Source organism: Tenrec ecaudatus, chromosome 12 (genome assembly GCF_050624435.1).
Source record: "Tenrec ecaudatus isolate mTenEca1 chromosome 12, mTenEca1.hap1, whole genome shotgun sequence".
NCBI lineage: Eukaryota > Metazoa > Chordata > Mammalia > Afrosoricida > Tenrecidae > Tenrec > Tenrec ecaudatus.
This window is the reverse complement of record NC_134541.1, coordinates 33,687,452-33,829,925: the sequence shown is the minus strand read 5'-3', so window position 1 is coordinate 33,829,925 and position 142,474 is coordinate 33,687,452. Positions and strand designations below refer to the sequence as shown.

The window sequence follows — 142,474 nt, the reverse complement described above, 5'->3', positions numbered from 1 at the left end:
TATGCCACCTGCCACGACTTCACGGAGGCCGTCATTGCTGCCCTGCCCATGTAAGACAATAATAAAACATGGATCGGATCAACTGTTGTCGAGTCGTTTATTGAGAGGGAATGTCCATTTTAATCTTCCTGGGCTGGTTTTTAATTTTTTTCTTTTTCTTAGTGCTGTTGCTCTTGCTGCTAGCAGCCGCCTCCTCGGGTCCACTGCTGGCGGGCTCCCCCTTCGCAGGGACCTTCTTCTTTTTCTTTGGGATGCTCCCACCATTTGCTGCCTCCTGAGGGTCACATGCAGGCTCCTCTCTGGGGAGAGGTTTCAGTTTCTTCCTCTTGGGGAGAGGCGTCCCTTCTGGATCACTGCTGACCAGCTCCTCCTTCGATCTCTTCTTCTTGGGTTTGGGGAGAGCAGAGAGAGCTGGGTCTTCAAATCCATTTTCCTGCGGAGCCTCCTGGGCCCTCTGCTTTTTCTTCTTTTTGGGCCTTTCCCCGTTGGTCTCCTGAGGGCGAACAAAATGGGAGGTGACAACAGAGCGAGCCTGAGCTGCGCCCCCCCCCCCTTTCTGGCCCACTCCCAATGCTGACACCCTGCTAACCTGCTCAGGGACCGCACACTCCTCAGGAGCACTGCTGTTTTCCTGAGAAGCAAGGGCAAGTGCAGCCAGTCGCTTCTTTTCCTTTTTCAAGCGTTTCTTCTCCCGCTTCTCCAGCTTTCTAGTCATCTCCTCAGCGGCCTCCTCCGCCTGGTGCAGGAGTGATAGACTGGTCAGGGCCCATCACCCCTCCAAGCCCTGCTCCCTGTCACCATGTACTGGATCAGGCTCATTAAATCAGTTCCTGGCCTCCACATTACAAGGTCAGGCTGCTAATAGCTCATCACCTCCAGTCGTCCGCTAGGATCCATCCTCCTCGACCGGCAGCCCACACTCACCTGCACCATTGCCTCCTTCATCACGTCCAGGTTCTTCCGGGGGACCTCCCCGGTCTCGTAGAAGGAGAGTCGCTCCTCGACTTGCTCGCGAAGCTTTTCCCCAAATACACTCGTGGGCACCTCTGGGTAGGTGTGTGGAGGGGAGGGGGAGGAAACAGTCTTGTCAGCTCCTAGAGGGACAACCCATCGGCCTCTACAGTCCCTTCTACCCTGTCGCTTCACTCAGACCCAACACTATCAACACTCACTGGGTGAACTGCTGTTGACGAAAAATAGTACCATCATTGTGGAAGCTGCCAAGGTAGCCAGTGCCTCCCCACAACCACCCCCAGCTCTCCCCTCAACTCCTACCAGAGAAGCAGTCGATCCGCGAGGCGATGCTGCACTTGTTGGCCAGGTATCGGGAGATGCGGCCTTTGTTCTTGGCAGCTGCGCGGCCAATGAAGGTGGAGTGGAAAATGAGTCCGTATTTAGGGGTGTTTCCCCTAGTCTTCAGGGCTCTGAGAATATTCAGCAAGTGTTAAGATCAGGAATTTCAACCACTCCAAAGCAGCTCATCTCCAAGTCTCCAGAGGGAGACTCCGGCTGGGATTGCCTCCACCCACATGCCAACCCACAGCTCCTGGGGGGGGGGGGGGGGAAGAGGGAATAAAAGGCATCTGATGCCGCTGACCTGCAAGCTTGGTCCCTTTTGCTGGGCCCTGGGCATCACTCAGACACCAGGGCTGGCCCATCACTCCCACAGCAGAGGCCTGCATGGGTCAGGGGCCCTGGTCAGCCATCACTGTGATCCCCAACAACTAAAAGGCACCTGAATGTGGGCAGGTGCCCTTGCTGGTACCTGAACAGGGCCTTTTCAGCCCCAAGGATCTGCACGGTGGATGCTGGATACTTGGCCAGGTTGGTGAGGCTGCCAGCATGCGCTATGAGACGAGCCCCTACCTGGGGAGAGACCGCCCGCCGCCGACTTAATGTCTATGCTCCCCTCCTCTCAGCAAGCCCAGTGACGCGTGCGCACACACTCCACCCCGCCCCCCCAGCACCCCCAGGACCTACCGCTTCCCCAATTAAGGCAGATAAGCTGGGGGCTACTTGGCTCATCTTGGAACGCAGGTAAGTGTGTAAGCTCTGGCGGTATTCTGACAGAGACACCACTCGGCTGGAGAAGGTCTCAATGTTTATCAAGTCGATGGCAGAGATGTCCATGCCTACGAGAGACTCAGTCAGTGGGACTGCAGGAACACTCAGGGAGCCAACCCCGGGCTACCAGCCCTGCACTGACCCATGGAGGACCGTGAGGCGTCTAGGATAGCCTTTGCCTTGGCCCCATCCATCGTCAGCTCCTCAAGCTCCTCCAGCTTTTCTTCGTTCAGCTCTTTGCGGTTGCCAATGAACTGGGCCAGGCGGCAGTATGTGGCATTGTCGTTGACAATCTTCACCAGCTCCGGAAAGTGGTAGCCGTACCACTCCCTGCAAAAAGCCAGTCAAGTCAGAGACCATTGCCACAAGCCGGCAGGCAACGACTAGTTGCCCGAAGAAAACAAGCAGTCAGACCCGTTTATCTTGGTGCCATGTTGCCCCGTTCACAATACAAACCAGGCACAGACAGGGCTTGGGTTGAGGTGTATACAGGGCACTTACTTTGCCTCCTTTTTCTATACAGTCAGTGCAAGAGCACAGCCTGTGGTAAGCACAAGGAGGCATGCACGCACCCCCGCCCCTGCACTCTTTCCAAATTAAAAGCCAGCCCAATCAATGCTTGCATTTTCTGGGGCTGCCCATGTACTTTACCTGACACGCATGGAGAATGTGTTGATGTCTTTATCTAGCTGGTCCAGGAGGCTAATGGACTGGATGATCATATTATCCACTCGGTTCACGTTAAACTTCACTTTGGCTCGGGAGTAACTGTGTCCCAGGCCCAGTTGGGCTTTGGAAGCAGACAGGTCAGTCAGACCCTTCACCAGATTATGGAAATGCAGGCGAATCCCTGGAGGAAGGCAGGACTGTGAGCATGGCAGGGCCTGGACTAGCTCCCACCCACTCTGGGGCACCAGATAAGGACTGCCCCAGAAGGAACCCCTAAGCACCCTAGGGCCAAGGTGTCGAGAATGGTACCTGTGGATGCTCTCACCTCGGAGGATCTCGGCTATCACCCCTCCAGTCTGGCAACTGTACCCTAACTCCTCCTGTATGGCAGCACCAATCTTGGGGTCCCCAACTCCCAAGAGTACTTTCTTCTTTTTGGACGGCAAGTGTGTCTCCAAGAGCAGGCGGAGATCCTCATGGACAACACCTCCAGGCAAAGAAACAGCACTCCACATTACCAAGTGTAAAGTATCGACAGGCTCCTCTCTTGTTAAGGTGGTAATTAACTCAGCACTGGTTCAACAAGGCAGGCCCGAATCCTCTTCCCCTCTGGCATTGCTCAGAGACATAGAGACATCAGTGACTGCACTCAGGGGATTGACAGATACAGGTCATCACTGCAAAGCCTGGCTCAAACAGGGGAGCAAGAGGACCCAGGGTCCAGTCAAACCAGTGCGTAACACACCCAAGGGGCTTAAAGCTCCCAAAGAAGCAAGCTCATTTGTCCCCTGGGACCAATGGCTTTTTTATTTCAAGCCCTTTCCCACCTTGCCCATGAAAGGAATTGTGCTGCAGGAAACCATTTTAGTATAGGAAATCTGTTCACAAAAATGGGAGCTTGAAGGAATCCTGCCTAAGAGTTCTTCCCCACTCGTCCCACGTGGAAAAAGACAGGGCTTTCTACTCCTGTAAAGAGTTATCATTTCAGGGTCACGAGTCAGCATCGACACGATGGCAGTGGGGTTTGGGTCCCACATGGGAATAACACCTGTATTCTGGACTAACACGATCCCAAAAGCCCTCTAAACTCCAGGGAGGGTGTACAACTCACCTTCAGACACTGCGTTGGCATTTTCCAAGGCCACTTGGGAAGAGGCAAAGGGAGAAAAGGCCACTAATCGAACGATGTTGTGGAATTTGCCCAGACTGAGCACACACTCCTCCACCTGAGACGGGGGGGCAAACAGGATCAGCCGTTTCCTTCCCACGCCCTCCACCCAAAAATTCGGCAGAGCTCCCAGGAGAGCCAACTACACGGATTTTCAGGGCGCTGATGCCTAGGGAACGCCTCTCAAAGTTCTGCTTTAAGCAGGAAAAGTTTAATCTCGTAAAAGCTTCGAAAGCAGTTCTAGTCCTGAGTCACGCGAAGGACCCTTAGTTACTCCAGGGCTTTCCGGGCCCGACCTCCCCGGGCAGCCCGCGCAGCCGGCCACGTGGGCGCGCGCGGTGCATGCTGGGGGCCGCCGGGCGCGCGGCAGCCCCGGGACCCCGAGGCCTCGCCGACCACTCACTTGCGGCAGCAGCAGGCTGATCTCTTCCACCTCCTTCAGCGCCAGCAGCGCGTAGCCGACCGCGTGCTCGAAGAGCACGTGCAGCAGCACCTGGAACGGGAGCCAGCACGGCGGCCATCAGCACGGCCCTGGCGTGGCCCGGCCCGCTCCCAAAGCAGCGCCCGGGCGTGCTTGAGGCCGGGCCAGAACCTGGACTGAGGTCCCGGGCCCGGGCCCGGCCTCCGCCTGCCCGGCATGCCGCACCCCCCGCTCACCATGGCGCCCGTCCGGAGCCCGGTTCCCAATGCGGCGGGCACAAGGTGGCGCGCGGAAGGCGGCTCCGGAGGCCAGCCCCTCGCCCGGCCAGCCAATGAGCGGCCGCGGACGGCACCACTCGCGTCTCCCGGGGGGAGGGGCCGGCGAGGTGGTATCGCCCGGGGCGGGGCGAGGGCGAGGGCGGGGCCGTCTCCCGTCCTTTCCGGCCGCCGGGGAGCGCGGCGTGCGGGCGGCCCTGCCGGCCTCTGGAGGCGACTTCCAAGGCGATTTTGGGGAAAGTTAACTCCATTTTTATTTTGATCACGTCCATGACAGGAAGTGGAACTCCGTGTCGGAGACTCCACATGGCACGCGACAGCCGCGGTAGACACGGTGGCCGACCCGCTCCAATGCCTCGGGCCTCGGGCGGGGCGCGCCCCACCCCGACTCCCGCCGGCGCGGGGGCGCCTCCCCTCCCCCCCGGCCGCGTGCACCTCCCCTCCCCCCCCGGCCGCGTGCACCTCCCCCCCCCGGCCGCGTGCACCTCCCCCCCCCGGCCGCGTGCACCTCCCCTCCCCCGGCCGCGTGCGCGCGCCCGGCGCAGAGCCTGCCGGGAATGCAAGTCCTGGGCTTGCCTTCGTAGTCGTGCGTGCCTTCTGGCTCGTTTGTCCAGCGGTGGCAGTTTTCCCGGGACGGTTTCTTGTTGGCCGCCTCTTGTTCCCGAGCCACGTGGGGCTCGTCCGCGTGGACAGCAAGGTGTGCACGGAGCGACTGTTCACTGTGTTCAGTTTAGGAGCGCGACTTTGAAACACAAATCACGATTTCGAAATTATTTTGGCTTCAAAATCTAATAGCGCTAACAATTCAGATTTGGTGATCCTTAAAGACTACGTTTCTTGGTAAACGAAAGTTGACCTATAAACAGTTTTAAATTTGATACGTTGTGTTTTGTAAAGCAATAGACTAGACCATTAAACTTCAGAATATGAGGTTAATTTCCAATATTGCTTACCAATGGTTAAGCTATGCTTGTCAATTTATGATCACAAGTTTGAAGTAGTACTCCATTTCACATTTTATGATATATATGTATTAAATCCCCAACTAATAATAACAGAATAGTGTAAGAACTTTGGATATCCTACATATTGATCACTGAAATTGTAAACCTTTTTCTTTTTTAGATGGTAATTCTTATGTATTTATGTATTCTGCCAACACATAAACTGAGTTCCTTAAAGACTAATAATAAATGAAATTGCAGTTTCTATTATGTAATCCAGTATGTTAATTAAACATTTAGATAATGAAAATACCAAATTAAATGCACAATCTCAAGCTGTAATGGAAGATATTCATGCAAAATAATAAAAAAGAAAGTATTCCTGCAATGGCTTTGGTGTGCTTCATTACTCCTATCCTGAATCCTGAATCTTGCCGGAGATGCTTCTCTGCCAGGGCAGACTGTCAAACCATGGATGGAATGTAGAATCAATATACTCTAACGTGGCTACCATTAGTAAACAAAGGAAGGGGTAATTTTTAAAAACTCGATTGTCATCCACTTGATTCTGACTCATCGGGACCCTGCTTTCCCAAACTGTTGAGTGTGAACCACCTTGCAGGTAGGAGCCTCACACCTACTAGGCAGTGCTAACGGGTCCTGGAGGAAGGGGTAGTGACTACTAAATCTTGTGTCTTCAATATGTATTTGTTTACATATGTATATGTGTGTTTACACCTTCATGTACACATAGGAGTTCGTGGGTAACGCAAAGTATCCAAATACGACAAGGCACTTCAGAAGAGCAGCTTGGTGATCTAAAAAGGTCATAGTAAATTCTATTCTGAAACAGGGTTGCTGTCAGTTTCCATGGCAGCTAGTATGCTCTAGTATGTACATGCACAACATACATTTGTGTGTATTGGGGCGATAGAAACTCACTGGGCTAAAAATTAACTGCAGTAAAAATGCTGCAGTCGTAGTTGGGATAGATTCAAGTATTTGAATCTATTAAAAAGTACTGAAGTTGACTGTAGAAAAGTACACTTCAGCTAGTATAAAAATGTTTACAGACAGATGGGATGTGGCGTATGTCATTACCCCAAACCGCTCTGACGGCTTCTCTATTCCCCATAGCCCCACTCCACGAGTCCTAATCCGGCCCCACTGCATCTTCTTCATGTGGCCTCACAGACCACCTGCGCCTTCTTGGATTATTCACCAAGTTCATTGCTCCTTGACCAGTTCGGGTGCTTGCCACCAAGGCGGACTTTTGCAGCTTTCATGTGAGGCCACCTTCCTTAGGGCAGGATGTCCAATCCTGTTGGTGTGTGAGCGCACATGGTGGTGTGGCGTAATGGGAAAGCCACCAGTGGGACGTCTTGTATCCCAGTTACGCCCAGCCTTCCATAGTGTGCAGTCACCTCATCCGCATATGAAAGTTGAACATTGAATAAGGCAGACTGAAAAAGAAGAAGCTTTTGAATTATGGGGCTGGGAGAGAATATTGGAAGTAGTACCATGTGAACAAGCAAACCCGTCCTTGAAGTAGTCCAGCCACACCGTGGTTGTCCACCGACTCCACGCTTGAACGCTGCATTACAGAACGTCTGCTTGTGCACAACTTTGCTCTGTAGCCAACCGATCACATCCAGTGTTTGTTAGGGCATTCAGACATTCGTCACTGTGCTGGTTTTTGACACTTACAGAAAATAGCATAGTCGCGGTTCCAAAGTAAGTGGTAACCGGCTGTAAAGCTAAGAAGAAAACAGAACCAGGCTCTCCGTGTGTGAGTGAAGGAAAGAAAAGGAAATTGTGAAATCCGAATCAGGTTGCCGCTTGTTTGCTTGAATGCAGCCTGGCTAAGTTGACATTATCAACATGTTGGATTTTTTGTTTGGGGGGGTGGAGTGGGGGGGAGTTAGTTGTGCTCTAAGTGGCTAATGTCAATTGTTAACCAGGAAACAAGCCAGACCATGGAAAAGGCTGAAAGTTACTGCTACATTGGATAAATCAGCAACAACCCGATGGCGATGGGCTAGCTGACAGAGTGACCCTCAAGAAGGCCAACCGCCTCCAGAGGGAACTTAAAGTGTCATTTGGGGCCTCAGCCAATGAATTGGTTTTCCATTATTTCTTATATGGAAAAATATGTTGACTTCTCCAACTTTTAATAGTTTGAACACAAAGTTAGAACCAGAACGATCCTCAGAGGCAGGGAGGGTAAGACAGGAGGTTGGACACTTCAGGGGAGACTGGTCACGGGAGAAGGCTGGGGAAGGTAGCCGGACAGGGAAAAGGGGCGCGACCGTCAACAAGACAGACTGATACAGTGGTTGCAGCAATTGAGAAGATGGTGCAGCGTGGTGGTGGTATGTGGTCCATCGGGCCCCTGTGAGATGCAACTGACTGAGCCTGTCCTCCTCCTCCTCATTGTAGTCGGCCTGTATATGAGCTGGTAGGTGGAGTCATCTTGGCCCCACCCCTTCTGCTCTCCAATTACACTGAGGAACTGCAACTGAGACCAACAAAAAGACCACCCAGGTGAGCCCTGTCAACCCGCAGAATTGTAACAAATAATTTTTAAGCCACTAATTTTAGGGGCATTGTGTAAAGCAACAGCAAATACGAAACAGAATGAGGAGACTCAGGTTGAAAACCCCTGTTCTGCCACGCCCTCAGAATGTGATCTTAATCGCTTATTTTTCCTGTTTTATTTCCTCTTGTGCAGAATGAAGCTTGATGATGCCTTCCTCCGACCACCAAGCCTGAGCCATGTGCTAGAAGCCAGGTGTGGCTGGTGTGGTTCCTCAAGAAACAAACGGTGGTCTGCGGAATGGCACTTTTGTGCCTTTGTCACTGACATCATCTCATGGGACTTACTCTCAGTTGAGTCCCTTCTGGTAGAGAATGGCTGCAGTGTGGTCAACACTTTGACATGCATGTGGCTTCTCCCCGAGGTATGTCCCCAGGTGGGGGAGGCCTGGCTTCTGGCTACAGCCTTCCCCACACTCCAAACACACATAAGGCTTCTCCCCTGAGTGTGCCCGCTGGTGTCTGATGAAAGCTGACTTCTGGCAGAAGCCTGGAAAAGTAAGGCTTCTCATCTAAGTGTGTTTTCTGGTGTGTGATGAGATTTGACTTGCAGTTGAAGCCTCGCCCATGCTAGTGGGGGGGAGGAAGCATTTAAGAACTAGAGGAAAGTTGTATGTTTCATCAGTGTTGTACTGCACCAACTGGCTCGTCTCTTGTGACCCTTCTGTAAGGGGATGTCCAATTGTCTACAGATGGGCTTTGGGTTCCCACTCCATGCTCCCCCTCATTCACATTGATATGATTTTTTATTCTGGGTCTCTGATGCCTGATACCTGATCCCATTGACACCTCATGATCACACAGGCTGATTGATATGCTTCTTCCATGTGAACTTTGTTGCTTATCAGCTGGATGGTCACTTGTTTATCTTCAAGCCTTTAAGACCCCAGATGCGATATCTTTTGATAACTGGGCACCATCAGCTTTCTTCAACACATTTGCTTATGCACCCATTTTGACTTCAGCGATTGTGTAGGGAAGGTGAGCATCACAGAATGCCCAGGTTATTAGAACAACGTGTTCTTGCATTGAGGAAGTACTTGGGTAGAGGCCTAGTATCCACCTGCTACCTTAATACTTAACATATATGTACATAGATCTATTTCCCTATTGTTATATAGGGAAATATATTTATTTTTATATGCATATGCCTGTATTTAGACTTCTATAAATGCCCTTTGCCTCCTAGTTCTTTCCTCTATTTCCTATTATTTTCCTGCTGTCCCACTATCATGTTTAGCCTTCATTCAGGTTTCAGTAATTCCTCTCAGTTACATTGCTCTTGATCAAGCCCTACCAGGCCTCCTACACCCTCCTTGCTGTCGATTTTAGATCACTTGCTGTTCCCTTGTCCCTGGGTTTGTTAACACCAACTTCCTTTCCCTTCCTCCCCTTTTCCTGGCTCCATCCACCCTCCAACCAATGGTCCCATTGTTTACTCCCCTGGACTGTTTATCCAGCCTATCTTATCTAGATAGGCATGCAGAGACAATAATAAGCACAAAAACAAGACAGAGCAAAACAACAAAATAAACCAAAAAACAATAACAAAAAACCAAGGGGAAAAAAAGCCAAACCTATAAATAGTTCAAGGTCACTTTGCTGACCTTTAGGAGTATTTTCTGGTCAAGTCTGATGGGGTGTCACACCCTGGTTTTCCCCGGAGACTTCATTGCTTTGCTCCCCTTGCTTCTCTGTTGCATGTACTTTGCGTTTCACCCTGGTGTGGTGGGATCAGATCGGGCACCATTTCCGCACTGTGTCTCCAGTGTTGTCCCTTGTAGTGTTATGGGTCAGTGAGGGATGCTGTGTCTTGTGATGGGGCCAGCCCTATGGTTCTCTCTGCATTGGCTGCTTTGAGAAGGAGTATCATCCTCAGGGCTTGGTGGATCAGGATTTGTTTCACTCTCTCTCCTTCCCGCATTTGCTCCCCTGTGCTCTGATCAGCCGCATCCCTCTCCCTGAGCTGTAGCTTCAGTGCTGTCCTCTGAAGTGAATTCTTCTGGGAAATTCTGGACCATCTAAATTTCCTTCAGGTTCCCACATATTATGAGCATCTGCAAATCCCTTCCATTTTAGGAAATATTCCCCCATCCCCTTCTCAACATGACAGGCCTAGTACTTTTACTACCACAAATGCTTCAGGTTCAGTGTACTCTTTGTACTTTGGCACTCTTTCCTGTGGGAAATTAATCCCACAACAGAACGGGTCCTGGAGGAGCAGCACATGTGATTTTGAAAAACAGTAAAGGCAGAAAAGCGGGACAGACAGAAGCTCCTCCTCCCAATGCTGGAATCAAGAGAGAGTCAGTTTATACACAGTGTACATGCAAACCTCCTTCAAGCACATCCGCACGTTATGTGGCCAAGTATGGATCTGAGCTATGCTGACTTCTTTGCGGAACATCTCAAAGGAAGTGTCTGGCAGACATGAAATAAATGGTGTCAAAATGGTGACAATCACACTGGGAGAATGATAGACAGTAGCGAGCGGAAAGCATCCTCTTGACACTGTGTGTGGGAATCTCAGTGTCTGTAGGAAGAGACATATTCTAGAGACTTATATGCATCTGGGTTCCTTTTCACTTACAGGAAATGGTACTTCCCTTAAAACTTCAAAGGAGAAACAAAGTAGAGCGTAGAGGGGTCAAAGCTATGGGAACTTGTTAGACATAAGCAAACATCTGGAGGGGAATACTCACTGGACTTGGGGGTATCAGGATTGTAGTCTCCGGGGACACAAAGGTCAACTGACATAACAGGTCAAAAAAATATGGTTCACAAAGGCAGAGCCAGGCCTAGCATATCCACACCTGTCAAATGAAGCCAGGAGGGTATCAGCATAGCACATGCCTGTTAGTTCTGAGCCACCATTCACTGGGCACCCACAAAAAATTCAAACCAAAGCCCAAAGTTTACCGTTTCTATGGCTGCGGGCTCTCTCATCTGCTTCTTCTCAGATGAGTGTATGTGCCTCAAAAGAAGAGTCTAAAGTCCCAGTAGGCTGTAACACACAGACTGGTTCACCAAGGGCTGCATAGAAACTAGGTGAAAATTGTCCAGTTAGGAGCTCAAAACCCAAACTCCCACTCACGGCCATGGCTGTGTCAATGCTGACTTACAGAGGCCCCGTGGGTTTCCAAGAAGGTGGTTGTTTACAGGAGAAGAAAGTCGTCTTTCTCCTGCAGAGCTGCTGGTGGGTTTGGATGGCAGACCATGGGGCTCCCAGACCAATACATAGCCCCACCAGGGTTTCTCTAATTAGAAACTAGTAGATATTCTCCACTTGGGGTTTCCCATAAGGATTGTTAGGCTTTTTTTTTTTCATAAGAGGTTGATCTTGCCTATTTCCCTACCAACCGATCTAATTACTTTTTCTGAGACAGGCATGTTCCCCTACCCCCATCTTGTATTAGAAAATAGATTGGTTGCAGATGCAGTTAGATTAATATTTAGCATCCTATCTCCCTATGATCCATTTTAATTTGTTCTCATTTTTATTATCTTTTCATTAATATTTTTATTTTATTGGGGGCTCATACAACTCTTGCCACAAGCCATACCATACATACATCAATTGTATAAAGCACATTTGTGCATTCATTACCCTCAATATATCTTTTTCTTTCTCTTGGGGTTTTATCTGTTTTACTTTGTAACTATTGTTAGCTTTTTTTTCTTTTTCTGTATATGTATATTTTCTGTATGTGAAATCCAGGATAGGTAAATCTAGAGACAGTAACTGGATTAATGGTTCCTTGGAGGCCAGGGGCTAAGTGGGGAGCAAATAACAATGTGGGCAACAATGAAGAAAATGTTCTAAAACTGATTGTGATGATGGTACACTTCTGATTGGATTGAACCAGTGAGTTATATGCTGTGAATTATATGCCAATAAAAAAGATAGGGGGATAAAAGACAATGTTCTATATGATACTTTGATAAGGAGAGGCTAGGGGCTTCACACTTTGCTGACTAGTCACTAATACACACAAGCTTTTATGCCTAGCAGTAGTGTGCAGGTCTGAAAACAATACAGATCTTCATAGGAGCCAGTGTAGCTGCAGTTATTGGCCTCTTCCCACCCAGAGCAGTGCTTCTCAACCTTCCTGATGCCATGGTCCTTTCAGACAGTTCCTCATGTGGTGGTGACTCCCCAACCATAACATTATTTTCATTGCTACTTCATCACTGTCATTTTGTGGTTGAGAACTGCTGCTCTAGAGGAAAGAAAACTGATAAAAATCAAAAGACATTTAGTCCAATGCACTAATAGACTATGATAGCGAGATAATTTTATGTCAATTTGAATTTGTATGAAAGGGTAGGGGCAGAATCCAACCTGTCAATCTGCTCACAGCCTGATGGTTCCAGCTTGGGGCTGTGGAGTTCTCATAAGTAGGAAAACTGGGAACTTCTCTCTCTTCACCTTCCTGCCCTTTAGGAAGCTGTCTGCATTCAGGGACCCATGTGGGCCACCTGATCCTGAGAGCTGACATGCCCTGCATGTCCCCACCAGCCTTGGATCCATAAGACCCTGCACCTGTGACCTGCCTGCTTCCCAATTCACCATTCAGCGACTTGCATCTGAAGAGGTACTTATGAGCTAGCATTGGACTTGACTTGGACTGGGCTGGGGTGACTTTCTTGATATATAATTACCTCTTGATATAAAGCTCTTTCTTATCCATAGATGCATATCACTGGATTTGCTTTTCTAGGCAACCCGGTCTAACACGCCAGGCAAGAAAATGCGCCACTGCCGGACACTCGCAGCCCTGCATGTTCTCGGGTTCCGCAAGCAGAGTGTTCAGATCCCAGCAGGGGAGATGTGGGAGACGAACACTGAGGGAATGCGAAGAGGCCTACACTCCCTAACTCATAACAGAGGGAATCTGGAAAGCGGGTGTTCCGCCGTAGGAAAGCCTGCACTTTGGTAAATTAGAGGTGAAGTCCAGATCCATTATCCCTTAAAAACCATTCCCACAGATTCTTAAAGTGGTTGATTATATCTCCCTATAGAAGCAGACACCATCCTTCTCTCTCCCCTCTGACACCCCACCTTTACCTTCCTCCACGGCAGAGATTAGGGTTCCTCACCTATGAACTCAGGGACCTCTAACATAGATACACCCACCTTGTGACACATGCAACTACTGAATATGCATGTCTTCAGCTCACCTATAAAGATCCTGAGATAGTAAAGGCTCACTCTCACTTCTCCCAGTTCCACGTGGTCCATCCAGAGGAGGTGAGGTGAGCATGCTACCATACCGTGTGTCAGACCCCTGTATTGCATTCGCTCTCCCATCCTTCGTATCCCGTGACTTTAGATAGCAACACCATCCATGCATTCGCACCTTCTGGCCCTTCGGTTGTTGGAGGCTGGCTTCCTCTGACAGTGACGGATCCTTTGGCTAGATAATTTTTTCTTCTTTCCTCTCACTTATGGCCTGGAGTCTGTCTATTGGTTTACTGTCTAGGACTTAGGATCTTTTCTTGGCATATTTCTGTAAGGGTTGGTTAAAAAACTCAACCAAACTAAAAAAAACCTCAACCAAACCCACAGCCATTGCGTTGATGGCGATTCATAGCAATCCTATAGGACAGGGTAGACCTGCCCTCCCGGGTTTCTGAGCCTGTCACTCTTTACAGGAGTAGAAAGCCCCATCTTTCTCCCGAGGAGTGGCTGGTGGTTTCAAACTACTGAGTTTTCACTCAACAGCCCAACATGTAATCACTATTCCGCCACGGCTCCCACAAAGCATGTTAGGAGGAAGCGATGCTGTCTGTGAGACTGGCTTTCTTGCATGTTTCTGTCTTGCCCTTGAAAAGGAGGTTTCTGCTTCCTTGGGCTTGTTCTGGAGTTGACCAATCTTCCTGTTTTTTTGCCCTGTGTGGAAAATGTTGTGAGTCTGAAGTTCAGGACAGAACACTGGGCTTGAGTGCTGACAGGGACTCAGCTGACTACTCACTGCCAGCAAGCTGAAGCTGACTCACAGCGATGCTACAGGACAGGGTGGGACTGCCCAGCCCGTAACCACTGCGCACAGTCAGGGGAGGGAAGAGCAGGGGGTGAATATGGTCTATTCAATTTCCTAAAAACAAAACTAAGAAAACCTTGGGCTCACCCTTTACCCCAGATGGAGACCCCAGCATGTCGGGTGGATGTGCCATTACAAGACGGCGATGACCCAGAGGCCACAGGTAAACTAGCCTCCACTGTGGGGATCCAGGATCTCCCCTCCTCTATTAACAAATGGCTTTATATTTTTTAGTAGGACAGTCAGTCGTTTAAAAGAATGTATTATTTGGTAGCCTAGTGGCGGGAGGAGCCGTTACCGGTGAGCTGCCGATTAATACGCCTGCTCAAGATGACAACCTCCCAGAAGCACCGAGATTTTGTGGCAGAGCCCATGGGGGAAAAGCCGGTGAAGAGCCTGGCTGGGATTGGTGATGTCCTGGGCAAGAAGCTGGAGGAGAGGGGCTTCGACAAGGCCTATGTGGTCCTGGGGCAGTTTCTGGTGCTGAAGAAAGATGATCTCTTCCGGGAATGGCTCAAGGACACGTGTGGTGCTGATGCCAACCAGTCCCGGAAGTGCTTTGGGTGCCTTCGAGAGTGGTGCGACGCCTTCTTGTGATGCTGTCTGGGGAGCCCCCAGGTCCCAGCCCAGACTCTCCTTTGGTGCGGCTGGGTAGGGACTCTTTCCCGTTCTCTGCAAAGGGGAAGCTTGTTGTGTCCCGTTCGCATCCAATGGCTCCAGGGCCTCCGGGAGGTCTCGCCCCTCACCATTTCAACGTTTTCGGATTTCTCACTCTTGCATGAGTTCCCCTTCCTTCCTTCAAGTCCCGGTCCCCTGCCAGGTCCACGGTCACAGTTAACAGCTTTCCTGGCCCTTTCCTCACGCTCACCTTCACCTCTGGTCTGTTTTAGGCCATTTAGCTCCTTTTTGGTAGAACGGCCTTTGTCCTTGTGAAGTTTTTTAAATCAATAAAGTCAGTGGCCTTCGTGTCCAAAAAATAAATAAATAATGTATTATTTATTGCAATTGGTATAACAAGGCCTTCTAGAATTGATAAAAAGTATAATTTCCTCTCTGAATAGTGTTTAGATGAAGCATATATGGATGTTTTCTTTTAAAAAAATCATTTTATTAGGGGCTCATACAACTCTTACCACAATCCATTCATACATCAATTGTGTAAAGCACAGTTGTACATTTATTGCCATGGATCTTTTCTTTCTTTAGAAGCTCAACTTTGAATTTATAACACGTGCATGCTCATGAATCAGATGGTTTTAATATAAGGAATAAATTATGTTATATATATGAATATAAATAATTAGATATTAACTTTAGGATCAAGGTCTCTAAGTTACTTCCTGAAACTGAGTTAACAAATGTTTGCTGTGATTGGAAGTTCAGATCATCTTTTATAGACTCATCAAGTCTGCTAAACACTGTGTTAATTTTGGGAAGGGCGTTTATAAGAGCTATACAAGAACCAATGAAATGTCTTCAAATATTTATGCCCTTAAACAGGTGGTGGTGGGGTTATTCCTAACACAGAAAACGGAAACCAGCAAAAGGCTGGGGAATCTGTCACCTCTAAAATGGGCAGTCCGGCCCTGGAGCAATTTGGCCCAATCAGTAATCACTCCAAGTCCAGCAAAAAGGCACATAACCGAATTCATTAGAAGATCCGTCCCCAGAAAACACTCCCATAGTAAGCAGGCCCGTGTCTGAATGAGTCCCAGTTTGCAAGGATTAGTTTTTACACTAGATTGTTTCCTCTTACAATTGTTGACATACAAGTGAGAATTCACAGAAGTAGAACTGTTACTCCCAAGTCAGTCTTTCACTTTCGTAGCTCTTACTGCTTGCACTTCCAAAAGCTCAGAAAGGCAGGAGTCAGTTCAGAAGATTCCTCTGAACATTTGAATATCTAGCCTTTGCCTTTAGCCAGTTTATCAGACTTCTTTATTAAAAAAAAACCCAAACTCACTGCCATGTGAGTCGATGCTGACTCACAATGAATGCCGCCCCGCCCCCCTCGGGCCCCTGCCCGAGTTCCCTAGGAGACTGTTTAACCGTTTGCAGGACTGCAAAGCCCCAGAGATGCTGGTAGTTTCCAGCTGCCCACCATGCTGATTGTCACCCAACACATATCCACTACAGGGCTCCTTCCTGAAGACCAGAGTCTGCATATATTAATTACATGCTTTCTGATTGATGGTTTCAATCTTCAAATCTTTCGCAAGCTGTGTTTTATTTTCTACAACAAAGAGCAGTGAGCTGCAATTTTCCAGTGTTTCAAGATCTCTCCTTTTGAATTTTAATAAACTTTGGTTTTTCATTGGTTTGTGACTTTTCCACTTAAATCTTTATATATATATTTCTATAGGACTTAATCATGCCCATATAGTTTTGTCAGCTACAGATAAGCTTTTAATTTGTTGATCTAAGTTGTTTAACAAAATATTTCCTACAAAAATGGATTTCTACTGCACTTAGAAAAATGACTGATGGTCCTGAACTTGGAGCCCAGCATGCTACATCAAGATTTCTAGAACTCTGAAAGGTGACGGCTCTTGTAAATTAGGGCTTATCCCTAAACAAAGACACACTAGCCAGTAACAGATGAAATGTTTCCTAAGTTCTTTATGTAGGGATACTGCCGGCACACTACGAGTATCCTCTGTCTGTTTGTAAGGAACTACTTGGAAAAGGTTTGTTATCATTTGATCTACATTCAGGACCCCGCAGGGGCCTCTCCATTGGGTGCCCATCTAACCACGGGCACGGGGCCACCATGGTCAGTGAGTTCACATTCAGGACCGTCCTCCGCTACTTGGGAGAAGCAGTGAGCTTTCTCCTCCCATGTGCATTTGCAGGCCCTGCCCTGCTGCCCAGTCAGAGTTGAGTTGGTGGCAGACGCCAGAAGTCATTATGAGAGAGATGTGGGCTATCTCGGGCTATTTCCCCCACCAGCGCTTAGACAGGGAGCCAAGCCAGTCTTACTTTGTGAGTCTTAGGAGAATTTTCCAGCCCTCAAGGGATCATCTTGACTGGGCTTGTGCTTTTCCTAAGTCCCAGAATCCACACAAGCAGCTCAGGATGTGTTCTGACCCCGCCATCTCCCGTGTCTGCTTCCCCAGCACCAACTGCTTTAGTGCCTGTGACGATGGAGGGAGAAGTCACCCAGAGAGAGGAGCTTATTAGAGACAGTAGCCCAGGAGCAGGACAGGCTAGCCTCACTAGGAGTGCGGTGAAGTGTGTGTATGGTGTTGCAGGTGTTATGGAGTAAGGCACTGGTTAACTCTAGAAACCCAGGTTTGAAAGTGGACAATCCCTCCAAGCAGCCTCGTAACAGGTAAGGAGGAAAGAGGTTGCTGGAAGCCTCTGCCACAATCTCCTCTGCTCATTTTCCGAGAAAACCAAGGTCCAGTACCTCCAGACACACCTCTGGGATGCACCCGCAAGAACCGGGCGGAACAGCAACTTTGAATTTGAACTGGTTTTTAATATTTTCTGGGTTTTCCCCCCTCCAAATTGGGTGTTTCTCTCTGTTGTCTATTGTTCTTGTTGGTAGCATTCTTTTTCGGTCTATGAAACCCAAGTTAGAGGAATCCACGGAGACAATAACGAGGCTAGGGTTCCTGGGGGGTGTCCTGGGGGTGTGGGGGGAGGCTGGGGAGGGCCGGTCATGGGGAGCTGACAGCACGAAATACCCGAGGGAAGGAAATGCTTTGAAGATGATTGTGGTGTTGGTGCACCACGCTGCCTGACATGACTGCCTGACATGACTAGGATCCTAAGAACCCCACAAGAAAACAGTGTAAAGAAATAAGTTTATGACTTCACATCAGACCCCAAAAACAAATGGTAAGAGCTGGAGACCGGTCTAGCAAGGCTAGCCATCTCTAATTCGGGTTGCAGGGGCAGAAGGGAGAGTGGTATGTCCACAAGAAAGTTTCATAGAACTGCTTATCGTTAAACCCGTCTCTCAGAAAGGGAGCCAAAATACTTACAGATGCTAAAGCTGGAAAGCCTACTGGCACCAGGTACAGAGAGTCTCTAGCGTCACGGGACTCGAGCAGTGTGGGTCTAGCGCACACTTGCCATGTGCTGCTGTCACTCGTGCCTGTCACTCGTCCTCATCCTGCACATGGTTTGCCTTCCTGAATGCCGGATGTACTCGTGTATAAGCCGAGTTTGTCAGCACTTTCCCCCCCTTGATATGCTTTTTAAGTTTTGTTGACATGTAATTCACATATCCTACAATTCAGCGGCTTAAACATATTTAAAAGTGCTGTGCAGTCATCTCCACAATCAATTTAGAATATTATCTTCATTAAAAAAATCATTTTATTGGGGGTTCATCCAACTCTTATTACCATCCATCCATCCAGCACATTTTTCAATGCTGTTTTTCTTTTTTAATGGAGTTTTTGTGGTAAAGTTAAGCTCCTAGATGGATATTTGGGTCAGCTTATAAACGAGCATATACAGTAAGTGCAAAAGGCCTAAAGTCCTGCAAAGTTATCAGCTGTAGAACCCTAGGCATACATTGTTCAGATAAAGAGGGCTACATCTCTTAAAGATTGACTGCACACCCTCTTGCAAGCAACACAGCTGAGTTACGGTTTATGAGAAATTATCTTTATAATTAAAGTAACAAAGGAAAGAAAGACAGTAAGCCTACCATTCATCGAGTGCTTGAGTAAAGGCTTTTAATGGTCAGTTCCTTTGGTTACAGTCTGTTGAGTTCCTGCTGACACCTTCAGCCTCATGCAGTACGGAGGAGCTCTTTCTGAATCAAAGAAGCGAGTCAAGTGGGGATCCGTGGTGGGGGAGCGTCCCGTTAAAGTGGAGGGGGACGCAGATAGGCACTGCCCACACAGCTCCTCTCCCTGCGGGCGTCTTCTGGTACAGGGAGGCTGCTATTGCTAAACCACTCTACATTCTCCCTACCTTCCCCCAGTGCTTCTCATCCCCCCAAAATATAGCTGTTCCATGACACGTAAGGAAGTGTCCTGTCCCCCAAATCCTTGCCCTTCCACCCTGCACACCCAGAGCTTCAATGCTGTGTAAGCAGAATGAATTAGCTCCAGCACTGACTTCACTCACTGCAAATACCAGACTTCTCATTGAAGTCTTTTCTGGTGTCTGGTGAGAGCTGACCTCTGGCTACAGTCTCGGTCATTCTCTTTCAAACGCGGGGTTTCTTCTGTGTGAGCCCCCTGATGTTTAAGGAAGCTTCCTTTATAGCTAAAGCCTCGCCCACACTGATCGCACACATGTGTCTTCTTCCCCGAGTGTGTTCTCTGGTGCACAAGGAGGTTTGATTTCCGGTTAAAGCTTCTCCCACACTCTGTGCACACATAAGGCTTCTCCCCCAAATGTGTACTCTGGTGCACAAGGAGGTTTGATTTTCGGTTAAAGCCTCTCCCACACTCCTCACACACATAAGGCTTATCCCCTGAGTGTGTTCTCTGGTGCACACGGAGGTTTGATTTCCACTTAAAGCCTCTCCCACACTCCTTGCACACGTAAGGCTTCTCCTCTGAGTGTGTTCTCTGGTGCAAAAACAGGCTTGATTTCCCTCTAAAACCTCGACCACACTCCTTGCATACAAAAGGCTTTTCCCCTGAGTGTGTTCTCTGGTGCAAAAGTAGGCTTGGCTTCCCTTTAAAACCTTGACCACACTCCTTGCACACGTAAGGCTTCTCCTCTGAGTGTGTCCTTTGGTGCACCAGGAGCTTTGATCTCTGGATAAAGCCTCTCCCACACTTTTCACACACATAGGGTTTCTCCTCTAAGTGTGTCCTCTGGTGAACAAAGAGGTTTGATTTCCAATTAAAGCATCGCCCACACTCCGTGCACACATAAGGCAAGTCCCCTGAGTGTGTCCTCTGGTGTCCAAGGAGCTTTGATTTTTGAATAAAGCCGCGCCCACACTCCTCGCACACATAAGGCTTCTCCCCTGAGTGTGTCCTCTGGTGCACAAGGAGGTGTGATTTCCGTTTAAAGCCTCGCCCACATTCTTTGCATACATAAGGTTTCTCCCTTGAGTGTGTCCTCTGGTGTGCAAATAGGTTTGATTTCTGCTTGAAGCCTCGCCCACACTCCTCACACACATAAGGCTTCTCCCCTGAGTGTGTCCTCTCATGCACAAGGAGGTTTGATTTCCAGTGAAAGCCTCGCCCACACTCCTTGCACATATGAGGCATGTCCCCTGAGTGTGTCCTCTGGTGTCTGATGAAATGTGACTTATAGTTAAAGCTTCGGCCACACTCACGACAAGAATAGGGCTTCTCCCAGAAGAGGGCCCTCTGGTTTGTGATCAGCTCTGACTTCAGGCCACAGTCTGGCCCATCCTCTCCAGAGGTGACTGCTCCAAACCTTGAGGCCCTTAATTCCTTCAACCCCGTGTCTGTTTCCACAGAGCTTACTCTTTGGGCTGAGACGGACGAGAATCCTATCACTTTGTTGCTTGAGGACTGTCTTCGGTGTGGACTGGAAAGTCCCCTGGAAGTCTCTTTCTCCCCTGTCCCTCCTAACAAGTGTGTGGGGACGTCTTCTCTGTCCTGACCTTCTGTGTTCTCGCTCCTGCAGCTCTGAGGACACTCCTGCTGCTCCGGCTGCTTCTGATGCTGTGCGCTGGACCCTCCTGGAGGGAAGTGCTTTTCTGCACAGAAGTCTGGGAAGAGCCGAACCATGTGTAGACTGGGGAACTGCTGACAGGAGAGAGTCAGAAGGCAGGAGGCACAGGGGTCGATGTCTGGCGTTGGGTCTGCTGGAGACAGAAAGGCTTCTGTTAGAGTAGCTACAGTTGCCTGGGCAGTCCCGCCTTCTCTTATGACAGACAGAATGTCAGTGCTGGAGCCCCAAGGGGACACAACAGTAAGCCTCTACCTGCACCCAAAGGTTGGTGGATCGGAAGGGGCTTGATCTTGAACCGCCCGTGGAACAATTCTACTTGTTACACACAGAGTCCCAGGACAAGAATCAACTTCACAACAGCTAACAGTGCTAACGTCCATTGATCATGGAGAATACATACAAAACAACTTCTTTCCAACCAATAATTCACTTATCTATTGCAATCTCAAAAGCGCTGTGATGGCGAGTTGGTTAAAGCACCCATTGCTGGCCAAAAGGTCAGTGGTTTGATAGTACAGCTCTTTTTAATTTCTGAACTAGTGACTGGTGTGATGGGTGAATTACATGCCAATACAACTGTTTATAAAAACCAAAATGTGTCAATCTGACTAGGCCATGTTTCTCAGTGATTTCACAGATTATGTGATCAGCTTCCATTCTGTGACCTGATATGAGCCCCTTTCAGTTGAGAAGGGACTTTCCTTGGGGACGTGATCTGCATAAATATAAGTGGGTGTACTATAAGCTATCGCTTCAGAACTAGTAATAAGTAACATAGAAAATACATAGAGCTAGAAAAAATGTAGAGATTTTAACCCTTCTCCACTCATGTTGTGCATGTAAGTTTATGTAAACTCTTTGTTGGAAATGGCTGGCAACTCCTTGGAAAGTTAGATACTTTTCAACTGAGGTCTTTCTAAGTTCTACTCTGTTATTGGGTTTTAATTTGTCTTGTTTTTGCTTTTTTGTTGTAAGTTTCTCTTTATAATGAGATCCAGGACAGGTAAGTCTATAGGGACAGTAACTATATTAACAGTTACTTAGGAAATGTCAAAACTCTCTGGGGCAGGAAAACAGGGCAGAAGTAACATCTCAGGGCTTAGGGGTACACGCCCTCAATTGGTTTTTCTAAAATAACCAAGATAAAAAGCCCCACACACTCTCTTCACAATCTGCAATGCTTAGGGAGATTGTTACATCTAAATGGCAGATTGCTCATTCACAAGCACTTATTGACCCAACTCACATAATGTATATAGCACCCCCCCCCAAATATATATAATCCCAACCTCTTCCAAAGAGAAGTGTCATTTTACTAAAACGAATTTAGATTACACAGGGACCCAGCCCAGAGGCACAGGATTGTGAGCCCTCTGAAGGAAAGCCTGGGCAACCTGTAAAGAGAAGACGGAAAGCTGCAGGGTGAGAAATAGGCCAGGAAAGTGGTGTTGAGGAATATGCTCCATCATATTTTTCAGACACCTGTTCTTTCTTCCACAGTGGAAAGGGCTGTCCCATCAAAGAATGTTTCTTGTTCTGCATGCAAGCCTTTCCTTGACCTTTTATAGTAAAGAACCATGTAATATGTGTCCTTCTGTGTCGGCTTCGGTCTCTAGCTTTACCCACGTATGAGGGACTGCAGACTCTTCACTATTCATTAATGATGCATGTAGCAGCACATACCCTAGTTTATCTAACAGTGCCGTGAGGAACAGAGGTTAAAAATCTATCTATTCTTGTCTTCTTGCTTCTCTAAGATTCTACCTGCTCATTTTAAAATTCCCGTGTCTTTTGGAGTTGATGTGTTGATAGTTCATATAAACTGAGAGACCAGCGCCTTGTCAGAATGGCACAGGTATGACCTCGGGTGGAGGTCCTCATTTCACTCCTTTGTAAAAATCTGATACGCATAAAGGACTAAAGAACTGCATTAGTATTTGATTTTTAGGAAATCTGATCATCTAGTAGATAAAATTCTGCATTTTTCCTTTTTATTATTTATTTATTTATTTGGACATTTGATTAGGGGCGCATACATCTCTTATCACAAGCCATACATACATCAATTGTGTAAAGCACATCTGTATTTTAAAAATAAATCATTTTATTGGGGCTCATACAACTCTTATCACAATCCATGCATACATCAATGGAGTCAAGCACCCTTATACATTCGTTCCCCTCATCATTCTCAAAATTTGCCTTCCACTTGGGTTCCTGGAATCAGCTCATTTTTATTTTTTCCCTCCCCCAAATTATGCATTTTTAAACTTACATTTCATGGGTCTATTTATTCCATACATCAAGGTCCCTAAAGGTTGCCCCTTTCTGGTTACTGAGATCTTTATAATTTTAAATTTTAGACCCACCTTCAGTTAGTTTTTATATACAGTATAAGGCATGTTTCTTGTTTCATTTCTCAACAAACGGATATCAAGTTTGCCAGCATCATTTGTTAAAGGGCCTATCTCTCCCCCATTTGATGAATGTCAGCTCTTTGTCTAAGATCAACTATCCATGGTTAGATAAATGGTTAGATAAATTGACTTTCAATTCTGTTCCACTAGGCTATTGTACCAGTGTTAGGCTTAAGAATCACTTTTTAAAAAAATTCAGGATATCTATCCTTTACATGCAGAGTTAATGACTGTTTTTCTGTCTTTTAGAATGTTGCTTAGAACGATGAAACATACAACTTTCCTATAGTTCTTTAATGCTTCCTCCCCCCTCCCCCCATCATAATCCCAATTCTACCTTACAAATCTGGCTAGACCAGAGACTGTATACTGGTACAGATAGGAACTGGAAACACAGGGAATCCAGGATGGATGTTGCCTTCAGGACCAGTGGTGAGAGTGGGGATACTGGGAGGGTGGAGGAGGGTGGGGTAAAAAGGGGGAACCGATTACAAGGATCTACATATAACCTTCTACCTGGGTACGGACAACAGAAAAGTGGGTGAAGGGAGATGTCAGACAGTGTAAGACATGACAAAATAATAATAATTTATAAGTTATCAAGGGTTCATAAGGGAGAGGGTGTGGGGAGGGAGGGGGAAAATGAGGAGCTGATACCAAAGGCTCAAGTAGAAAGCAAATGTTTTGAGGATGATGGCAACAAATGTACAAATGTGCTTGACACAATGGATGCATGTATGGATTGTGATAAGAGTTGAACGAGTCCCCAATAAAATGATTTAAAAAAAAAAAAGAATGGTGAGGTTTGGGTTGGCCTTGCATTAATTCCAGTCATTGTTTTGGGTTGTACTGACATTTTCAAAATGGGCAGTCTTCCTATCCATGAACATGGAATACTTTTCTTTTTATATGGGGATCTTTTCTTGTCATAATGTTTTCTAGTTTTTTGGGGTTTTTTGTCTAGGTCTTTTGTAACAGGGTTAGGTTACTTTAACTCTGGTAGCTATTGTCAATGGTTACTGTGCTGTTGTCCCTTTCAGGGTTCGCTTTCTTAGAGGACACAGGGCCGCAGTTCTCAACCTGCGGGTCACGACCCCTTTGGGCACTGAACAACCCTTTCACAGGGATCACCTGGTTCATCACAGTAGCAAAACGACAGTCATGAAGTAGCAACAATAGTGTTATGGTTGGGGGGGTCACCACCACACGAGGAGTGGCATGACAGGGTCACAGCAGGAGGAAGGCTGAGAAGCGCTGCTACAGAGGATCACTAGTCCCATAATCAATTCCAAGGAGGCCTGCTAACAACAAGGTGAGAAATTCAAACCCCACAGTTCCACATACATGCATTTCAGGAACTGTATTTTATGCATTTATTTTTAAAATATGAATATAGGTGAACTATTCTGTTAGTACTTTCCTTGAACACTGCTGGGCTTGATATTGATTGGTGGCTAAAACCAGAGAATGTGGCATGGTTTACAATCAGGAAAGGTGTTCGTCAGGGTTGTCTCTCTCAATACTTGTTCAATCTGCACGCAGAGCAAACAATCGGAGAAGCCGGACTCCTGAAAGCAGAACGCCGCACCAAGGTTGGAGGACACGCAGACGACACAACCTTGATTGCAAAAAGTGAGGAGGATTTGAAGCACCTGTTGATGCAAATCACGGATGGCAGCCTCCAGTATGGATTACAGTTGAACATAAAGAAGACTAAAATCTCACAACCGGACAAATGAGGCAACATATGCCAAATGGAGAAAAGGCTTAAGTTGTCAAGGATTTTTGTCATTCTTGGATCCACAATCCATTCCTTTTTTTTTTTATTTTATTGTTTCCTTATATATAACTTATTTTTCTTTAAAAAAATTTATTAGGGACTCATACAACTCTTATCACAGTCCATACATACATCAATTGTGTAAAGCACATCTGTACATTCATTGTCCTCATCAGTCTCAAAGCATTTGCTCTCCACTTAAGCCCTTGGCATCAGGTCCTCTTTTTTCCCCTCCCTCCCTGCTCCCCCCTCCCACAATCCATTCTAATGGAAGCAGCAGGTAAGAGATTAAAGGACTGCATTGGGTAAATCCCCTGCATAAGATATCTTTAAAGTGTTGAGAAGCAAGGCTGTTACTTTGAGGAATAAGGTACGCCTGACCCAAGCCATAGTGAGCACGTCAAAGTTGAACACTGAATAAGGATGACTGAAAGATACCTGATGCATTGAGTTGTGGGCCTGAAGAAGTACAGCCAGAGTGCTCCTTAGAGTAAGGATAGCCAGACTCTCTTTTTACATGATTTAGACATATTGTCATGAGAGACAGGTCCCTGGAGAAGGACATGATGCTTGGTAAAGTGGAGGAAAAGCAAAAAAGCGGAAAGCCTGCAAGGAAATGGACTGACACATGCACAATGGCTACAACAACGGGCCCAGTCCCAGGAACTGTGAGAATTGTGAGGATGGCATGGGACCAGGTAGTGATTTGTTCTTTGTGTCTAGTGTTGCTATGGGTCAGAACAGATTTGTTGGCACTTAACACCAACAACACTTTCACCATTTCGAGCAGGATTCTTCTACGGCATTTCTGATGAAATGTTCAATAAGGGTGGAAGGGCACCATCCAGTACTTCAGGTCTCATGGTTAAGGAGTCAGTTAATACACCTTCATATCCTCTCCTGTTTCTGACTCTCCTTCTTTCTCTCTTGCGCCAGGTTATGCCGTGGCAGGTGGAAAGCTGTGAGGACCCCTAGGCACTATGCAACGAACTAGCAGGTTGGAAAAGTAAGTAAGACCAGAGTTATTGTCAGAGAGTCGACTCTGACTCACAGCCACCCTAGAGGGCAGGGTAGAACTTCCCCTGTGGGATTCTGAGGCTGTAATGCTTTATGGGACGAGAAGGTGCCACCATGCCACCAGGGTTCCTCTGACAGTAGAAAACAACCACTCAACACAGTCCTGAGCTGTCCTATGAAGCCATGACCTTAACCTCCACCCCAGAGAACCAAATCCCATGTTTTGGGTTGTGCATAAGGAGCACTAGGAGCTACTCTTTTTCTGCTTTTTCCAATTCAATTTTATACACATTATTGTATTAACAACAATCACAATCATTGGCTGAGCAGCCTACTTATGATCAATATAATTTTATTTATTTTATTGGGGGGGCCTCACACAACTCCCATCGCAATCCATATATCCACCCATTGTGTCAAGAAGGTAAGTACATTTGTTGCCATCATCATTCTCAAAACATTTGCCTTCTACTTGAGCCCTTAATATCGACTGCTCATTTTCCCCCTCCCTGCCCACTCCCCGCTACCTCATGAACTCTTCATGATTCATAAATCATTAGTATTTTGTCATATGTTACACTGTCCGATGTCTCCCCCGGCCTTCTTCTCTGCTGTCCCTCCCCCAGGGAGGAGGCTATACGTAGATTCTTGTAATCAGTTCTTCCTTTCTGCCCCACAATTCTCTCCACCCTCCAGCTATTGCCACTCTCACTACTGGTCCTTCTGAAGGAGTCATCTGTCCTGGATTCCCTGTGTTTCCAGTTGCTCTCTGTACCTATGTACATCCTCTGGTCTAGCCAGATTTGTAAGGCAGAATTGGGATCATGATAGTGGGGGCAATGTAATTTTTTCCATCACTGTTTATCCCACTTTCACCCTCCTCCTCTACCCCATGTAGCCACTAATAAACTTTGGCCTGTATAAAGTTGCTTTTCCTTGTGATTTCTCCTACTGGCTGAGTGGTACTCCACTGAATGAACGTGAAACATGCGAGTCATCCACTGATGAAGAGTTTACGCACTTGCAACATTGTCTAAATAGTGTTGTCATGGACACCGATGTACATGTTTCTGAGCCCCTGCTTTCAACTATATTGAGTGCATATCAAAGAAAGCAATCAGTGAGCCATATGGGATTTCTACTTTAATATTATAAGGAGTATCCATATTATTTCCATAAATAGCTGTATCATTTAGCATTCATAGCAGCGATAAGGGTTCTAATTTTCTCACATAAATACCCAATTAAAAAAATGTAGCTATCAGAGTTCGACTAAATTGGTATTTTAGTTTTGACTTGCATCTCAATAAAGGCTAATGATAATAAATATCATGTTTGGTGGCCATTTAAATGACCAAAACATTATGGGAGGATTTGGTTCCTTGGTTCAGAGCAGAGGTTCTCAACCTTCCTAATGCCACACCCTTTAATACAGTTCCTCAGGTGGTGTTGACCCCAACCATAACATGGTTTTTGTTGCTACTTCAGCACTGTCATTTTGCTACTGTGATGAATCGGACGACTCTTATGGAAGGGTTGTTTGACCCCCAAAGAGGTCACGACCCACATGTTGAGAACCTCTGGTTTAGCGGTTTAATATCATGGTTTCAAGAGAAAGCACAGCATTGTAACTGAATACTTTTCTCCTTTCTGAGGACACGTTGAGCTACTTACCACAAGGTTAGTAGTTTGAAACCACCAAAGGCTTCCTGGTAGCAAAATACGCCTTTCTACTCCCGTAAAGAGAAAATACCTTGCCAAATTGGGTGATGCGGTGAGAATGGTTGAGGAAAAAGAAGTAAAACTCTTCTATTAGGTGAATAAAAAAATATGATAGGTCAGTAAATCTATTTTTAAAAGCTAGGCCTAATCACACTGCCCTTTATTTTTCTTAGAAGAGTTGTAATGGTTTAGTTTTCAAATCTAAAGTTGTAGTCCACTTTTAATTTTTTGACGCACAGGAGTCTATTTAATTTTTCTACATGTAAACATGTAATGTTCTCAGTCCCTTTCATTGTAGGGACTCTTCTTTTCTCATTGCATGGATTTAGGATTTTGTCCAGAATTAGTTAACCAGAGATGTATGAGTTTATTTCTGGACTCTCAATTCCATTCCATTGTCTCCATGTCTATTGCTATGCCATGACTGTCTGTCGCTATGCCATGACTGTCTGTCGCTATGCCATGACTGTCTGTTGCTATGCCATGACTGTCTGTTGCTATTCCATGACTGTCTGTTGCTATGCCATGACTGTCTGTTGCTAGGCCATGACTGTCTGTTGCTAGGCCATGACTGTCTGTCGCTATTCCATGACTGTCGCTATTCCATGACTGTCTGTTGCTAGGCCACGACTGTTACAGAGTTGGATACATGTTTAAATATCTAGGAGTGTGACTCTACCCATGTTTTTCTTCTCTCTTACTTTGTTTCAATTATTCAAGGACCTGATACCAATCTGCATAAAGTCAAGGGTTGGTTTAGGCATTACAATTTTTAATAGGACTTTGTTGAATTTATATACTGTTTTGTACAGTATTCAGTTCTTTACCAACACTAAATCTTAGTCCATGAACATGTAACATGTACTTCATTATTAAGTCTTTAATCTCTTTCAGCAGTGTTTTATTACTTTATTGTGTCGGTCCTTCAGGTCCCTGGTTAAATTTATTGCTAGTTACTTTACTTTGTTACATGCTGTGGGAAATGGAATAATTTCCATGGCTTCCTTTTCAGATTTCTCATGGCTGATGACTTCAATACTGAAACTGGTCAGTGGTCAGTAAATATCTGAATTATTATAAAGGGAAAAGACCACATCCTCACCCAAGGAGAAGAGATTCCTGTACACCTCCAGCATCACTTCTGTGTAGAGGCTCTTCTGCTCAGAGTTCAGCCTTTTCCATTCGGCTTCCGTGAAGACCACCGTGACATCGTCAACTGTAACTGGTTCCTGGAATAAGCAATAAATCAGAGCTCCACAAATCAGAAATTTTCCCTTTCAAGGGAATTTAGCAAATGGCAGCAAAGTGTCTGGATCAGAAAAAGGTTATCTATTTCTTTTTAGATAATTCTCTTTTTCATATCAAGTTTTTCTGGACATGACTGCTTACTTGGCTTTTGATAAAATCTGTAGGTCAGTTAAATAATGCACAAACCATATGCTGGCCTTCAAACACATGACATCATTGGAGAAACATTTTCTGATTGAATTTGAAAGTATTGAGAAATATGTAAGAAAGAATTTTTGACCTATTATTCCCAGGGCAAGCTACTAAGAGGTCTAATAAATTGTTTAAATTTTTAATAAAGAGAGATAGCAGATGATATAAGATATGAAAATAATAATTTATAATTTATCAAGGGTTCATGAGGAAGGGGAAAAAAGGAGGAGCTGATACCAAGGGCTCAAGTAGAAGGAAAATGCTTTGAAAATGATGATGGCAAAATATGTACAGATGTGCTTGACACAATGGATGGATAGATGGATTGTGATAAGACCTGGTAAGAACCCCCAATAAAATTATTTTTTTTCAATGAAATTGATGACATATTTTTGAAAAAATGATTATCTGAAATGTAAACCCCCAGTGTTTTCATAATAGTTTTATTTATCTACTTATTTTCCAATAACACCACTGTTTAATATGGATAGAGGATGACCAACACTTTTGACATGGATAAAATGTGTTAACTGAGGGAATACATGGCCTAATATACAAGTTTAGCTAACAAAGACCTCCATACTGTACATTCTACTTTAGTGTTGCTATAAAACAATAGGAAACTTAAACAGAAACATGAAGATATGAGACGGATGTTTCTTGACATGTCCTCTATGTAGGTCCATCCACTTGTGCAGGCAGTGTTCCCAGCTCTACATGTCCCCCACGGAGTCCTGCACCACTTGAGTTACACCATCAATATATATTTTAAGTGATTTTGGAAATTCTTAACTGTGAAATTCAAAAATGAGAGACTATCATGAGCTAAAAAGAAATGAAAGGCATCATAGAGGTGGGGTTTAAGCGAGGCAGGAGGAAGGAAACTTCAAGGATAAAGTGGGAGTGATAGACGGGGTTGGGAAGGAGCATATCTAAAGACTACAAATAACTACAGGGGCTCTGTAAACTCATCACTTATGTTTCTGAATTTTCAGCACGTTGTCAAACAAAGTCTGCACCGTACAACCACTCAACGTGTAGAAAGGTGTTCCAAAGACTTTAGGGAAAATCATCATGAAAACCTTTCATTGCATTTTTTCCATGTAATTATTAAAGCCACTTATATAGTAAAACAGTTAGCGATAAAATGGTAGCAACATTCTGGAGAGAAATACTTTAAATAACTTAATGCTTCAAAAAAGGGGTCACAGTTATACAAACGTTGGGGTCTTAAAGGCTTGAAGGAAAACAAGCGGCCATCTAGCTCAGAAGCAACCAAGCCCACATGGACGAAGCACACCAGCCTGTGTGATCACAAGGTGTTGAAGGGATCATGTTTCAGGCATGAAAGAAGAAAAAAAAATCATATACTTGTGTGCTCACCTTCCCCATACGATCATTGAAGACAAACGGGTGCATAAGCAAATATGGTGAAGAAAGCTGATGCTCCCCGGCTATCAAAAGATATAGCATCTTGGGGTCTTAAAGGCTTGAAGGTAAACAAAAGGCCATCTAGCTCAGAAGCAACAAAGCCCACATGGAAGAAGCACACCAGCCTGCGTGACCCCGAGGTGTTGAAGGGATCAAGTATGTGCATCAAGGAATAAAAAATCTTATCACTGTGAATGACGGGGAGTACAGATTGGGGACCCAAAGCCTATCTGTGGACAACTGGACATCGCTTACAGAACGGTAGCAGGAGGAGACGAGCCAGTCAGGGTGCAGAGTAACAATGATGAAACATAGAACTTCCCTCTAGTTCTTAAATGCTTCCTCCCCCCACTATCATGACACCAATTCTAAGTTACAATCCAGCTAGACCAGAGGATGTACACTGGTACAGATAGGAACTGGAAACACAGGGAATCCAGGACAGATGGTCCCTTCAGGACCAGTGGTGATTCCGGGAGGGTACAGCAAAGGTGGGGTAGAAAGGAGGAATCGATTACAAGGATCTACATATAACCTCCTCCCTGGGGTATGGACAACAGAAAAGTGGGTGAAGGGAGCCGTCAGACAGTGAAAGACATGACAAAATAATAATTTATAAATTATCAATGGTTCATGAAGGAGGGAGGAAAATGAGCTGATACCAAGGGCTCAAGTGGAAAGCAATGTTTTGAGAATGATGATGGCAACAAATGTACAGACGTGCTTGACACAATGGATGGATGTATGGATTGTGATAAGAGCTGTACGAGCCCCCAATAAAATGATTTAAAAACAAAACAAAAAAGCTATCCAAACGCTTTGTTCCTGCTGTTGTTAGGTGCCGTCGAGTGGGTGCCTAGTCAGACCCAGTGTCCAGCAGAAGCAACCGCTGCCTCAGCTGAGCTATCCTGACTGCAGTCATGCCGGAGACCATTCTCACAGCAGCCACTGGTGGACAGTCTTCCCCTGTCCTGCGGCTTCTCCACTTCACTTATTTTTATTAAAACTACCTGACCAAGCATGGTGTCCTTCTCCAGGCACTGGTCTCTCCTGACAACCTGCTCAAAGTACATAAGTCTAGACATCTTTGCCACTAAGGAGCATTCTGGCTGTTTTTCCTGCAAGACAGATAGGTTTGTTCATGTGGCAGTCCATGGTCCTTTCAGTAATCGTTGCCAGCATTGACTCTTCTCTGGTCTTCCTTATTCAATGTCTAACTTTCACATGCGCCTGAGGTGACTGAGGTCAGGGACCCTTAGTCCTCAAAGTAGCGACCACGTATCTCAACATTCTGAAGAGGTCTTGTACAAAAAATGTACCCAATGAAGTCTTTTGATTTGCTGACTGCTGCTTCCACAAGCACAGCGAGTGGATCCAAGTTAGACAAAACCCTTAACAACTTCAATAGTTCTCCAGCCAAGAAAGGTTGCAGACTCTCGTCTCTGCTTGCCAAAACAGGATATTGAACCTTAGCTTTGTGAGGGAATGTGATGCCAGTCGACCTTTGTGGCTGCTAAGAATAAGGTCTTGATTCCCGTGCTTCAGCGAGTCAATTCCTCAAGGTTTATGGGAACTTTTTAGATATAACCAAACACCTTGATGAACTGATTCATTGGCTCTTGGGTATCAGGACCGTAGACAAAGGAGACACAGAGTCAATTGGCATACCACAGTTCCCAGAGACAATATTCTATACATTGCTTTAGTAAGCAGAGACTCGGGGTGTTGTGCTTTGCAGACTAGCATATTCCTGTTTACATGTATGCATATGGATGACTGGTCACATGGCTAAGATAATCAGTGCTTGCACCTGTATTAGTTTATATAGTTTGCAATTAGAAAAACAATAAAGAAAATGTATGTGGTAATCTTGGCTCTCCAAACCTTCACCTAGTACACAAAAGTCTAAAAAAAAGAAAAGAAAAAGAAAACATACTCTAACCCTTTGCTGCTGAATCCATTCTGACTGAAAGCAATGAGCCAGAGAAGTGTCTACTGGGTTTCCATACTTGTTATCTTAATAGAAGCAGACCATAAACCACATCTTTCTCTCGCAGCGTGGTTGGTGGGTGAATCTGAACCAGTGACCTTTTACTTAGGGCTGCCACTTTCTCTCTACACAATCAGAGGTCCTACAGGTACTTGATCGCAGTATTACTTTAAAAGCATCCCTGGCATAAGAACACTGACAAACATACCCAAGAGTGTACCAACAGCAGAAGACAAGAGAGGCACCAGAATCTCCTACAAACACCTTTGAGCATCATCGAGAGTCAGCACAGGACCTACACACAGGCAAAAAAAAATAGGCAATGACCTAATAAAAGAGAACGCGTGTCTAAAATTATATTTTTGCATGCCTCAGCAACAACAAACTACCTAGTGAAAAGATGGGTTGAAGACAAGCGTAGACACTTCAAAGGAGACATGCAAGCAACTGGAAAACACCTGAAGAAATGCTAGAGGTCATGCTATTAGAGATGCACGTCAAAGCGAGATACCACCTCACTTCAATACTCAAAGCAAAGTTACAACAACAGAAAACAACAAATGCTGGCAAAGGTATGGAACGAGCAAAATACGAAGTGGTGCTGGTGAGACTTTAAAAGGAAGCCAATGCCAAGAATGGTGGGGTGCTTCCGTAAGGGATGGCAAATCACTCACAAAGGTTAGGCAGGTATTAAGCTGAGTGAAGAGAAAGGCAAGACACCCGAAGGGGTCGTCATCACAAAATGACCAAGGCAAAGGAGGCACTGTGAGGCCCACCAGAGTGAATGCCAGCCAAGGTAGATAGTATTAGCTACCCGATCCTGCCATGACCATACTGAAAATCACCATCTACAAGTAGACACATAGACAGGGAAGCTGAGCCAGGGTGGGAAGAAGAATGGGACACTTCTACATATGTACGTACATGTGCACATATAAATACATAGCACAGCACATAGGGAGGGGCAAAGTTATGACAAGTTCTCTGGTGTAAAGAAACACTTTTGAGTTAATGAGTCGCTGAACCTGGAGGCTCAAGACCATAGTCTCAGGGTACACCAGCCTCCACCGGGCACAATATGCCCACAAAGACAATATTCTACAACTGACTTTCTGCTGAGTAGTGACTGGGTATAGCAAAGCTTGTGAGTGGCCATTTATGGTATAAAATGATGGCTTTCTTCCTGTCTCAAGTGAAGACAAATGAAGAAAAGCAAAGACAGTAGACCACAACTAGTCCAAAGGACCGATGCAGCACGCAAACCACAGCCTCCGTGACCCCGAGACCAGAGGACTGGGTGGTGCCTCTCTGTTTTGTGTGATCGCTACTTTTTTATGTTTGACAAGTTCAATTATGAGAGTGAAAATATGCCCATGTACGCGGTGATGACTGCTCTCACAGATCGCAGCAGTAGACCCTGCATAGATAGTGAGCGACAAAGTGTAGACCAAACCTCAACATAATGGCAAAAGGCCAGATTTCAGCTAGTGGAACACCCAAGATTATGGCTCTTTCAAACATCTAGACTTAAAACTGAAATGGCTTCATATTATATGCACTGCTCAGAACAAGCAAAGGGGTAGCATTGGCCAGGGATAAAGTTCAGAAAGCAGGAAAGGAAGAAAGATAGAAGCATAAACACAGGGAAGAAATGGGAAGACTGTTGTTACATTGTGGGTATTTCAATCAATGTCAAAAATCAAAACATGTATGAACTGTTGACTAGAAAACCAATATGCTCTGTAAACATATACCCATATCATGACTTTATAAAAGGGGGGATAAACCCCTCAGGTACAGTAATGGGAGTAACAATACCATGAGGGTAAGGGGAAGGTGGGGGAGGAGGAGGAGAAAGAGGGAACCGATCACCGTGATCGACATATAACAACCCCACCCTCCCAAGGGGGCCGAACAATAGGAACTTGGGTGAAGGGAGACAGTGGATGGTGTAAGATATGAAAATAATAATAATCTATAATTTATCAAGGGGTCACGAGGGGGTGGGGGAGAGGCGCTGATACCAAGGGTTCAAACAGAAAGCATGTTTTGAAAATGATGACAGCAACCTAGGAGCAAATGTGCTGGACACAGTGGATAGGTATATGGATGGTGATAAGAGCTGTGACAGCCCCCAATGAAATGATTTGTTAAAAATGGAGGGGAACAAAGGTCTTGTGCAAGAACAGAGCAGACAAGTTGTTTTTGTTTTTTTTTGCAGACAAGTTTTTAAAGGGATATTTCAAATTCTAGATTTTAAAATTTGACACGTCACATTCTTGTAAGTAAGACTGGCTATTACAGCATAAACGATAGTTGAAACTACATGACACCACCCAAGAACTGTTTTTATGATCATTTCTATATTTTAACAAGTTCAACAATTAAAGAGTAAAAACATGCTCAGGGTACAAGATAGTATCATGAGACAATAATGTCTATGTAGGTGCACATATTTAATAGGACATTTTATTTGAGTTTCTATAGTCTTCATGTTAATCTTGAGAATATATTCCGAGAAGAAGAACAAAACGCAAACGTGAAGAAGCCACACCAACATGCCTAACATGATACCTGACACAAAGGCACGGAACGCCCAAATGTCGTTTGCCTTCTACCTTTCCAGAAAGAGCATGTATGCTTGCTGCTGTTAGGTGCCATCTAGTCAATTCGCAGGCATAGCGACCCTGTGCAGAACAGAGGGAAACACGGCACCGCCCTGCACCACCCTGAGGAAGTGTGTTGTGCTAGAGCTCACTGATGCAGCCACTGTGTCCATGCATCTAGCGGAGGGCCTCCTCTCTCCATCAGCAAGCTGTCCTTCTCTACTAACTGGTCTCTCCTGACAACGGGTGTACAGTAGGTGAGACTAAGTCTTGCTGTCCTTGCCTATAAAGAATACTCTAGAAAACACACTTCTCTAGAAAATGAGCCCGGGTGTCAGGAAACTAGGGTAAGTCCTACTCACCACGATTGTGGGCTGCCCGGTCTTCCCTCGGGGCCAGGTGGTCTCCGCATAGGACAAGCCTACGGGAGAAGGACAGGCTGTGAGGAACCAGACCTCCCATGGCGCTCCCAGCGCAGCTCCCTGAACCAGGCGGTGTGAGGACGGCCACCAGAGCATTCTCACCTGTTCCTGGGGTCATGTCCCACCCCACCCCCTCCCACTCGCAACAATTCTCACCTTTGGCCTTTTGGCTTTGAGTCCAGTTCTCCTCCTTCTCCATATCTTCCCTGCTCTTTGAAGATAAGAGCTCCCAGATGCAGTCCAGTCACTGCTTTGAAAGTGGCCTAGAGCTACTAGGAAGTCATTTCATCGGAAGATGTAGCTCTATTGCCTGGGCTGGCTTTCCACTTCCGTTCTGATAGCCTCTCTGGTTTCCACGCATATGGGTCCTGTGGGATGGATGGAGAAGCAACTTTAAGTCGTGGACCCTTTGTGTGATCTAAGCCTAAGCTGCTTCAGCAGGGATGCTGGCCCCCCACACCCTCATTCAACAATCACGGAGCCCCAGTCTACTCAAGTTCTCTGGGCTTTATTCATTTTGGCCTGTAAGCCACTTTACCTTACCTGTTAAAATTTACTGTGCCCCCACACCTACACACCTCAGATTCACACGGCCTGGCACGGATCAATTTCTGCTGAGTCAGGAGATAGTACACAGCCTAAGAGCTGTGGAGAAAGAGCCCCTTGCCTCTCCCTGCAGACTCATCAGGGCAGCTGGCAGACACTGACTCAAAAAGTTCCAGCTGTGTTCGGTGCCCTATGTCCCTGTGCTCTGAAGAGTTGGGGGTCAGACCATGAGTTCTACACATATAACACCCCTCCATGTTTTTTTCGTGTGTGTACGTGCATGTGTGCCACTGAACCCTATCCGTCAAATTCCTCACTCATGTGGTCATCTGGACCCGCATGTAGCCCAGAGCAGGCAGGCGGTACAGTCTGTTCCAACCAAGAGCACCAAAGAAAAAGGTCATTCTCCTAACCATTCCTGTGCTTGAGCCAGGGTGCAGGCTCTGTCAGCCCATCTCTTTGAGAGCCTTCTCTTTCCCGGCCTCTCTACTTTACCAAGCACGGTGTCCTTCTCCATGTCGCAGGGCTGTGAGAAGAACGCTCTCCATCCTTAGGGGTCATGCTACCTTTAAAAGCTCTCAGACACCCATGTCAGGGTTTTAGCCCATAAGACTACAATCCACCGCTGCCTTGTTGTTGGTTTTAGCTGCATTTAGTTGATTCAACCAAACAAGTGCAGAGTAGAACTGGTCTACTGGGTTTTGAAGGCTGAGACCTTCCAGAAGAATGTTGGGCTTATCTTCCCAGGAGCTTCCGGATGGTTGAAATGCTAACCTTTTAGGTGACAGTCAAGAGCTTAACTAGACACCGGACTGTCAATCACAAGGCTGGTGTTTGCAACCCAACACCGCCCCCCCCCCCCAAGCAACTCTGAAGGCTTTGAGGAGGGGTAAGAAAACAAACAAACCCCTCTGCTATTCAGATACGAATATATTCTGACATTGATCAGTCCAAGGGCAGGGCCTCCCTCACCTGATTAAAATACAACTAATGCTGAATTATTCAAGAGATGTCAATCAACCCAGGTCTTAGGAATTACCAGCACAGGTCATTCTGCCAGCAATCATCATGAAGAAACAAACTGTGCCTTTTTCCCTTTGAAAGTTCAGATCAGCCCCATCTAAAGGCCATGCCTCAGTTGACAATACCTGTACAGCCTAGCAGAAAGAATCTGAAAACGAGAGCGCCTACCTGATACCCCAAGCCCTAACTGTAAAACACTCTCCAGGGTTAGGGTTAAAAAAAAAAACAAACCACTATCCAACCGGCTGCTCCAAGGCCCTGATGGTTACATGTTGGGCTGCCAACTGCAAGGTCAGCAGTTCAAAACCACCAGCCGCTCAGGGAGAGAGATGAGCTTCCTAGTTTGGTACAGAGCTATCCTCAGTTCTACCCTGCCCTATAGGGCGACTTGGAGCGTAAACTGACTCAGTGACAGTGAGTTTTCTTTAGAAACCTGTTGCTTAAGGAAGTAGGTCTTGCTGGGCATGGTCCAGTCTGTCTTCTTGGGTACAAGTCCTCAAAAAACATTCTCAGGCTGCCTGAATCACCTACTTTTTATGCAAACAGTTGGACATGTAAAATGTCACTTAAAGACAAAGGTAAAAGTTCAGAATAAATTGGGTATTGGGGCATTAAGGAACTGTTTTTAGTTTGGTTGACTCTTAATAATAGCATTAAGATTAGTTTCAGAAGACAATCCTTTGACATGGTAATGAGCATACAATTCTCCTTGATGTGGTTGAACGATTGCACTATTGAAGTGCATGCTGCATACACTCCCCGGGTGAGCTCCAGGAGCTCTGGCAGCCAACTAAAAAGGAGGAGGAAAAATTACTAGGGCAGAGGGGAACGGGGCACTAATCCACCCCAGGGGAGGATCTTGTTTACATCTCCACAGGAAAGAGAGCGGGACCAGACCTCATCCCAGGTGCCAAGCCTTGAGGGCAACTTAGCAGCGGGAGCAATGAATGAACAGAGAGGACTGTGGGGCCAGCCCCAATCCCAGTTACACTGGCCCCTCCCCAGAAGAAGGCACTACAGAGGAAGGCACTCAAGCTATAGCCAGGGAGGTTTGCCCAGACCACAGGGGAGCAAACTAAGGGGGGAGGAAGAGAGAGAGAAAAGACCGCATCCTGGCCCACGAAGCCTTGAGGACAATATTCCTGCTCAGAGCAGCCAATTGTACAGAGAGGACTGTAAGGATGGCCCCACCATGAGACACATCATCCCTTCACCCGCAGCACTGTGGGGGACAGCACTGGAGACAGTGTCGGACTTGTCCTGGTCTCACTCGCACACACCAGGCTGAAACAAGAAGGGAGTGCATCAGAGCAGCAAGGGCAGTAAACCAATGAAATCCCTGAGGAATTCTGAAAATAGACTTCTGACTCAGCGGGCAGGGCTTGGCACATCATCAGGTCTGATTGGAAAACATTCAAAAAGGTCAGCACACAGACCTGGAACTATTTATAGGTGCTCGCCGCCCCCCATGTCTATCTATATAAGATAGGCAGGATTGTTTACAATCCTCAGGACAAAACAGAGACCCACAGCTATGAGGGAGAGGGGCCATGGGAGAGGAAGGGGAGGGAGAAAGGAAAGGGGGAGCCAACACTACCAGGGACAAGGGAACAGCAAGAGATCTAAAATTGATGGCAAGGAGGGCATAGAATGCTTGGTGGGGTTTGATGATGTGCAAAGTAGCTGAGAAGAATAACTGAGAGTCAAATGAAGGTTGAAATGATAGTGGGACAGGAGGAAACTAAAAGGAAATAGAGGAAAGAACTACAAGGCAAAAGCCATTTATAAATGTATAGCTATAAACATGGATATATAGAGACATAGGCCCATTACATATATTTATATATTCAGTATGTACATATATGTTAAGTATTAAGGTAGCAGATGGACATTGGGCCTCTACTCAAGTCCTCCCTCAATGCAAGAACACTGTTCTAATAACCTGGCATTCTGCAATGCTCACCTTCCCTACACGACAGCTGAAGACATGGGTGCATAAGCAAATGTGGTGAACACAGCTGACGGTGCTCGGCTATCAAAAGATACAGCACCTGGGGTCTTAAATGGTCGAAGATAAACAAGCGGCCATCTAGCTGGAAAGCAACAAAGCCCACATGGAAGAAGCACATCAGCCTTCGTGATCATGAGATGTTGACAGAATCAGATACCAGGCATCAGAAGACTTAAAACAAACAATCATATCAATGCAAATGAGGTGGGTCGGAGTGGAGACAAAGCCCATCTATAGACAATTGGACATCCCCTCACAGAAGGGTCACAGGGAAAGAATGAGTCGGCCAGAGTGCAGCACAGCACCAACGAAACACACAACCTTCCTCTAGTTCTTTGATGCTTCCTCCCCCCACTACCATGACCCCAGTTCTACTTTACAAATCCTGCTAGACCAGAGCATGTACACTGGTACAAATAAGAGCTCTCAACACATGGAATCCAGGACTGAGAAACGCATCAGGTACGGTAAATGGAATAGTGATACCATGAGGGTAGGGGTTAGGTGGGGGGAGAAGAGGGTGAAAGAAGTGGAAGGTGTAAGATATGAAAATATTAATTTATCATTTATCAAGGGAATCACAAGAGTGGGAAGAGGCGGGGGGTGGGTGGGAAAGGAGCTGATACCAAGAGTTCAAATAGAAAGTAAATATTTAGAAAATGATGATGGAAACATATGTACAAATATACTTGATACAACTGATGGATTGTTATAAGAGCTGTAAGAGCCCCCAATAAAATGATCTTTTTAAAATATATGAAAATAATAATTTATAATTTATCAAGGGTTCACAAGGGTCAAAGGGTGGGGGAGGTAAAAAGAGGAGCTGATAGCAAGGGCTCGAGTAGAAAGAAAATGCTTGAAAACAATGATGGTAACTTATGTACAAATGTGCTGGATACAATTGATATAGTGGATAAGCACCCACTAAAATTATTTATAAAAAAGGAGTGTATGCAATGTAATGTGTGTGTCAATAAAACTATTTTTTAAAACTTTTAAAAAAAGGAAAGAAAAAGAAAACAATCCTAATCTTTTGGCAACACATCATGGAGTATTTGCGGGTGTCAAGGATTTCCTTCCAAATACTACTGCAGGGAAAGAGAAAGGGTGGCTGGGGAGTACTGGGTGGAACAAGCAGAGCAGGACGAAGATCGCTGACGAAACTCTAAATCCTGCATGCCATGGTACAAGCATATTAACGAGCCGTCTTCAGTACATCGCCGGAGCTGAAACAAGACTGGACATGAATGAATGAATGCCAAATCTGTTGGTGGGGTCATGCGTTCCACTCTACTATGCTGAGAAATTTTAAAATGTGTTCTTACCACAAACGTAAACCCGAAATCCCTGAAACCTGGAAGCCGCCAGAGCTGCTGGAGGTGATCTGGACAGTCGGTTAAACAGCCCTCAATTTCTGCCCTGCCTGACAGCCCTGGCACCCCAAACCACTGGGTCCCAACACCCCAGGAGATGACAGTCACAAAGCAGACTCCAGAATGTCCTGCTAGGGGGATTATGCTAATATCAATCTCACCTCCTCACCAACCTTCAGGCACAGCAGGTCCAGACCTGGCCGCCCGGCACCTCACCCCCTCCAATAACCACCTGGGATAGCCCTAAACTCAAAAACCCCAAACGCTACCATCAAGTCCATTCTGACTCCCAGCGACCCTATAGGGCAGAGAACTGTCCCCGTGAGAGTCGGCGCTCGGCAACGGAAAGCCTCGTCTTCCTGGCTGGAGCAGCTGGGTGATTTACAACTGCTGATCTTGCAGTTAGCACCCCAGCGCTCCATGCGCCGGGCGACCAGGGCTACAGCCCCTAGCACTAGCAAAGACAGCTGACATGCATGGCAAACTCCAGACTTCCCCGTGACCAGGAAGTGCAGAACGTCTCGCAGACACACAGGCACATATAAGACCGGTCTTACAGCCCTACTTGGGTTTCCACCGACACGGGGCGTTCGCCTATCTGCTCCTGGCTGAACTCACACCCGCAGCTCCAATAACCCCAGGGGCTGTGAAGCCCCGGATGAACCCCATGCCCACTTCCAACGCGCTGTCTCGCCAGCTCGAACTCAAATCCTAGGTCCAGGCAGGGCCAAGAAACTCCAGTGCTCACCGCTCCAACTCCTCCGATTTCCCTGCCACCGATGCCCCTCAGCAGCGCCCGTCCCCAACGAGGAAGACTGCGCGCTGCTCCCCGAAGCGCGGTCCGCACCCCGCCGCGAGCCCGCCGCCCGCCCTCCAGTGCCTCCGCGGGGCCGCCGGCTGGGCTCCACCTTCCGGGCGCAGCCCCTTACCTGGCAGGAAGCTGGGTCCCGGACAGGGAGGTCTTCGCCGGGGCGAGCACGGAGGCCCCGAACTACAGTGCCCAGACTGCTCGCGGCCGGCGGCTCCCATTGGCCCGCCCGCGGGCTCCTCCCGACCCAGCTGGCTGGTGTGACCCGACGGCAGCCGCGGCGGCCAGAATGTCTCCGCTCTCGCCTCCTCAGGCCTTTCGGGACCCTGGTAGCGCCGCTCGGGGGAATCGCTCTCCGGCCCGCGGGTGCACGCAGCCTGAAGGCCGCGAGCGAGCGCGGAGGCTCCGCGGCAGCGCCCCCACGGGCGCGCTCCGCAGCTCGCGCCCGGCCCTGACGTCAGCGGCGCACCCGAGTGACGTGTCTGTCCGCGCGACGGCCAGAAAACGCGCCCGACCGGCGACTCGGTTTAGCCCCGCTGTGGCCGCGCGGCGCTCCCCGCCTCTAGGCTCCGTAGCGCCCGCGTGAGGGCGGACGCCACGCCGAGGGAGCCGGTCACGGGTTGCCCCTGCAGACCGGGCCCCGTTCCTGGCCTCGTGCCGAGTAAGGAGGCCCCCCGGGAGGCACGCTTACCGCGCAAGCAAAGATCTATTAGGGAGGGGAACGAGACTGGTCTCTCTGAACAAGGAAAAGGGAGACGTTTTCCTAGGAGTTTAGGACGTTATGTTTATTCATGAACAGAGGTGGAGAATTCCAGGGATTTAAGCTACACGAGCCGGGTTATATGGCTATTGGGTGCACGCACAACAGGTGTGGAAAAAGTGGAGTCCCCAGTTGAGACTTCGTGCACATGCGCCTCCTGGTTCTAGGGTTTGCACTGGCGTTCTGTGCTGTCGGGTTTAACTTGTGGTTCCCCCAACCCTGTGAAGAGCCCATGACCCCAGGATGTGCCACCAATGTATTTCCCTGAACGTTGTTTCCTTGCCATGACCGAACCTGTTTTTGTACATTTGCACGTCTCCATTCGCAGAACCCCTCCCCCTACGTCCTGGAGGTGGAAAAGTCTAAAAGCCTGCTCACCCTAAAGTCGGGATCCAGAATTTGGAAGTGCCCACCGTTTTCTCGCACTATCGCCTATAGCAGACTCCGGATTTCAACAACGCTCTCCAGTTGAAGCTGGTCAGAGGGGTGTGCTGTGGAACTAAAACATATTTGTATAGAGGAGAACACATTCCTGGGGACAGGGGTGAGGATTGACCATGACACAAGCTACAGTGAAAAGCAACAAGTGAATGTGCTTAAGTTCATACATACTGGCTTGGGAAATGCCTCAACATCAGCTGAACTTGAAAAAAGGGGATGGAAGAACCCAGCCTCTTTTCTAATCTGTCTAAAAACATCTTCTGTAAAACTAATTTCACAGTCAAGTCGATTCTGACTCAGCAAATCCTGTAGGTTAGAGTATAACTGCCCTGTGGCCGTAAATCATAACTGGAGTAGTGTCGCGCGCCAGGTCTTGCCAGCAAGAAAAGACGCACCACAACAGGATTCTTCCACAAGCATTTAATTTTTCATTATGCGGTAAAGACCCCGAAACCCCAGACTACTGCTGCTTATATATGCTCTATGGGGACGTGCTGTGCCTTGATTGGTGCATTTGCCAAAACCTCTTGCATAGATTGGTGAGTTCGCCAGAACCTTCGTTTGCATACTCCAGGGTGGAGTTATGACTACGTCATCTCAGCATTGCGCATGCGCTAAGTGGTTGTTTACCACTTAGTTGGACCACCGCCCTGACTGCCCGGCGCCATCTAGTAATGGCAGCGAGAGTTGCGGCTACCCACATCTCCTGAGAGCTACGGCTTCCCACAGAGTAGAAAGCTCCTACAGCATTACTGGTGAGTTTGAACTGTTAACCTTGGGGCTAGCAACCCACTAGGTGAACCACTACCCACCAGGGCTTCTTGACCTTCTGTATTGGTGTTAGGTGCTATCCAGTTGGCTCCAAGCCATAGCAACCCGATGCACAACCGAACAGAACACTGCATGGTCCTGCGCCATCTTCACAACTGTGCCTGAGCCCATTGATGCAGCCACTGTGTCAGTCCATCTCTCCAAGCGACCTCCTCTGTTTCCTCACCCTTCCACTTTACCAAACATGACGTCCTTCTCCAGGAACTGGTCTCTCCTGCCAATATGTCTAAAGTATGTAAGACTAAGTCTTACTGTGGGATCCAGCCCACATCTGGATGGGTCCTAAGGATGGTTGTGTAATTAAAGGGAAGAAATTAAGAGACAGACAAAAGTTTTGGGGGTGCTTTCCTCCATGGTATCAGGAACCAGGCCCAGAAGAGAGAGAGAAAATGTATTCTTACATCAACTCGGGGCATGCTGTGATAACAAAATTTGTGTCAGGTGCACCAGCTTCCGCATCCAAATGGGTTGTAGGGGCAGTTGTATAATTAAAGGGTAAATGAAAGGAACATCAGACAAGACATGCAAGGGATCGCCTGTCCCATGGCAAATGGAACCAGAGCGAGGGGAATGTATTAAGAGGCTTATATAATCTTGGGCAAGCAAGACCTGGTAAGCAAATACATAACAGACATACATAACATTAGAGTCATACACAGAACAGGAAGGGGAGGTACTAGAGGCACACACATGGCAGGAAGGTACATACGTAACAAGAGGGGTGGTTTGTAGAGTTAAGATGGCAGCTTAACTAGTCTTCTCTGAGCTGACTTGATTTTAACTGTCCCTGAGCAATTCAGACGGGAACAATCTATGATCCTTATCAGAAAAGAATGGACTGTACTTAGGGCAAGATGGTCTGATTGCTTTTAATGGCAGATAATCTTCAAGCAGTTAACCTTCAAAAATATAGTAAGCAAACGTGATAGCAAGCAGAACTTTAAAACTGGCATTATTACAGGGACGTTGTGGGAAACAACTTTTACTTAGAAGAACACGACTGGGATTGCATCTCCAATCACGAGCGTGAAGGCCTCCCTCCATGAGTCTCAGACTCCCAGATTCATTAAAATAAGAGCCTAGAGAATGTCTGCACCCACTCTCTTCTGGTTCTGTTTCCCGCAGCATCAAGCCCTTAATTACAGATAACCACATAGGTAACAAAATGGGGCAGTACCTTAACACTAGAGGTCCCTGAGTTCATTGAAGGAGTAACCCAACACCAGTATTGGGGGCACGTAAGGGGGAATGACTGTCCTCTGAGCAGGAGAGCAATAGCAACATGCCTGCTCCTATAGATAAAGCTGTTAACCAGAGAGCAATCAGCCACGTGCTTGTAAGGTAGCACTATTATGGGAGGATATTGTGGGGATTAATCTGAATGAGCACAATGAAGTGTTCTGTAATTCCCATACTTCTCAAGGTTATCCACAGTTTATTATGGTCCACACAGTCGAATGCCTTTGTATAGTCAATGAAACACAAGTAAACATCTTTCTGGTATTCTCTACTGTGAGCCCAGATCCATCTGACATCAGCAATGATATCCCTTGTTCCATGTCCTTTTCTGAACAAGGGTAAAAAGGTAAGTTTTATTTCTGGATAACTAGATGAAATGGATACGGATCTGTTTACTTGACAGTTTAACTTTGATTTTATACCGTGCATGTTTATAAATGAAATTGGTTTATAACAACTTTGAGTTAAAAATCTCTAAATTATCTGTGAAATAGTATGTTCATTTTTAAAAGAATTACTGTAAGAGCTGTTTAAAATAAAGAGAACATTTATATTTCATATTTTTTAAGACATTGGATAGAACTGAGTGGATCCTAAAAAACAAGGTCATTTTTTTTTGCCTTCACAAGAGAAGTTTTATTGGTAATCATTTACCTTAAGTTTCAGAAAGAGGAACAGATTAGCTCAGTCCAACATGATTGGCAGTTGCAAAAATCTAGTGAAGCAAGTGTTCTGATTGCTAAGGATTTATGTGGATGCTTTTAATTCTTAGCCATCTAACCCTTCAGACATAATCCAGAACCAATGTGTCATCTCCCTCTCTGTCACCTTAATACCTCACCTACCTCACTTCAACGTGGAAATATTTTCATTAATTATGGTTCCCAAAGAAACAAGTTCCCCGGGGCTTAGAGCCATGAGCACAATGCACAAAAAGAAAAACTCAAAATACACTCTGATAATTTACTAATCTAAGGAACAAAACCTTCCAATATATTAAGAAATAAATCCAGTTACAAATGCACTAATCGGTCTATGTCGAAAGGGTGTGTGTAATAACTGAAAACGGCTGGCTATTTACAAGATCCACAAACAGGAATGGTGCACCTAGCCCCGCGCTGGCCCTCAGAAGCCAAACGTGTTCTCTCCGCCATAGGCCACATGCAAGGATGCATCTTCGTCTTTCTCCTTCTCGTGAAGCTGTCCCACAGTAAGGCTAGGCTTTGGGACTGCCTTGTCCACAAAGAGGAAGATTGCCTTTTCAGAGGGAAGTTGGATCCTTTTCCTGATGATCCACATGAATCGAGCCACAATGATGTCACATGGAACCAGGTACTTCCGTTTGTGAATGTCAACAATCTGAGAGCCAGAGACGTTTTCCACAATCACCGGAACGCGGTCAGGGTATTTCGCGCGGATTTTCGCGGATTCCACGCATCTGTGTTCCAACGAGTGGTCCTCCTTGAACATCCAGTTCATGACGGCGGCGAGGAGGGGCCGAGGCAGCTCTCAGAGCCGAGGAGTTCAGCTCACCAACCACAACAAGGACGGCGGCAGCGACTACCAGTCAACAAGGTCATTTTCATGGCAAGTTCTGCTGGCAGAGGCTAGTTAGCATATGAAAATGAAGCCTCTCTTTGCATTTCTGATTCTAGGCAAACAAAGAAACTTGTTTAAGGGGGCCCAGGAGGCTCGGTGGTTATGCATTAAGCTAACTGCAAGACCTCAAAAGGTGCACCTGGAAAACCCACAGGAGAAGTTCCCAGGCCTCCGGGTTACTGTGATTGGGACTTGGATCAATGGCAGGGGTTGACAGACTGCATCTTGGCTAGCTTGTAAAGATAATCAGTTCAAGTAAACGTTAATTACCATCTTAATTACTGTGCAACTGAGACATGACAAAAGGTTCATAACTTCAACAAGATATATCTAAAACTTTTCAGTATTGTGCATTCTATATTTCCTTTCGGTTTGCTTGCCTTGACTTCGGATTAGCCTTGTTCATCTTTGCATTGGTTTGTGAACTTCCCTACTTAAGTCTTCCAAAATATACATGCAGTATGTCTATGTTAGGTTTCCGGAGTGATTTTACCTCGGTTCTTGCTTTGCAGCACTGAAAGAATTCACGCGGCAGTTGCACTTTTTGTAATCCAAGCGATTTTTATGAAGGAAAGGGAAGTTCCAGTTATTAGTCTCAAAAGTACACACTATTTCTGGAAAGCGTGCAGGGCCATGCAGAAACTGGGTGGGAGTGAGCGAATGGACCTGAAAAATCAAGTGGGAAGAACCCCGCAGCGGGAGCATGTAAACCAGCTTGCGGGACCAGGAAATCCCAGGGGCCAAGATGGGGTGCTTGGATACCCTTCCGCCCCACTGGCTGGGGAATCATGGTTGAGGGTATCGGCCACCCCTATAGGCTGAATTAGGCATACCTGTTTAGTTTCACCTGCACCTACCGGGCTTGGTCTGCACATGCTCAGTTTGGATTTTCCCATAGGTGTCTGATGGATGCTTGATTCTTTCCAACCCCTCTATGTGGCCCTGTCAGGCAATTTCTACTAGGGTAGGCATTTGGGGGCGACAACCCCTCACCCCTTAGTCCCTATTGTGGCTACCTAATATATATATTTTTTCTCACAAATTGTCACCTACAGATAAGCCTTTGCTTTCTGGACCAGCTAATATGTGTAACAAAACAATTCTGCAGGCATGAACTTATGAAACGTTGGAACCCACTAGACTAAATCAAGATTTCTAGAACTTGAAGGTGATGGGTTCATGAATTGCAACTGATCCAAGAATAGACACTAATATGCTGGGTTGAACTTGGTAATTGGCCAGTTGACCTCCCTGTAGACCCAACCTGCATTTGGTCTGGGTGCAGGTGTCAGGTGTCTGGGATGGCTTACCTTGGGTCTTCCTTCTCAACACGGAAAGAATTCACACGGCAGAAGCACGTTTGTAAATCCAAGTGACTTTTATGAGGGAAAGGTAAGTTTCAGGTATTAAAGTCTCAGAAACTATTACACACTATCTCTAGAAAGCATGCAAGGTCGAGTGGGGACCACACAAGAGTTCATGACAGAAGATGGCCATTTCAGGGGAGCGCTGAGAAAAAACATGCGAAAGGAATACTGGAACAGGAACCCGGAACCAGAGTGCAGAGCCACGGAAGCGGAGCCACGAGGGTGAAACCAAGAGAGCATGCTCAGCACACACGGGAGAGGTCCAGCACTCTGCTCAGCGAGAGTGACCAGGCAGAGAAGGGGTGCAGCCTATCCCAACTTGGATGGGCGGGTCATTGTTGAGGGTATAGGCCAATCTTATCCGCTGACTTCAGGCACACCTGTGTGGTCAGTTCACTGGTACCTAGTTCACCTGTTGCTAGGTGGCTTTAGTCGAGGGTTGGCGGGGTGGGGTGATAGGGAGGCAATGGGGTTTCCAGGAATAAAAAATGAAGGCAGAAGGGGGAAGGGAGCACAAAAGCTGATTGTGATTGCACAACTCATTTTAAAGGCGATTTAACCATGTGGGGGTATGGGGCACACAAGACGTTCCCCAGCTGCTCTCCCCCAAATACACGTCAGACCAAGAACGCTGCTTGCAACTAATGGTAAATGACTGTCAAGTTATCTTCCTGAAGGTACCAGCCATCCAGAGCAAGCAGACCCTACAGTGGGCGGGGCTCACTCCCTACTGTTAGGGATGGTGGATTGCTTTCCTTGAAGAGCTCAGAATAAATCAAGTCTCCAACTCAAGGACAATCAAGGTTAGGCTGCCATCATGAATCTAGGATCCGCCCATCTTGCCACATGTGTATCCTTAATCCCTCCTCTTTCTATAGCGTGTACACCCCTAAATTGTTGTCCTCCCATTACTGTATTACCTATAGTACAACCTCTTCCTGTGACCTATGTCTTACCTGTAATTAGGGGGCTTGCATGCCCCAAAATATATATAAGCCTTGGTTTGAAATAAATCCCTCTTTCCTGCCTTCTCTGCCGCACTGTGTGCAAACCTGGCTGGTGAGAACATGGCTGTCCAGGAGGTGAGCATGCTACCATGAAATGTGCCTGATTCACGGCCCTGAATCAAGACCAATGGTTTGCAGTAGCTTCTGGTTTCAAACAGGAGCCAAGAGTCATGTCTTCCTATGGTCTGTTGGCTATTCTGTACCCCAGAGGGGAGTGGCTAGTTAGTTGGAAGAAACATAGTTCAAAAAAAGAAATGTGTCTGATTCCTTCATTTTAATCTCTCTCCTATTACTCTTTGACCTTACTATAATCTTTATATATATTTTTAACTGTACAATTGAGCTTACTGAACCCATGATAGTGTGAGGGGCTGGCTTCCCCCACATGGGGGCATGGGGAAGATGTTGTAAAACTGATGTGGTAATGATTGTACAATTCTCCTTAATCTAATGAAACGATTGAACCTATTGAATTGTATGATATATAAATTATGTGCCAATAAAACTGTTTTAAAAAAGAATAGAAATTAATCACAGAATAGATTAAATATTTCTATAAATTCTATATTTGGGATTATTGTAGGCATTTCTATTATCCTCTATAGAAAAAATTATTTTTCTCATTTCTCATTGTTTTACTTATGAGTTAAAAATATCCTAACTCAAATTGAAAGCATCTACTAGAAATTTTTTAAGAAAAGCTGGTGAGCTATGAGCTAAAAAACAGAATGATAGTCACAGTTCTTTCAACCAATGGGGTGAGTTTGGAAATTAACCTAGCTTCATTAGGAGTACTACAAAACGCCCCATGTTCCTGTGCCCCAGTCAAAGTGACAGTTAATGTGACCAAGACTCTATGTCCCCTAGTCTTTAAATTTAAAGTCTTTAAAATTAACAACCCCCCAAAAGTAAGGAAAAACCTTAAGGCCAAGGTTGGAGAATAGGCAGGATATAGGGCAATGTGAAGGCTTGGGTGGAAGGGATGAACAAACAGGCCTGGCTCTTAACAGCAGGGACGGCTATGCTTGTACAGCTGGTGGACCACTGGCACAGGTGGCCCCTCCCCCTCAGTCGGACTCAGACCCAGCAGAACGCATTGGATGATGGCTCTGGCCCAAGATAAGGCTGTGTGGGGAAGCAGCACTTGTAAGAGCTTGTCGTTGCTTTGCCCCACATTGCAGGAGTCGAAGCTAAGAGCGGTCCCCTAGTTCTCCACGGGGTAGATGACCCAACCACTCTGCTTGCCTCAAGGCAGAAGAAGAGTTCACAGTACCTATAGGAGAATTGACAGCCTGCACCCACATCTTAGATGATGTAACTGGAAAGCCCAGCAGTATCAACGATCCGACCTCAGAGTGCCCTGGGCGGATTTCTGGTGGCACTGAAGAAAGGAGAGAGTCTGATGTTTGTTTCCATCCAATTGGACTGGGACATGGGCCTTGGTTCAGCTGGCAATCCCCTTCACCCTAGCATTGCAAGAAACCCTGAGCACGATGAGAAATTCTGAGTGCAGAGACCTCTCCCCGTGCCTTTCAATCCACATATCCTATAGACTCCATTGGAGTCCCTAGGGAAGTTCCCAGTGAATTTAAAGCTAGAAATTGGATAGCTGCAGCGTTCAAGAGGACACTTTTTTTTCCCCAAGTTTTATTAAAGGGCTTATACAAAATATTCCCAAGAAGACTTAATCCTCATCTTCCTCCTCTTCCTCATCCTGGTTAATCTGGAAGTAGCGTAATTCATAGCTTTCTTTGCTGTTGGCCACCACACGCAACCAATCACGTAGATTATTCTTCTTCAAATATTTTTTTGTGAGATATTTCAAATACCTTTTGGAGAAAGGCACCTCAGAGGTTACCGTAATCTTGCTCTTGCTTCTTTCAATGGTTACGACTCCTCCCCCAAGATTACCGGCTTTCCCATTCACCTTGATTCTTTCCTGAAGAAACTGCTCAAAATTGGCAGCGTCCATGATTCCATCTTCTACAGGGTGGGTGCAATCCAGCGTGAACTTCAGAACCTGCTTCTTTTTTTTACCCCCCTTCGCCACAGGCTTTTTCACAGGTGCCATGGTGGCAGCGGCGGCAGAAAGGGAGCCAAGAGGACACTTTTAAAATCAGTCAGCCATAAACAAAATTATGGACTCGATTACTTACATCTACTATAACCAACAGAAGTTCATAAACAACAGCAGAGATACACAAAGGCAGCCAGCCATTTAGATTCCACTAGTCAGATGGCTTGGGAAAACAGGATGGCACTAGACATGATGCCAGCCGAGAGGGGGGGGGTGCGTGTGTAATGACTGGAGGTAGGTGGTGCACCTTCATCCCAACAACACAGATCCTGATGGAACCATCACAAGAGCCCAGCAGGGATTAAACTCTCTAGCTAATGAATTGGCTGAAGAGCTGGGATTGGTGACCCTTTAGCCAACTAGCTAGAGGGGTGGTCCAGAAAGTGGAAAGACAGCCATCTCAATCCTCACCTCTCTCATAATTGCAGCTGGAACTTTAATAGCAGTTGGATGTTGTATTATATACTATGTTCGAGGACTAGTTCATAGGCTAATTGAGACCACTATGGGTAAGCAGATGCCCACGGTGCGTAAACAAGTCAACCGAATGCTTGTTGGGACATCTGTAGAGGATACACTCTATGAGAAGGAAAGCCAAGTGATATTAGCTATGTTTGAGAGAGGTGAATGAAGATGAGACCAACCAGTATAAAGAAAAAGGGAAGAATTTGTGAGAAATAAGTCACCAGGCCGGTCCATCTTCAGCACACAGAGGGCCAAGAGTCAGGTTATGTTACTAAATAGCCAGGGCACCAATTGATAACTGATAGAACAATCACTGGAGCTCAGGGAACTGGGCTAGGAAATGTGGGAGCCTGATGAATTAAGAAAGTGAGGGGGGCGGTGAGAAAAGTCTTAGGTGACTTTGGGGAAAGATTGTCAACCCATAGTACTCAGCCAATGAGGAACCAGGGGAGGGGGTTGGGAACTAAGGGATAACATGCTTGCAGAGGGGCTGTGAGGCAACCCAAACACACACCTTTTTTGTCCCATTTTCTCAGCTTGGGCTCTCGATTTTGCAAAAGTGAACAATAAAGGTGTCTCTCTCACGAAAGTGGGTACAGATCGGATTTCTTGAGCGTTCGATGGTTAACATCCCACAATCACCCAGTGGGAAACTCTTTTGGGATGAGGCCATCCTGCCCAGTTCTCTCTCAAGAGGGATGGCCTGGATCAGGGGTTTATACTGATCTGCCGGTTCCAAGAGGAACCAACAGAGCAGTGGTTCTCAACCCTCCTAAGGCCGTGACCCTTTCATACAGTTCCTCATGTGGTGGTGACCCCTGCCCAAGCATAAACAGCTACTTCCTAACTGTAATTTTGCTACTGTTATGAATCGGGCAACCTCTGTGAAAGGGTCGTTTGACCCCCACAGGTCACAACCCACAGGTTGAGAACCGCTGAAATACAGTGTCCAGAATTTCAACATTTCTCACACAAGTGATGAAGAATTCTACCAACGACTTCAGTCAGAAATTGGGATTTACATTACACTGGGCTTAGCAAGTTGGAGAGTGTCTCACTCCTAATAATTAGAAACTTCATGGAAAGTCACAAAAGATGTTCTGGTGTAACTACAGAAGCCAGAGTGCCAGGGGCTGAGGATGCTACTCTGTGGCACGGGGGGCTGCTGCTTTTCAACCTAGCCACCAACTCACAAGCCTCATTCTGATTGTTTAACTTGGTGGTTTGGTATTACAGCTGAAGCTTTTTGAAAATTAAGGTTAATCATTGTGTTTAAATATATTTTTTGTTCTAACTTTCCCTCGGGTTTTCATTTGGCTTTATTCGGGCTGTTACTAGTTCTATAATTTATTCTCATCGGATTTTTCACTCTAAGATGATATTATGATAAGCAAACCACGACCATATTCTATGTTGCCACCTTTAGATAAGCTTTTGCTTTGCTGATGAGCTAAAAGACTTGAACAAAATATTCCAATCAAAATATAGAGGACATTAGATTTACGTAAAGGAAAGATATTTGAAACTTGGTGCCAACCAGATTTAAAGAAGTGTAGAACTCTGAAAGTTCTATATACAAGGGATGGAGTGTCAGAGGAACCAGCAGCCTCCAACAACTCAAGGGCCAGAAGGCACAAATGTATGGCTTGATATATAAAGATTAAAGTCATAGAGGATAAGAAAAATAGGAGAGAATGCAATAAGGGAGTCAGACACACTTCATGGTAGCATGCTCACCTCAGCTCCTCTTGATGCACCACACGGAACTGGGAGAAGTAAGAGAGAACCTAGCTATCTTGGGACATCTATATGTAGCCTTAAGACATGCATATTCAGTAGTTACATGAGTCGCAAGGTGGGTGGCAGCTACAATACAGTCCCTGAGCTTACAGGTGAGGAAACCTAATACCTACCTGCTTTTTTTTTTGGTGGGGGGGGGGGAGGGATAAAATGGGGGTTGGGTGTCATGGCAGCAAGAGAGAGCAAAAGGCTAATGTCTGCTTCTATAGGGAGATATAATCAACCACATGCTCACTTTAAGGACGCATAGCTGTTAAGGGGAGAATCTGTGGGAATGATTTTGTACTTGGATTTAACCTATAACATACAAAAGTGAAGGTTTTCCTACCATGGAAAACTAGCTTTCCAGATTCCCTCTGTGGCAGTTACATAATCTCCTGTCAACTTGAGGGAAGGGGTGGAGTCTAGCCTGTCAATCAGGTCATAGCCAATGAGGCTTCTGTGTGGGCATGATCTTCTCCTGAGGATTCTGGGAACTCCTGTCTTCCTCCGTGGAGGCAGGACACAGACTCTCTGCTTGACCTTCCTGCTGACAAGCCACATGGAGCTCCGCTGATGGAGCGAGAGCCTGGAGCCAGAGGAGCCACGTGGAGACCTATACCAGTGCTGAGAAGCTTCCACCGCCCTGGATCCACAAGACTGTCCCTCTACTGACCTGTGGTCTTCCTGCATTCAGCATCATTGCATGTGCTGCATGAGTCTAAAGAGGAAGTTATGGGCTAGATGGGACACATGGGCTAATATCGGACTCATGGACTTGATCTGGACTGGGCTGGAATGTTTTCTTTCTTCTTTTTTGGGGGAATGTTTTCTTAATACACAATTGCTCTTTGATGTAAAGCTCTCTCTTACTCACACATGAGAGTCTTTGGATTTGTTTCCTAGTCTACCCAGACTAACACACCCTGTGTTATAAGTCAGGGAATAGAGTCCTCCTCATATTTCCCTCGGGGCTGGTTTCCCACAATGGAGTTCACAAATTACAACTGATCAAAAATTGTCCCAAAAAAACTGTCAGCGGCTGAATAGACTAAAAAGTTACATGACATTTTATGTAGGAATATTATAGTCTAGTTTCTAGCTATTGGAAACCATTTTCCTCCTTTCTCTTAAATTGTCTAGTGGGTTTACTTGTTATGACTCATATTAAAAGATTTTGTTTGTAATCTTAGCAAGTTTATAAAATCCATCACTAGTAAAGCAACTGAAAGTCACACTATGATTTTATAAAGTAGAATGGCAGCAAGATTTCCTGCTAAGTCTCTGAAGGCCCAGTGTGAAACTTAATAGATGAAAGTTTCGGTGAGCATGTCCATACACAACCTGCGGTTGTACCGAATGTAGCTGCTACTCGTGGACAAACGCCTCATGGTACTTGCTACTCTGGGTTCATAGAAAGGACCCTGCCTTCAATGGAAATTAGGGTACCTGGGCCACATGGTCATTTGTCATACTCCTTACTAAGGTGGTCAGGGGGCCCAAGAACCAATGGGTTAGGGCTTCTACTATGTAATTGTCGATGCATCCCACTCATGGTCCTTTTACCACTTCCACAGTCCTGCCTGCAGTATTGGATCCCAATATGCTCAGCAAGTCCATGAGGGTAAGACTTCCTCCCAAGGCTGGCTAAAACCAACCCACCCACCCCCTGCTGCGGAGTCCATCCTGACTCCGTGAGCCAATACAGTAGACAGTAGAACTGATCGATCCCTAGGGGTTTCCGAAGCTGTGATCTTTACGGGAGAAGAAGGCCTCATTTTTCTCCTTGGGAGTGGATGGTGGTTTCAAACTGCTGACCTTCTAGCTATCAGCCAAATGCATATGCAAGTACTCCACAAGGCTGTCTAGGCAGGGGCCGAGGGTAAAGCATTTACATTGCTGGTTTATGGTCGGAGCAAACCCAAGGGAGGCTGAATTTATGTCAAGGTTCAAAATGAAGTTATCCTTCCCATCGTAACGATAGCCGTTCTCAAAGCCAGTGCTTAGCATTTAATCTCCAGGACATCAAGTCCTAGGTGCACACAGGCACTCCTACGGTTCTAGCTCTCCCGCTGATTAGTGCCTGCCAGGTGCTGGGCACTTGCGGTTAAAATACTGTGGGGAGATTCAGTTCTATTCTTACCCTCTCCAAGTGACCCAGACCACTATCCCTTCCCCAGTTCCCACTTTCCCTTCCTCTACCTTACAGGACAGCCTGAGTCTGAGGCTCTGACAGCCAGACAGAGTAGCTGCGGTCTTTACTGCCAAGCACAGCTCCAAATGGGCCTTCCTCCTGGATCAGGGGCTGTCCTGTCTTTACAGCAAACCTGAAAGCTCCCCGATATTGACCCCTAACCCCTCAGCTTGGTGGGGATTCTGATGGATCTGATTCCTGCTTGAATCACCTCCACAAAGGCTTAGCTATCTCACAAAGGCACAATTTTGACTGATGGAACTGGAAATGCAGCAGTGGGCAGAAAGTCCTCTGGTAAAAAGCTGCTTCCTGTCCCACGCTTGAGTTCTGGGCAGTGCTTGTCATCAGGAGTTGTTTCAGGATATCTTTAGCTTCAATCATTAAACTTTCCCTTAAGATCCTCTGAGCAGATTGGAGGATGACTCATTAAGAACCCATGAGATGCAGATGACAGAACATTGCCTCCTGAAAGCTGTGAGGGCTTGAAGTCCTTCCTGATGAAGATCCAGGACTATGGCCTTCAGTATGAATTACACCTTCCTCATACACAGACAGCAACAATCATACAACTAGATCAATAAGAAACATTATGATAAAGGAAAAAAGGAACTGAAGTCAAGGATTTCATTTTACTTGCATCCACAATCAATGCTCTTGGAAGCAGTCAAGAAATTAAAGGGCTTTCATATTGGACAAATCTGCTGCATACAAACTCTTTAAAGTCTTAAAGAGTCCCCCCCACTATCATGATCCCAATTCTACCTTACAAATCTAGCTAGATCAGAGGATGTACACTGGTACAGATAGGAACTGGAAACACAGGGAATCCTGGACGGATGATCCCTTCAGGACCAGTGGTGAGAGTGGCAATACTGGGAGGGTAGAGGGAAGATGGGGTAGCAACCGATTACAAGGATCTACATATAAACCCCTCCCTGGGGGACGGACAACAGAAAAGTGGGTAGAGGGAGATGTCGGACAGTGTAAGACATGACAAAATAATAATTTATAAATTATCAAGTTTCAAGAGGGAAGGGGAAAATGAGGAGTTAATACCAAGGGCTCAAGAAGAAAACAAATGTTTTAAGAATGATGATGGCAACAAATGTGTACAAATGTGTTTGACACAATGGATGTATATATGGATTATGATAAGAGTTGTATGAGCCCCCAATAAAATGATTTTTAAAATAGTCTTAAAGAGCAAAGATGTCACTTTGAAGACTAGGGGTCCTGATCCAATCCATGGTATTTCAAGCACTCCTGATGCACGTGAAAACTGGACAGTGACTGAGGAAGCCCCCAGAAGACCTGGCGCGTTGATTCGTGGTGCTGGTGGAGAGTACTGAAAGTACCGTGCACTGCCAGAGAACAAACAAATCTGTCTCTCAAGAAGCACAACCAGAATGCCCTTTCGAAGCAAGGATGGAAACTTTCCCTCCCATGTACTTTGGAAATGTCACCAGGGGAGACCAAGCCCTGGATAATGTCATCATGCTTGGTAAACTAGAGGGTCAGCAACAGAAAGGACACCTTGGATGAAGTGAATCAACACAGTGGTTACAACAATGGGCTCAGCAGAACAATGGCTTTGAGGCGAGTCCTACACTAGTCAATGTCTCCTATTGTACACAGAGGTGTGGCATGCACTGGATCCAGTGGTGGTGGTGTCACAGGTCCCCGCAGGTCTCCCTCTGGATCCTCAAACGAAGGTGAAGGCAGAGAGGGGAAGTTCTCAGAATCCTCCTTATGAGAAGGCCACACCCACAAGGAGGGGCTATCAGCCTGATCGACATTCCACCCTTACATTAACTATATAAAGTTGACACAAAATTATGTAACTACCACAAGGTGGTTCTGCACTGTCCTATAAGGTCACTATCGAATGTAATCAACTCCCTACAACAGCAGTTCTCTCAACCTGTGGGTCGTGACCCTTTCACAGGGGTCCCCGATTCATATCAGTAGTAAAATTACAGTTATGCAGTAGCAATGAAAATAATTTTATGGTTGGGGGTTCATCACAACATGAGGAACTGTACTAAAAGGTCAAGGCACTAGGATTGTTGAGAACCACTGCCCTAGAAATATAACTTATCGGGGTTTTTTTTCCCAACTATTTTATTAGGAGCTTATCCAGACTGTGTGAGTCTGGGTAGACTAGAGAAACAAATCCAAAGAAACTCATATGTGTGTAAGAGAGAGTTTTATATGAAGGGTGAGTGTACATTAAGAAAGCATCCCCACCCAGTGCTGTCCAAGCCCCTAAGTCCAACATGAGCCCACAGGTCTGACACCAATCTAAAAAGTCCTCCATCTCGCAAAACACATACAATGACGCTGAGGGAGGAAAGCCGAATCAGTGTGCAGGTAAGCATCTCAGCACTGGCAGCAGTCTCCACGCGGTTGCTGCAGCACCAAGGGTTGCAGCAGGGTAGGTCTCTGTGGCTTCTCCTTAGGGATGTTTCGCAGGAAGTGAGCCTTGCCAGCTAAAGCAGGAACTGGCTACGGCAGCTGCACCCTGGTCCAACCATTAGAGAGCAAGAGACTGGAGAACTAGAAAGGCGAGGATCACTGAGCCATTTCTCTCTCCACCCTTCAATTAATTCTGCACAGTAAACCTTAGCTATCTCTGTGATAGGTAGGTTTGTTGTGCCAACATGGCCAATGAACACATGTGAGATTAGTTGAAGGGTGAAGATATAAATGGCTCAGCAAGCCTTGCCTCTTTCTCTTTGATCATCGGATGAGTGTGCGGCTGCCTTGCTTGCTTTGTGCCTCCATTTGCAAGCCACACTACCTGTGGGACACCTAACCCGTGGACTGTATCACTGTAACTTGGGGTTCCTTCAAGACCTGCTTCGCCATGCCACTGGAAGGTACATCTCTTGAGCTGAGGAGTGTGGGACCCTGTCATCTGGATGACTGTTGGTGATCTGCTTGCTGCCTGTGGCCAGAGAGCTTGAATTGCTCTACAGAGGACTACACGGTGGCCCTCAAGACGTACTAGCTGTCTCACTGGAAGTGAGTGGCACTGAGCCATTTGTGCTGCTTTATAGATTCATTAACTGCTTATTTCTTATGTTATCTATCTCTATAAAGATAAATAAAATTATTAGTGTCCTGGTTTTGTTTCTCTAGAGAACCCTGTCTCACACAATCTCACAGACATCATCCCATCCCATAGTTCGAGCACATCAAGCAGTGCAGCACAGTCCCTACCACAATCAATGTCAAAACCTTTCCCTTCTTCTTGAACTCCTTGATCTCAGCGCCTCCTTACCCACCACATCCTCCAGGAACCCCTAGCCTCGTGGTTTCCTCTACACACTCACCATCTGGTTGTCTTATTGTGTGTGTTATGAGCTCTAATGCGCCTGTCCAGGGTAAGGATTTGTTTGCTGTGCAATGCCCACCGTTGCAATGCCACGTGTGAAACAATGGCTAGGCTTCTGCTGAATTAATAGATGAACCGTATCTAGTGGTGATTTTAAAATACCACCCGTGTGCAGAACCTCAGGTTTACCTCTCCAGTCCTAGACTCCCCATTTACCTTCCACACCACCACGAGTACATTCAGACTCATGGGGAACGAACTGAGGGTAGCTTCATCCCTGCCAGGTGGAGTTGGTGGTGTGTCCCACCTGTGGACACTGGGTTAATAGCTTCTTTTAGCTCCAGGACAACACTGTTTTCTTCACGGCATTTCTTTCCTACAGGCAGGGAGGGTGGGAATCATTCCTCCTCAAATGCCTACGGATTTCAGATCCTTCAAGTTCCCCGTGACCCAGTTCTCACAGAAATGCTGTCTGTTTAGTGAGTGTCCTGGCAAAGCAGCATTAGAGTAAATGTCGCTGAAGATAGGGGCCCACACATGCCAAGATACTCCCACATGAACCAACTCAGAACCTTCTGGAAAGTCAACGTGAAGGTGAGGAAGAGTAGGTCGAGGCTGTAGGGTCAGTGTCTGCTGATATTTTCCCATGTCCTACTCAGATAGGATGTCAAAACACACTAGGGTTTTTCTGAGCCACGAAGTCTGATACCGGTCTTTGGAGTGAAAAACAACGAAGGGGAAGGACTAGCGGGTCTCAGAGCAGTTGCTAGGAAGGCGTGGCACTAGAAGGACTGGGTGTAAGGATTAGAAGACTGAGGGGCACGCCTAAAGGCACTTACTAGTGGTAGAGATGTATTCAGGGAACTTTGAACCTGTCATTGCTGACCCAGCATGGGGAGTAGCCAAGAAGCCCAAACCAACAAGTCTAGAAAACAGTATGGGCTGGTTAAAGGTTCTGGTCATGTGAGAAAATGGCAGAAGGTCACATCTGATCTCCTTAAGGCAGAGGTCAGACGTGCCCCCTCCATTCTCCTATCCCTATTCCGACACCAACTGTTACCCCACAGTGGGTACTCTACTTCTATGCCAGCTTCCATTACTTGTTGCAATGGCCACGAAGGACTCCCAGACAATATTTCCAGTGTGGGGGTTTATTAGGGAATTGAACAAGTTTCCAGAAATCAAATCCAAGATGGTGACTCTCTTAGGCATATAAGGTAAACACAGTACTGGGGACATATGCACTATTTACTTGAACTATCAATGATAGGACAGCAAAAGAGGAAGCACTGAACCAAGTTCAGTAAGCAGGAAAGGTAGAAAAATAAAACGTAAACACGGGGAACAAACAGAAAGATGGCTGCTACATTGTGGGTTCTTTGATCAATGTGAGAAATCAACACATGTATCAATTGTTAAACAGGAAAAAAAAAAAACAATATGCTATGGACAAATGGGTCCATAAGCAAATATGGAGAGGAAAGCTGATGGTGGCTGGCTATCAAAAGATACAATGTCTAGGGTCTTAAAGGCTTAAAGGTAAACAAGTGGCCATCTAGCTCAGAAGCAACAAAGCCCACATAGAAGAAGCACACCAGCCTGTGTATTCACGAGGTGCCGAAGGGATCAGGTATCGGGCATCAAAAAACAAAACATCATATTGTAAATGAGGGGGTGTGCAGAATGGAGACCCAAAGCACATCTGTAGGCAACCGGACATCCCCTTATAGAAGGGTTTTGGGGAGGAGACGAGCCAGTCAGGGTGCAGGGTAGCAATGAGGAAACATACAACTTTTGAGTTCCTAAATGCTTCCTCCCCCCACTGTCATGATCCCAATTCTACCTTTACCAATCTGGCTAGACCAGAGGATGTACACTGGTACAGATAGGAACTGGAAATACAGGGAATCCAAGATAGATGATCCCTTCAGGGCCAGTGGTGAGAGTGAGGACACCGGGAGGGTTGGGGGAAGGTGGGGTAGAAAGGGAGAACTGATTACAAGATCTATATATAACCTCCTCCTTGGGGGATGGGCAATAGAAAAGTAGGTGAAGGGAGACATCGGACAGTGTAAGATATGACAAAATAATAATTTATAAATTATCAAGGGTTCATGAGGGAGGGGGAGTGGGGAGGGAGGGGAAAAATGAGGAGCTGATGCCAGGGGCTTAAGTGGAGAGCAAATGTTTTGAGAATGATGAGGGCAGTGAATGTACAAATGTGCGTTATACAATTGATGTATGGATTGTGATCAGAGTTGTATGAGCCCCCAATAAAATGATTTTTTTAAAAAAAAGTAACTGCTAACCCTGCTGATTCGAAAGGCTTCTAATTTTAAGCACAGCTGTGGTCAGCCTCCGCCTCCTGCCTCTGCAAGTGAGTGGGCCCATTCACCAGGCTATTTACCTTCCTAGTACAGTTCCGCTGGGCCAGTATGTGGCCAGCCAAGGATTCCAAGTTCTCTAGAGTGACTACATTTAAACTTAACCAAGTGACAGGTCCATGCCCACTTCAAAGGTTCCGGAAAGGCCACTTATAAGCCAGAGGTCACCTTTGAAGGCAATGGTAAGGCCACTCCAAGTTGTGGTCCTGCCTGTGCAGGTTCTGGTGAGTTACTCAGGCTAGTAACGCCCTCTGCCAGCCCTGTAAGGTCACCCGAGCTGGTGGCCTACAAATGCCTTGCTTGCTGTCTAGAAAATAGTTGGGGCCCAGTTGGCTGGCAGACTGGGTCCCCCAACCCACGTCATAGACAGAGGCATCTGTCCACGGCCCTAGGTTCTACCGTGCACACTGAAACTTCAGGTTAAGACCCCAGGGCACTGGCAATCTAACCTTCCTGGTGGTGGTGTTTTCAGATGGACAATCAAGGATCTGCTCCCGGGGGAATGGTGTTGCACTGTATCCTGTAACTAGCATAGATTTGACCTGCAGACGCTGGAGAATCGGAAGCCAATCTCTTTCTACACCACCATCTGGCTTCAGTACATTCTAGGTGATGGGGAGTCCTGGCCGAAGAATGGCACTTTCCCTTCCAACCCTGATTCAGCTAGAATGTTTCTGCAAGGGGATGGGAAAGTCGTTGGAGTTCATGTATGCGAAAGCATTTTTCCTCTTGAGAAGCTGTACAGACCCTTGTTCCATGGGTACCAAGGACCCTTTAAGGGGTCCTGAGGCTAAAGGCCTCTCTATCCCCAGCCCAATTACACCCCCATCTGTGCCTGAACCTATACAAGCTGGGGGGAAGGTGGCTCTGACAATGTTCTACCTCAGTAGAGGCAGCTGGGGAATCTGGTCCTTGGCTGATTCACAAGCCTTTCACGCTAATCAAACTCAAGCAGATTAAGAATGACCTAGGCAGTTACTCCCAGTCCTGCAGACTAGTACATAGATACCTTTGACTATTGCCAATGCTACCTTTCACAACAGACTTTAAACAAGAGGCTTGGCCTCAGGAGGAGACAGGGAAAGATATGAGACAGGTGGGTTTTGGCTTCTATAGCTAAGCAATGCCAGTCCACTGCTTCCCAGGCTCCGAGACCCCTGCACTGAGAACACAGTCCCTAGTGTGCGCTGGCATCTGTGCCACAGGGAAAGGGTTGCCCTAATGGGAACAGACCTCCCTGAGGGCCATGCTACGGTAAACAAACTGGCAACTGACAGCGCTCTGTCCGGGGAAACTCAAGAGGAGAGCAATCTGCTGGCAAGTCTGTGCCTCCTACCTGGACGAAGCAGCCCAGCTGGACAGCCCAGCAGCAAGATTGCTGTTCCTGGTCTGGACACCTGCGGTGGGTCGATAAATTTCTGTCTGCTCTCTCCTTACTTCCTTCCCCAGAGCCCTGGCACCACACCCACGCACCGTCATGAAAGAGTCAAACTCTTACCAGAATCCTTAAGGTGCCTGTGGGACAGCTTTACTTCCCTCATGGTCCCTGAATGCACAGCTGCTTGTCCAGGCTGTGATGTATTGTCTACGCTACACACATATTTCGTCATAGGACCTTGTCCAGTCCCACTATGGCTTTCCAAATGTTCCTTACCTATGAGGAGCTGCTATGCCCCAGTAGGTACGGAGGCCAAATCAGGGCACTCTTAGAAGCTGTCCAAAAACCTGCTGAATTGGCAGTAGTTCACTGCTGCGGGCACCAGAGGGGCAACTCAGAAGGTGCTGCGGGCAACCACACAGGTGACAGGGCAGCCAGCCAGACAGCCCTCAGCACAAACCCCCTAGTCTCCATAAATGCCATAGTTCCCCAAACCAGCTTCCTCTTTCAGAGTCCTCTCCTGAGGAACAGGCTAAAACTCAGGATTCTGCCTTTGACCTGATGGATGGTGGGAGGAAAACAGCAAACTCCTATTGCCACAAAGGTTACAGTGGAAAGTTGTAAAAGCTTTCCACGACACCATCTACCTTAGCTATAAACCCTCCTTGACCCTACTAACCCAACCGTTGTGAGGCCAACTTAACCTCAACTACCAATGCCTCTCTGGTTTCCGCACACCTGGTCCTGTGGGATGGAGAAGCAACTTGACCAGCTGTGGACCCTTTGTGTGCTCTAAGCCCAGGCCTCCCCAACAAGGATTTTGGCCTCTCACACCCTCCTCATTCAACAATGATGCATTCCCAGTCTATGCACCTTCTCTGGACCACTGGCCACTTTTATTCACTCAGGGTCTGTGACAGCTACAGGAGAGCAGAGTCCACCTGCTCCATAGTTCTCAGGGCTGACCCATCCTGAAGAAGAATGCCAGGCCTATCTTCCATGGGGCCTCTGAGTGGGTCCAAAAGGCCATCTTTCCATACATATACATATGTATGGATGGTGATAAGAGTTGTATGAGTCCCTAATAAAATGAAAAGAAAAGAGGAGAAAAAGAAAAGAGGAGAAAAAAATGATTAGGGCAAAGACTGTACAGATGTGCTTTATACAATTGATGTATGTATATGTATGAACTGTGATAAGAATTGTATGAGCCCCTAATAAATTGTTAAAAAAAAAAAAAAGGCCATCTTTCAGCGGAAAGTTAAGGTTAACCATGTGTGCTACTCAAGGATGCTTTCAGTACCCTTTGAAGTCTATCTACTAGGTGGCACTGCGGGGTAGGCACTGGACTGTTGAGCACAAGACTGGTGTTTCCAACCAACACCCCCTCCAGAAGCAGACTCTGAAGGCTATGGGGAGGGGGAAGATAACAAACAAACCCCTCTGCTATTCAGATACGAATATATTCTGACACTGATCAGTCCCAGGGCAGGGCCGCTCTCACTAGTGGGTCCAGCCGAGCATAAAGCACACCTGGCCAACTTGAGCGTCTCCTTCCCATCATTCTCTCCACCCCCATCTTCCTGCACATGGTCCAAACCTCCTGTGCTCCTCAGAGGATTCGTCACTCCCCCTCATTCAAACTCACTAATCAGGACAATACCTTACCTTTGAGGGTGTATCTAACCAGCCACCCTCATGTCAGGGCTCCTCCGCCATCTTCCTCCCTGGACAAGCCCAGCAGGCTTGGCTTCCCTGCCTCTCTGCTTCTGACCTCACCTCTCCACTCTCCTCTCTGCTTTTCTGCTTCGTCTCCACTCTCCTTTCATGATTTCCCTTCTCCTCTGGAGAAGGCCAGTAGGTTGTGTACTGCAATAAGGACTGTTAATTATTGATTCTCATGCTCCGAAACTGGCAAAGGAGCTGTGCTGGGACTGCACCAGTGCTCTCGTGGGTCAATGGGCCTCCAGGCCACATTGCCCTTCCTGGACCAGCCTGAGCGGGCATCTTTGTTGATTGTTACCGACCCTTCCTCCACATACACCGGCCAATTCTGGGTGAGTGTAAATTGGGTTCCCCGTTCCAGGTCCTTTGTCTGTCTCTATGGCCTTTCAGAAAGGTCCACATTCTGAAAATCCCTGATACCAGGTCAAACAACTCTCAGCCCCTAAGGCTTGGGGGTCACTTAGGGAGGGACGAATTTCTAACCTGCCATCTCCACTTCTTTTTAAAAAAAAATTTTTTTTCCACTTCTTTTTTGAAGTTTAGCAAACTCCTTGAGGACGCTCTCTGGGTTCACTGTACCTCGTAGAGTTCATATTTTACTCAAATCCTGACCCCCACCATAAGGGAGTAACCAGCCAGCAATATACTGAGGTAGGGGGTGGACTTCGGTCCTCTGCTCATACCCTCCCTCAATACAAGAAAACTTCCTTCTAACCAATCGGCAGTCTGAGATGCTCACCCTCCCGACACAATCGCTGAAGATAAAATGGGTGCATAAGCAAATGTGGTGAAGAAGGCAGATGGTGCCGAGCTATTAAAAGATATAGTGTCTTGGTCTTAAAGGCTTGAAGTTACACAAGCCACCATTCATCAGTGAAGCAACAAGTCCACATTGAAGAAGCACACCTCCGGTGCGATGATGAGGAGTCACAGGGATTGGGTAAAAGGCATCTGCAGACACATAACAAATAAAAACATACTGTTGAGAACAAGGGGCAGGGGGGCTGGAGCAGAGATCCAAAGCCTATCTGTAGACAGTGGAACAATCTGTCCACAGAGGGGCCACAGGGAAGGAATGAGTCACCAGGGTAAGTAAAGCATCGATGAAACATACTATATTCCTCTGGTTCCTTGAGGCTTCCTCCCCCTCCCTCCATGACCATGACTCCAGTGCTGCTTCCCAGTTCAGACTAGACCTGAACATGTGCACTGGTACAGAAAGGGATGGGAGCTCAGAGACACAGAATCCAGGAACAGGAGTGGGAATAATGACACCAGAAGGGTAGGGGGAAGAGGGGAAAAGGAAGGGAGAAAGGGGGAACCGATTACAATGACCAAGACATACCCATACACCCCTCTCCAGGGGGAAGAACAACAGAAAACATGGGGGGAGGGGGACAGCGGTCAGTGTGCGATGGAAATAATAACAATATACACTCTATCAGGGGGTTATGAGGGTGCATAAAGCGGAAAGGGGAAATGTGGGAAACTAAGGAATGGGTCCAATAATTACTAGAAGAGTTAGGTGACACAATACACACGGGACAACAGCTTTGGTTCTTGGAAATATTGGGTCCCACGGCTTTTACCATTGCTGGGACCTCTTAGTTTAATTAAGTTTTTGGTAGAACAGGCAGGGCGTCCCTCACCAGATCAAACTCATTTAATGCTGGATTATCCCAGAGATGTCAACCCACTCAGGTCTTAGGAATTACCAGCCCAGGCCATTCTGCTAGCAATCATCACAAAGAAAAAAACTGCAGACAGCTAATAGAAAATGACGTACAAATGGTTCAAAAACACACGAAAAAATGCTCAAGGTCACTAGCCATCAGGGAGATGCAAATTAAAACCACAGTGAGATAGCACTTTATACCCACAATGCCAGCCCAAATAAAAATACTGCAGATAAATGCTGACAGGGGAAGAGAAATGAGGGAAGGGCCACTGAAATGGCCACCCACACAATCAAACTGTAGATCTGTCACAGAGCAGAGCACAAACTGTCCCGCTGTTCCCTAGACTATGCCAATATCAATCTCACCTCCAGTAAATCACCTTCCCATCTCCACCAGAAACCCAAGCACAGCTGGTACAGACCTCTCCTCCCTTCCCCCATTCAACTCCCACACCTGGGATAGCTCCAAAGTCAAAAAACTCACTGTCAGCAAGGCGCCTTGGTCTCAAAGTTGATCTTCTCGGGCAAAGTAGAACCACTCCTGCGAGTTCCCAAGGCTGGGAACAGAGGGAGGCAGCTGGCGGTTGACAACTGCTGACCTTGACGGCAGCAGCCCAACCCTTCATCAGCCAGACCAGCAGGCTGCAGCCTCAGCCCAAAGCCAAGACAGCTGGCCAGGAAATGCAGAGCAAGTGATACAAACACACACAAGCAAAACCCACACTACCAACCCGGGTCATATTGGCCTACCTGTGCTCCCACCAACTTGGACATGTGTCTATTTGCTCCTGGTTGAACCCACAGCCAATGCTCAAATAACCCTAGGTCCTCTGAAGTCCAGGATGGTCTGCCCCCGACTAATCTGATTCAAACTTGCAAGTCACTCTCTAACTCACTCCAACCCAAATATGGGAGGTCCGTGGCGTGCAGAGAAACTCATGGATTCACAGCTCCAAATGCAACCAGGACCCAGTTTCCAAAACTGGAAACTTCACTGACCTCACAGAGGTCTTTAATCCCGTGTCTAGGGCCACCTCTGGCCAACCAACCCCACCTGGGAAAGCAAGCGAGACTCAACCCTCCTTCCAGGGCCAGTAACTGTGAGTTCATTGTTGCAGGATTTCCACAGATTGGGTGCAGGAATGCACAGATTGGGTTCTTTCCCTTGTGCAGCTAAGAACAAGGCAGGGAGCCGATCTTGCAGTGTAAGGAACAGATGTACCAGGGTGAGCACCACGTTGCAACAGGGGAGGGAGCCACACTGGAGGGAGCAGCAGTTCTCAACCTTCCTAATGCCTCGGCCCTTTAATACAGTTCCTCATGTGGTGGTCACCCCCAACCAGAACGTTATTTTCATTGCTACTTCATAACTAATTTTCCTACTGTTATGAATCATAATGTACATATCTGATATGCAGGATGTATTTTCATTGTTACAAATTGAACATAATTAAAGCAGTGATTAATCACAAACAATATGTAATTATATATTGTGACTTTTTTTTTTACATTTTATTAGGGACTCACACAACTCTTATCACCATCCATACATATACATACATCAATTGTATAAAGCACATCCATACATTCCCTGCCCCAATCATTCTCAAAGCATTCGCTCTCCACCTAAGCCCTTTGCACCAGGTCCTTTTTTCCCCGCCCTCCCCGCTCCCCCCTCCCAATGTGCCCTTGGTAATTTATACATCGTTATTTTGTCATATCTTGCCCTATCCAGAGTCTCCCTCCCCCCCCTTCTCTGCCATCCATCTTCCAAGGAGGTCACACGTGGACCCCTGTAATCAGTTCCCCCTTTCCAACCCACTCGCCCTCCGCTCTCCCAGCACCGCCCCTCACACCCCTGGTCCTGAAGGTATCATCCACCCTGGATTCCCTGTGCCTCCAGCCCCCATATGCACCAGTGTACAACCTCTGCCCTATCCAGTCCTGCAAGGTAGAATTCAGATCATGGTAGCTGGGGGGAAATACTTATTTCTAATTACAAATAAATGAAATTTTGTCTGGAAGCATGGTGTAGCATGGGTAACGCTTCATGCTGGTACTTGTAGGCATATCTGCATGTGGGCAGACCCACCTGCAGGCGGATAGAGCAGTGGTGTCTTGGTTCCTAAGACCATTAGAAACACATTTCCCATGGTCTTAGAGGACCCCTTGTTTGACCCCCAAGGGGGTCGCGACCCACAGGTTGAGAACTGCTGCCCTAGAGCAAGGCTGAATGTGGTCTCTGAAGAAATGAAGAGTTTTTCAGGCTTGAGGATATTATTTATTCATGAACAGAGGTTTTGTGTTCAAGGAATTTCCTACATGGGTCCGTGTGGGAAACTGAGGACCTGGGAGAAATTGTCCGGGGCCTGTTCTCCAGTCCCGACTCCAGGACTCGACAGAGCAGTAGTGGAAATAACATGCAAATACGCATATTCTGGAAGGGACATTTCCTCCACAATAATCCCCCATTACAATGCTAATGCGGAGATCTCTCCTACAGTTACCTGGCTCCTCACTAATGCAGTTGAGCGCTGCTTATCTCTAAGATGTGTTTCTCTGGTCCCTACTCTAAGGGAATGATTTTCACCTTTTTATCTGACACACCTGGTACTGCTGCTAAAGTGTTCAGGATATCCAAGATCAACATATTGACCAGTCCATTGTGTATGTATTAACAAGAGGCTTGCAGGTCTCATTATTATAAAAACCCATTTTTGAATAAAGTCTAGACTCTTCTCCCAATTTTGGAGATTAGTCCCCTGTCCCTTGCTTTTCTATATCCTTTTTGCTATAATCGTGTAAGTCCCTCCACAGGAGCGGTTCATCCGTGGGCTGCAGGTGAGGATTGTTGACCACAGGGAACTAGCAAAGAGCCAGCGATGATCCTGGCTCACACAGTCCCAGGCCCGGAGCAGCAATTCTTCTCAAGGCTAACCAGTTTATTATGTTACAGTCAATGCCTTTACATTCAGTGAAACACATGTAACATCTTTCTGGTATTCTCTTTGCACCAAGATCCAGCCGGCATCAGCAATGATATCCCTTGTTCTACATCCTGTTCTGAAGCCAGCCTGAACTTCTGGCAGCTGTTAGCTTTATTCGGTGATTTTGAGCAACATTGTACTTGAGTGCAGTATCAATGATATCATTCTCCAGTTTGGTTAGGTTTCTGGGATGATATGCCTCGGTTCTTGCTTAACGATACTGAAAGAATTGACGCGGCAGAAGGGCTGTGGTAAATCCAAGTTCACCTTTATGAGGCAGAGGGATGTTTCACGTTAATAGTCTCAAAAAGTGCACGCTGTCTCTGGAAAGCACGCAGGGCTCCTTGGCGGGGGCAGTGGGAAAGTTCATGACTGAAAATGGCTGTTTCAGGGGAGTGCAACCGAACACTTGGAAGGAATATGGGAAGTGGAAACAGGAGTAGGGACAAAGAGACCAGAGGGGCCCACGAGGGCCCACAGCCACAGGCACTCCCGCTCCACGCTCGTGCGGGAGATACCCATCCTCCACTTGCAGCATGCATCTGAACAAGAGAAGAGCAAGGAAATAAAGGGGCTGCGGTGCTCCTGTGGCCAGCTTTTAACCCTCTGGCTGGAGAGGCATGGTTGAAGGTATGAACCCACCTTTCTGGTTGAATTTACATGCACCTGTGTGATATCACAGGCTGGTGCCTAGGTGGGTATGCCCAGGTGGACCTCCCAACTGGGCCTAGGTGGCTTGGTCTGAGCATGCCCAGTTCTGTCTCCTTAGGTGCCTAATAATTAGCATCTCACATTCTCCCACCTTCATAATGCCTCTCAACCGAAGAATACAACTGTTAGCTCATGAAGTGTGCCTCTTTCCAGATTTCTGGCTTTTTCTTGCACGCCAAGCTCCTATTGTGTCTGGAGTACATAAGTGACTTACAGTTAAATCACTGTCTTCACCCATCTATTTTAGTGTTTTCTAGTGTCTGATGAAGTGACTTCTATCTGAAGGCTCAGCCATACTCCTTAAAGATGGAGTGACTCCTGAATGAGTCAGCTGATGTCTAATGAGGCTTTGTTAATAGCTCAGTCTCCCCCACACGGATTACACAGATGTGGCTTCTACTCTGGAGTGTGTCCACTGGTGCTCATGGAGCTGTGCTTTCTAGTGACTTGCCCACCTTCCTTGCACACATATGGTTGCTCCCGAGTGTGTTCTCTGGTGTACAGGTGTGACTTCTGGTTTAAGCCTTGTCCACATTCCTTGCACACAGGTGGCTTCTCCCTGAATGTGTTTTCTGGTGTCCAAGGAGGTGTGACCTCTGGGTAAACCCTCGCCCACACTCTATACAAATGTGTGGCTTCTCCCCTGAGTGTATCCTCTGGTGCACAAGGAGGTTTGATTTTCCTTTAAAGCCTCGCCCACACTCTGGGCACACGTAAGGCCTCTCCCCTGAGTGTATCCTCCTGTGTACAAGGAGGTGCGACTTCTGCTTGAAACCTTGTGCACACTGCTCACACACAAAAGGCTTCTCCCCAGAGTGTGTTCTCTGATGCACCAGTAAGTGTGGCTTCTGCTTAAAGCCTCGTCCACACTCCTGACACACAAAAGGCCTCTCCCCTGAATGTATCCTCTGGTGCACAAGCAGCACTGACTTGTGACTAAAGCCTTGCCCACAATCCTTGCAAATATGTGGCTTCTCCCCTGAGTGTGTTCTCCGATGGCGAAGGAGGTGTGATCTCTGGATAAAGGCTTGCCCACACTCATTGCACACGTATGGTTTCTCCCCTGAGTGTATCCTCTGGTGCACCAGGAGGCTTGATTTCCCTTTAAAGCCTCGTCCACACTCTGTGCACACATAAGGCCTTTCCCCCGAGTGTATCCTCTGGTGCACAAGCAGGACTGACTTGTGACTAAACCCCCGCCCACATTCCTTGCACACATGTGGCTTCTCCCCTGAGTGTGTTCTTTGGTGGACAAGGAGGTTTGGTTTACCTTTAAAACTTCGCCCACACTCTGTGCACACATAAGGCTTCTCCCCTGTGTGTGTTCTCTGGTGCACAAGCAGGTTTGCTTTACATTTAAAGCCTCGTCCACACTCTGTACATACGTAAGGCTTCTCCCCTGAGTGAATCCTCCAGTGCACAAGAAGGCTTGGCTTGTGACTAAAGCCCCGCCCACACTCTGTGCACACATGTGGTTTCTCCCCTGAGTGTATCCTCTGGTGCACAAGCAGTACTGACTTTTTACTAAACCCACGCCCACACTCCTGGCACACATGTGGCTTCTCCCCTGAGTGTGTTCTCCGGTGCACAAGGAGGTTTGGTTTACCTTTAAAGTCTCGCCCACACTCTGTGCATACAAAAGGCTTCTCCCCTGAGTGTATCCTCTGGTGCACAAGGAGGCTTGGCTTGTGACTGAAGTCTCGCCCACATTCCTTGCACACATGTGGCTTCTTCCCCGAGTGTGTTCTCTGGTGCACAAGGAGGTTTGATCTCTGGTTGAAGCCTCGCCCACACTCCACACACACAAAAGGCCTCTCCCCTGAGTGTATCCTCTGGTGCTGGAGGAAACGTGACTTATAGTTAAAGGCTCTCCCACACTCACTACAGACATAGGGCTTCTCCAGGCAGAGGGAGATAAGTTCTGCTTTCAGGCTACAGTCTCGTCCATCCTCTCTAGAGCTAACTGCTCTCAAAGTTGAGGTACACAATAATTCCTTCAACCCGTCATCTGTTTCCACACAGCTTTCCCTCAGGGCTGAGATGGACTGGAATCTCATCTTACTACTTGCTGACTGTCTTCGGCAAGGCCTGCAGAAACCCCTCGAAGTCTTTCTCTCCCCTGTCCTCTCCAACAACTGTGTGGAGACGTCATCTCTGCAATCCTGACCTGGTGTGTTCTCGCTCCTGCAGCTCTGAGGAGGCTCCTGCTCCTCTGGTGGCTTCTGAGGCCCTGGGCTGGAGTTCCCTGGATGGAAGTGATGTTCTGCACAGAAGCCTGGGAAGAGCCGAAGCTCGCGCTGGCTGAGGAACTGCTGACAGGAGAGAGCCAGAAGGCAGGAGGCACAGGGGTCGATTTCTGGCTTTGGGTCTGCTGGAGAGAAAGGTTTCTGTTAGAGTAGCTGTGTTAGCCTGCGTTGACTAGAGAAACAAATCGAGAGACACTCATGGTTGTAGAGGAGAACTTCATATCAAAGATTGTCTATTAAGAAAGCATCCCAGCCTAGTCCAGATCAAGTCCATACAGCTGATATTAGCCCCTATGTCTGATACTAATCTAAAAATTCCTCTTCAGACTCATGCAACACATGCAATGACGCCAAATGCAGGAGGATTACAGGCCGGTGAGTGGAAAGTCTTGTGCATCCAGTGGCAGTGGAAGCATCTGAGTGCTGGCATGGAAGTTGCTTCTCCAGCTCCAGGGCTCTAGCATAGCTCCCATGTGTCTTGCCATCAGGAATACCAAGCAGAGTCCAGGTGACCCATCTCCGGTGAGCTATTTATCTCCTTAGTGCCTCCAAATGAAGTCATTCAGCAGCGACCTGATTGACAGACCGCTCCACCCCCTCAATCTTAATAGGCTCAAGTTAGCACCAGATCCTGTAAGTACCACAGGAGCTGTAGTGGGTGGTCTGGGCTGTCCTGCCTTCTCTTATGACAGACAGAATCTCAGTGCTGGAGTCCCGTTCTACTAGCATCCAGAGGTTGGTGGAGCGGTTCTAGTCTTCACACACGGAGTCCCACGAGTAAGAATCAACTTGACAATATACACAACGTGAATTGTCTCTCACCATATTCTTTTATATGATGTTTCTATTGCAATCTAGAAGGTGCCACAATGGCACAGGGCTTAAAGCACTAACCCAAATGGCTCCATCCTATTAGCAGTATGTTGCAGAAAGATGTAGCATTCCTCTTGTGTAGATTGACAGCCGTGGAAACCTCATAGGGCAGTTCTACTCTGTCCCGAGAGCCTCTAGGAGTCAGAATTCATGGCAGTGGTTTGGGGATTGTAATCCAGAGCATCCACATGGATATGGCTGAACGATTCTGTCAGCACTTGCTTTGAAAACTGTTATATTGTGATTGGTGGCTCAAACCCACCAGGTACTCTGAGTACGATGTGGTCATTTAATTCCATCATGATTTACAGCCTGAGAAACCATATATGGGGTCTCTATGAGTCAGAATCAACTCCAAGGGAGTGGGGGGTCTGATTTTTATCGCTTGATGTGGCAGAATCCAACGGAATCTTTATGATCATGCACCTCACCTATGTGCTAAATATCTCACTTCGTTTCCAGTAGTTTACTTGGCGAGTTTGTGGGATTTTCTAAGAGAATGTTATCTGCAAATACAGATAATTTGAAGGCTTGGTGGGCTGTTGGGTTATAGGTGTTGGGATTGCTCACTGCTCAGAGAAAGTCAAGTGGCTGAAAAACCATGAGGCACTTTCTCAGGAGCAAGAAGTTACCTGCTCTCATGAAGATTCACAGCCTCAGAAACCCCAAATAGGGTCCTTGTGAGTTAGAATAGACTCTTAATAGTGTTTTGGAGTTCATGTGTTTTGGTACCAATTTAGATGCTGGGATAGGTAGGGTTTTGTGCCAACCCGGCCAATAGGAACATGTGGGATTAATTAGGTCGCGTTTTGATTGGAGGGCAAAGAGATAAAAATGGCTTGGCAAGTCCCGCCCCTCTCTCTCTCTGGTGATCAGAGCAGCGTGCAGCTGCTTTAGCAAGTTCTCTGCCTCAACTTGTGAGCTACACTAGCTGTGGGACAGCCAATCCATGGATCATGTTGCTAGAGCTTGAGGATCCTTTGAAACTGCTTCACCATGCTGCTGGTGTGTACGTCCTTGAGTTTGAGGCCATTGTATCCTGTCACCTTGCAGTGTTTGAGTTCAAAGCATCTTGGCCTGCTTTGTGAAGCTCCTGAGCTGCTGACTGTTGGTGATCTGTCCTGATGCTTGCTGCCTGTGGCCTGACTGCCAGCATTGTTCTAGGGAAGACTCAGCTGTCTGCTTCCTTGACCTTGCTTCCAGCAGCATTCCTGAATTGAAGGACTTCCAGTACATTAAATGTTCCATGAAAGTGAGCTGAACTGAGCCCTCTGTACTGCTGTGTGGACTAATTAGCTGTTAAACTCCTTCGTGCTGTACATATCTATTCATATATTTATAAATGAAATCATAAGTGTCCTGGTTTTGCTTCTCTAGAGAACTATTTTAGTTTCTTGCCGGATAGCCCTGTTTACGACTGCTACTAGAAGACATTGTCTCTAAGCCACAAGGAGAAAGCGTTCAGTTTCTCTCTAGGAAGCGTAACCTCAGCAGTTTGTCTTTTTATATATGCCCTTAGTTACGCTGAGGAATATCCCATCTTTCCTATGTTGTTTATACGTTTTAAAGCACAAAACAATCTGCAAAGAAACAGAGTGTAAATATTTTTGGCTTTATAGGTTAAAGTGTCAAGGGCTTGTGTTAGATTTAAGGTTGGGGTGATTGTCTTACATTTAGGGTAAGGGTAGGGGTACGGATTAAGTCATAATACCTGTATTAAGGATTAGTAGTTGAGTGTTAAGAGTTACAGTTATGATTAGGGATTGTGTTAGGGTTAAAAAAATAAGATTACAGTGTCTTTACTCTGCCTTCATAGAATCAAAGTAAGGTAAAGCAATAAGTAAGTGGGTGGATATGTCCTAAAACAATACATCCAAACAGCTGGCAGGTCCAATTCAACCTTTGAGCTGAATTTTGCAATTCCATTTTTAGAATGAAGACAGAGTGAAAGTTGTCTATTCAAAGGTTCATTGCTTGTAATCCATGCCCTACCCCAACCCCTTCAATGTCCTCATGTTTGAATTTGTTCCTTTTTGTTTTTCCAATCTTCACTTATTTAATTTTGAGTATCTCAAACACTACGATTCCCAAAGTGAAGAGCAATAGAAAAGGTAAATTCCCAATTTTATTTAGTTCATAACTTGGATGCTTACCGGTATTCCCTTTGTTGTTGTTGCTGTGATAGGCCTTCTAACATTATATTGAACAGACACGGGGAAACACTGTCTGGTGGCCAATTACAAAGGGAAAAATCTTCCTTCAGTATATTGCTGGTATTGGCTATTCTGTATGCTCAGATATGTTAAGAAATTTCATTGCGTTTCAATCTTCTTTTCGTAGTCATTGAAACAAGGTGTTGGATTTAAGCAATTGATTTTCTGGTATCACGTGGGTCCTCTGCACTCTTGAGTAGGTATAATTATGTGACTCGTTTTCCATGAGATCAAACTGACACTAGCATCTTCAGACGAGCTAACCGAAAGATCAAGTTCAGGCGTGGGGCGCAGACTTTATGCTACCCGGGGAGCGAGGGCTCTGAGAAGAAAGGTGAGGATGGTGGCACAGCTCATCAACATCACTGCACTGCACACCGTGAAACTGCTCAGCTGGCGCATGTCTGTTACAAAGATTATCAGTAACCATATAAGGAGATACCTACAGAAGTCCAGATTAGGGGAAGGCACACTTACATGAGATTCAGCTGCAGAAATCTTATGTTGTTTTCACAGTGAAGATAGGAAACACAAGCCCTCCTGCTCTGAGCACCAGGGCCAGAAGAAAGTGAGTGTGGTGATGACTGAACAACTCTTCATGCTCGGCTCGAACTAGTAAATTGCATGATATGCGAATTAGACAGCAGCAGACCGGGTAGGGGGGGAAGTTATTCACTGGAAATCTACCTTGTGTTCCCTTATATTAACTAAGGGGCAGAAAAACAGCAACTTTTTCTTTTCTTGTACAAAGTTCCCAAGTTTGTTCTGACATCCAGGTTTCTGAGCAGAGGTTGCCCTTGTGCTCACAGCCTCGGCTGTATCTGTTGTGTGTCCTTTTGTCTTAGGACTAAGATATGACCTCGGCTCGAGAGTCCTGATTGTGAAGGGAACATGACAGTGGGGGGCTCGTTGGGCGCCTCTAGGGGCTGTCCATCGAGGCTGGATTCTTGGCAAGTTTACTGGGGCTCAAACTGAAGTGCAGGCAAGTGAAGAGTTCTACGTGCTTCCCTGAGACTGGTTCCTGAGGAAGGCATGGGTTATGCTTGACTTTCAGTAGAGAATTGCCCAGGGCTAGTCTTGCTTGATGAGGAGAATTTAGCTCCACTGGCCATGTCAGGGTCACCAAATTCATAAAAGCATGCTGGAAGTGGCCACTGTAATCCACACCATATTGGCTCAAGGCAAAGGAGAAGGTGATAGCAGCTCCAGGCTGCATCAACTCAGCACCTGGTACTAAGGCACTGGCAGTGCTTTTCGCAACTGACACAGTATTTCAAACAGAGCTTGTCCATGCTGCCAGAAAGGGTCTACCTTCCCCTTGCTCCGGCTCCTGCAGCTGGGTGGCCCGATTCACAGGAGTCTCTGCCAGCTGCTTCATCTGCTGGCTGAAGGTTTCCTGTGCTTCCAAGACCATTGTCAAATCTTGCTTTGTAGTTCTGGGTTTCTACCCTTGATGTCTGGAGTCTAAGAAGGGGCAATTTAGGGCATTTGGGCCTTGGGTCCAAGGTCAGCCCAGCAGGATCAACTACCACACCACCTTGACCTTTGGGTTAAAACACAGGCATTCCTGGCCACTGGTGAACTAAGCGAGGGCCGGTCGGTCTGGAGCAGAGGGGCTGCAGAAACTCCAGCAGTGCCTGGAACAGCGCCACGCAGCCTCTGTGCACTACTTGCAAGCAGGCTGCAGCTGTGAAACGTAGAGCAGGGGATATGGCTGTGCACAGTGGGCTCTGCCCCGGCAGTTCTTCTGGGATCCTTTCACCAAAGGGAAGCTCTCCAACTCCTCTATCTCATCTTGAGATCACTGTGCCAGGATCTCTGGCATCTAACTCGGCTCCGGATTCTGGTGGCCTGCTCTTAGCTTGGGCCAGAGCCGGGATGGAAAATCTAGCTGCTCCTAAGGCACTATGCCCTTCTGCTTTAAAGGCCACCATGCCCTCCATCACTTCCTGCAAAGAAAAACCCACAAAATGACAGCTCTTACTGCATTTTTGCAGAAGAGGGAAAATGGTAGAGTGGCTGTGGATAACAGCTTGGCAGCACCTTGAAAGCTAAAGACAACACTACCTTATGAGCCAGAAAACACAAACCACACTCTAGTAACCATACGCAGGGCAGAAATGAAAACTTGAATCCCCATGTTCACTTTAGTGTCAGTAACTAATAATAAACAAAGGTATAAATAATTGAATATTCTTCATCACTAAGATGAACAAAATGAGCTATATATATATATATATATATATATATATATATATATATACATACATACACACACACGATGGATTCTTGCAGAGTCAAAAAGGAATGCGTTAGAATTATATGCGGCATGGTCACAGCTACCAACTACTCTGATCACTTTAGAGCAGCGGTTCACAACCTGGGGGTCTAGACCCCTTTGGGGGGGTCAAACGACACTTTCACAGGGGTCGCCTGATTCATAACAGTAGCAAAATGACAGTGATGAAGTAGCAACGAAAATAACTTTATGGATGGGAGGTCACCACCACATGAGGAACTGTATTTAAGAGTCATGGCACCAGGAAGGTTGGGAACCACTGCTTTAGAAGGCTCTGAATAAAGTGGGAGAAAAGCGTGGCTCAAACTTCAAAATCACCCAGGAGACCAGGCTTACTAATATGATAGACAGGTGGAACCCATAAACAGTGACCTTCAGGTCACCCTTGAGGTCTGAAATGAAAGGGAGCCCCTGCCTCCATTGCCAGTCAAATAACGAGCAGGGTCCTATGGGGAATTATAAAACTAGGGAGGTACACATCTCGGAAAACTCAAGCACCTGGGAGTGGGGGAGCACATGTGCCAGGCTCACAGGTCAGAGGGGTCAGCGAGGAGGAGGGTGAAGGTGAGGCGAGTGGTGCTGCACTGAGAGCGCTGCAGAGACTGAGAGGAAGCAAACTGAGCAGGAACTGCTGAACATACAACTGGTGATCGGCACTGTAGATCTACCACACGCACAGCACCAAGGGGAACAGAGTAAATGAGGCACCGTATGCGCTGCAACATTCATGGATGTTATGGTGAGTGAAATGCACCACTCACAAAAGGACGTATATACAATTTCACTCACACGCAACAGGCAATTTTATAAACTAAACTTTATTCAGGATTGTCAGAGGGTTCCAGAGTGAATAGGGGAATCTCTTTTAGGAGGAAAAAGAGTTCCCCGAGATTCTTTAATGGACTTTAGACAATTTGGAAATGGCAGTAATGGTTGCATAATGTGATAAGCAAAATCACTGGAACTGAATTGTACAAACAATAAGTGTTCAACTGGCCAATGTTTTACTATTGATATTTTTAGCACAATGAAAGATTTTAAAAGGCAGAACCAGACAAAGGTCTCTACTCATTTTCGGTCATAATATCACACACATAACCCCACTGGGAGTGAATCTCATTATTTTCATTATAATCTTTATTATTTGAATCTCACTGTTTAGCCAACTTCTAATCTGTTCTGTAAAAAAGAGATAGCTGTGTCATTTTAAAACACTGGTCATTGCTGAGAATACACATAGAAGATACATCAAATCAATTTCACCTTCTAAATTGTTGATATTTCTTCAAGTCGTGTAACCATTCTCACTCTCCAGCCTGGAGTTGTTCCTTTCCAATTAGCGTTGATCCACACTGCCTCCTGAAGCCCCTTATCTAGTCTCCCCTTTGTCATTCGTTTTACCCCTGAGAGAGTACTCTGGGGGAGGGAGCAGGAGAATTGAATGTGGCAGCACAACTCATTTTAAAGGTGATTTCACTACAGGGGGAGATGTATAAGATTGCTATGGTCATGACCGCACAATTCTCCAAATGATTGAAAGACTGAGCTACTGAATTGTATGATTTGTAAATCATGTGTCAATAAAACTGTTATTAAATTTTTTATAAAAGTCAGTTCTTAGAAGAACGCAACACTCAAAGGACATTTTCTTAAACTAGGTTTACTGAACTATTGATAGGTTTTAAAAGGAACTCAAGGAATTTTGTGTTTAAAGTTGAAAGACTTTCTCACAGAAACAGTTTCAGGGTTCCTACAGAAAATCCAGAATCCATGAGAATCCGGAATTCTAATCTAAACTCTCACCATCCTGAGAATTCTTCTATGGAATTTCTGATCAAAATGTTCATTAAGGGTAGATGGGCACCATCCCATACTTCAGGTCTCATGGTAATGAGACAATTAGCATACATTCCATGTCCTCTCCTATCCCTCACACTCCTTTCTCCATTGCTCCAAGTACATACAGACCAATTGATAATGACCTGACTGGCTGAAAGCTACAGAGACCCTAGGCACTATGCAATGAACTAGCAGGTTGACAAACACCAAATTCATTGTAAAATTGAGTCTAGTCCTATAGTTTCTGGGGTCTTGAAGGCTTGAAGTTGAACATGGGGCCATCTAGCAAGGAAGCAACCAAGTTCACATACAACAGTGGTTCTCAACCTTCCTAATGCTGTGACCCTTTACTACAGTTCCTCATGTGGTGGGGACCTCCAACCATAAAATTATTTTCATTGCTACTTCATAACTGTAATTTTGCTACTGTTATGAATCAAGTGACCCTCGTGAAAGGGTTGTTCAACCCCCAACGGGGTTGCAACCCACAGGCTGAGAACTGCTGACATAGAAGCAGCGCACCAGCCTGTGTGATCATGAGATGTCTAAGGAAAGAGGTATCGGAAGTTTGAAAACAAGCAACCAAACCGAAGTGAAGGAGCATAGAAAAAGTGGAGACCAAAAAACTCACCTGTAAGATAATTGGACAGTCCCTCACAGAAGGGCCACACGGAAGGACTGATATAACCAGGGTGCAGTATAGCCCTGTTGAAACACTTAGCTATCCTCTAGTTCTTTAATATTTCCTCCCCTATTATTATGGTCTTAGTTTTACCTCATTAATCCTGTCAGAGCTGCATATGTTCATATGTATAATTAAGATCTTTCGATGCATGCAGTCTAAGATAGAAAAACTGTTCGGCAATTGTAATGCGAGTAATGACTCCCTCGGGGTAAAGAAAGGGGCGGGAGTGGGGGGAGACTGACAGCAATGATGACTATATGACCCCACTTGAGGGGAACGGATAACAGAATGGCCGGTGAATGGATGGATACAATGGAAGGTGTAAGACACGGGGGGGGGGGGGGGAAGGAATAATAATAATATTTAACAGAATAACAAGGGTTATTGGGAGGTAGGGTGGGGAGGGCGGGGATAGAGAGGAGCTGATATCAAAGAGTGCAAAGAGAAAGAAATGTTTTGAAAATGATGGTGGCAATAATTGTCCAATCATGCTTGATCTAATTGAAGGATGGAGTGTTATAATATCTGTTAAGAGCCCCCCCCCAAAATAGGGTTAAAAAATGGAGTTGAATCCAATTCATGGCCACTGTAGAAGATTGGGTAGAACTTTCCCTATGGGTTTCAGAGATTGTAACTGTTTATCAAAGTGGAAAGCTTCACCTTTCTATCACTGAGTGGCCCATGCTCTGAACTGCTGTCCTTGTCATGAGCAGTCCAACAGATAGCCACTATGCCAGCAGGACCCTGGAGTAGCAGGTCAGAGGGTTTTACAGTTAGGGTTTGGGGGAACGAGGGACCTCTAATTCTCAGTGTTCTTTCTTGCATCCGGCATTGTCAACTGAGTCATGCCCCTCATATGGGGTTCATCTGAACTTTTAACAGGAACAAAGCAGTTTGTTATTCATGATGAATCTTAGCAGAATGGCCTGGGGTGGAGAGTCTTAAGACAGGGGTTAATTACATCTCCTGGATAACTGGCCATCAGCTGAATTTTGATCTGGTGAGGGAGGCCCTGCCTGAACCCGATGAATGTCAGACTGTATTCGCATCTGAATAGCAGAGTATCCGTTTTCTCACTCCTCCCTTTCCTCCAGCAATGCTGTATAACTTTATTGTAAAAGTCCTTCAGATCTGTCGTTAAAATTATTCTTAGCTATTTTACTATTTTCTAAATAGATGCTACGACAAATGGAATCCTTTCCATGGCTTCATTTTCAGATTTTCCATGGTTGATGACTTCAATACTGAACTAGTCAAGGCTCCTCTGGCACCTAGTCGATGGCCAACAAACATCGGCTGCATTACTATAAAGGAAAAGACCACATCCTCACCCAAGGAGAGCAGATCCCTGTACACCTCCAGCATCACTTCTCTGTACAGGTTCTTCTGCTCAGAGCTCAGTCTCTTCCATTCAGACTCTGTGAAAACCACTGTGACATCTTTGACTGTAACTTGTTCCTGAAAAAAGCAATATATCAGTGCTCAGCAAATCACACACAAAAAATTCCCTTTCATGGGAGTTTAGTGAATGGCAGTAAAACGTCTGTATCTGAAAAAGCTCATCTATTTCATTTCAGAGACTTCTCCACATAGAGTTCTGGACATGAGTGTTTACATGGTTTTGGTAAAGTACAGAGGCCAGTCAAATGAGGCAGAAATCATACCCTGGCCCTCAAACACTTATGATATCACCGGGGAGAAAATTTATTAATCAATTAGTAAGCAGTATTTTAAAAAGTGATTTTGATCTATTCATCCAAGGCAGCTATTGTGAAGTTCATTAAATTGTTTAAATTCTTGAAGGCATCACAAAGGTGGGCCTTAGACTAGGCATAAAAAAGGGTTCAGGGCAGAAGGTAGAAGGAGATTCCAAGAAAAAGGACAGTGGAAGTTAACAGGAGTTAACGGAAGGGTCACGAATGCTATCGAGCACAGACAACTGAATGTGGTCTAGAGAATGACCATCTATGTTTCTGTATTTTAATAACCTTCTCAAATATTTCATGGGAAAACTTCAACTTTTTTTGCATTTTTTCATGAAGTTTTCAAAGCCCCTTGCATAGTAAAAAGTTAATAAGAAAATGCTAACAATATTCCAGAAAGAAATGCTTAATGCTTCAAAATAAAACCTTTGAAGAGTATAGGGGTCAGATCTATGCAAATTTTTTATTCTTGTTGTTAGATGCCAAGGAGTGGGGCTGAGTCAGAGTGCCCTATGTACAGGAGCGCTAACCTTGTCCAGTTCCTAGGCATCTGCACAACTACTGTCATGTCTGAGACATTGTTGGAGCCACTGTGCTAATCCATCTCCTGGAGAGCCTTCCACTTTTTCACCGCCTCTCTGATTTATGGAACCTGATGTCCTGTCTCCAGGGACCCAAGTCTAACCAGCCTCACAACTCTAGTATTTCTGCAGTCAGAAAGACGTGAAGACTCTGTCTCTGCTTATAAAACAGGATAGAGAACATTACCTTTGTGACCTACATTACACCCACTGCCCTTTATGTCCCCTAGGGATCTGCAAAATATCCCAGAATATGGATGAACATAGAGCATATTATGCTGAGTGGGTTTCCAGCAAGAGCTTTACACACTGCAATATTTTGGGGATTACCCAAAGGAGAGAGAGGGGGATGGTAAGTCACGAATGATCTGGCGTGGAAGGAATGAGCACATACGCCAAGGGGTGGTCAGCAACCATGACCAAGGCAAGGGAAGATACTAAGAGACGCTCCTGCCAACGAAGGTAAATAGATCACATCTCCAATCTGCAACGACAATACTAATAGTCATCCTCTACAAGTGGATCCATGGACACTCCAGACCTGGAGGCTTAAAACCACAGTCTCAGGGTACACCAGCCGCAACTGGTACAACAGCCCACATAGACAATGCTCTACAACTGACTTTCTGCTGAGGACTGACTAGGTACTTCAAAGCTTGTGAGTGGCCATTTATGGTCAAATGATGGCTTTCTTCCTGTCTCAAGTAAAGACAAATGAAAATCAAAGACAGTAGACCACAACTAGTCCAAAGGACCAGTGCAGCACACAAACCACAGCCTCCGTGACCCTGAGACAGAGGACTGGATGGTGCCTGGCTAGCTGGCTGAGCTCTGACAAGAATCACACCAGTAAGCCTGTACAAAATGACAGAAAGGGTGGAACAAAACTCAAAATAACACGAAAACAAGGTTTACTGGCCAGATAGAAATTAATGGAACATCTGAGATTATGGCTCTCTTAGGCAATCTTCAGGCTTAGAACAGAAGTTACCGTGATAGCTTCACATTCAGTGAAGCAAAAGACAGGCAAATAAAGTAAATATAGTACAAGAGAAATATGCAGTTTATTTGAACAATAAACTCTGTACAGCAAAAGGAGCATTTATCCAAGGATAAAGATCAGACAGCAAGAGAGGTAGAAAACTAGAAACAAACACAGGGAAGAAGTGGGAAGAAAGGTATTACATTGTGGGCATTTCAATCAATATCAGAAATCAAAACATGTATGAATTGTTGAATAGAAAACAACAACAAAAAATAAAAGGAAAAAGAAAACCAAAATGCTGGTGGGTGGTGGGTGATAGGGCGGGCAAGAGAATTTCAGGCGTGAAAAGCAAAGGCTGGAGACGAGAGGGCGCGCTAGAGCTGACTGAATGCACAGCTCCTTTCAGAGGCGATTTAACCATGGGGGTTGGTGCAGGAATTGTTCAAAACTGATGTATGATGTGGTCATATGAATGAACAAACCTTGATAGGATTGAAGGATTGAACTACTGAATTGTATGATATGTAAATTATGCGACAATAAAACTAATATGGTCTGGAAATTTTCACCCATATCACAATGACTTAAAAAAACAAGGGGACTGATGGTTCGCGGGGACAAGGAGAGGATGAGGTGGGGGAAAGGAAGTGGTGTTAACCAACCCAGGGACAAGAGAACAACAAGTGATCCAAAATCAGTGGCAAGGGGGGTGTAAGAGGCCCGGTAGAGATTGATCAAGGGCAATGTCACCGAGAGGAATTACTGAAACCCAATGAAGGCTGAGCACGATAGTGGGACAAGAGGAAAGTAAAAGGAAATAAGAGGAATGAACTAGGAGGCAAAGGGCATTTATAGATGTCTAAATACAGGCATGTGGATATGTAAATATATTTATATACGATGATGGGGAAATAGATCTATGTGCATAAAGTTATAGGTTTAGTATTAAGGTAGCAGATGGACATTGGGCCTCCACTCACGTACTCCCTCAATGCAAGAATACTTTGTTCTATTAAACTGGCATTCCATGCTGCTCACTTTCCTGATACAATCACTGAAGGCAAAGTGGGTACATAAGCAAATGTGAAGAAAGCTGATGGTGCCCAGGTATTAAAAGACAGAGCATCTGGGGTTTTAAAGGCCTGATGGTAAACAAGCGGCCATCTAGCTCAGAAGCAACAAAGTTCACATGGAAGCAGCACACCAGCCTGTATGACCATGAGGTGTTGAAGGGATCAGTTATCAGGCATCAAAGAACAAAAAATCGTATCATTGTAAATGAGGGGGGTATGTGGAGTGGGGACCCAAAGCCCATCTGTAGGCAACTGGACATCCTTTACAGAAGAGCCACGGGGAGGAGAAGAGCCAGTCAGGGTGCAGTGTAGCAATGATAAAATATAAAATTTTCTTCTAGTTTTTTAATGCTTCCTCCCCTCCCCCACTATCATGATCCCAATTCCACCTTACAAATCCAGATAGACCAGAGGAAGTACACTGGTACAGATAAGAACTGGAAACACAGAAAATCCAGGACAGATAATCCCTTCAGGACCAGTGGTGAGAGTGGTGATACTGGGAGGGTGGAGGGAAGGTAGAGTAAAAAGGGAGAACCGATTATAAAGCTCTATATATAACCTCCTCCCTGTGGGACAGACAACAGAAAAGTGGGTGAAGGGAGACGTTGGACATTGTAAGATATGACATACTAATAATAATTTATACAATATCAAGGGTTCATGAGGGAGGGGAGAGTGGGGAGGGAGGGGAAATGAGGAGCTGATACCATGGGCTCAAGTAGAAAGCAAATGTTTTGATAATGATGAGGGCAACAAATGTACAAATGAACTATGGTAAGAGTTGAATGAACACCCAATAAAATGAATTTTTTTAAATGGGGAGGTGGTAGTTTGTGTAGGTAGGGAACAGTCAAGTTTAAAAGTGGGTATTTTGTACTCCCATGACCCAATTCTATCTTACAAATCCAGCTAGACCACAGCATGTACATTGGTATAGAGAACAGCCCTCAACACTCAGAATCCAGAGCAGATAAATCCCTCAGGAACAGTAATGTGAGTAATAATACCCCAAAGATAAGGGAAAAAGAGGAGGAGGAGAAAGGGGGGAACTGATTGCAATGATCAACTTATAACCCACATCCCCTACCCCAAGGGGGATGAACAATAGAAATATGGGTTAAGAGAGACAGCAGATGGTGTAAGATATGAAAATAACAGTAATTTATAATTTATCACGAGTTCACAAGGGTGGTAAAAAGAGGAGCTGATACCAAGGGCTCAAGTAGAAAGAAAATGCTTTGAAAATGATGATGGCAGAAAGAGACCCAAGCCCGTCGCTTCCGGAAAAACTTTGAGCCTTTTGACTTCACTCTAGATGACTAACCTTCACAGGTTCATCAACTTGTTTTAAAAGAAACCACAGTCTCCCATGGGGACTGTTTCCCTGCCTCTTTCATGCATTCCCATGGAACCAGCCTATAGCCAGAGGCCTAGGACGGAGTACTTTTCAGAAGAAGTCACAGTTATAAGCATGTCTGTTGTCCAGCTACAAGCTTGTGTTTATCAACATTTAAAAAAACATGTAAAATATCAAATAAAATCCAAAAGCTTAAAAAAAAAAAGAAAATGATGATGGCAACATATGCACAAATGTGATTGATACAATTTATATATGATTGTTGTAAGAGCCTCCAATAAAATGATTTTTTAAAGGGGGTGTAAAAAAGGGGGGTACTTTAAATACAAAATAAGATTTGACACAGGCCAGCGTCTATTAAGTAAGGCTGATTAAGTGATAGCTGAAGTTATTTTTATGCTGATCTTTATTTTATATGTTTAACAGTTTAATAATTAAAGAGTGAAAACATGCCTAGAGTACAAAATGGTATCATGTGATAATACCTGCATGAGCTCCCAGTGAAATCTAGTAAGACATCTTATGTGACTTTCATGAACCGCAAATATGTTCATGTTAACCTGGAGTATACATATCTATCTATCTATCTATCTATCTATCTATCTATCTATCTATCTACTTTGAGTATATTTTAGAAGAGAAAGAAAATACAAAATTGAAAAAACACACAAATATTGTGAAACACCTAATACTTGACCTAACACCAAGGCATGCCCTCACACCACTGTCCAAAATAACCACTAACCTTTCAAAGACAGAATATAAAAATGTTTAGTCTTTGGAAAATGAGCTAGTAAGTAAGAGAAATTGGGTACTAGCCTCTCACCATTATTGTAGACTTTCTCTTCTCCTCTTGGGGCCAGTAAGTATCCAGGGTAGACAAAGCTAAGAGAAGAAAGAGACGGTGTGAGTACTCAGACCTCCCACAATGCTCCCAGGGGAGCCCTTCTGAGCCAGGATGGGATGCAGTGGCCATCGTACTCAGCGGTGGCAAGGAGAGCATTCTCTCCAGAGCCTGGGCTCTTGGTCCTCCTCTTCACCGCCCCAGACTCTCCCCAGCTCTCACTTTTTGCCTTCTGGGGTTGAGTCCATTTCATCACCGTCTCCATAGTTTTCCTGCTCTTTGGCGGAGTTTTGTTGCCTGGGCTGACTTCTTCACACCTCAGTCTGAAAGCCAGGTCTTAGGAATTATCAGCTCAGGCCATTCTGCTAGGAATCATCATGAAGAAACAAACTGTAGACAGTTCACCCAAAACTGAATGGCTAATGACTAATAAATATGTGAAATAATTAGTACAAATGGCTAATAAATATGTGAAATAATTAGTACAAATGGCTAATAAATATGTGAAAAAATGCCCATGAGCACTAGCCATCAGGGAGATGCAAATAAGAAACACCCCCCATAATGCTAGTCCACATAAAACAACAACAAAAACAACCAAAAAGACAACAAATGCTGGAGAGAATATGCAGAGACTGGAACTGGTATACATACAAGCACTGCAGACGTAAAGCAGCTGGGAACTGAAATCTCCTATGACCCAGCAATCCCACTACTAGACTTATGCCCTAAAGGAATAAACGACATAACAGGAGCAGATGGATGCTCTCCCGAGTTCCTAACAGCACTGTTCACAATAGCAAGAAACTGGAAGCAGCCCAAATGCCCAACGGTGGAGGAATGGATAACGAAAACGATGGCGCATGCACACAACGGAATACCATGCATCCCTAAAAACAGTGATGAAAGCACGAGCCACCGCATGACATGGACGGACCTGGAAACTACTGTGCTGAGAAGTCAAGCACAACCGACAAGTACTGTATGAATTCACTGCTATAAGAAGAAACAGCAATGAGACAAAATCGTAGGAAACAGTTCTTGCAATAAGGGGAGAAGGTTAACTACGGGCCATGGACACCCCTTCTATGCACTTCACAAGAGCCAATTTGAAGGAGACCTTACATTGTCTGTGGCCACACCCTCAAGGGACAGAACATGGGAGACGACCATCCACTTTAGGCCACAAAACTATGAGACAAGCCTGGAACAAATCAAGGGGTACCCAGTAGGAATGGAAGATCTTTGCCAGAAAACCAGGTTAAGACTAGGGAAGGAGAGCACCTACATTTGGGAGGGGGCACTGATAGTTCCGTGGGAGATTATGGTGATTGGGGAGAAGTTGCCTCACATCAGAAAGAGGTGCTAAACAATGGTTGTAGGGAACCTTGGGGGGGGGGGGAACAATGGACCTGTTTCTATCCAAACCTCAGTGAACCATGCCATGGACTAAACCTGATAACGTAGGAAGTTGACTTTATGGGTCAGGTGGCATAGTGCAGGGCTATGCCAGGACTTAACATAGAGGCCAGAGCTGAATGACCGGAGTCCTGCCTTGAAGTTGCCTATACCCTTGAACTGAAGAAAGGGGTATACAGAGGGGAATGGAAGCAGAGTGACTGCCCAGGGGCTGTGGAAATGGAGATTACTGGACCTTGGGGGCAACCCACAACTCTGTGGGTGCTCCACGGAAAGGGACCCAGAATCCCCATGAAAGGTTTTGATCTGCATTTGGAAGAACTGAGCCAGGAAGCTTTCCCCTGGCACCAAGCCCCATACTTAAGGTAAACAGAGCTCAATAGAAAGGTCTAAAAAATAATAATTTATAAATTATCAAGGGTTCATAAGGGAGGGAAAAAAATGAGGAGCCAATACCAAGGGCTCCAGTAGAAAGAAAACGTTTTGAGAATGATGATGGCAACAAATGTACAAATGTGCTTGACACAATGGATGGATGTATGCATGGATTGTGATAAGAGTTGTAGGAGCCCCCAATAAAATGATTAAAAAAAAAGAGGTCTGTGTAGGCCAACAACTAACTCATGGGCTATGACTTAAGGTGAATCTGTACTCACAGACTCTTCATACAGAGCCCTGAGTACTGTGTCACTGGGATGTCACCAGTGCAACCGCCTTACCCCACAAGAGAATTATTGACAATGTTGTATTTCTTTGTGTGTACTTATTTTTCTGTTCATGTCATATCATTTAAAAAATTTTCTGTACTTTTTGTTTGTATGTGTGACTGTTGGCTAGTTGGTTTGTCATTGGTGCTGGTATAGTTGATCCTATGAGGCTTTGATTTTGTCATAAAGAAGATCGCCAAAGTAAACCTGTCTTGCATATACCGGGGACAAGCAGATGGATTCTGGGGTCCCACTTAACTCAAGCCCCAATCCACAAAGTTCGTTTTGAGAACATGGCTGTGCTCCATACTCGCCTCCATGACATGATCACTGAGAGCAGTGGTGCCAGCCTGTCAATCAAAAGAGTGCCTGGGGAATAGTGTCTGGTATATTCAAACAAGCAGCCATCTAAGCATGGAGTCAACTAAGCTACATGAAAGAAACACACTGTTCTGTGTGATCCAAACATGACACTAACAAGTCATATATGAAAAAGGGTTAAGTATCAGAGCTGAAATTATGAACACCCAATGTGTGGAAGGCAGTGGAGGAAAACGGAAGCTGAAAACCCATCCGCAGAGTAACTAGTGAGATTAAGCCGCTGGCAAAGCCCCTCCAGCCACAGCTAAACAGTCTGCAGTATCTGGAACAGCCTTCACTGTCACAGAGGATCAATGGAAACCTACGCTGGATCAAACCTGATACTTGGTCAGTTGACCTTTCCTCTAGACCCAACCTGAATTTGCTCCAAGTGCGAGGATCTCTTGCTTATACGGTAGCGACACAAGGAATTCCATTTATTTTCAAACTGCCTTTAACCCCTGCTAGGAGTTAGCTCCTTCTCCTCTTCCCTCTTTCCACCCGGCTTTCCAAACAAGACCTAGACTCTTCAGAGACATCTGCAAACTCTGCCTGCCTAATTAACAAGAAATGTACACTATCTTGTAAGATCTTGAATTAGCACACCTACAGCTGTGCTGGTCCCGAGTCCCATGTAGCTGCTAGAACCTCCCTCTTGAGCCAGCCCAGTACTTTGAACTATAAAAATCATGAAATGTCTTTGTTCTGGATTGAAAGGTTTCCAAGCACTAGCCTACTCTCGGTCCAGCCGTTTAATAAAGGTTTTAATTATTAATATTAATTATTTAGGCTTTAATTATTAATAATAAAGGATTTAATTATTAATAATGGGGTTGACCTCATCTGGTATGATGCCATGACAAAACTTCTTCTTTGGCTTTATAGTATGGATGGTGGTCTTTTCTTTCTTTCTTTTTTTTTTTTGGTGGTCTTTTCTGTGTTACTCATTGTTTGTACTTTTATGTTGTTCTATCCCCACCACTTTAATTCATTTAGTTCTGTATGGTTTCTGTGGGGTTTACCAGTTTGTGAAGTCCAGGAGTGGATGCACATATAAAACGGATGAAGCGCTTGTGGGGACTGTAGGGTGGACTGCGGAGATGAGGAGAGTGAGGGCTTCTGGAGTAAACAATGGAGGAGGGGAAGGCACTCTAGAATGGAATGTGATTACAGAACTCACTTGAAAGGGAACTTAATCATGGGGGGGGGAGATAATTTTTTTTAAAGTTCTAAAATTGATGGTGGTAAAGATTGGACAATTATTCTTTAGAGGATTGAAAACTGAATCGTATGTTATGTGGATCATATACCAATAAAAAAACTGTGGAAATAAACCAACCAACTGTGCCTTTTCTCCTTCAAAAGTTAAAATAAACACCGAGTGGCATGACTCACTTAATACCTGATGCCAGAAAGGACACCGCAATTCCAAGGAGAAAGATCGGTCTGGGGACTGGAAGGCCTCCCCTTTCAGCAAAGCACTAACTGGAAAACACTCCCTAACCTGCTGCTCATGTGCTCTGATGGCATACTGGTCACATGTTGGGCTGTTAACTGCAAGGACACAAGTTCAGAACCACCTGCCACACAGCAAGAGAAAGTTGAAGCTTTCTACTCTGGTAAGATTACATTTTCAGAAAACCCCCAGGAGCAGTCCTATAAGGTCAGTATAAATTGCAATCCCTCAATGGCAGTGAGGTTCACTGGGAACCTGTTGCTCAAGAGAGGACATTTTGAGATTTTCCTGAGTACGAGCTCTCAAAAAATATTCTGAATTCCTTTCCCTCTGAATACCCCTTTCCTCAGTCCAAGGGGTACTTCAGTTTTTCCAGAAAATGGTATAGTGTCAAGGTTTCCTTCCAAATGCTCTTGCAGGGAAAACAAAAACCGAGCTTGGGGGTATTGGATGGAACAAGACCAGACTGAAGATAACTGGTGAAAATAAATGCTGATATGTCATGATTGGACATGAATGAACAAATGCTGAATCTACTGGTGGGATCAGGTGTTTCGTTGTAGTGTTGTGAGGTTTAAAATGTATCCTTGATACAAAACTCATATCAGAATTACTGATACCTGGATCACACCAGGGATGCTGGAAGTGATCAGGACCATTAGCCAACAGCCCTCAATGGTTCCTAGCCTACCTGAAAGCCCGGCAGCACAGGTGGCCTGCTGGGCCCCAACATTCCAGGTAGAAGCTGACAGGGGAAGAGAAATCAGGGTAAGGTCCACTGAAGTGGTCACCCTCACGATCTACAACTGTAGATCTGTCCGAAAGCAGAGCACAAACTGTCCTGCTGCTCCCTAGAGAGACTATGCCAGTATCGGTCTCACCTCATCACCTTCCCATCCCCACCACAAACCAATCAGAGCCTTATCAGACCTCTCCTCCACTCCCGTTTCTACTCCCATCTAAACTCAAAAAATGTCCGTCATCAAGATGTCTTGGACTCATGGTGACCTTATAGGGCAGAGCAGGGCCGCTCCCATGTTTCCAAGGCGGGAGCAGTAAGCCTCCACTTTCTCCCGAGAGGCAGCTGGAAGTTTACAACCGCTGGCCCAATGCTTCATGGGCCAGACCAGCTGGGCTGCGTCTAGCCTCTACCCAAAGCAAAGACAGCTGACAAACATGGCTCTGGCCAGGAAATGCAGAACCAAGCGCGCTACACACACACACACACACACACACACACACACACACACACCTGTTGCTTAGTTTTGCTCTAATGCAGAACCAAGCGCGCTATACACACACACACACACACCTGTTGCTTGGTTTTGCTCTGTCATGTTTTTGTGCATGTTATTATCTCCGAAGGTCTGTCTAAATAAGATAGACTGGATGATCTATCTGGAGGAAAAACAACGGGACCGACAGTTCTGGGGGGACATGGGATTGGGGGGGGGGGATAAGGAAGGGCTGTTACAAACCCAGGGACAAGGGAACAAGGGATCCAAATGGGTGGTGAGGTGGGTGTGGCAAGGCTGGTAGGGAATGATCAAGGCTAAGGTAACGAAGAGGAATAGCTAAAACCCAGGTGGGGACGGAGCATGATAGTGGGACAAGAGGAAAGTCAAGGAAAATAGAGGAAAGAGCTAGGAGGCAAAGGGCATTTATAGAGGTCTAGACAAAAACATGTACATATGCAAATGTATCTGAGGATGGGGAAATAGATCTATGTGCCTATATTTATAGGTTTAGTATTAAGTTGGCAGAAGGACCTTGGGCCTCTACTCAAGCACCCCCTCAATGCATGAATACTTTCTTTTATTAAATTGGCACTCTACGATGCTCACCCTCCTGACACAACTGCTGAAGCCAGAGCAGGTGAACAAGTAAATGTGATGAAGAAAGCTGATGGTGCCCGGCTATCAAAAGAGATAGCGTCTGGGGGTCTTAAAGGCTTGAAGATAAACAAGTGGCCATCTAGCTCAGAAGCAACAAAGCCCACATGGAAGAAGCACACCAGCCTGTGCGATCACGAGGTGTCGACGGGATCAGGTATAAGGCATCATCAGAACAAAAAAAAATCTTATAGTGAATGAAGGGGGAAGTGCAGAGTAGATACTCAAGGCCCATTTGTTGGCCACTGGAGATCCCCTTGCAGAGGGGATTAGGGGAGATGAGTCAGTCAGGGTGCAACCGATGAAGAATACAGCTTTTCTCCAGTTCCTAAATGCTTCCTCCCCCCACCCCCACTATCATGATCCGAATTCTACCTTGCAAGTCTGGATAGAGCAGAGGATGTACACTGGTGTAGATAGGAGCTGGAGGCACAGGGAATCCAGGGTGGATGATACCTTCAGGACCAGGGGTATGAGGGCCGACACTGGGAGGGTAGAGGGTGAGTGGGTTAGAAAGAGGGAACCAATTACAAGGATCTACATGTGACCCCCTCCCTGGGGGGCCCGACAACAGAAAAGGGGGAGAAGGGAGACGTCAGACAGGGCAAGATATGACAAAATAATTTATAAATTATCAAGGGCTCATGAGGGAGGGGGGAGCGAGGAGGGAGGGGGAAAAAAGAGGAGCTGATGCCAAGGGCTTAAGTGGAGAGCAAATGCCCTGAAAATGAGGGCAAGGAATGTACAGATGTGCTTTACACAACTGATGTATGTATGGATTGTGATGAGTTGTATGAGTCCCTAATAAAATGCTTAACAAACAAAACAAAAAAACAACCCATACACACGCAAACAAAACCGAAACCACCAAGGCGGGTTATATTGGCCAACCTGGGCTCCCACCAACTCGGAACCTTAGTCTATTTGCTCCTGGCTGAACTCACACCCACAGCTCCAATAACCCCAGGTACACTGAAGGCCGGGATTGCTTATTCCAGGTTAACCCAATTCGAACTTCCAATTCTCTCACCAGCTCTAACTCGAATACGGGAGGTCCATGCTGTGCAAACAAAGGAGGCACCGCTTCAACTCTCCCAATTTCCCCGCCACCAAACCCCACTTCAGCCCAACCACCGATCCAAACAATGAAAACTGCGCGCTGACTCCACGAAGCGCAGCCAGAACCCCGTAGCCAGGCCCACCCACGAACAACCAAGCCCTCCGGGGGGCCGAATGCTGGACTCAACCTTCTAGGCTCAGCCCTCAACACACGGGAAAAACAGTCCAGGATCGGTGAGCTCCGCAGTAGGACCGGCTCATCCCATCCAGTCAGCGACCACGGAACTACACCGAACTACAGTTCCCAGAATGCTCCCAGCCGGCGGCCCTCACGGGCTACCTCAAGGGCTCCTTCCGAGACGGGGGTTAATATGGCCCGACAGCAGCCACTGTGGCCAGAATCGCTCCAGCTTCACTTCTCCAAACACCCAGTCATGACTCTGCTAGGAGAACTCCAGAAAAATCTCCGCCCGGTGTGCGAAGCTCGAGAGCGAGGGCGAGGGCGAGAACGAGGGCGAGAGGAGGCCGCACCACACCGCAGCTTCCGCTCAGGCGGGCCTCGCCCCGCGCACGCGCTCTGACGTGAACGGCGCTCCCGAGTGACGTGTGCGCGCGCTTGCGCGCTGGCGGGAAAACCGACGTCTGCGCGCACTCCGCAGCTGCTGCTGCCTAGTTGTAGCAGGAACGAACCCGAAGCGCAACTGCCGCAGGACTTCCCCCTCAGACTGGGTCCTTTCCCTCGTCCAGCTAGGAGTAACGGGCCAGGGAGCCAGTCCCACAGCGCAAGGAGAAAGCTGTAGGAGGGAGAGAGCCATCTTTAGTGTGTTAGTTCCATAATCTGGTGTCAACTTGCGGAGGGGTGGAAGCTAGCTTGTCAATCAGGTGGCAGCTTGATGACCTCATTTGGAGGCACCATGGAGATAAATAGGTCTTGGGAGGCCAGATGCATTCACTGTCATTGCATGAGTTGCATGAGTCTCATGAGGAAATTATCGACTGGTATCAGACAGAGGGGCTCAGCCGCTAATATCAGACTTCTGGACTTGATCTGGACTGGGCTGGGTAGTTTTCTTAAGGTACAATTTTTTCTTGATAGAAGTTCTCTCTCACAGTCATGAGTGTCTATGAATTTGTTTCTCTCGTCAACCCAGACTAACACATTATTATACCAGGAGTGGGGTACTAGAGAAACAAATCATGAAGATGGAGAGTGGATGCATGTTTCACCTCTGCCTCATGGTAGTTTTTTTTCTTCGGCTAGCCAGGTCAGATAGGGCCATGTAGTTTACTGGGCTGTTTTCTGGAAAGAATGTGGGAATTCAAAGTTTTGATTCCTAGAAATTGTTTTTGGTTAATTCTGTCTGAAGTGGCGAAAATGAATGTGATTGTTTATTTTGAACTCAGGGGTAGAAATCGCCATTTGAATTTAAGAGAGACTATGCTGCTTAATGAAAATGGCTGAGAGAATGTCAAAATGACTGACAGAAAGTCTGGCCCAGGCTTGAGGCCTAATCCCATTTTTTGTATCAATAGTTTACATAAGGATTAAGATAAGCTAAATAAGGATTGAACTTGACTGTTCTAAGAATTTAGTATCTAATTTTACTTTTTTTATACTGATTTCTGCTGCTTATAATTTTTATATACTGATTGATAGGAATTATTGAGAAGTATGTAATAGTTTGTAAGCCTTGCCTTGAGCCATTAAGAGTCGATCTTTAAATGGGTTAAGGACACGCCTGCAAAGGCTCTGAAAGAATAAGCCCCCAGTCTCTTGGATGCTCAGGACATTGGAAGGTGAAGAGCCTTGCCTGGGGAGCTGTTGACAGATTGAAGGGAAAAAAAGAAACCCTTTGTTTTTTTTTGCTTTTTTAAAATTTTGAACTAGTGGTTTATGCCAGAGGCTGAAAAAAATCTGGAGCCATGAAAACTCTCCTCTCTAGGATTGAACGTTAAAGGGAGCCTTGGGGCCTGCTCCGCTGCCACCTGACTCGCATGTTGCCATCAAGCGGGACAGCCTGGTGGGCAACATCATGAAGCGCTTTGAGCATAAGGACATCCATCTGGTGGCCTTGAAGCTCGTTCAGGCCTCCGAGGAACACCTGAAGCAGCACTACATTGACCTGAAAGACCGCCCCTTCTTCCCAGGGCTGGTGAAGTACATAAACTCGGGACCAATTGTGGCCATGGTCTGGTAGCGGCTGAATGTAGTGAAGACGGGCTGCGTGATGCTGGGAGAGACCAACCCAGTGGATTCTAAGCTAGGCACCATTCGAGGGGACTTCTGTATTCAAGTTGGCAGGAACATCATTCATGGCAGCGATTCGGTCAAGAGCGCCCAGAAAGAAATCTGCCTCTGGTTTAAGCCAGAGGAACTGGTGGACTACAAGTCTTGTTACTTACTGTGACTGGATCTACGAGTAAGAGGCAGACAAAGCAGCCCCATCCCCGTGGGCCCATTGGCACTGTGCCTGTCCTGTGTACAGCTCTTCTTCTGGGGTTGGAAGCAGGATTGATGTCCTGTTTCCTTCCAAAACACAGTGACCAATAAAATAAAGTTTTTGGAAAAAAAAAGCCTTTGGGGAGGCTGAAATGCTTGTTAGGTGACCACCCAGATCCACTTCAATAGAAGTGAGAGAAATGCAGCAATAGACGGGTTGTGTCTGGCCATTGACACCCATGAACCTGGTTCATGGGGACTAGAGAAGACTAGAGCGGGCTGACTGGCCTCAAGGGGCTAGGGTTGTTGAGAATGTGTGATGGACCCCATGGTGTGAAACAGCAGTTCTCAACCTGTGGGTCAAGACCCCTTTGGGGCCCAAATGGCCTTTCACAGGGGTTGCCCAATTTATAACAGTAGCAAAATTAGTTAATAGCAACAAAAATAAATTTCTGTTTGGGGGGTCACCACAATGCGAGGAACTGTATTAAAGGGTGACAGCATTAGGAAGGTTGAGAACCACTGGCCTAAAGGAAAGGCAGCCAATGGGCACCCTGATGAGGCTAAGTGAGGCAGTCCAGGAGTTGACCAGAACCTGACCAAATGAAAAGATATTTGAACCTGTGAACTGGGGCTTGTTGCTGCTGACTTTAGGTATGGCCTGATTTGACTTTGCTTATGGATGCAGACTTCACAAGGTTTCAACTGGAATGAAGATTCTTCAGACCAAAGATTAGGATTGTCTCCTCAGAGCACTGGGTTGATATAAATGGGCAATATGGAAACTGGATACCCAAAATGGGGAGGATAAAGGCATGAAGTGGCTGGCTTACAAACCTTCATAGCTGGGGATATATATTCATAGGATTATCATTTGGTGTTCACTTAACTGCAATTGTTAAGCATATAACTTTTTCCCTTATAGAATATGCTTAAATGAGGCTGGCACATATTGGATTGTATGTAGTTTAGTTTTATCGTTAGGTACAGATGATTTCATTGTTTTAAAAATTATGTATGCTAAAGAACTGTATAAAACTGTCAAGTTCAGTCACAAGTGAGCAAGCAGACCACCGTTCGGCTGCACGGACACAGCAATGCCGAAGTCAAAGGAACTTGTTTCTTCAAGTTCATCTGGCAGTGAAGTCGACAAAAAACTAAAGAGGAAAAAGCAGGTTGCTCCAGAAAAGACTGTAAAAAGCAAAAGCCTGGGGAGACTTCCAGAGCCCCATCGTCCTCCAAGCAGAGCAGCAGCTGAAATGTAACATGTTCCAAATTGGGAAAGCACAGTATGTCAGTGTTCCAGACTTCAAAGGGAAAATCCTAGTGATATTAGAGGGATGGATCAAGGTGAAATGAAACCAGGAAGAAAAGGTATTTCTTTAAACCCCGAGCAGTGGAGCCAGCTGAAGGAAGATTTCTGACAGTGACGCAGTAAAAAAACTTTAAGATCCAAGCCATATCCAACCTTTTTACATGGGCTTTTTTCCCGTTGTTTTCCAAGCTATTGTGTATTTAGATTGCAAAACAATTTGTAAGATGAATACTTTTTAGTGTGCACTATTAAAAATGTTCTGAGTGAAGCTAATTTGTCAGCTTTATTAAGGGGATTACTTGTGCCCACCATCTAGTGTGAAATTAAGTCAAATAATATAATCTTTAAAAAAAAAACCCACAAAACTGTCAAGTTGACGAGGGGTGGTCTGAGGTAGTTTATATAATCTGGTGTCAACTTGCGAAGGGGTGGAATCTAGCCTGTCAAATCACAGCTGGATGACCTCACGTGGAGATAAATAGCTCACTGGAAGGCAGATACTCTGCTTAGCATAGTCTTATGCTGACAAGCCAAGATAGTGCTCCACTTGATGGCAGTGAGAGCCCTGGAGCTGGAGGAGCCACATGGAGACCCCTGCCACTGCATTAAGACATTCCACCCACTGCCCTGATTGCCCTACATTCAGCGTTGTTGCACGTGTTGTGGGAGTCTGAGGAAATTATGTGTTGGACATATACGGTAGAGCCTTATCTCCTGGCTTTTCTATTGCCACATGGTAGAGGTCAGATATGCTTTCCACCCTCCTTTTTTTTTTTTTCCCTCCATTCTTCTTTACCTATGGTGACACCACCTCTTCCTCCCACAGTATCCTACTTCTACCCTAGATTTGATTATTTTTTACAATGGCCACAAAGAACTAATGGACAATATTTATAGTATGAGCATTTATTAGAGAATTTTATCAGCATCAGCAAACAGGAAGAATTCAGTTATTGGTCAACAGCAACACCATTCCTCAGCAAGCAGCAAGGCGCAGTCAACATCTCAAACAAGTGGTCCTTGAACCTCTGTCCCATAGACCAAGAAATGGTCAACTGCTTGGTCTCACAGATCTGTGTTAGCATCTTCCTCTGCTGTTTCCTGGCCTCGTCTCGTCCCCTGGTCTTGCCCTGGCTCAGTTGTTCTGTGACATGTCTGTGATATAGCCTTTGTCCACATCAGGTGGAAGGAAGGTGAGCACACAAGTTCAGCCATAGCTTATTTGAGAGAAAAATAAAAACCAAACAAACCCACAAAGAAAAGATAAAGCATGGGGAAGAATTGCTATATGAAAACAAGCCACAAATTCTTATAGATTTTAAGGATTCTTTAAAAAATGTTTTTCTAAGGATTCTTCTAAGTTTTTATTTCATTTGATTACAAAGTGAGGAAATTCACCTAGTTATTACTGACAACTTCACATCAGAGCACAGGTACCTAGACTTCCTGAAGCTGTCTCAGCTGAGTGAAGTAGTGATTTGGGGTGGAAAATGTCCTCTCCCCAAGTGTATGTTCTGGTCCACAGGTGTGGGACCAAGACTAACACACCTGGTGTATACAAGTGATTTACAGTTAAATCATTGGCTTCATGTGTCTATTTTAGTCTTTTCTGATGTCTGACGAGGTGGCTTCTAGCTAAAACCTCAGTCGCACTTCTCAAAAGATGGGGTTTCTCCTGAATTAGTCAGCTGATGTCAAATGAGGGTTTATTTATAGCTAAAGTTTCCCCTACAATTACACAGATGTGGCTTCTACTTGACTGTTCACTGGTGCTCACGGAGCTGTGCTTTCGGATGAAAGAGACCTTCCTTGCACACCTATGTTTCTCCCCGTAGTGTGTGCTCTGGTGTGCAAGGAGTTGTGACTTCTGGATAAAGCCTTGCCCACATGTGGCTTCACTCTTGAGTGTGTTCTCTGGTGTACACGGAGGTGTGCATTCTGGTTAAAGCCTCGTCCACACTCCTTACATACAAAGGGCTTCTCCTTTAAGTGTATCCTTTCATGTGCAAGGAGGTTTGATTTCCCTTTAAAGCCTCGCCCACACTTTATGCACACATAAGGCCTCTCCTCTGCATGTATCCCCTGATGCACAAGTAGGTGTGATCTTTGGACAAATCCTCGTCCACACTTCTCACACACAAAAGGCTTCTCCCCAGTGTGTCTCCTCTGGTGCACACGGAGGACTGAACTACTTTGAAAGCCTCGCCCGCATACTGTGCAGACATAAGGCTTCTCCCCTGAATGTATTCTCTGGTGCGCAAGGAGATATGACTTCTGCTTAAAGCCTCGTCCACATTCCTCACACACAAAAGGCTTCTCCTCTGAGTGTGTACTCTGGTGCACAAGGAGGTGTGGCCTCTGTGTAAAGCCTCGCCCACACTCTGTGCACACATAAGGTTTCTCCCCTGAGTGTATCCTCTGGTGCACAAGCAGGTATTGCTTGTGATTAAAGCCTCGTCCACATTCCTTGCAAATATGTGGCTTCTCTCCTGAATGTGTTCTCAGGTGCTCAACGTAGTTTGACTTCTGGATAAAGCCTCGTCCACACTTCATGCACACCAGTGGCTTCTCCTGTGAGTGTATTCTCAGGTGCATACGGAGGTTTGATCTTTGGGAGAAGGATCTTCCGCATTCCGTGCACATGTGTGGCTTCTCTCCTGTGTGTGTCCTCCGATGGTCAAGTAGGGTTGATTTACTTTTAAATCCTCGTCCACACTCTGTGCACACATAAGGCCTCTCCCCTGAATGTATCCTCAGGTGCACAAGCAGCACTGATTTGTGACTAAAGCCTCGACCACATTCCTTGCAAACATGTGGCTTCTCCCCTGAGTGGGTTCTCTCATGTATAAGAAGGTGTGATTTCTGGCGAAAGCCTCGTCCACAGTTGTTGCACACATGTGGCTTCTCCCGTGTGTGTGTTCTCTGGTGCACACTGAGGTTTGCTGAACTTTTAAAACATCGCCCACACTCTGTGCACACATAAGGCCTCTCCCCTGAGTGTATCCTCTGGTGCACAAGCAGGTATGACTTATGACCAAAGCCTCGTCCACATTCCTGGCACACATGTGGCTTCACTCCTGAGTGTGTTCTCTCATGTGCAAGGAGGTGTGACTTCTGGCGAAAGCCTCGTCCACAATTGTTGCACACATGTGGTTTCTCCCCTGAGTGTGTTCTCTGGTGCACGTGGAGGATTGAAGTCTGGTTAAAGCCTCGTCCACACTCCATACACACAAAAGGCCTCTCCCCCGAGTGTATCCTCTGGTGTCTGATGAACTCTGACTTACTCCTAGAGTGTCGTCCACACTCACTACACACATAGGGCTTCTTCAGGCAGAGGGAGCCAAGTTCTGATTTCAGGCTACAGTCTCGTCCTTCCCCTCTAGAGGTGACTGCTCCAAATTTTGGGGTATTTAATTCCTTGAAACCTTTGTCTGTTTCCACCCTTTTGGCTGAGATGGGCTTGAATCTGATCATTTTATTGCTTGCTGACTGTCTTCGGTGTGGGCTGGAGAAACTCCTCGAAGTCTTTCTCTCCCTTGTCTGTAACACGTGTCTTGAGACTTCTCTGCAATCCTGACCTGGTGTGTTCTCATGCCTGCAGTTCTGAGGACACTCCTGCTGCTCTGGATGCTTCTGAGGCCCTGGGCTGGACCCCCCTAAAAGGAGGTGATGTTCTGCACAGAAACCTGGGAAGAGCTGAAGCTCCCGCTGGCTGAGGAACTGTTGACAGGAGAGAGTCAGAAGGCAGGAGGCACAGGGGTCGATTTCTGGCTTTGGGTCTGCTGGGGAGAGAAAGGTTTCTGTTAGAGTAGCTGTAGTGTGTTCTCCTGCTTTCTCTTATGACTGACAGAATCCCAGGGCTGGAGTCATTGGGTGTTGGTGGGGGTGGGGGGTAGGGTGGGGCACACAAACAGCTAAGCCTGGACTAGCACCCAAAGATTGGTGGCTCCGAAGAGGCCTGCTGATCAGTATTGACAAGATCTGTCTTGAAATGCCTGTGGGGCAGTTCTATTCTTCACATAGAGTTCCCTAAGTAAGAATCAGCTTGATAAGAAATACCATATGATTTATCTCTCACTATAATTTACTTACTACTTCTATTGTAATCTAGAAGGTGCCACAATAGTACAGTGGTTAACGCACTCATTCACTAACCAAAACAGCTCCATCCTATTAGCAGTATGTTGCAGAAAGATGTAGCATAGCATTCCCTTTGTGTAGCTTGACATCCTTGGAAACCTCGTCGGGCAGTTCTACTCTGTCCTAAGAGCCCCTAGGAGTCAGTGGTTTGGGGATTGTAATCCAGACCATCCATGTGGTCTAACGATTCTGTCAGCACTTGCTTTGAAAACTGTTATATTGTGCTTGGTGGCTCAAACCCACCAGGTACTCTAGAGTAAGATGTAGCCTTCTGTTTCCATCAAGACTTATAGTCTCAGAAACCGTATATAGGGTCTCTATCAGTCAGATTAAACTCCAAGGGTCTGACCTTTTTTGCTCAATGTAGCAGAATCCAACCGAATTTTTACGTTGATTTTTCATGATACTATTTTGCTAAATATCTCAATTAGTTCCCAGCAGTTTATTTGCTGTGTCCCTGGGATCTTCTATTTCTAAGAGAATGTTAACTGCAAATACAGATAATTTCAACAAGGCTTGGTGGGGCTATTGGGTAATAAGTGTTAGCACTGCTAACAAAATGGCAAGTAACTACAAGACCAGGAGCCACTTCTCAGGAGCAGTAAGTTACCAGCTATCATGAAGATCCAGAGCCTCAGAAACCCCAGATAGGGTCATTATGCAGGAATGGACCGCCTGTTTTTTTGAATGCACTCTTAGGCTACGACTGCTGCTCGATATAGACATCATTCTCTAAATCACAAGCAGAGAACTTTCCGGTTATCCCCAGGGAGAGCAATTTTGGCAGCTGGTTTTGTATAAATGCCCTTAATTGTTTTGAGGAACATTCCCTTTCCTATTTTGTTGATACTTTTATTTTTTAGCACAAAACAATCTGTAAAGAAACAAATAGATCCTTCTACATGACTCTTAGCCCTACAAGATCAGGAGATAGTGAAACAACCTACCACCAATCACTGATCCAAACTTTGCAAGAGCTCTCTGCTCCAAGCAGTCTTGCCTCCCACCACCCACAAGGTGTGGGACCCAGCGGTCCTTTGTTCTGCCATTATTGGTTCTCTGTATTCTAATACTGCTGTACAGCTCCTCTCCACAAAGTCTGTGCATTATTCTTAACTGTCACCCTCAATCAGGACTTACCCATTTGAGTATATACATAAGAACAGGGGGATAGATATCTATATATAACTTTGCCTTTCCAAATTACTTTCCTATCTTTAATCTACACTTGGTTTTAGCCGAAAGGTTGAGTGAGAAGTGATTATGGTTTTTAATTAATTTTATTGGGGGCTCAAATAACTCATCACCATCCATATATACATAAATTGTGTCAAGCACATTTTTACATTCGTTGCCCTCAACATCCTCAAAATATTTGCTCTCCACTTAAGCCATTAAGTATCTTTAATCTAAAGATCTAAAGTTTTGAAGGTGGAGGAAAGGGGGGTAGAAAGGGGGAACCAATTACAAAGATCTACATATAACTCCCTCCCTGGGGGATGGACAACAGAAAAGTGGGTGAAGGGAGACGTTGGACAGTAAGACATGACAAAATAATAATTTATAAATTATCAAGGGTTCATGAGGGGAAGGGCAGGGAAAAAACGAGGAGCTGATACCAAGGGCTCAAATAGAAAGAAAATGTATTGAGAATGATGATGGCAACAAAAGTACAAATGTGCTTGACACGATGGATGGATGTATGATTGTGATAAGAGTTGTAAGAGCCCCTAATAAAATGACTTTAAAAAGTTCTGAAGTTTTACTTACACTACCCAATCCCTCACATTTTTCATTTTACCTAGCTGCTTCTGCTGTACCCCCCGACCACTTCCCCACTCTCTAAATGCTCCTGATACCTATTCTAACACTTTCCCATCACCCCTCTACTGCACCACCCAACAGAGTTAACCCCTCCCCCGTAACACCAGCTACCTAACATCCTTAATAGGGACTCCAAGGTGTCAAGGAAAGAACAGAAGATACCAGTGGCACACACTGAGAGAATTTATTGTGCCAGCCTGGCCTAAAATACATGTGGGATTAATTGAAGAGTGGAGAGATAAATGGCTCGGCGAGCCTTGCCTTTCTTGTCTCTTGCTCTTTGATCATCGGTCTAGTGTGCAGCTGCCTTGCTTGTTCTGTGCCTCAATTTGCAAGCTACACTACCTGTGGGACACCTAACCTGTGGACTGTGTCGCTGTAATTTGAGGTCCCTTTAAGACCACACAATTGGAATTTACATCTCTTGAGCTGGGGAGCAACTGTCGGTGACCTGCCTTACTCTTTGCTGCCTGTGCTTGGATAGCCTGGATCTGTCTACAGAGGACTACCTGGTGGCCCTCAAAACTTAGGACTGCCAGTATCTCACAACTCTCTCACGGGAGTGAGTTGCACTGAGCCATTTGTACTGCTTTATAATTTAACTGTTCATTTCTTGTATTATCTATCTAGCTTTATAAATATATACATATAAAATTATTAGCAATCTGGTTTTGTCTCTCTAGAGAACCCTGTCTAACACACACCCACACAAAAACAATAGATACAGAAACAAATAACCGAATACCAACCAGACCTAAATATAATACCTCAAATTGAACATGCTATGGATTTAACAGAGAAAGAATCATGATGGCACTTGTGAAACAAATGAGTCTGAAAAAAAAAGGAGATACAATTAAAAAGTTATTAACCTCACTACATGTTGTAGAAGAAAAACTCCAAACACACACTTCAATAGCAGAGTTAAACACTATAAAAGAACAGAGGAACAGAATTGAAGAGATGGAAACCTGAATTAGTGAGTTGGAAGACAAATCTATAGATTTCAATTTAAAAGAGGAACAGACAACAAAAATCAAGAGACTGAGAAAAATGTGAGAACACTGTGGTATATAATTAGGAGGAACAACTTGGTTTCATATGGATTCCAGAAGAGAAGCAGCAAAGAAATCCAAACAGAGAGCATAGTCCAAGAGCTCCGTCAAGAGAATTTTCCCCAATGTCTAAAGGAGGAAAAGAGTTTACACTGGTACAGGTAAGAGCTCATGACACAGGGGATCCAGGCCAGATAGACCCCTCAGAACAGAAAAGGGAGTAAGGATACCAGAGGGCAGAGGGAGGGCGGTGGGGAGAAGGGGGAACTGATAGCAATGATCAACATATAACCCCCGCCACCCCCCACAGGGGGACAAACAATAGAAATGTGGGTTAAGGGTGACAGCAGTCAGTATAAAATAAGAGGATAATAATTTATAATTTATAGAGGGGTCACGAGGATGGAAGGGTGGGGGAAGGAGGGGGGATAAAGGAGCTGATACCAAAGGCTCAAATAGAAAGTAAATGTTCAGAAAATAACGATGGCAACATATGTACAAATATGCTTGACAGAACTGATGTATGGACTGGGGGTGGGAGGGTATGGATTATTAGAAGAGCCCCGCAAAATTGATCTTTTTTAAAAATAAAAAAGGAAAGCTAGTTATTCAGGGAGCCAAGAGAAGCCCAGCCTGGAAAGCTCCCCAAAGGAAAGTTCCCTGGCATATTGTAGTCAAGACCTCTAACATCAATGGCAAGGAAAGAATTCTAAGAGCAGCCAGAGGAAAGGAGACCACTTACATATCCTGTATTCAGTAAAGTTACAATCAAAAGTATTCCAAGAAAAGGAGAAACTTAAAAGAATTCCCCAAAACTAAACCACTGCTACCAAAAAAAAAACCAAAAAACCCCACTCAATGAAGTACTGTGGCCAAGAAACAAAATAGTTAACACATTAAGCTTTACAAATGTCAGTGTCTCTCATAAAGTATTCAACCCTACCTTCATAGAATCAAAGTAGTTTATAACAATACACTTCCTTTTTTGTTTAAAAAAATTTTTTTTTACTTCCTAAAAAATATACCAAAATAGCTGGCAGGTCCAATTTGACCTTTGAGCTGAATTTTGCACTCCCACCTCTAGGATGAAGGCGGTGAATGTTCTGTTTAAAAGTCCACTGCTTGTATTCCACATCGCATGCACCACCACCTTCACTGTCCTCGTGTGAACTTGTTCCTTTTTTTTTGCTGTCTATTTTATAGTTTCCAATCTTCACTGCTATTTTATTTGAGTATCTCAATGAACACTATGATTCAAAAAGTGAAAGGCTATACTAAAGTGAATCCCTAATTTTATTTCGTAACTTGGATATTTTTATTTCCTTTTATTGTTTCCACAATAGGACTCTTAATATTATATTGAACAGACATGGTGAAAGAGGACACAAGGTCTTGTTCCCAATTACAAAAGATAAAGGAGAACACAAACAGAAGCCCATACCTTAGAGGAAGCACACTTATGTGGGTTTTAATTGCAGAAATTTTATCTATTTCTCATGGTGAAGATAGGAAACTCAATCTCTTCTACTTTGAGCAGTAAGACAAGAGAAAACTTATTGTGGTGATGACTGTACAACTCTTCATGCTGTGACTGAACTTCAACTTCGGAGTTTCAAAGAACTGATGCAGGGAAGGCAGGAGGGAGATCCTATCATCATCCTAACACACTTCCTGGGCCCTCCATATGGTGGAGCTGGTAGCATTCTCGGTCTCTGTTCTGCCCAGCCCCTGATCCTCCTCTGTTCCTTCCTACTCACTTTCCCTTCCCTCTGCCATTCTCTCATCAGCAGACCCCAAAACTAAGTCCCCTCGGGTAAAGACATGGCTGCATAGAGACGGAGAACTAGCTGAAGGGGGTGGAGCAGAGTTAAACTACTCCTTGTAGTGAACACAGTTCCCAAGAGAGGTGGCAGTGTAACCCTTCACTCATGATTCCTCCCTGCTTTCTTGCTTCTGCGAGGAGACAGTGGTAGTGTCAGGGGTCAAGGGCATTGTCCATGCAATTTTGAGGTAAGAGAAAGCAAAGGCAGGGAGAAAAGAGGCAGGCAACATACCCCTAATAGGGAGAAGGACTTATTCTACTAACTTTTTTGGCTAAGCAGCACAGGAGACAGCTGGCTTCTCCATTAGAGCATTTTCCCTCACTGACTTGAGATGAACTCTTGCATTCAAGGCCAGCCCTGAAGGAATAACTCCTCCACCACCTTGACCTTTACGCGGAAGAAGACGGGCATTCCTTATGCCAGTGGTGAACTAAGCTAGGGCCAGTGGAGCAGAGGGACTGCAGAATCTCAAGCACTCTCTGAACCAGCAGCGCCATGCAGCTTCTGTGCACTACTTGCAATGAGGTTGCAGCTGTGAAATGCAGAGGTGGCAATATGGCACTGGACCGGGGGGCTCTGCCTCAGGCAGTTCTTCTGGGGCTCTCACCAAAGGGAGGCTCTCCAACTCCTCTATAGCTGTTAACATCAGCATGCACAGAATCCCTGGCCTTCCACTCAGCTCTGGGCCACAGACCACCAGGATTCGGGGGTCTTAACTTCGGGCAGATCCAGAACAGAAAACTATCCAGCTCCAATGACACTATGTCCCTCTGCTTTAAGCACCAGCACACTCTCCAGACTGAAGGCTACATCCCATACCCCTCCCCAAAAACAAACAAACCAACAAACCCAGTAACTCTTACTACATTGTTGCAGATATGGTAAAATGGTAGAGTGGCAATGGAAAACAGCTTGGCAATTCCTTGAAGAGCTAAACAGTGTCAGGCTAGAGAGGCCCTCAACACTCCAATGGGTCCTCTTGATAATTTATAAATTATTATTGGATGCAAGCCTTATAAACCATGTAGCAACTGATGAATTGGTCTGCACTAGGGGACGGCTTCAACACATCTTTGAGTCCACTGAAGATCTCCTTTAGCTGTTTTATATTTAATGAGATGTTTTCCTTAAATCTCTGCAAATGCTTTCTAATTACAGGCCAGTCTTAGGGCTTCATTATATGGATAAGGGGTTATGTAAAAGTCAGTAATTTCCAAACACATTTCAGCCCCCCGAACAAGGATTTCAAGGAAAGAACTCCAAGAACAGAATCCCCACACAACTGCTTTACCATCTCGCTCAGAATACGTGAAAATTGGGGAATTGTTTTGAAGTGAAAATTTGATTGAGGAATTAAGAAAAATATAAGAGAGTTATAAGACAAAGAAAGATTATGTGAATCTGAAAGTTTCACACATTTGTTAAAATGGGGTGTAGCAATATGGATAAGAATTTCTAAAAAAAAAAAATTAAAAAAAAAGAATTTCTACAAGCAGAGACATTTTTAAAAAGTGTAGAGGGGAAGGATACCCATATTGAGACCTGGCTTCTCGGGGCCAGATTTAAGAGGATTTTAGAACCTATGCAGAAAGAAAAAGAAAGAGAATAATCATATAAACAATCCAATATTACAAAACAGACTAAAATCTCTTTGATCGAATATGAGGAAGGATTAGAAAAAATTAGAAGAGCAAGTTTAGACCCAAAACAAAACCTTATGACCAAAGACTGCACCCCCAGGCGGATCCACCACCTGGAAACCCAGAGGTGATACAGCAAAGGGCACTTATAGAGGTATAGACAAAGGCATGTACATATGTAAATATATTTATATGTGAGGATGGGGAAATAGATCTGCGTGTATATATTTATAGGTTTAGTACTAAGGTAGCAGATGGACATTGGGCCTCCACTCAAGTACTCCTTCAATACAAGAATACTTTGTTCTATTAAACTGGCATTCCTCGATGCTCACCTTCCCAAAACAATCATTGAAGACGAAGTAGGTGCATAAGCAAATGTCGTTAAGAAAGCTGATGGGCCTGGCTATCAAAAGATACAGCATCTGGGGTCTTAAAGGCTTGAAGGTAAACAAGCAGCCATCTAGCTCACTAGCAACAAAGCCCACATGGAAGAAGCTCACCAACTTGTGTGACCACAAGCTGTCAAAGGGATCAGGTATCAAAGAACAATACAACAAATCATAGTGAGTGAGGGAGAGTGCAGATTGGGGGCGCAAGATCCATCTGTAGGCAATTGGACATCCCCTTACAGAAGGGTCACGGGAGGAGATGAGCCAGTCGGTGCAGTGTAACAACGACAAAACATACAACTTTCCTCTAGCTCCTAAATGCTTCCTCTCCCGCCACTATCAAGATCCAAATTCCACCTTACAAATCCGGCTAGACCAGAGGATGTACACTGGTACAGACAGGAACTGGAAACACAGGGAATCCAGGACAGATGATCGATCCCTTTAGCACCAGAGCTGAGAGTGGCGATATCGGGCGGGTGGGGTGGAAAGGGGGAACTTATTACAAGGATCTACATATAACCTCCTCCCTGGGGGATGGAAAAAGACATGTGGGTGAAGGGAGATGTCACACAGTGTAAGATATGACAAAATAATAATTTATAAATACCAAGGATTCATGGGGGAGAGGGGAGCGGGGAGAAAAATGGAGTTGATGACAAAGATTTAAGTGGCAGCAAATGTTTTGAGATGAGGGCAGCGAATGTACAAATGTGTTTTACACAATTGATGCATGTATGGATTGTGATAAGAGTTGTACGAGTCCCCAATAAAATGATTAAAAAAAGAATGACAGTCCTCAAATGTTTTCAAATGGACTGTAGTAGCAATTGTATAATGCTGCTTGATGTGACTGAACTATGGTGACCAAGAGTTCCCAATCAAATGGCTTTAGAAAAAGAAAAAAAAAGAACTTGGACTTTGTTTCCACTGCAGAAAGGCTAACCACTAGAGAAGCTAATAGCAAGGGCTCAATAGAAGTAAATGTCTAGAAAATAATGATGGCAACATATTTACAAATATGCTTTGTACTACTGATTTATGATTTGTTATAAGAGTTGTAAGAACCCCCAATAAAATGGTCTTTTAATTTAAAAAAGGGGGAAAAAATGAGTAACCACTGGGTAAGCCAGTGTCCTCTGAAAATCAGCAGTGAGGGGTTCCACTACTGAACTCTGTCCAGCTGGGAACTGGAGAGCAGGGCATGCTTTCAGCCCTACCCAAGGAAGCCCAGAGAGTACAGTTCCAGTCTGTCTTAGCGCTCAGTCCGGCCACCAAAAGGAACACAGCAGCAGACTGAACCAGCCAAGAAGTTCAGCTGGTCCCAGAGGGACCTGCAGCAACCATTAAGATTGGTGTATAGGGACCCCTACCAGATGAAACAATAGGACTGTTAGAAAATGTAACCTAAATTCTCAAGGTCTTCAAATCCTTACTGGAGTTATTGATCAAAAGTATGTGGAGTTGACAAGAAAAAGTATGACAAAGTATATTGAGCCTAAAGAGCATTACAGGTTAATTAAACATGTAGTCACACTTACAAACTCATGGGAAAGTGATCAATTACATGAATTCAGAAAATGTTCCAAATTGGCCACTATTTTTTTCAGCCCTTTTAATTCACCTGTGTGTGTCAAAGAAGCTTAACAGTGCCACTTGGTGTCAGCTTTTTATGGGCTGAACTGGGAAGATTCTGAATTTGGTCATTTCTCTGAGAGCAGCTTCTGAATTTGCATAACTATGTAAACTTCTTAAGTGGTTCAAATGGTTTTACATTAAAAAATAAACCAACCCCCCCCCCAAAAAAAAAAACCCCACCAAAACCTGTTGGCAATTATTCAGGCAATTTAAAATTTCAATTACTAAAACAGAAGGGAGAGACCTAAGGGGAAATTATATGTGACAAATTTCATTCAGCTTTATTAATCTCCATTCCCCCCCTCGCCAATAAAAAACGTATACATTATCTAGAGCAAAAGGATACCTTTCTACCCTACAGAAAAATGGACTGTGAGAAGAGCTGGTGGAAAGAGGAAAATCGAATTTGGGATCCGGGTTTACCAACAGGCCAAGTGAAGGGGCTGTGTGTTTGCACAGGGGAAGGAGAGTGTATATGGATCTGTCTAGCAAACGCAGCCAAAGAAACAAAGACAGTTCAGCGTTCCCAGTAATCCTTGTCCCCAGGCTCTAAAAACCTAAAGGGAGGGCCTATTTGTTTATGTCTTCTCAGGTGCAGATGACAGAGGGGATGGAAAGACCCAGAGACAGCACTCTGTTGCCTTTCTAAGATTGATAACAATTTCTACCACTGCTACTGTCACCAAAGACTATCAAATCTGAACATATTACGCGAACTCTCATCTCGTCTAGGTCACTTAAGGTAGATGATGGCTTGGAAGCGAAAATGGCTCAGCTAAACAGACTGTTTTCAAGTGAAAGTATGGACTTGCAGCAGCAACTTGATTCTGAAGTGTGGCAGAAATTCTGTGTAACTCCTTATCTGTATAATGAAGCCTTACATGCTTGAATTAGAAACCATTTGCAGGGATTTGAGGGAAATATCTCATTAGATAACAGGCTACTAAGCAAGATTTTTCTTTTTGTTTGTTTGTTTTTTTTTAATTTTAACAATTTATTGGGGCTCATACAATTCTTTTCACAGTTCATATATATACATACATCAATTGTATAAAGCACATCTGTACAGTCTTTGCCCTAATAATTTTTTTCTCTTTTCTTCTTTTACATTTTATTAGGGACTCATACAACTCTTATCACAATCCATACATATACATACATCAATTGTATAAAGCACATCCATACATTCCCTGCCCCAATCATTCTCAAGGCATTTGCTCTCCACTTAAGCCCCTTGCATCAGGTCTTCTTTTTTTTTTTTCTTTTTCTTCCCCTTCTCCCTCCCCATTCCCCCCTCCCTCATATGCCCTTGGTAATTTATACATCGTTGTTTTGTCATATCTTGCCCTATCCGGAGTCTTCCTTCCCCCCTTCTCTGCTGTCCCTCTCCCAGGGAAGATGTCACATGTGGATCCTTGTAATCAGTTCCCCCTTTCCAACCCACTCACCCTCCACTCTCCCAGCATCGTCCCTCACACCCTTGGTCCTGAAGGTATCATCCACCCTGGATTCCCTGTACCTCCAACCCTCAGATGCACCAGTGTACAGCCTCTGTCCTATCCAGCCCTGCAAGGTAGAATTCGGATCATGGTAGTTGGGGGGAGGAAGCATCCAGGATCCGGGGGAAAGCTGTGTTCTTCATCGATACTACCTCACACCCTAATTAACCCATCTCCTCTCCTAAACCCCTCTATGAGGGGATCTCCATTGGTTGACACTTGGGCCTTGGGTCTCCACTCTGCACTTCCCCCTTCATTTAATATGATATATATACATATATATACATACATATATACATATACACATATATACACATACATACACACACATATCTTTTTTTTTTTGCATGATGCCTTATACCTGGTCCCTTGGGCACCTCGTGATCGCACTGGCCGGTGTGCTTCTTCCATGTGGGCTTATTTGCTTCTGAGATAGATGGCCGCTTGTTCACCTTCAAGCCTTTAAGACCCCAGACACTATCTCTTTTGATAGCCGGGCACCATCAGCTTTCTTCACCACATTTGCTTATGCACCCATTTGTCTTCAGCGATCCTATCACGGAGGTGTGCAGTCAATGATATGATTTTTTGTTCTTTGATGCCTGGTAACTGATCCCTTTGGGACCACTCGCTCACTCAGGCTGGTGTGTTCTTCCATGTGGACTTTGTTGCTTCTGAGCTAGATGGCCGCTTGTTTATCTTCAAGCCTTTAAGACCCCAGTCACTATCTCTTTTGATAGCCGGGCACCATCAGCTTTCTTCACCACATTTACTTGTTCACACACTTTGGCTCCAGCCGTTGTGTCGGGAGAGTGAGCATCATAGAGTTCCAATTTAATAAAAGAAGGTATTCATGCATTGAGGGAGTGTTTGAGTAGAGGCCCAAGGTCCTTCCGCCACCTTAATACTTGACCTATAAATATAGACACATAGATCTATTTCCCCATCCTCCTATATATATTTGCATGTACATGTCTTTGTCTAGACCTCCATGAATGCCCTTTGACTCCTAGCTCTTTCCTCCATCTCCCTTGACTTTCCTCCTGCCCTACTACCATGCTTCATCGCCACCTGGGCTAGAGTATACCTCTTCTCTAAGCAACCTTACCCTTGATCATTTCCCACCAGGCCTGCCACTCCCACTTCTCTACCATTTGGGGTCCCATGTTTTTCCCTTGTCCCTGGGTTTGTTAACACCACTTCCTTACCCCCCCTACCCCCCACCCCAAGTCCCCCCAAAACTGTCGGTCCCGTTGTTTTTCCTCCAGATAGTTCATCCAGCCTGTCCTATTCAGACAGACCTGTGGAGTCACTAACATGCACGAAAACTAGACAGAGGAAAACAAAGCAACAGTATACAACCAGACAACAAAACAACAAAAACAAACCACTGACAAAGAACAGAATAAAACAGTTCACAAGAGAAAAGCTTGTAGTTAGTTCAGGGATCGTTTGCTGGCCCTTAGGAGCGTTTTCCAGTCCAGTCTGTTGGGGCACCACGCCCTGGCCCCAAAGTCCACTTTCAGCATTCCCTGGGGACCTTGCCACTCCATTCCCTTGCTGTTCCGCTGCACTCCCCCAGTGATTTGCCTCGGTGTGGTGGGATCAGGTCAGGTGCAATTCCCACACTGTCTCCGGTGCTGTCCCCTGTATCGCCCTTAGTCACTGAGGGGCATCATGTCTCATAGTGGGGCCAGCCATGTTGTTCTCTCTGTGGACTGGCTGCTCTACTCAGGAACATCATCATCACGGCCTGGTGGGCCAGGCTGTGCTCCACTCTCTCCTCCTGCCCCTTCATCTGCTCCCGTGTGCTCTGATCAAATATGTCCATCTCCCAGTGCTGCAGAGTCAATGTCGTCCTTTGGAAAAAATTCTTTTCGGGGGAGGGGCAGGAATCCACTTAATTTATGGTGCTGGGGCCAGCCTCCCAAGATTTTTCTTTAAAAAAAAATTTTTTTTAGGAGATTTTCAATGCATTAAGGATGGGCTTAAAAAAAAACATCCCCTTTCAGTGACAGGATTAGATAATTGGCAGATGGTTTAGAAGGCTTGGATCCACTGTGTATACCTATCCTATACCCTAGCCCCAGGATTATAGAACTTTAATGTTTTTGTCACCATTTCAGTGTTTGTAATTGCTTGTTTTCTGCTGAAAGCTTTGAGGTAGACAAAAAGCCATGTCTCTTATGTAGCCCTTTCAATGTTAATAATACAGAAGGGGCAATTGTGGTAAAATGAGGGACTTAGTGAGAATGCAATGCAACTAAATCCTCTATGTTCATATTTAGGGGTCTAGAAAGCCGACTCTGGCAGGGAAAGACCCTCACTGGTTATGAGAAATATATCTTAACACATTCTCATGTCTGAACACAGTCCCTCTAATAACCTCCCATAAAGGAACAACAATAAAGGAGCACCCACATGAGATGAATCAATCTTGCTCTTGGTTATTCTGATCACACCTGAAGGTTCAAACTTCAAAATCACCCAGGAGACCAGGCTTACTGATATGATAGACAGGTGGAACCCATAAACAGTGATCTTCAGGTCACCCTTGAGGTCTGAAATGAAAGGGAGCCCCCTGCCTCCATTGCCAGTCAAATAACGACCAGGGTCCTATGGGGAATTATAACACTAGGGAGGTACACATCTCAGAAAACTCAAGCACCTGGGAGGAGGAGAGCACATGTGCCAGGCTCACAGGTCAGAGGGGTCAGCGAGGAGGAGGGTGCAGGTGAGGCGAGTGGTGCTGCACTGAGAGCGCTGCAGAGACTGAGAGGAAGCAAACTGAGCAGGAACTGCTGAACATCCAACTGGTGATCGGCACTGTAGATCTACCACACGCACAGCACCAAGGGGAACAGAGTAAATGAGGCACCGTATGCGCTGCAACATTCATGGATGTTTGGATGTTATGGTGAGTGAAATGCACCACTCACAAAAGGACGTATATACAATTTCACTCACACGCAGCAGGCAATTTTATAAACTAAACTTTATTTAGGATTGTGAGAAATGGGTAGAAAACAGTAATGTTTTTTAGAGGAAAGTGGAGATCGCTGAGATTTTACAAATGGACATTAGATAATTTGGAAACAGTAGTGATGGTGGCATAACATGATAAGCATAATTATTGTGACAGAATTGTATGTGTAAAAAATGTGCAACTGATGTAGAATGCTTGGTGGCGTGTGATCACGGGCAATGTAGAGTCAAATGAAGGTCAAACATGATGTGGGATAGGAGCAAAAGGAAAGCACTAGGAGGCAGGAAACATTGGTATAAACATACAATATGTTAATATACAATAGGGACATAGGTCTATGTACATATATTTAAATATATGTTAAATATCAAGGTAGCAAATGGACACTGGGTGTCTACTCAAGTTCTCCCTCAACACAAGAACACTGTGTTCCGCTAACCTGGCATTCTGTGATGCTCACCTTCCAGACACAATTGCTGAAGACAAAATGGGTAAATAAGCAAATGTGACAAAAGCTGATGTTGGGTGGGGGAGGGAGAGAAAAAATGAGGAGCTAGTACCAAGGGCTCAAGTAAAATGAAAGTGTTTTGAGAATGATGATAGCAACAAATGTACAAATATGCTTGACACAATGGACGGACATATGGATTGTGGTAAGCATTGTGTGAGCCCCCAATAAAATGATTGAAAAAAATAAAGCAAGCTAATGGTGCGCAACTATTAAAAGCTATGGCATCTGGGGTCTTAAAGTTAAATAAGTAGTCATCTAACAAAGCACACATGGAAGAAGCACAGCAGCCCAGTTGATCAAGACTGGATCAAGTAACAGGCATCAGAAGACCAAAAACAAACATATCAAATTGAATGAAGGGCGGGCGGGGGTGGGGGGGTTCGAAGCGGTGACCCAAAGCCCATCTGTAGACAACTGGACACACCCACAGAAGAGTCAGAAGGAAGCTGAGCCAGGGTGCAGTATAGCACCGACAAAACACACAACATTCCTCTAGTTTTTTAGTGACTTCCACACACTTTTCCCCTGCTGCCCATACCATGATCCCAGTTCTACCTTACAAAACCGGCTAGACTAGAGCATGTACACTGGTACAAATAAGAGCTCTCTACAATAATGGGGGTAGCAATACCATGAGGATAGGGGGAAGGGGAGAAAAGGGAAACCGTTCCCAGAGATTGACTTATTAAACCCCCACCCTGACCCCTCCACAGGGGTACGAATAGCAGAAAGGTGGGTGAAGGGAGATAGCGGATGGTGTAAGATATGAAAATAATTTATAATTTATTAGGGGTCACGAGGGAGAGAAAAATAGAAGCTGATACCAACAGTTCAAGCAGAAAGTTGGTTTTGTGTGCTTGATACAATTTATGTATGATTTGTTATGAGAGCTTTAAGAGTCCCCAATAAAGTAATTTATGAAAAAGAAAAAAGTCAACTGGCCAGTGTTTCAGTATACTTTTTTTTTACCACAAAGAACTATTTTAAAAAAGACACCAGACAAATGTTGCTCATTTTCAGCCAGAACATCCCATACATAACCTCACAGGAAGTGATCTCATTACTTTCAATATAATCATTATCTTTAATCTCACTGTTTAACCAACCAGCAGGTTAGGGATTACTTAGGACTTGGGGAATGGAGTAGGTAGGCCCTGTAGTTCTCAGACTGTTCTTTCTTTTGGGATGTGCACTGTCCCTTCTTACTTCAGGTATTGTCAACTGAGTCATGGCCTTTGGATGGGGTTCATATGAACTTTTAAAGAGAAAAAGGCAACCCTTGTTTCTTCATAATTCCTAGCAGAATGGCCTGGGCTGATAATCCTTCTCATGACCTGGGTTGATTGACATCTTCTGAATAATTCAGCATTAGTGGAATTTTTATCTGGTGAGGGAGGCCCCACCCTGTAACTGATAAATGCTAAATTATATTAATATGTGAATAGCAGGTGTCTGTTTTCTCACTCCTCCCTTTCCTCCAGCAATGCTGTATAACTTTATTGTAAAAGACCTTCAGATTTGTCATTAAATTTATTCCTTGCTATTTTACTATTTTCTAAATAGATGCTATTGCAAATGGAATAATTTCCATGACTTCATTTTCAAATTCTCCATGGTTGATGGTTTCAATACTGAACTAGTCAAGGCTCCTCTGGCACCTAGTCGATGGCCAACAAACATCGGCTGCATTACTATAAAGGAAAAGACCACATCCTCACCCAAAGAGAGCAGATCCCTGTATACCTCCAGCATCACTTCTTTGTAGAGGTTCTTCTGCTCAGAGCTCAGTCTCTTCCATTCAGACTCTGTGAAGACCACAGTGACATCTTTGACTGTAACTGGTTCCTGGAAAAAGCAATAAATAAGTGCTCAGCAAATCAAAATTTCGCCCTTCAGGGGTGTTTAGTGAGTGGCAGTAGAGTGTGGATCAGAGAAAGCTCATCTGTTTCTCCTCCCCCCCTTTCCTGAATGTCTGAAATTTCTATAACCTTGCTCTGTAGATATTGTAGAGCAAGGCCTCAAACCACTTCAAAGCTGCTCTTGCAAGCACTGAAGGAATGCACAGGGTTACTCCAAACCCAGGCACGCTGAAGGCTTGCAAGCTCATCTGTTTCTTTCGGAGAACTCTTCTCCATATCAAGTTCTTTTGGACATGACTCTTTCCTTGTTTGGCAAAATATGTAGGCCAGTCAAATGATGCAGAAATAATAACCTTATGATATCACTAGAGAAATAAGGTGTTAAAACCAATTATTAAGCATTAAGCAGTATTTAAGAAAGTCATTTTGAATTATCGACCTAAGGCCAGTTATGTGAAGTTCATTAAATCGTTTAAATTCTTGAATATAAAAATGAGGCAGGTGGGGTTAAGATAGGCATTAAAGACAATTTAAGGCAGAAGGAAACTCCAAGGAGAGAGGAAAGCAACAGTGACTACATAGGGTGGTCAAGAAAGAGCATGTCAAGTATGAATATCTGAATGCAGTGTATAAAATCACCAACTGTTTGTTACTTTAATTATCTTTTTAAACAAAGCCTGCACCATGACCTAAAGTACAGAAAAGGATGCTAAATCTCTTGGGCACAAGTTGACCCAAAGTTAATTGCATTTCTTTTTTTTGATTTGTTTTTTTTTTTTAAACAATTTATTGGGGCTCATACAATTCTTATCACAGTTCATACATATACATACATCAATTGTATAAAGCACATCTGTACAGTTTTTGCCCTAATCATTTTTTTCTCCTTTTCTTTTTTTTTACGTTTTATTAGGGACTCATACAACTCTTATCACCATCCATACATATACATACATTAATTGTATAAAGCACATCCATACATTCCCTGCCCCAATCATTCTCAAGGCATTTGCTCTCCACTTAAGCCCCTTGCATCAGGTCCTCTTTTTTTTTCCCCCCTCCCTCCCCTATTAATTGTATTTCTTCATGAAGTTTTCAAAGCTCATGTATAGTATAGTACAATGTTTAGTAATAAAATGGTAATAATATCCCAGAAGAAAAAAAATGGAAATAACTTAGTGCTTCAAAACAGAATCTTTGAAGAGGGGAAGTAGGTCAAATTTGTGAAAACTTTTTATATGAATACAGAGCATATTATGCTGAGTGAAATATGTCCATCCCAACTGTGTCATCTACTATAAAAGGCAGCAAAAGCTTTACATACAAACATGTGGAGCATTACGTGAAGAGAAAGGGATGGTAAATCACTAATTAAAGGGTAGGCAGATATTATATTTAGTGAAACAGAAGACAAAATACACTAAGAGGGTGGTCAGCATAAAATAATCAAGGCAAAAGAAGATACAAAGAGGACCACAAAAGCTATTGTCAACGAAAGTAAATAGCATCATATATCCAATCCTGCCGTGACAACACTAACAGCATCACCATACTTCTAAGTAACCATCTACGCAAAGCTAAAGCCAGTAAAGCTAAACAAAGGTGGGATGAAGAATAAGATACTGCTGCATATGTATTTATATGTGCACAAAGAAACACATAGCATTCTATACAAGGAGCAAAGTTATGACAACTTCAGAGGTAGTGAAACATTGTAAGGAAATGGACCACCAGACCTGGAGATTTTAAACCAGGCATCCTCAAACTATGGTCCATGGGCCACATGCGGCCCGCTGAGGACATTTATCCCGGCCCGCCGGGTGTTTTTGCCTTGTTTTTTTACTTCAAAGTAAGTTATGTGCAGTATGCATAGGAATTTGTTCATAGTTGTTTTTTTTTTTTTTTAAACTATAGTCCTGCCCTCAAACAGGTCTGAGGGACAGTGAATTGGCCCCGTTTAAGAAGTTTGAGGACCCCTGTTTTAAAGCATAGTCTCAAAGTACACCAGCCTCAACGGGTATAACACAACCCACATAGACAATAGTCTACAACTGACTTTCTGGTGAGAAGTGATGGGTACATCAAAGCTTGTGAGGAGCCATCTATGGTAAAAAATGCTTTCTTCCTCTCTCAATAAGAATGCTAGAACAAACAGTCCAAAGGACTAATCCAGCACACAAACCAGAGCCCCTAAAACCCTGAAATGGGAGGGCTAGATGGTGCCTGACAACATGGCTGACAGCTCCGAAAGGGGTCACTAGTCAGCCCTGCATGGACCCAAAGTGGGAACAAAAAGAACCAAGTTCAAAAATCAAACAAAAGACTAAATTTACTGGCCAGTAGACTGAGATTATGGCCCCCTTTGGCAATCGTCAGAGTTAGAACGGAACTTACCATCCTGGCCTCAATTTTAGTCACATAAAACAAAAACACAGCACTGTTTATTAGAACAATCAGTGATAGGATAGCAAAAGGAAGCACTGACTGAAGTTCAGAAGGAGGAAAGGTAGAAATAAAATGTAAACTTTTTTTTTAATGTAAACTTTTATTAACAAAAAAAAAAGGGGTGGGGGGACAACTGCCATTACATTGTGGGTATTTCACTCAATGTCAGAAATCAACACATGTATGAACTGTTATGTAGAATACGAACCGACTCTGAAGTTTTCCCCCATATCATGACTTAAAAAAAGAGGAGGAAGGGAAGTGAAAGTGCTGTGGAGGTAGGGAACATTCAAATAGAAAAGGGGATATTTAAATCGAAAATGATTAGATTTAACAAAAGGTCACATTCCTATAAGCAAGACTAGTTATTTTCAGTTATAAGTGACTTGTTATTAGTGATAGCTGAAACAATTTTATGTTGATCTTCATTTTATACGTTTAACAAGTTTAATAAGTTAAAGAGCAAAAACATGCCCAGGAGATCAAGATGGTATCATTTAATAATATATCTGCATGAGCTTCAAGTGAACTCTAATAGGACATCTTACTAGAGTTTCTTGTACATTTAATGTTAACTTTGGTGATATTTAATAAAAATACAATGCCAATTTGAAGGGGGAAAAAAAGAACAGGTAACACTGGACCTGACATCAAGGCATAAAATGACCACTGGTCTTTCAATGTCAGAAAATGTATGTGTTATCATTGGAAAACGACATAGTAAGGTAAATTGGGTAATACTACTCTTACCATTATTGTAAACAACCTTTTCTCATCTTGGGGCCTTAAAGTATCCAGGGTACAAATACCTAAGAAGAAAGAGAAGGTGTGAGTAGTCAGACCTCCCACAACGCTCCCAGGGGAGCCCTTCCGAGCCAGGATGCAGTGGCCATCTTACTCAGCTGTGGCCAGGGGGGCCTTCTCCCCAGAGCCTGGGCTCTTGGTCCTCCTCTTCACCGCCCCAGACTCTCCCCAGCTCTCACTTTTTGCCTTCTGGGGTTGAGTCCATTTCTTCACAGTCTCCATAGCTTCTCTGCTCTTCGAAGCAACAATCTTCTGCGGTCCTGCTCCGCTAGGGTAGAAGGATCAGGAAACACAACGGTCCCAGGCTCAGTAGCGTCTGTTTTGAAAGCAGGTTACAGGCCAGTTAGAAGTCATTTCACCTTAAGATGGAGTTCTGTTGTCTGGGCCGTTCTTCACACCTCAGTCTCTAGCTTCAACCCGAATAGGGGAGGTGCATCTAGCCAGTGCAAAGAAACTTAAGAATTCACAGCTACCAATCCATCCTGTTCGTCACGCCCCGGTTTCCAAAGAATTCCATTCGCTGACCTCACTCACAGAGCACACCTTCAACGCCGAAGCCACCAGGCCCTCCCCTGGCCAACCAGGCCCACCGCGCCAAAAAGCTCGATTCCACCTGCTAGGCGGGACCCTCCTTACCGGGCCGGTGACTCCAAGTCCACGAGCAACGGGCCGGCGCATCCAGTCAGCCACCGCGGAACTACCCGGAACTAGCTCCCGGAAGGCTCCCAGCCGGCGGCCCTCACGGGCTCCCTCAAGGGCTCCTTCCGAGACGGGGGTTAATATGGCCCGACAGCAGCCACTGTGGCCAGAATCGCTCCAGCTTCACTTCTCCAAACACCCAGTCATGACTCTGCTAGGAGAACTCCAGAAAAATCTCCGCCCGGTGTGCGAAGCTCGAGAGCGAGGGCGAGGGCGAGGGCGAGAGCGAAAGCGAGAGCGAGAGGAGGCCGCACCACACCGCAGCTTCCGCTCAGGCGGGCCTCGCCCCGCGCACGCGCTCTGACGTGAACGGCGCTCCCGAGTGACGTGTGCGCGCGCCTGCGCGCTGGCGGGAAAACCGACGTCTGCGCGCACTCCGCAGCTGCTGCTGCCTAGTTGTAGCAGGAACGAACCCGAAGCGCAACTGCCGCAGGACTTCCCCCTCAGACTGGGTCGTTTCCCTCGTCCAGCTAGGAGTAACGGGGCAGGGAGCCACTCCCACAGCGCAAGGAGAAAGCTGTTGGAGGGAGAGAGCCATCTTGCAACAGGAAAAGTGGGAGCCGCCCGAGGGCAAGGTTGACTGTTGTCTCTGAACAGACGAAAACGAGTTTTTTCAGGGAAGTTAGGATGTTATTTATTCCTGAACGGAGGTGTAGTGTTCCGGGAGTTTGGAACATGGGTCCACGTGGGAAGCAGGATCAGGAAGATAGTATGTGGTCTGCTCTCTGCAGTCCTGACCACAGAGCAAAACGGCGCTAGTGTCAGGGACACCCCCACAGGGTGCAGGCAAAGGGTAGCTCCCACATACACTTATTCCAGGAAGGACGGTTACTCCTCAATTACTCCCATTCGAATGCTAATGTGAAGCTGTCTCCTACCTCTGCCTGGCTCCCTACTTCCAGGATTAAGGGATGCTGACCAGATTTTAACATTGGTAGAGCTGGACACCATTGATAAAACTCATATCATGGCAAAATAGCCTCATGGCAGCCGGAAACCGTATACCCTAGCTTGTAGTGCATTCTTCCTCCAAATCAGGACTTTTTTAAAACGCCACGGGACGCAGGGAAAATTGTTAAAAATCGGGACTGTCCTGCCAGAAGCGATACGTACACCCTTCCTTGTCCCTTACTCTTAAGGAGCGATTTACACCTTTGTCTCTGACATACCAAGTATTTCTTTTTTTACCAAGTACTTCTTAGAGTTCTCCTAGAGCACTAATGCACCCAAGGGGAGGGTATTATTTATATTTCCACAGGGCAAGAGGGACCAGACTTCAACCTGGTGTTCTAAGACATGAATGCAACATAGCTGCATGAAGCAGGGAACCAAGAGAAGTTTGAGGGGCCAGCCCCAATCGCAATTACATAGACAGCGCCCCCCATCCCCATGTCCCCGCATAAGAATTCCCTTCAGAGGACAGCACTGAAGCTACAGCTCAGGAGAGGGGCATGTCTGATCGGAGCACCCAGGAGCAAATGAAGGGATAGGAATGGGAAGAGTGAAGGAATAGGAGAGAGTGGAGCACATCCTGGCCCACCAAGCCCTGAGGACTTGAGCAGCTCAGAGCAACCAAAGCACAGAGAGGACCATAGGGCCAGCCCCATTATGAGACTCGACACCCCTCACTGACCCATAGCCTACAGGGGACAACACTGGAGACACAGTGTGGGTATTGGGCCTGATCTGAACCCACTACACTGAGGCAAAACACTAAGGGCATGCAACAAAACAGCAAGGGGAACAAAGTCACTAAGTTCCCAAGGAGTACCGAAATAGACTTTGGGGTCAGGGTTTGGCACCCTATCAGACTCGACCAGAAAACACTCTTAAAGGTCAACAAAGAGTCATTGAACTATTTACAGACTTTTTTTGTCCTTGGTTTTTGTTGTTGGTGGTGGAAGTTTGTTTTCTTTTGTTGCTTTGCTCTGTCTTGTTTTTTGTGCTTATTATTGTCTCTGCAGGTCTATCTAGATAAGATAGGCGAGATAAACAAGCTGGAGTAAAAAACAATGGGACTTATGGTTTTCTGGGGACATAGGAGAAGGAGGGGGGGGGAAAGGAAGTGGGTGTTAGCAAATCCAGGGGCAAGGGAACAACATGTAAATGGATGGCAAGGAGGGTGTAGGAGGCCTGGTAGTGCTTTATCAAGGGCAATGTAACAGAGGAATTACTGAAACCCAAATGAAGGCTGAGCATGATAGCGGGACAAATGGGAAAGTAAAAAGAAATAGAGGAAAGAACGAAGTGGCAAAGGGCATTTATAGAGGTCTAAATACAGGCATGTACGTGTAAGTATATTTACATATGACGATGGGAAATATCTATGTGCATAAGCAGATGGACATTGGGCCTCTATTCAAGTACTCCCTCAATGCAAGAACATTTTGTTCTATTAAACTGGCATTCCAGGAGCCCTGGTGGCATAGTGGTTATGTCACCATTTCAAAACCACCAGCCTCTCCAAGAGAGAAAGACTATATCTATGTGGGGATTGGTTTCTCCTTAAAATATGTCCAAAGTATATAAGACAAAGTCTCACCATTCTTGCTTCTAAACTGACATTTCATGATGCTCACCTTCTCTACATGATCGTCTAAGACAAAGTGGGTCCATAAGCAAATGTGAAGAAAACTGATGATGCCCAACTGTGGTATGAGTTTGGGGGGAGCCATCCCTCCCCCACTAATCACGGGTTCAATAAGCACAATTGTACGGTTGAGATATATAAATATTATATTAAAGTCATCGAGAGTATGAGAGATAGAAGAGACATTACAATAATGCAGCCAGACACATTTCATAGTAACATGCTCACCTCTATACCACCAATGCTGCACAACCCTGCTTGGTGGTCCATGTGGAGAGAGGGGGAAGGGAAGGACAAGGGACAGAGAAACAGGAGAGGAGAGGGAGAGGGAGAAACCAGTGAAGGAGGGGGCAAGAGGAAGGGAGCTCTCTATTGCTAACCCCAGCAGATATACCTTTTGGGGGGCGTGCAAGTCCACTAATTACAGGTGGACATGCATCACAGGAAGGGGTTGCACTATAGGTTATACAGCAATGAGAGGGGGTGGTCTAGGGACATACACACAATAGGAAGAGGAGGGTTTGGGGGTATACATGTGACAAGATGGGTGGATCCTAGAGTCAGGATGGCAGCTTAACTTTGACCTGTTCTCTGGATCTCCATAGGAACCATTATCAGTAGGGTGTAAATCCCACCTCCAGGAACCAAGCTAATGGCTGCAAACTTCAGGGAGAAGTAATCCATTGTCTCCAGGAGCAGGCCCATTCCTGTGGTGGGGCTAGACAGCAGTCTTGTGTGACTACCTTCAGGGAGGATGTCTAAGCCTCTGACCTCCCCCCACACCCAACTATCAAAAGATGTAGTGTCTGGGGTCTTAAAGGCTTGAAGATAAGCTGAGAAGCAACAAAGCCCACATGGAAGAAGCACACTAGCCTGTGTGATCACGAGGTGTCAATAGGATCAGGTATCAGACATCAAAGAACAAAAATATATCATTGTAAGTGAGAGGGGAGTGCGGAGTGGAGACCCAAAACCCATCTGTAGGCAACTGAACATCCCCATACAAAAAGGCCTTGGGGAGGAGATGAGCCAGTCAGAGTGCAGTATAGCACTGATGAAACATACAACTTTCCTCTAGTTCTTTAATGCTTCTTCCACCCCACTGTCATGATTCCAATTCTACCTTATAATTCTGGCTAGACCAGAGGATGTTCACTGTACAGATAAGAGCTGGAAACACAGGGAATCCAGGATAGATAAACCCTTTAGGACCAATAATGAGAGTAGTGATACCAGGAGGGTAAGGAAAAGATGGGGCAGAAAGGGGGAACCGATCACAAGAATCTACATACAAACCCCTCCCTGGGGGATGGACAACAGAAAAGTGGATGAAGGGAGACATGGTAAAAACATGGAAAAAACAAAAATGTATAAATTATCAAAGGTTCATGACGAAGGGAGGATGCGGGAGGGAGGGGGAAAATGAGGTGATACTAAGGGCTCAAGTAGAATGAAAATGTTTTGAGAATGATGATGGCAACAAATGTATAAATGAGCTTGACACGATGGATGTATGGATTGTGATGAGTTGTCTGAGCCTCCAAATACAATGATTAATTAAGAAAAGATTTCTAGAGAATTCAGAATATCCATGATTAACATATTGCCCATTCTATTGTGTGTGTATGAACAAGAGGCAGGCCTCATTACTATAAACTTCCAATGTTGAATAACTCTAGAGACTCGAATCCTGATATCACTTTCCACCACCCCCCTTTTTTTTCTATAATTGCACATGTTGCTCCTCAGATCCTATGGGGCTAGAACGAACAGGTCCAATTATTGAGACTTTGTGTCCAGGATTGTAGACCACAGGGATTTAGCAAAGAGCCAGAGATGACCCTTGCTCACACACTCTGGGGCACACAGCAGCAAAGAGTGACGTGAAAGAATCCTTAAAGCATAGGATCACTCCACAGGAAATGCAGCCAGTCTCCTCAGGAAGTGAGAAGGGCACCTTAAGCACAGATTGAGCTGATAATCCTGCATTCGCCAGTTTCTTCCACAACTGCCCTCTTTAAGATGTAGTCAGAGTGAGACTAATAGACTAACAGGCTCATGGCTGAGGAGACCCTCTGCTGTCCCCAGTAGGTGACCTTCATCAAGGATACACCCAGGCAAGTCCTTAAGAGAGACTGCCCTTCCCTGGCCTGGGCAGAGACAGGTGGAGGCAACCCACTATCCAAAGCACGCTGCCTGCCATGATTATCTACATTCTTGGTTAATGATCAGAGAGGCAATGATGGACCAGTCTGTTTTCATCTGACGTTCTTCAAGCAATGTGCTACGGAGCCTTTTGCAGCTGCAAATATTGATCCTTTCCGGGCCGCCAGCAATAGCAACACATCGACAAGACATTGACACCCAATGGTCCTTTTGCTCCTGGTGGGACCCTGGGTGTTACAGCAAGTGAAGGCTACAATCCTTGGTTTTCATCAGCAAGTGCTTCCATTCCTCCTCGCTTTCACCAAGCAAGGTTGTCATCGGCATGCCACGTGTTGTTAATAAGCCTTCCTCCAATCCTGATGCCACGTACTTCTTCCTATAAGCCAGCTTCTCTAATGACTTGCTCAATATGCAGATTGAACAGTGTGGTGAGAGGATACTGCCCTGACACACACCTTTGCTGATTTTAAAGCATGCAGTATTCCTTTGTTCTGTTTACACAGCTGCCTCTTGATCATGTTTGTGTAAGCCCTGTAGGTTTCTTACGGCAGCTGAGAAAGGTCCTGAGGAATCACACCACTGTAGACATTGATTCTTAAGAAGGACAAGTCTTGCTCAGGGACCCACAGGTCACACCAGAGATAGCAGTGCCCTTGGAGTTGGGGGGTTTAGGAAAGGAATCTTAAGGCCGAGAGGCATGTGTGCCAGTTTAAAGACAGGAATTGTGTGAAGCATTTACTATCTTGGACTGGTGGGTGTGAGATAGGGGTTCTCTGGAGCACTTATCTGCCCTGTGGTGGTGGTGAAACACCATCTTAAGACCATCCAATGGCTCACAGGAGGAGTTGTCTGCTTCTGAGGGGTCTGGTTGTAACGGTCTCCACGGTTTCACCAGTGAATGGTGGATCCAGGGGGTTGGGGAAGAAGGTAAGGACAGGATAGGCAGCCCCAGTATCTAGAAGGAAATTTACTGACCTTCCTGCTCACCCGTGGTTCCAGACCAGTAACAGCTATCTCTGGCTGCTTTGCTAGCCGGCTGTGTGTCAATCCTCAATTAGCAGTTGCCCACTAGCCTGTGGGCTTCTCTCCTCCTGGTTATTACCCATAGGACAGAGTGCTTACCAGTGGCCAGCTTGTTTGCAGTGGTGGCATGGCCCTCGGGGAGGCCTATTCTAGTTGGGCTAATTCCACTAGCACACGTAGCACTTGATGCCTTGTTCCGGGGGCTGGGAAACCTGGGAGTCATTCAATGGGCGTCTGTTAGCAATGGTGGCCAGTGCCTGGAAATGTCTGATGTCCTTCCTTCTCTCCTCCTGAGCTGGATTTCCCCCACCTTGTCCCCAGTGTAAAAGGTGGAGTTAGCACTAGTGACCATCTCTTCTATGGGAACTTCTTCAGGCTTCTGCACTAACGAATGGAGCTTTTTCTGAACGTCTGGTGTGACCTGTGTGAGACATGTGCCCCTGAACAAGACTTGCCCTTCTTAAGAATCAATGTTTGGAGAGCAAATGCTTTGAAAATGATTAGGGCAAAGAATGCACAGAAGTGCTTTATGCAATTGATGTATGTATATGTATGGATTGTGATAAGAGTTGTATGAGTCCCTAATAAAATGTTAAAAAAAATTGAGCATCTCATAAGACTCAAGAAGGACAGAGATTAAGGTGGGAATGCATGAATGGCAATGAACTTTCTTTCAGAAGTTCTGTATCACTTACTAATGAAGTTATTTGTACCTATTGTTTCTTTAGCCTTTGACCAAAATTGATAAATAAATAAAAATCAGAGTGAAAAAAAAAGAATCAATGTTTACAGTGGTGTGATTCCTCAGGGCCCCTTTCAGCTGCCTTAAGAAACCTACAGGGCTTTCCCGAGGCCCCTGTTAAATTGCCGTCACTTTGGCATAAGTAATTGCCTTTTGCCTACCTGACTTCCGTCCACTTGTGATACACACCAGAAAATGTTCCCATGCCCACCCGTCCTTGGGATCATCATAATCCCAAGCAGGGTCAGTAGAAGGCACGGCTGTTTCTCCTACTGGGTATTTGTCATTCGTCACATGCAAACTCTCTGTAAACTTCCTAGCGTCTTTTAGCACTTGTTCTTTCTCATAGTCTGTCCAAGTCAAATCATAGGCTAGGGGGAGGTGCTGGAAACTTTTCATGTACTGTTTGGATTTGGCAGAGTAACTGCCAGGTCACTTTCAATCCATCTGTGTTCAATAAGGGTGAAAGGCCTGTGAATTGCCTGGGGGCCAAACGCCCTAGCTGTCTCTACCAGGGGTGGGACGCTGGCAGGGTCATCTGTTTCCCCAGCCTACACAGGTTCAGGGCCTGACAGTGGTGGGGAGTATAGTAGCTTTCAGCTTCGGGACCCCTAAGGAGGGTCCTGGGTACACTGGGAACGAAGGTCTTTACTATTTCTCAACAGGAAAAAATGCTCTAACATAAGGGTACTCCTCCCATTTCCCCATCCTTCCACAGAAACGTTCTAGCTGACTCAGGGTCAGAAGGCGAAGTGTGTTGTTCTTTGGCTGGGATTCCTGTCACCTAGAATGTACTGAGGCCAGATGGTATTACAGAAGAGACCAGCTTCTGTTTCTCCAGCATCTGTGGGTCAAATCTATCCCAATTAAGGTACAGTGTAGCCCTACCCCTTGGGGACAACATTGCCCACCTAGAAAACAAAATCAGGGGAGAAGTCAGGAGAGCTTGATGCCTCAAGGTCATGACTGCAGTTCTAGCACGAGGCACTAGGGTGATGTGAAACTGGGCTGAGCAGGTGCCCCTGCCTGAAGGAGGAGTCGGGGACCCAGTCTTTGCTGGCAAATTGGGCCCCGACTGTTTTCTAGAGAGCAAGCAATGGCCACCAGCTTGGGTGACCGTACAGGGCCTACCGAGGGACCTACTGGCAAGAGTCATTTACTGGACCTCCGAAGGCGAGGCCACTGGCATGAACAGCCTTTCCGAAAGCTGTGAAGGGAAGGAGTGGTCAGTTTGCTTGGGGACCTTTGGAACACGCATGGACCCCGGGGCTGAAGGTGGTGGTACTGAAAAGCCTTTGGAAACAAAAGCTAGTTACTCAGGGCCCTGGCTTCCGAAGACCTTTTGCCGAGGCTTTGGCAAAGGAAAACCAGCCAGTACACAAGCAGAATACTACAGCAAACACCATACAAGACCAAGCAGCTTGTTTATAAAGCCAGGAACAAACAGGTGGGGTGGGGGCGTGAGGGGGCGTGTCCGTAGGGAAAACGCAGGCGGCCCACCTGGGGACTAGGAAGGGCTAGTCCCTGGGACCCGCCAGGCCAACCCACTAAGGACCGCCCCCCTCCCTACGTGGTCGGAGCGCTGGATGCCACGTTGTCCAACAAAATGACTGCAGACATCAGGTGGCGCCCAAAGAGTCACGTGATCGGGAAAATGGCAGCCAATTTGAGAGTCAGAGGGGGACAAGCAACGGGAACCAGAATCTTGCAGAGACCAGCAGGATGGACATATGTGCACGTGGCCGTAATCCTGGCCAGAACACAAAGTGAATCATTGAAAAAGAAAAAGGCTTTGGGAACCAAAATTCCCCCAAACTGCGGGCTACGGTGTTCCATTGCCTCCCCAGGAGGCGAGCCTGGGGGAGACATGCCAGGCCCCCGAAGTCCAGAAAGGCAGACCCGAGGGGGAGGGACTCGTGCTATACATGTTGCGTGTCCCCCTAGCAGGTCCCAGGGACATCTCTCGCCCTATTTACCATGAACCTAGAAAACCCAATGAGTCATGGAGTTGGGGGCTCAGTCTCTTTCAGGCACACAAATGGGGTATAATTTTCCTAGAAAACCCTATTGCAATAAGCACTGATAACTACCATCCTTGGCATTCACTGGCCTAATAATTTATGTCTGAACATCTATTCCAAGCAGTATGGACTGATGGAAATCTAGAAAGCATGGAAAAAGGTTTACGGCGTGATTATATTCATCACAGAGTTGTTTGCGATTGAGAAAATGAGAACTCGAACTACAAATAGCATAAACATCCAAAGATAGGAGATTGGGTAAGTAAACCAAAATAGCACTCCAGAAGTTCCTGTTCACACGTGCATGGGTTTATTCCACACAGGACGTGTTTGAATGTGTCTCTGTGATAAGCAGATAGCAGCAGACAAGCTCTCTCAGGAATACAGGCACCTTAAAAAGAAAAAAGTATTACTTTTTATGCCATGGATAGAGAACAAACTTTTTTTGAGGTCAGAGTCAATATCAAAATTTAACAAGTGGATATCTTCTCAAGTTTGGGAACAAGTTTATGGAATGCTGTTCCCACACAAAACAACAGTTTTCAGATGGATCAAACGGTTTAAGGAAAGTCAGGAAGATGTCAAAGATGGGCTACCACTTTGGGAAGACTGTCAACTCCAAGAAATACAGAACCTGGGGCTGAAGGCCAGAGACGTGTCAAATAAGACCATAAGATTGCTGTCATTGCTCTGGCTTCTGAAGTTGGCATCTCACGGAGTTTCAATTTTAAGGGAACATCTTAGCCTCAGCAAGATTTTGGCTATCTCGAGCCTATTGGTACCCAGAGCATCCAGGGGAGGGCAGCTAGCTCAAAAAGCTTACCTTCCCATCAGTCTTTTAAGCAAGAATGAAGCCAATGGGGTGCATAAGCAAATGTGGCGAAGGAAGCTGATGGTGCCCGGCTATCAAAAGGTATAGCATCTGGTGTCTTCAAGGCTTGAAGGTAAACAAGCGGCCATCTAGCTCAGAAGCAACAAAGCCCACATGGAAGAAGCACACCAGCCTGTGCGATCACGAGGTGTGGAAGGGATCAGGTATAAGGCATCATCAGAACAAAAAAATAATCTTACCATAGTGAATGAAGGGGGAAGTGCAGAGTGGAGACCCAAAGCCCATTTGTTGGCCACTGGAGATCCCCTTGCAGAGGGGGCTAAGGGAGGAGATGAGTCAGTCAGGGTGCGATGTAGCACCAATGAAGAATACAGCTTTCCTCCAGTTCCTAAATGCTTTCTCCCCGCCCTCAACTATCATGATCCGAAGAATACAGCTTTCCTCCAGTTCCTAAATGCTTCCTCCCCCACCCCCCAACTATCATGATCCGAATTCTACCTTGCAAATCAGGATAGAGCAGAGGATATACATTGGTGCATATAGGAGATGGAGGCACAGGGAATCCAGGGCGGATGATCCCCTGAGGACCAGTGGTGTGAGTGGCGATACTAGGCGGGCATAGGGAGGGTGGGTTGGAAATGGGGAACTGATTTCAAGGATCTACATGTGACTTCCTCCCTGGGAGACGGACAACAGAAAAGTGGGTGAAGGGAGACATCGGACAGGGCAAGATATGACAAAATAATAATTTATAAATGATCAAGGGCTCATGAGGGAGAGGAGAGTAGGGAGGGAGGGGAAAAAAAAGACCTGATGCCAAGGTCTTAAGTGGAGAGCCAATGCTTTGAAAATGATGAGGGCAATGAATGTACAGATGTGCTTTACACAATTGATGTATGTATGGATTGTGGTAAGAGTTGTATGAACCTTTAATAGAATGTTAAAAAAAAAAGAAACCAATGAAGATGATTTTATGAGAAGACTCATAACTGGGAGAAGTCTTGGATTTACCAGTATGATCCAGAGAGTAAGGTCCAATAAAAAATGTGATTTCTGAGGGGATCTGCGAGGCCAGTCAAATTCAAGGCAGAGAAGTTTAAGTTCAGAAGTTTGAGCTGAGAAATTTAAGGAGACTCTTTGTATGAATCTTGATAGCTTGTCTCGAAGGACACAGGGTGGTCATGGGGATTTGTTAGGAAGAAATTTCAAGAAAATGGAAAAGGGCCATGGAGAATTGTGCTGTAGATCCCCCACCCCTCCAACATGACAATGCACTTGCTCATTCTTGAAGGGTAACAGACTGTCCTAGGAGAATTTCCTTGGGAAACGTTACCCCATCCACTCAACAGGCCCAATCTTGTCCCTTCAAACTTCTTTTTGTTCCCCAAAGGCAAAGAATATTTAAAAAGCACAATCTGGTTCCCTCACTGTTTGGACCTGGTGCAAACAGAAGGGCAGAATTCTGTTGGGAAGGGTTGGAGAGATGGAGACACTCCCTCCACCAGTGTGCAGACTAATGTGAAGGACATACCAGGAAGCAATTACTTTAATGTTTGGGATAATAAAGGGGTCTATAATTCTGGAGCAATATTTTTGGATTTACCTTTGTATGTTTTCACTGGATGAGTTATTACATAGATGTTTATAAAGAGCTTGTAATAACATCAGATCTCAAAATTCAAACCACTGCCATCGATTCCCACGCATTGTGACCTTATAGGACAGGGTAGAACTGCCCTGTGGGTTTCTGAGACTGGAACTCTTGATGGGAGTAGAAAGCCTCTTCTTTCTCCCACTAAAATGAGATGGTGCATATAAATAAGCACTTTTCTCTTTGATATGAATTATTTTTAAAATATATGAATGGAAGAAACGTTTCAATCACCCCTTCTCCCTCAATGAAATGAAATCTGTTTTTCACCCCATCTACTGGTGGGCTACATGAAAAGATAAATCATTTCTATCATTGAGACTATCACAGTCTACAAGAATCTCAAGTCTCCTTAGGATCGCTCAACAGAGGTGTGGTGAAGGTAAGGGGTGCTGGGGCAATCTCTTAAGTTCGGCCCAAGAATAATAGCTGCGTATTGTCAACAGACATGCTTTCACCAGTCTTACCCACCTGCCTCAGTCAAGGACCTTTCATATTTGTGGCACTTCTGAATGTTATTCTGCGCCTCCTCTGGTGCCTCATTTAACTTGGTCTGGTAAAGTGCCCTGCCCCCTCCCACATACCCCTCCCCCAACACACACCTACACTATGCTTCTGTCCCTCAACAGAGAGAAAGGCCCATTACCTTTTTGGGGTAGTGGTGGTGGTACTGCACTGTAGCTATCCAATACACCAACAAACTCACTGGAAGTTGATGCCAACTTATAGTGGCCCCATAGGGGATCTCGAGACTGTGATTATGTATGAGTACAAAGCATGCCTTACTCCTGTAGAGTACCTGGTGGTGCTGACCCAGTGGACCACGGTCCCAAATGTAACCACTACGCTACCCAGGCTCCTCTGGTATCAGGTGTTGCCCTTCATTATCTGCTTCAGGAAAACTGTAACAGTGCCCCACCCCTTGGTCTTCTTTGACCACAAATGGGCACATGGAGTACTTCACTGGTCCCTGATGGCCAAGGTCTCTCTTGCATTGCAGCAGAACACCACATAGCCTCCATTTTTTTCTCTGTAAAATGGTACCAAAAAGTTGGGGGAATAGATCAATGTGCATATATTTTAGGTTTAGCATTAAGATAACAGATGTACATTAGGCCTCTCCTAAAGTACTCCCTCAATGCAAGAACACAGTCAATGAGCAAGGCAATCAGCTGTCCCTCCCCCGATGTCTGGTAGAGCAGAAGCTGAGAGAACCAATCAGACCGAGGCATAAACTAGACTTCCAGTAAGGGATCCAGGAAGCTTTTCGGGTCCAAGTCATTTGGAGGCTTGAGAGCCCCAGTGGTGCAGTGGTTACTCCTTGGGCTGCAATCCGCATAGTGGGCGGTTGGAAACCACCAGCAGCTCCTTGGGAGAAAGCCGGGGCTTTCTGCTCTCGTAGACAATGACTGGCTCAGACACCCACGGGGGTCTCTGTGCATCAGCACTGACTCAACACATGCCAGTGAGTGAGTGAGATGAAGATCAATAGGTACGTACTTGCTCCCTGAAAAGGTGCAGTAATACTTTGCATTTAACTTGCTGGCATTTATGGTTCCATTAAGGATCCAAAGCCCCAGAGAAAGAGACCCTAGCAGAGCGAGAGAGCAGCTGGGCCAACTGGACACAGAGGTTAGCTAGAATGGTGCCATTTAAGAAGCTGTCCTCCTGCCTCATCCCTAAGAAACCTACCTGGTCCTGGGCTCTAGTATCTGGGCTGTCAACTGCAGTTACCTGAGAAAGAAGACAAGACGGGGGTCTGCAGTGAAGGTTAAAGATGGCATCTGCTAGTTGGTCAACTGGCTTGAAGAAGCCCTCCCCAAAGAGGAGGGTCTGAGGAGGGAAGAGTTCTCTGAGCTCCAGCTGGGCAGGAAGAGAATTGTCATAATTCTCTGTAGCGACTCTGTTCAACCGACCACTGCTGCCAGTGCTGGGCACCCAGCTGGGTGCTCTTTGAGATCCTGGCACTTACTCAGTAGCCCGATGCACAACCTGTGCGATGAAGTCTCGTCTACAGACTAGCCGCCATGGACTGAACCTGACTCACGGTGACCCCATGTGTGTCGGACCAGATCTGGGCTCCCTAAGAGTTTTCAATGGCTGTTTCTTTTGGGGGGTGAGGGTGGGGGTGGGTGGGAGGCATAGATCATTAGATGTTTCTTCTGAGGAGCCTCTGGGTGGACTGTACCTCTAGATTTTTCGTTAGAAGCTGAGCGCATTAGCCCTTTATGCCACCCAGAGATTCCTCTTGTGTACAGGGTGACAAAAAAGCCCAGGGGCCTCCACATTTGCCAGTCCACACATGGAATAAAAGGCTTGGGCTTCAGGTTGTTAGAACCCTGGACTTGCCTTTTTAGCTGCCTCGCTTCTGGGTGCTTCTTGTACACAAAGCTGTCCACAGGGTCTAGTGGGCACATCGGAGAGACTGTCTAAACAAAGGTAATGGATAGAGGCTGGGTGGAGAAGCTTCCATTGGCGTCCAGGAGCCAGGTAAGGTCAGGAGGGGCCTGACAGAACAGAGCTTCAGGACACTTTGTGAGGGCCAGGGGGAGCTAAATGGTGGGGAGGCCTGGGCATGACCCTTCGTCTCGGGCACTGCAGTATTTCCTCTGAGAAGATAAAAAAAATCGAGAAACTTTTTCCTGAGCCAAAGCGAATGCTAGTTAATGTCCTATCAACCAAAGAGGCTGAAAGAAGCCCTAGCAGCACAGTGGGTTCAGTGCTGGGCTACTGCAGTCAAGGTGAGTGGTTTGTATCCATCCGCAGCTCCAAAGGAGAAAGATGAGGCAGTCTGTGCCCAGACAGGTTTGCAGTCTAGGAAACGCTCCGGAGCTCCTCTGCCCTGTCCTGTAGGGTCACTGAGTCAGAACTGACGCGATGGCCGCCGGTAGCTAGGAGGCTGTGTTTTCAGAACAGCAAGACCCCTAGGGGTCAATCGAAGAACTTTTCTTGTTACCCTCCACCCACCCAGCCTATTCCCCAAACAAGCTATCATCACATTGCTGCCAGCCCTCGGTTATAGAAGTTCCATTTTCTTTTTAAAAATCAAAATCCTCAGCAGGAACCACACTGAAATGAATTAGAAAAGAAAACAAAGGCCAAAGAGGAGGCCGCTAGCCTCTGTGGACAGAGCGCATGGGCCAGCACCTGCCCTCCTGGCCACCTCCTCAGGCACCAGAAACAGAGCGAAACTTCTCATTAGACCGGGCCATAACCAGGAGTCCCTGGGGAGCGCCAAGGCAACCTTGAAAAAGGAAGCAGTTCGAAGCCAGCCAGAGGCATCTCAGATAAAAGGCTGGACAATCTACTTCCGAACCTCACGAACTCACTGCTGTCCAGTCGATGCCCACTCAGAGCGACCCTAGAGGACAGGGTAGAACTGCCCCTGTGCATTTCCGAGGCTGTAACTCTGTACGGGAGTACAAAGTCTTGTGTTTCCCCGAAACATGGAGTGTCCGGGAGCAGCCTCAACTAGAAAGGAACCCACATCCACTGGGCTTGGTTAGATAACAACCAAGAATATGTGGCGTCATGCATTTAAGTTGTGAAAAATGTACTGTCTTGGGTGTACTATCACAGCATGGAATATGTTATTTAGCATAAAAGTCAAAATAAAGAACTTGTGAGCCCTTTGGTATAGATAAGATAAAACAAAACCCCCTGAAAAACGAATGAGACAGAGATCTCCTTTCAGGGGACCAGGGCAATAGGAATGGCGGGGTAGGATTGCGATAACTTTATCTGTGAAGAAGGAGTTACTCGTTCTCTTCCCTAACGTCTCCTGATGCGGATCACCGACTGTGGTCAGACTTAAAATTCCACTCGGTCCTAGCCTGTGGGAAGTTCCTCAGACAGCGTCCTCGCTGCTCTAGGGCACTAAGCCAAACCGCCTGCCGGCCCAGCGCAAGCACAGGGAGCAGCTTCTATGAGTGCTTTAGAGTGATACCATGTTCTTTTGTTGCGACATATAACATGTGTGCTTCTGCGAACGGTGCCTGGAACTTGGGGTAAAGTCCAAACTTACTGCGATCGACTTGATGCCAAACTCATAGGACAGGGTAGAGCTCTCCCTGTGGTTTTCCAAGACTGGAACTCCTTATGGGGGTAGAAAGCCTCACATCTCTAAGCTTTTTTGCTTCGCAGCCGGTTTGCTGACCATTTGTACAATCCAGGAACGAAAAAGAAACAACTACCAAAGCAAAAGAGTGAACAGGTGGTTACGAAATAGACATTCTCATGCTGACCTTGAGGTTGGGAGCTCATGAATCCCCATTCTACCAGCAGGCTCCCATGAACCTGCTATCACTCGGCTACTGAGAATACTCGCTTGATTGCATTGAACTTTTTAACCAGTAGACACAGGCAAGTAGTTTCATTGTGAGGGTTAGAGGGTTCATGGCTCACGAGAGACATTTTGAGGCAAGGATCTTTTGAAACTATAGCTACAAGCTCAAGAACTAGGAGATAAGAGAACATATCTGCTGGCACTTGGGAATGGCGGTGTGGGATAAATGGGCTGCTGGCTGACTAGCTGTCTGCTCCCATACGATGTTCGGTCTCAGAAACGCTGCAGAAGGGATCTAGGAGTTGGAATGGATTCGATGGCAGTGCGTTGTTTTTTTTAAAAGAGACAAAAGCGATAATAGCCATACACGACAAGGACAGCAACAAGGACCGAGCAGTAGCTATCACGACAGTCCCGACACACCGTGACCCCGGGTGTGCAGAGCACAGGATACCCCCTGCTGGGCAACATTCTCGGTGATGGATTTTTTCAGAAGTAGATTGCCAGACTGTTCCTCCGAGGGGCCTCTGGGTGGACTCCAATCTCCGCGCTTTTTTGGTTCGCAGCCAGTTTGCTGACCATTTGCACCACCCAGAGATGAAGAAGAAACAACTACACAACCAGCAAAGGGAACAGGAGGTTACAAAATAAAACGTCAAATATGAATAAAAAGTCAAATATGAACAGGTGGCTATGGAAAAATGAAAATTATAGAAAATAAAAAATTTAAAAAAAAGAAAATAAAAAATCAGTAGAATAGACTCTGCATGGGGTATAATAGAAAAAAAGAAAGAGGAAAAAGAGTGAATTAGATCATTCTGAAGACTTTGTTTCTGAATGTGGTGAACACTTCGAAGGTAACAGAGATGTTCAGAGACATGGAGGGGAGAACACAAGGGTGTGCGTGCAACTAACTGGGACTCTGGAGTGCTAGAAAAGGAAACCAGAAAAAGATACGCAAGGACTTAGTGGGGCAGAATTTTCCAGAACTGCAGAAAGATGTGCTGTGGTTGAAAGCATACATCGAGGGCCGAGCGGAATGACTGCATCCACCAAGGCCAGGCTGCAGGAGGATGCTTGGTTTGGGTTTTGAGTCCTTGGCATTGACTGCAAGCAAACAGGTTAGAAGCCATGAATACCATTTTATGATGGGCTTGCCCCAAACCGACCAGCAGTGTGGTTGCTTATCCTTGTAAGTACCCTCAGGCTCCAACTGGAAGCCTGGTGAGGCCCTTGCTCACTCCTGCTGATCTGAAGGCAATGCAGAGGGTCTAAGAGCCAACTCCCAAGTGCTTGTGAGGATGGCTAGTGCTAAGGGGACCGCTAATGCTACACAGGGGTGCCTGAGAAGGTGTGTTCCCATTGGGCAAGGTTTAGAGAAGGCTCACTCCATTCAACCCCCTCTTGACCACAGCCCTCTGGAGACCCAGACATGGAGAGGAAGTTATCTGCTTGTTTACTCCTTAAGGAGAACATCTGCCCAGCATTCTCGCCCTTCAATCCTGATTTCCGCCATCTCCAACATTTTGGGGCACGAAGCCTCAAGAAAAGCTTTGATCTCAGGCTCCTCACCATGAGCCAGGGCTGCTTGGGAGTAGAGGAGAAAGAGGGCATATCCGCCAGCGTCTTGAGCATCAGCTTTGACATCACTGATTCTGACCTCAGGCAAATCCTTGTTTTTCTCGAATCTTCCTTATGGCCCAAGGCTCAGTTGCAAAACCAGGAAACATTTTACCTTAAGTAGAAAGTCATTTCAAATGTGTGCATAAGCAAATGTGGTAAAGAAAGCTAATGGTGCCTGGCTATCAAAAGATATATCTGGGGTCTTAAAGGCTTGAAGGTAAACAAGTGGCCATCTAGCTCAGAATAAACGAAGCCCACATGGAAGAAGCACACCAGCATGTGTGATCATGAGGTGTCAAAGGGATCAGGTATCAGGCATCATCAGAACAAAATATATCATTGTGAATGAGGAGTGTGTGGAGTGGAGACCCAAAGCCCATCTGTAGGCAATTGGATATCCGCTTACGGAAGGGTCTGGGGAGGAGATTAGCCAGTCAGGGTGCAGTGTAGCAGCGAGGTAACATACAACTTTCCTCTATTTCCTAAATGCTTCCTACCTGCCCACCCCCCAAACACTATCATGATCCCAATTCTATCTTACAAATCTGGTTAGACCAAAGGATGTACATAGGTATAGATAGTAACTGGAAACAGGAAATCCAGGATAGATGATCCCTTCAGGACCAGTGGTGAGAGTGGCAATACCGCGAGGGTGGAGGGAGGGTGGGGTGGAAAGGAGGAACCGATTACAAGGATCTACAGATAGCCTCCTCCCTGGGGGACGGACAACAGAAAAGTGGGTGAAGGGAGACATCAGTGTAAGATATGACAAAATAATTTATAAACTATCAAGGGTTCATGAGGGAGAGGGAGAGGGAGGGAGGAGAAAATGAGGAGCTGATGCCAGGGGCTTAAGTGGAGAGGAAATGTTTTGAGAATGGTGAGGGCAATGAATGTACAAATGTGCTTCACACAATTGACATATATATGTATGGATTGTGATGAGTTGTATGTGCCCCTAATAAAATGATTTTTAAAAGCATTTTATTAGGGGCTCATACAACTCTTATCACAATCCATACATATACGTACATCATTGTATGAAGCACATCTGTACATTCTTTGCCCTAATCATTTTCAAAGCATTTGCTCTCCACTTAAGCCTTTGGTATCAGGTCCTCTTTTTTTCTTTCCTTCCACCCCCCTCCCCCCTCCTTAATAAGCCCTTGATAATTTATAGATTGTTATTTGGTCATATCTTGCCCTATCCGGAGTCTCCCTTCACCCCCCTCTCTGTTGTCCGTCTCCCAGGGAGGAGGTCACATGTAGATCCTTGTAATCGGTTCCCCATTTCCAATCCACTCACCCTCTACTCTCCCAGCATCGCCCCTCACACCCCTGATACTGAAGGTATCATCCACCCTGGATTCCCTGTGCCTCCAGCTCCCATATGCACCAGTGTACAACCTCTGTCCTATCCAGTCTTGCAAGGTAGAATTTGGATCATGGTAGTTGGGGGGAGGAAGCATCCAGGATCTGGGGAAAGCTGTATTCTTCATCGGTACTATATCGCACCCTGACTGACTCATCTCCTCCCCTAAACCCTTCTGTGAGGGGATCTCCAGTGGCTGACAAATGGGCTTTGGGTCTCCACTCTGCACTTTCCCCTTCATTCACTATGGTTTGTTTTTTTTTTGATGATGCCTTATACCTGGTCCCTTTGGCACCTCGTGATCGCACAGGCTGGTGTGCTTCTTCCATGTGGGCTTTGTTGCTTCTTAGCTAGATGGCCGCTTGCTCACCTTCAAGCCGTTAAGACCCCAGACACTATCTCTTTTGATAGCTGGGCACCATCAGCTTTCTTCACCCCATTTACTTGTTCACCTGTTTTGGCTTCAGCAGTTGTGTCGGGAGGGTGAGCATCTTAGAGTGCCAATTTAATAAAAGAAAGTATTCATGCATTGAGGGAGTGCTTGAGTAGAGGCCCAAGGTCCTTCCACCACCTTAATACTAAACCTATAAATATAGACACATAGATCTATTTCCCCATCCTCATATATATATTTGCATGTACATGTCTTTGTCTGGACCTCTATAAATGCCCTTTGACTCCTAGCTCTTTCCTCCATCTCCCTTGACTTTCCTCCTGCCCCACTACCATGCTCCGTCCCCACCTGGGTTACAGCTATACCTCTTCTTTATGTAACCTTACCCTTGATCATTCCCTACCAGGCCTGCCACTCCCCCCTCACCACCATTTTGGGTCCCATGTTGTTCCCTTGTCCCTGTGTTTGTTAACACCACTTCCTTACCCTCCCCACCTCCCCCTATCCCAAGTCCCCCCGGAACTGTCGGTCTCGTTGTTTTTCCTCCAGATAGTTCATCCAGCCTGTCTTATTTAGACAGACCTGTGGAGATAATAACATGCATGAAAACAAGACAGAGGAAAACAAAGCAACAGTATACAACCCGACAACAAAACAATAACAACAAACCACTGACAAAGAACAAAACAAAACACATCAAGAAAGAAAAGCTTGTAGTTAGTTCAAGGATCGTTTGTTGGCCCTTAGGAGTGTTTTCCAGTCTGATGGGACACCATGCCCTGGCCCCAAAGTCCACTTTCAGCATTCCCTGGGGACCTTGCCGCTCCACTCCCTTGCTGTTCCGCTGCACTCCCCCAGTGCTTTGCCTCGGTGTGGTGGGATCAGGTCAGGTGCAATTCCCACACTGTGTCTCCGGTGCTGTCCCCTGTGTCACCCTTAGTCACTGATTGGCATCATGTCTCATAGTGGGGCCAGCCATGTTGTTCTCTCTGTGGACTGGCTGCTCTAATCTGATCGGCCAGGCTGTGCTCCACTCTCTCCTCCTCCCTCTAATAAAATGATTTTTAAAAATAAGTAGAAAGTCATTTATTGCCAGGATTAGGTGTCCTGCAAAATGCTGCAAAGGCTGGAGGAGTAGATATGATCCTTTGGGGAGCAATATCTTCCCCACGTCACACCACCTTGGCCACAGCTCAGGAAGCTGCTGGCTGCAATGCCACCGGCCTCTGTTCTGGTCTGTCGCCAAGAAGCAGATGGCCCGAAGGCACTGCTCTCTTTAGCTCAGTTCAGGTCATGACCTGTGAGCAGATTGGTGACTGGTCTCACCCTGATCTGTGAAACCCAGCCAGAACTTTAGGGTCTGGGGAATGTAGCATTTAGCTTTCAGCCTTGACTGCAAGGAGTCTCTCTCTCTCTCTCTCTCTCTCTCTCTCTCTCTCTCTCTCTCTCTCTCTCTCTCTCTCTCTCTCTCTCTCTCCCCCATCTCTCACAGACACACACACACAAAGAAGTTGGACCCTAAAATAATCTTAACCCTAAGCCCTAATATATCCTCAAAAGTGTCTTAAAAGCCAACATATCTGCCTGAGAACTGTGCTCTTTTAAGAACTTTCTACACTGTGGGATCCAATTGGCAAAAGCAACTCCAACGATTGGAGAGGAAATTTGAGGGCCACCGAGTTTAGGTGACTCTGTGGGGACAACATGGACGGGGAGCACTGAGAATGATTGCACCAGGTTATCAGTGTCACGGAGTTGTACATTTTGGCTCGGTATATTTTCCCTTGTGTACATTGTCAACAACAGCAGCTGCAGCAAAAATAAATGGAATAAAGAAGAAGAAAAGGAGCTGGCAGGGATGCTGGCAGGTTTGCATAGCCTTTGTTTATCTCCAAAATGGGTCTTGTTTCCTTTCGCTGGCTGTGCTGGGGAGGGTGGGGGATTGTTTGCCTGGAGTCACAGCCACACTCTGGTCATAGAGGACTTCTGGGGTTTAGGTTTTAGATAACCTAACATCAAATCCAAACAGAGCCAACCCTGTTGCCATAGAGCCCCTTCTGACCCATCGCGACCCCCGTGTTTCAGAGTAGCACTGGTCCTCTGGGCGTCCCGCTGTGATCTTTCCAGAGAAAGGCCAGCTGATGGCTCTGTAAAGATGAGGTCCAAGACGGAACACTGGAGCTGTGCTGCCGTGAAACACAGGTGGAGGTTCAAGGTGGAGTCCAGGTGGAGGTTCAAGGACAGTGAACACCATCTATAACAGTTCACCTAGGCCAGTGGTTCTCAACCTGTGGGTCCTGACCCCTTTGGGGGCTGAACGACCCTTTCACAGGGGTCGCCCGATTCATAACAATAGCAAAATGACAGTGATGAAGTAATAACAAAAACAATGTTATGGTTGGGACATCACCACCACAGGAGGACCTGTATGAAAGGGTGGAGGCACAAGGAAGGTTGAGAACCCCTGGGTTAAAGAAAGAAAGCAGATGATGATGAAAAGACATGTGGAACAGTGTATAAAGTCATCTTAAAAGGACTGTTATTTTTTAAAAAATCACTTTACTGGGGCTCTTACAGCTCTTATAACAATCCATACATCAATCGTATCAAGCATATTTGCACATATGTTGCCATCATCATTTTCTAAACATTTGCTTTCTATTTGAGTCCTTGATATCAGTTCCTCTTTTCCTCCCTCCCTCCCTCCTGCCCTTGTGACCCTTTCATAAATTATATATTATTATTTTCATATCTTACATTGACTACTGTCTCCCTTTCACCCACATTTCTATTGTTCGTCCCGCTAGGGGGGCACATTATGCATCGACATTGTGATCTGTTCTCCCTCCCCTCCCCTCCCCACCTTCCCCCGTTACCCTCCTAGTATGGCTACTACCATTTCTGTTCCTGGAGGGTTTATCTGACCTGGATTTTGTATGTCATGAGCTCTTATCTGTACCAGTGTACATGCTCCTGTCTAGGAAGAAATGAAAGGCAAGACTGAGGTTATGATTGTGGGGGGTGGGTGAGGAAGCCTCAAAGAACCGGAGAAATATTATGTGTTTCATCGGTGCTAGACTGCACCCTGGTTGACTCATCCCTTCCTTGTGACCCTTCTGTGAGGGGATGTCCTATGTGTACAGATGGGTTTTGGGTCACTACTCTGACCCCTCATTCTCAACAATAGGGTTGGTTTTTTTGTGTTGTTTTGGGTCTTCTGATGCCTGTTACCTGACACCTCATGATCCCTCAGGTTGACACCTCATGATCCCACAGGTTGGCGTTCTTCTTCCATGTAGGTTTCTCTGCTAGATGGCTGCTTGTTTATCCTCAAGCCTTTAAGACCTCAGACCCTCTATCTTTTGATAGTTGGGCACCATCAGCTTTCTTTACCACATTTGCTTATGCACCCACTTTGTCTTTAGCAATCATGTTGGGAAGATGAGCATCGCAGAATGCCAAGTTTTTAGAACAAAGTGCTCTTGCATTGAGGGAGGGCTGGAACAGAGGCCCAAAGGCCATCCACTTCCTCAGTGTGTTGACATAAATATATGTACATAGGCCAGTACCTCTATTTTATGAATTCATATATTTACACATGTACACAACTATGTTTCTACCTCAATCCATAGCTTTGCTTCCTAGAGCTTTCCTCTGCTTCCTTTTACCTTCCTCCTGCCCCACCATCATGCTCACCCATCTTCTGCCTCTTAGTACTTCCTCTCGGCTAGATTGCTGTTGCTCCAACACCCCCAGGAG

At 45.8% G+C, this 142,474-nt stretch overlaps 6 protein-coding genes, 7 non-coding genes and 3 pseudogenes across 16 annotated transcripts in view; 4 read left to right on the top strand and 12 right to left on the bottom strand.

Moving 5' to 3' along the window:
• IDH3B (isocitrate dehydrogenase (NAD(+)) 3 non-catalytic subunit beta) overlaps window positions 1-82 on the top strand; it is a 5,066-nt gene extending 4,984 nt beyond the window's left edge. For 2 of the 3 annotated variants that reach the window (XM_075563902.1, XM_075563900.1), the window contains exon 12: window positions 1-78. This exon is cut by the window's left edge. In XM_075563902.1, coding sequence (XP_075420017.1) covers window positions 1-54 — 54 coding nt within the window. In that variant the 3' untranslated portion in view covers window positions 55-78. The other variant, XM_075563901.1, reaches the window with a different exon arrangement.
• Window positions 80-4,633, bottom strand: NOP56 (NOP56 ribonucleoprotein). Its single transcript, XM_075563899.1, has 12 exons — window positions 4,559-4,633; window positions 4,305-4,394; window positions 3,845-3,959; window positions 3,059-3,220; window positions 2,716-2,914; window positions 2,207-2,394; window positions 1,981-2,132; window positions 1,766-1,866; window positions 1,276-1,424; window positions 925-1,046; window positions 590-736; window positions 80-493 (listed from the first exon to the last, which is right to left on the bottom strand). Exons 1-12 carry the CDS (start codon window positions 4,559-4,561, stop codon window positions 98-100), a joined length of 1,824 nt encoding a protein of 607 aa, XP_075420014.1. The 5' UTR covers window positions 4,562-4,633; the 3' UTR covers window positions 80-97.
• On the bottom strand, window positions 807-878 carry LOC142423616 (small nucleolar RNA SNORD57). The gene has a single exon (XR_012779227.1). It is a non-coding gene; the product is annotated as a small nucleolar RNA SNORD57 (small nucleolar RNA).
• LOC142423617 (small nucleolar RNA SNORD56) lies at window positions 1,143-1,214 on the bottom strand. The gene has a single exon (XR_012779228.1). It is a non-coding gene; the product is annotated as a small nucleolar RNA SNORD56 (small nucleolar RNA).
• Window positions 1,631-1,716, bottom strand: LOC142423707 (small nucleolar RNA SNORD86). Its single transcript, XR_012779309.1, has one exon. It is a non-coding gene; the product is annotated as a small nucleolar RNA SNORD86 (small nucleolar RNA).
• LOC142423682 (small nucleolar RNA SNORA51) lies at window positions 2,494-2,627 on the bottom strand. Its single transcript, XR_012779286.1, has one exon. It is a non-coding gene; the product is annotated as a small nucleolar RNA SNORA51 (small nucleolar RNA).
• LOC142423711 (small nucleolar RNA SNORD110) lies at window positions 3,349-3,416 on the bottom strand. Its single transcript, XR_012779312.1, has one exon. It is a non-coding gene; the product is annotated as a small nucleolar RNA SNORD110 (small nucleolar RNA).
• A 9,823-nt stretch (window positions 4,634-14,456) lies between the features above and the next one.
• Window positions 14,457-14,841, top strand: LOC142462218 (barrier-to-autointegration factor pseudogene; annotated as a pseudogene).
• Window positions 14,842-15,315: 474 nt separating this feature from the next.
• Window positions 15,316-41,824, bottom strand: LOC142462217 (uncharacterized). 2 transcript variants are annotated; one of them, XM_075563897.1, is made up of 5 exons: window positions 41,515-41,824; window positions 35,786-35,997; window positions 35,570-35,628; window positions 28,843-28,969; window positions 15,316-20,937 (listed from the first exon to the last, which is right to left on the bottom strand). In XM_075563897.1, the coding sequence occupies exons 2-5, from the start codon at window positions 35,826-35,828 to the stop codon at window positions 19,286-19,288; spliced, it is 1,881 nt and encodes a 626-aa protein (XP_075420012.1). In that variant the 5' UTR covers window positions 35,829-35,997; window positions 41,515-41,824; the 3' UTR covers window positions 15,316-19,285. The 2 variants fall into 2 exon arrangements, with proteins under 2 accessions (XP_075420012.1, XP_075420013.1); XM_075563898.1 differs by having other exon boundaries at window positions 15,316-20,934.
• A 3,965-nt stretch (window positions 41,825-45,789) lies between these two features.
• LOC142462215 (gamma-aminobutyric acid receptor-associated protein-like 2 pseudogene) lies at window positions 45,790-46,244 on the bottom strand (annotated as a pseudogene).
• A 2,500-nt stretch (window positions 46,245-48,744) lies between these two features.
• On the top strand, window positions 48,745-48,878 carry LOC142423649 (small nucleolar RNA SNORA2/SNORA34 family). The gene has a single exon (XR_012779256.1). It is a non-coding gene; the product is annotated as a small nucleolar RNA SNORA2/SNORA34 family (small nucleolar RNA).
• Window positions 48,879-50,260: 1,382 nt separating this feature from the next.
• Window positions 50,261-50,728, bottom strand: LOC142422421 (large ribosomal subunit protein eL22). Its single transcript, XM_075527810.1, has one exon. It carries the CDS (start codon window positions 50,706-50,708, stop codon window positions 50,322-50,324), a length of 387 nt encoding a protein of 128 aa, XP_075383925.1. The 5' UTR covers window positions 50,709-50,728; the 3' UTR covers window positions 50,261-50,321.
• A 16,798-nt stretch (window positions 50,729-67,526) lies between these two features.
• LOC142462216 (uncharacterized) lies at window positions 67,527-93,461 on the bottom strand. Its single transcript, XM_075563896.1, has 5 exons — window positions 93,287-93,461; window positions 86,276-86,415; window positions 86,036-86,094; window positions 80,839-80,965; window positions 67,527-71,723 (listed from the first exon to the last, which is right to left on the bottom strand). Exons 2-5 carry the CDS (start codon window positions 86,316-86,318, stop codon window positions 69,871-69,873), a joined length of 2,082 nt encoding a protein of 693 aa, XP_075420011.1. The 5' UTR covers window positions 86,319-86,415; window positions 93,287-93,461; the 3' UTR covers window positions 67,527-69,870.
• A 3,022-nt stretch (window positions 93,462-96,483) lies between these two features.
• Window positions 96,484-96,835, top strand: LOC142423237 (activated RNA polymerase II transcriptional coactivator p15 pseudogene; annotated as a pseudogene).
• Window positions 96,836-97,601: 766 nt separating this feature from the next.
• On the bottom strand, window positions 97,602-119,594 carry LOC142462214 (uncharacterized). Its single transcript, XM_075563894.1, is given in 6 exon segments — window positions 97,602-98,520; window positions 98,523-98,591; window positions 98,594-100,483; window positions 115,928-116,054; window positions 119,264-119,322; window positions 119,497-119,594. Coding segments are annotated over 6 exon segments (2,244 nt in total). The 5' UTR covers window positions 119,540-119,594; the 3' UTR covers window positions 97,602-98,464.
• Window positions 116,176-116,310, bottom strand: LOC142423651 (small nucleolar RNA SNORA9). The gene has a single exon (XR_012779258.1). It is a non-coding gene; the product is annotated as a small nucleolar RNA SNORA9 (small nucleolar RNA).
• Window positions 119,595-142,474: the final 22,880 nt, after the last annotated feature.

Coding starts and splice junctions, on each gene's coding strand:
- NOP56 (XM_075563899.1), bottom strand. Junction 3,221..3,844: donor TGCCAACGCAGTGTCTGAAG/GTGAGTTGTACA, acceptor CTTTGCCTGGAG/GTGTTGTCCATGAGGATCTC. Junction 2,915..3,058: donor GATAGCCGAGATCCTCCGAG/GTGAGAGCATCC, acceptor GCCTTCCTCCAG/GGATTCGCCTGCATTTCCAT.
- LOC142462217 (XM_075563897.1), bottom strand. CDS start 35,828: ATGGAGAAGGAGGAGAACTGGACTCAAAGCCAAAAGGCCAAAG. Junction 35,629..35,785: donor TCAAAGCCAAAAGGCCAAAG/GTGAGAATTGTT, acceptor CTTCTCCCGTAG/GCTTGTCCTATGCGGAGACC. Junction 20,938..28,842: donor CAGGAATCTCTTCTCCTTGG/GTGAGGATGTGG, acceptor TTCTGTCTCCAG/CAGACCCAACGCCAGACATC.
- LOC142422421 (XM_075527810.1), bottom strand. CDS start 50,708: ATGGCACCTGTGAAAAAGCCTGTGGCGAAGGGGGGTAAAAAAAAGAAG.
- LOC142462216 (XM_075563896.1), bottom strand. CDS start 86,318: ATGGAGACGGTGATGAAATGGACTCAACCCCAGAAGGCAAAAA. Junction 86,095..86,275: donor TCAACCCCAGAAGGCAAAAA/GTGAGAGCTGGG, acceptor TTCTTCTCTTAG/CTTTGTCTACCCTGGATACT. Junction 80,966..86,035: donor AGAGAAAGTCTACAATAATG/GTGAGAGGCTAG, acceptor TGCTTTTTTCAG/GAACAAGTTACAGTCAAAGA.